The sequence below is a fragment of the Coregonus clupeaformis genome, chromosome 17 (assembly GCF_020615455.1).
Source record: "Coregonus clupeaformis isolate EN_2021a chromosome 17, ASM2061545v1, whole genome shotgun sequence".
NCBI classification, from domain to species: domain Eukaryota; kingdom Metazoa; phylum Chordata; class Actinopteri; order Salmoniformes; family Salmonidae; genus Coregonus; species Coregonus clupeaformis.
In genome coordinates, this window is record NC_059208.1 from 21,137,840 (window position 1) to 21,274,458 (window position 136,619).

General features: G+C 45.2%; 3 protein-coding genes across 4 annotated transcripts in view; 2 read left to right on the forward strand and 1 right to left on the reverse strand.

Moving 5' to 3' along the window:
* Nucleotides 1–935: 935 nt before the first annotated feature.
* LOC121586072 (sister chromatid cohesion protein DCC1) lies at nt 936–8,078 on the reverse strand. The gene is made up of 9 exons (XM_041902528.1): nt 7,810–8,078; nt 5,427–5,598; nt 4,925–5,059; nt 3,163–3,253; nt 2,839–2,977; nt 2,488–2,540; nt 2,179–2,333; nt 1,533–1,681; nt 936–1,147 (listed from the first exon to the last, which is right to left on the reverse strand). Exons 1-9 carry the CDS (start codon nt 7,980–7,982, stop codon nt 1,036–1,038), a joined length of 1,179 nt encoding a protein of 392 aa, XP_041758462.1. The 5' UTR covers nt 7,983–8,078; the 3' UTR covers nt 936–1,035.
* A 121-nt stretch (nt 8,079–8,199) lies between these two features.
* On the forward strand, nt 8,200–87,042 carry deptor (DEP domain containing MTOR-interacting protein). Of its 2 annotated transcripts, none has more exons than XM_041902527.2 (10): nt 8,200–8,296; nt 9,781–9,876; nt 15,958–16,136; nt 16,870–16,993; nt 33,747–33,928; nt 47,919–48,101; nt 51,989–52,126; nt 61,250–61,320; nt 77,346–77,450; nt 82,613–87,042. In XM_041902527.2, the coding sequence occupies exons 2-10, from the start codon at nt 9,791–9,793 to the stop codon at nt 82,739–82,741; spliced, it is 1,197 nt and encodes a 398-aa protein (XP_041758461.1). In that variant the 5' UTR covers nt 8,200–8,296; nt 9,781–9,790; the 3' UTR covers nt 82,742–87,042. The 2 variants fall into 2 exon arrangements, with proteins under 2 accessions (XP_041758461.1, XP_041758460.1); XM_041902526.2 differs by lacking the exon at nt 8,200–8,296 and adding an exon at nt 8,844–9,366.
* A 17,629-nt stretch (nt 87,043–104,671) lies between these two features.
* Nucleotides 104,672–136,619, forward strand: part of LOC121586073 (collagen alpha-1(XIV) chain-like) — a 235,092-nt gene continuing 203,144 nt past the window's right edge. The window contains exons 1-5 of the mRNA XM_041902529.2: nt 104,672–105,090; nt 107,413–107,531; nt 114,815–114,931; nt 121,624–121,767; nt 122,789–122,887. Coding sequence (XP_041758463.2) covers nt 107,441–107,531; nt 114,815–114,931; nt 121,624–121,767; nt 122,789–122,887 — 451 coding nt within the window. The 5' untranslated portion in view covers nt 104,672–105,090; nt 107,413–107,440. The remainder of the gene's footprint in view (nt 105,091–107,412; nt 107,532–114,814; nt 114,932–121,623; nt 121,768–122,788; nt 122,888–136,619) is intronic.

Consider the following 136,619-nt stretch of genomic DNA (forward strand, 5'->3'; position numbering starts at 1 on the left):
AAGCTTGGTCGCAAATGGGTCTTCCAAATGGACAATGACCCCAAGCATACTTCCAAAGTTGTGGCAAAATGGCTTAAGGACAACAAAGTCAAGGTATTGGAGTGGCCATCACAAAGCCCTGACCTCAATCCTATAGAAAATGCGTGGGCAGAACTGAAAGTGTGTACGAGCAAGGAGGCCTACAAACCAGACTCAGTTACACCAGCTCTTTCAGGAGGAATGGGCCAAAATTCACCCAACGTATTGTGGGAAGCTTGTGGAAGGCTACCCAAAACGTTTGACCAAAGTTAAACAATTTAAAGGCAATATGTGTATGTAAACTTCCGACTTAAACTGTATTCTATACTATCTATTGGATCTTAGCCTATGCCACTCTGATAATGACATTGCTCATCCATATATTTATATATTCATATTCCTTTACTTAGATTTGTGTGTTTTAGGTTTTTGTTGTGGAAATGTTAGATATTACTTGCTAGATATTGCTGCACTGTCAGAACTAGAAGCACAAGCATTTCACTACACTCGCGATAACATCTGCTAACCATGTGTGTGTGACCAATACATTTGATTTGACTGTGAGTAGTCCCAGTAAATGCCATCTTGGATGCTGTCTCCAGTTCTTTATAGCTCAATGGTGATTCCCCCTTCAGGATTGTCACTAGCTACCACAGCCACAAAGTCAAAATTGACTGGATCGTAAAAATTCATGAAAACAAACATTTGCTTGAAATTTTTTTGCTTTTTGTTTATATTTTATCCTAACCTCGTTTGCAACAGTAAGATATTGGGTTGGATAATTATAGTTTGAAAGCCTTTTGGTCACTGCCGGTCTACCTCTTGCCACTGGAGGTCACTAGAGGACCATATTGTGGCTGTAGTATGATGAATAAAACAAAAACATACAGTAGAGGTGGGAGGAAAAACAAAGTATGTAATAATTACAAAACATTAGATTTTTATTACAACATCTTAACAAATACAATACACTGATTCAAAACAACTTTACTCGTCAATTAAGATATCTAAGCGTCTTCATGTTGCCACTGGTCTTCTTGAATTGAATACTTTTACTCCGTTTTGCGTGGACGAACGAGCGTATTTGGTAAGAAGAGCTCCAGTAGTTTGCTTTTCTCCACACAAGTCCCTGTAGGAAAATAAATTATTAAGGATCAATCATTGTTAACACATTACAGAGAATCGTCATTCAGTATGAGGGTAAACCAAGCTTTCCAGATAAAGCAAGAAAGTTGGGCCAACACTACCTAGCTCTGTATGACACATTTTACATTTACATTTTAGTCATTTAGCAGACGCTCTTATCCAGAGCGACTTACAGTTAGTGAGTGCATACATTTTCATACTGGCCCCCCGTGGGAAACGAACCCATAACCCTGGCGTTGCAAGCGCCATGCTCTACCAACTGAGCTACAGGGGACACCACAAACATCTGGCACACAAGTCTAAATCTCTAATAGTAATTATTGTACAGTACAGAGACAACTGTCATTATGATGCTCAGTTGTACTCACTGTATGTAAGGGGTGATGTCCTCCTCGGTCCACTTCTCTCTCATGGTGAAGAGATGGGTGAATCTCTCCAGTGTGTCCTCGGGAAGATCTTCCACTCTCAGCAGAGATATGGTCTCTGGTTTGGTGCTGCGGTCCACAAGGGCTAGACTCTGTTTTGAAACCCATAACAATCTGGTCATATTCCACCTGGATAATCGTGTAATCATGTCTGCCAACAACCATCACGTCTTTAAATGTGTAATTACCATATTGCTGCAGCTAAAATGAAGCTTGCTGTAATGCCGAAAACGTAAACATGCATTATGACATCATTTGCAGTAGAATCTGAGAATAGTCTAGTCCAGATGTAAAAAAAAAAAAAAAAAGTAGTGTCTGTTAAAGACATGCTCTGGAACTTTGGTGACTAGCAAGTCTTTTTTAAAACCTCCTGATTTGGACTGGATGTGTCAATGTGTAGTTCATACATGCACAATCTATGAGCAGAAAAACTACCTTACCTCAATTAGCCACAGAATCCCTAGTTTGAAAGCAACTGTTTTCTGGAAGCTGTGCGGCGCCATTTTCCCTACATTTTCTGGACTAGGTTTAATCTGTGTCTGGAAAACTGGCCCATCCGTCTGCGCTGCCAGTCTTGCCCCCTCCTCACCTTCAGCTGGTCCAACCTGGTGCCCATGCCCTCTGGGACACTCTGCTGCCACACCTCCTGGAACTCTGACAGGTTGAACTTTACCGCGTTCTGCAGCAGCATCTGAGCAGTGGCTCTGCACACCTTGTCCTCGTTCAGCGCAAAGAACACCTCATCTGAAAAATATGACATTTGCGTTTATTATCAGTGAAATAGCTGCGAAGAGCTGAAATATTGCATGAGGGAACAGGTAGTTGGGCTGTGTCACTCTACAGCACACCAAAGCATTAAAAACAGAAAACGGACAATAGACAGTAGTTTCTTACTTACCGCCATCTGTGTAGCGCCTTCCATAACAGTTCAAGCTATGCTCTATCATCTCCCTGGGCAGGAGAAGGGGTTTGGGTGAGTAAAGAAATACATGTATTCCCCACCCCACATACATGCACACTTTAATGTTTTCATGATGATTACATTCAAAAGAACAGAGCTTCCGAACACGTCGGTTCGATGCACATTTCAGATATGCGTTGTGCTGAGCCTTCAGTCAGATGTGGCCTTTGACAGAGCTTGTAACATGATGACTACCTACCTACTAAAGAATTACAACAAACTACTCTCCACTTGACCATGTTGTTACCCATTTCTTTCAATACTGTAATGTTGACTAACTGCACCTACTGTGGCTCCAGACATCCTAACTCCTCCAGACTGACACTGAGAGGGACTTTACTGAAGGACCAGGACTCCGAGTCCACCAGCTGAGTGACATGACCCAGTAACTTCATCTCATAGTCAAAATCCAACAGCCTCCAGTAGCCTGGAATACACAAGAGGGGAATATGTGAAAGAGCACAGGACAAACAAACACATCATCATACATGTGGATACACCAAGGCCAGCATGTTCTTTAATGAATAGACACAAACCACATACAGTAGTTCACATATCTAAATGGAAATTGTGAGAAAAAAAACATTTGGAAGATCTGAGAATCATTTTTACCGTTGACCTCACAGGCATGAATAGTCTGTAGTTGAGCCTCCAGTTCCTCCTCGCTTGCTTGGATTCTTTCAAGCAAGTCTCCCATAGTGTACTGCCAAAAGGAAACGTTTTATCAAGTAGTTCTCCCATAGTGTACTGTCAAAAGGAAACGTTTTATCAAGCAGGTCTCCCATAGTGTACTGCCAAAAAGAAACGTTTTATCAAGTAGTTCTCCCCTAGTGTACTGTCAAAAGGAAACGTTTTATCATGCAGGTCTCCCATAGTGTACTGCCAAAAGGAAACGTTTTATCAAGTAGTTCTCCCATAGTGTACTGTCAAAAGGAAACGTTTTATCAAGCAGGTCTCCCATAGTGTACTGCCAAAAGGAAACGTTTTATCAAGTAGTTCTCCCATAGTGTACTGCCAAAAGGATACGTTTTATCAAGCAGGTCTCTTATAGTGTACTGCCAAAAGGGAACGTTTTATCAAGCAGGTCTCCCATAGTGTACTGCCAAAAGGAAACGTTTTATCAAGCAGGTCTCCCATATTGTACTGCCAAAAGGAAACGTTTTATCAAGCAGTTCTCCCATAGTGTACTGCATTTACATTACATTTTAGTCATTTAGCAGACGCTCTTATCCAGAGCGACTTACACAGTTAGTTTATTTTTCATACTGGCCCCCCTTGGGAATCGAACCCACAATCCTGGCGTTGCAAACGCCATGCTCTACCAACTGAGCTACATCCCTGCCGGCCATTCCCTCCCCTACCCTGGACTACCCTGGGCCAATTGTGCGCCGCCCCATGGGTCTCCCGGTCACGGCCGGCTACGACAGAGCCTGGATTCGAACCAGGATCTCTAGTGGCACAGCTAGCACTGCGATGCAGTGCCTTAGACCACTGCGCCACTCGGGAGACTGCCAAAGGAAACGTTTTATCAAGCAGGTCTCTTATAGTGTACTGCCAAAAGGAAACGTTTTATCAAGTAGTTCTCCCATAGTGTACTGCCAAAAGGTAACGTTTTATCAAGTAGTTCTCCCATAGTGTACTGCCAAAAGGAAACGTTTTATCAAGCAGGTCTCCCATAGTGTACTGCCAAAAGGAAACGTTTTATCAAGCAGTTCTCCCATAGTGTACTGCCAAAAGGAAACGTTTTATCAAGCAGGTCTCCCATATTATACTACCAAAAGGAAACGTTTTATCAAGCAGGTCTCCCATATTGTACTACCAAAAGGAAATGTTTTATCAAGCAGGTCTCCCATATTGTACTACCAAAAGGATACGTTTTATCAAGCAGGTCTCCCATAGTGTACTACATTTTACATTTGAGTCATTTAGCAGACACTCTTATCCAGAGCGACTTACAGTAGTGAGTGCATACACTTCTATACTTTTTTCGTACTGGTCTCTCATGGGAATCGAAGCCACAACTCTGGCATTTCAAGCGCCACTGAGCCACACGGGACAGTGTACTACCAAAAGGAAACGCTTAAAAACAGAGAAAGTTAGCATAGAGGCAATCATCAAGAATCCATAGGTTTATTTTACTCAGTGTCACTCAGTGCACAGTTCCACAATAGAGATGATCTTCTAGCATGTTCTGGCCTTTCTTCCACTAACAGCTGCACTTGTCTTTTCTTAGGGGCACTGACTTTGCTGATAGTTGCTTTGATGAAAAGTTTGACTTGCTATGAATGTGATATGTGGTTGTCTTACCTAGCTACTCTGGATAAATGAGTCTGCTAAATGGCATATATTATTATATTGTACAGTTAATAAGTACCTTCCCCTCTGTGACATCCTCCTGCCCACTGATAACTGGGCCTTCGTACGGATTCTCCATCAGAAGTTTCTTCAGCTTCTTTAGCCTGGGATGAGTCTTTCTCAACTCCCAGTAACTGTTAGAAAAGCCCCAAATCTGGCGGGAAAAAAGGGCATTTTTAGCCCCGTATACATTTCATCATATTATTTGACACTACAACATTCTGTAGGTACTGGAGAGTGTTGTTGGTGTGTAACATTTGGGGAAAGTCGTACAGTACTGAGAACATTGAATGATGTAGCCACTGCGCAGGTGAACACAGTGCATTAGAAAAACATGTAATATATCTCAATGCATCACAATGAACTCACTGTGTTATAATGTCTATAGTTATTTAGTGTGCGTGTGTAAACACGTTAACTTAATATCTACTGTACAGACGTTCAAGTCCAGATCAGTGACTTTCAAAATGGCTGTCACACAAGAGACATTCATTGTGTTCAGAGAGTTGTTAGACATCTACCTGTGCATGGACCAGCTGAGAGCTGGCCTGGTTGTCAGTAGTCAGCTGATCTGGAGTCAGGCAGCCAGGTACTAACAGCAGCAGGTTGGAGGTGTCAGCTATCTTCAGGTCATAAGTCTTGTCTTCACTGCACAGGACAGCTCTCTCATCCTGGTCTCCTCTGATAACAAGGCTGCAGCAGAGAACAAGGATAAAGGAGAGAGATTGTTGAGATGGTTGACGTGTAGAGAGACTGTTTAAGGTTGACGTGTAGAGAGGCTGTTTAACGTTGACGTGTAGAGGCTGTTTAACGTTGACGTGTAGAGGCTGTTTAACGTTGACGTGTAGAGGCTGTTTAACGTTGACGTGTAGAGAGACTGTTTAAGGTTGACGTGTAGAGAGGCTGTTTAACGTTGACGTGTAGAGGCTGTTTAACGTTGACGTGTAGAGGCTGTTTAACGTTGACGTGTAGAGGCTGTTTAACGTTGACGTGTAGAGGCTGTTTAATGTTGACGTGTAGAGGCTGTTTAATGTTGATGTGTAGAGGCTGTTTAATGTTGACGTGTAGAGGCTGTTTAATGTTGACGTGTAGAGAAAGTGGCAACAGCTGGATGAGTTGTTACACCAGGGCTGGACAAATCTCCTCCAATACAGGTAGTGGGTGGGTAGCCCTTGATCATGACTCTCAGTTCCATTACATCACACATAAGAGTAATTGGATGAAGGCGTCTTCTGTAGGGGGAGTTTAAATAAGGACCATGACTCTGTCTGAACATTAACCCGCATCGCTTGGATGAAGGCGTCTTCTGTAGGGGGAGTTTAAATAAGGACCATGACTCTGTCTGAACATTAACCCGCATCGCTTGGATGAAGGCGTCTTCTGTAGGGGGAGTTTAAATAAGGACCATGACTCTGTCTGAACATTAACCCGCATCGCTTGGATGAAGGCGTCTTCTGTAGGGGGAGTTTAAATAAGGACCATGACTCTGTCTGAACATTAACCCGCATCGCTTGGATGAAGGCGTCTTCTGTAGGGGGAGTTTAAATAAGGACCATGACTCTGTCTGAACATTAACCCGCATCGCTTGGATGAAGGCGTCTTCTGTAGGGGGAGTTTAAATAAGGACCATGACTCTGTCTGAACATTAACCCGCATCGCTTGGATGAAGGAGTCTTCTGTAGGGGGAGTTTAAATAAGGACCATGACTCTGTCTGAACATTAACCCGCATCGCTTGGATGAAGGCGTCTTCTGTAGGGGGAGTTTAAATAAGGACCATGACTCTGTCTGAACATTAACCCGCATCGCTTGGATGAAGGCGTCTTCTGTAGGGGGAGTTTAAATAAGGACCATGACTCTGTCTGAACATTAACCCGCATCGCTTGGATGAAGGCGTCTTCTGTAGGGGGAGTTTAAATAAGGACCATGACTCTGTCTGAATATTAACCCGCATCTCTTGCAGTACCGTTCTGGAAGCATACGGACCTCCTTATCTTTCATATCGGCCAGAAATTATTTTCAAAAAAACAAAAAAAGGTACAATTAATACACATTTATAGGGTTAGGGTTCCCACATGCCATATTTCCATGTTTCAGCGGTTGTTTACGGAAAACAGACGGAAGACAGAGCAGACTACCTGTGCTAATTAGCTATCTGTGTCTCCCAACACCTGTGTGTAAACAGAAGACAGACGCCACAAACGTGTTGTCACTGAAAAATAATGTTGGTTGCAACTGTTTTAAAACCGGTTAATACAGTGTACAGTAAGTGTGTATTTTGCATTTGTGAAATTATTTTTTAAATAATATAATAATAATAATATGCCATTTAGCAGACGCTTTTATCCAAAGCGACTTACAGTCATGCGTGCATACATTATTATTTTTGTGTATGGGTGGTCCCGGGGATCGAACCCTCTAAATGTGATATGAAAGTAGAGTGATTTATATTTCTAGAACCGTACCGCAATTGTGAATCGATTCACGTTTAGTTTGAGTATTTGGCTGTTTTGGCTTCCAGATGTAAGGTCCTTGGACTAAGGAGTAACATTAGGCTCCTTTAGTCCAATATTGGGCTAGAGGGTGTACAGCCTTTTGATCCATCCCTGCTTTGGTCCAACACACGGGATTCAGCTTATCAAGGTCCTGATCAGATCAATCGTAGAATCAGGTGTGTTAGAGCAGGGTTGGAGCAAAAGCCTGCAGACATCCAGTAGCTCTGAACCCAGAACAAAATCTCGCGTGAACCAACCAACCAGTCACCTAGTACGGTTGTTTAGAAGAGACAACTCACGGCAAACTTTCTATTAACATAACTAGCTATGTCTATTAACGTAACTGTGTTTAATCTCTTAACTGTGTATTTATGATGAATTAGCTACATTGTAACTATGCAGATACTTTACCTCTTTCCTGCTTCTATGTGTTTACAGAGCGCGTCATCCAGTTCCATCAGGCAGTAGTCTCCGGACGAGATGCTTTCTCCGAAAGTTAAACAGTGAATTGTGTTCTGCAAATCATTCTCTTTTAGTTTGGCGATTTGTAGGGTAGCCTGTACCTCTTCTAATGTTCTCGACATTTGGTCCTTATATATAAGATAGATATCTATTTTGTAGTGTAATCCAATCAAATGTGATTCTCGCTAGATCAACTTTCCCGCAATATATACCGGAAGTACGAAGGCATATTTGATTGACAGAGGCATAGGCCAATGAATGTCTCGATGACTTCACGTTCTCCCTCCTATGATGCACTCGATTTATGTCCCCGCAGCACGCTAAGTTCACCTGACATGGGTGCACGGTGCTAAAATCTACCACTGGAAATTATGAGATGGAACCCAACCATACCGCCCCATGTGGTGCGCTTGATCTAGCTCGCCTAGCACACCGGGTGAGTGCAGTTTGTTGGTTTGAGACTAGTCCACTGATCCGACTCTGTAATATTTGCATATACCGCGCCTTCTTGGTCAACTTCCACAGTGCCGTCAGCAATGCCCACTTGTCTTGAGCGTTGCCAATTTAGCAACTTTGTCGCTATATTAAGTGAGTTTTCAGACCCCTCCAGCGACTTTTATTGGTAAAAGATTCTAGCGACAAATGTTGATGTATTTCATGCTGCCTTTGTTGTTTTGACACAGGGGGTTTCTATGGTTTTGATAGCATTTAGCGACGTTTCCCACTCAATTCTGCCGCACATGATAGTTGGAGAAGCTCTCTGTGCAACAGAAGTCACAGCAACGACGCACACACATGCCGCGTTACGTGATAGTTGAAACTAGGAAACTCGGACATTTCCGAATTGCTAACGGGGTGCACGCGGCACGTGTATAACTACAACCTATTAGCAAGTCGGAAATATCCGAGTTCCGACAAGCACTTGAACGCGGCAACAGTCAGCGAAGCACAATGTGCGGCGAAAGACGGCGAAAACGTTACGTGGGGGACCGCAGTTGTGCCGCAGCTAAGCAAAATCGTGATGTGACGTCATCGCGGCAACGGTAAAACGTCATCTAGCGTCTTCTGGCGACAAATCAAGAAGCCAATAGCAGATCTCACTGAAAAATTGTTGGCGACACTGCACTGTGTCAACGTGCTTTTCATGATAGGATCGTGTAGTAAACAGAGGCAGAGGTGCGAGGGGAGCTCATTACTGAAGAAATATATGCAAATGTCACGAGGAATCGCTGTTCTTTGGATGAAACTTTACCGACGAGAAAATATTATGCATATATTTGATGGTTAGCGGACCAGTTTAATTTCTAGAATACAAAAGAAGTTCAACATTAAACTAGCCAAACTAGCCTCCCCTCTGGCATAACGATAGCAGCTGATAATTTTTCCCTCTGCGAAACTAGTTTTTTTAAATGAATTTCTCAGATTATGCTGCTGGTTTGCAAATCTAGGACAACGTGATCTCGAGGAACAATAGATCAGCTATTTTTCATCCATGGTGGTTGCAAGGTAAATTATAAATTTTTGATGCATTTAAATGTGCAAGTAATGATCAAATACTACAGCACGTGTGTGTCAGAGAAGGACCACAGCAGGAGAGTTTTGCCTGTGATCATGGAGAATATGATTGCACTGTGAGCTAACGTTATCTAATATCCAGTTTATTTCAATAGATTGTGCTGTGCTGTTGATCTTCTGCAATGCATGATAAACAAATGACTGGTTACGTCACAGTTATGACACTGTAATACAGTATAGCTACAGTCATTAGGGCAGAATACAGTTGAGCTATTCAGACAGTTGCCTATCCATATGTAATTGACAAGCCATGCATGGTGAACTGTAGCACGTTTTCACAGGCGATGATGCCTTGGCTTGTGTACAGTATTTAAAGTGCTGATAATAGTTCCGTTATTTTGACAGTTGTAAAGAGATGGATGGTATCGGGAACACAATGCAGAAGAAGGCTGCGGAGCTCGAGCGCATGGCCGAGGTTCTGGTCACCGGAGAGCAGTTGAGGTAGGAGTGGCTGGCTCGAGCTGAGAGCTCTGTATGATCCTGTTCAAACTGTGTTGCGGCTGTTCAAACAAAGGCGTGAATTGTCCCCATTTCAAACCAATGCACAAATACAATACAATACCTGTCTGCAATGTGAGTGTGTATTGCATTGTCCTGGCCTAGTGCACACAATATGATTATTTCAAGTGTCAAAGGTTTTTGTGCATCGTGTAACTGACAGCAATTATTTAATTCATTAATTGTGGTGTCAATCTGAAGATCACTGCTGCTTGTGTTAGTTTAAGGGAAATAACACCTGCTATTTGTGGACCAACAGAGCAAACACACACACACCCTTGGCCCATAATAGTGGTGCCATAAAAAGCACTATTGAAATAGTGAGATAGCAAGAAGGGACACCTTGTGAGTGTCAACATCAGTGAAATGACTAATTATAATTGGCATTGAAAGGTTTTATCACCTGTCAGATGTGTGTGGGGAAAGTTGCTGTGTGTTCGCAGGACTTTATCATCATGGTCAAATCACATCAATAAACTCAATGTCAGTATTCCCAATCACGATTCATCTTTGACCCTCACTAAAATGGTCTCTTTTAACTAGGGCTGTGATGATACCAGTATCGCATTTTTTTTTTTTTATACTGCAAAAATGAGAACAGGAAGCAGACCGTCCTTTAAAAACCTGCTGTATGTAGAATATTGTGTGCTATAACTTGGAATATAAATGTGTCTCTGGATGACAACGTAATGTTTTCCTAAAGGAGTTAAATATGCTTTGTTTTGTTTCCTTGCCACGATACTAACAAGTATCATCCCAGCCCTACTTTTAACCTGCCACAGCATTGCACAGTACTAGTCTGGTGTAGTTGCCATGTCTTTTAATCTGCCACAGCATTGCACAGTACTAGTCTGGTGTAGTTGCCATGTCTTTTAACCTGCCACAGCATTGCACAGTACTAGTCTGGTGTAGTTGCCATGTCTTTTAATCTGCCACAGCATTGCACAGTACTAGTCTGGTGTAGTTGCCATGTCTTTTAACCTGCCACAGCATTGCACAGTACTAGTCTGGTGTAGTTGCCATGTCTTTTAACCTGCCACAGCATTGCACAGTACTAGTCTGGTGTAGTTGCCATGTCTTTTAACCTGCCACAGCATTGCACAGTACTAGTCTGGTGTAGTTGCCATGTCTTTTAATCTGCCACAGCATTGCACAGTACTAGTCTGGTGTAGTTGCCATGTCTTTTAACCTGCCACAGCATTGCACAGTACTAGTCTGGTGTAGTTGCCATGTCTTTTAACCTGCCACAGCATTGCACAGTACTAGTCTGGTGTAGTTGCCATGTCTTTTAACCTGCCACAGCATTGCACAGTACTAGTCTGGTGTAGTTGCCATGTCTTTTAACCTGCCACAGCATTGCACAGTACTAGTCTGGTGTAGTTGCCATGTCTTTTAATCTGCCACAGCATTGCACAGTACTAGTCTGGTGTAGTTGCCATGTTTTTCTCCCAACAATGTAATGACACATGCTTAGTGTAAATAAGAACAGGAAGACTTGTCTCTCATTGAATAGAGGTCATCTGGGGATAGGCTATGTCTGCGTCCCAAATGGTACCCTATTGCCTTTGTAGTGTATGGAAATAGGGTGCCCTGTCTTAGACATGCCACCACAGATGTTGCTGGCTACTGGCTAGCACTAGCTGTGCTGCCTGGAATAATTGGTCACAGCTGAACACAGTGCACCTGGCACCTGCCCCTTTGGCCCAGTTGAACAACAGTACAAGACATGCTGTTGTGTTGAAGATTAGCTTCACTCACATTATAACATGACATGAGCCTATGCTTCCTTGAGTTCTGTAGGGTTAGAATGGTATTTTGGACCCCTGGTTTATAATTATTGTGAGGAAACCAAGCCGTGTGGTTCATGGCGGGTTGCCCTGTGGGTTTAGGTTACACGCTGCGTCCCAAATGGCACCTTATGCCCTGCATAGTGCACTACTTTGACCAGAGCCCTATAGGGCCTCGAGGCTCGGACTGAGCTGCCAAATCTAATCCAGGAGACGCTAGCCAGTAGTAGATTCTACAGAGACCAAGAAGAGCCAGAGGAGCAGCTGTAATGAATGATGGCTGTTTGTTAGCTTTCTCCATTTAACATTATAGGTAAATCACTCCGATAAACACAAGGGCTATCCAGGACACGTCTTGAGGACGATTACTTTTATTCCTAGTTCTTTAACTAATCCGCTTTCTAGTGGTTTTAGTTGTAGTGTTGTTCATGGGTCGCTCTCACTGACCAGTCCAAGAGGCTACATAACATTTGCATTACTCTGCTGTGAACATGTACTGTAGGTGCGCTTTGAGACGGTGTCGTCGTTAAGGTTAAAGGATCATTCAGTTAGACAGCTAGATTCACTTTCGTTGGCCAATCTTGAGCTTTGGCTCGTCAGCCTCAACCTCTCCTCTCCTGCTTGATTTAGTTGCACATCTGCTATCTTTCGTCATCTTCGTACTGAAAGAAGAGCCAGAATAGACAAGGAACCCAGACTGTGTGTAAAGAGTTTTTATTCTATCCTGTCTGTCTGCGGAGGCCTGGGACATTTAACGACCTGGACAGACACTCCTCCTCACTCAGACCTGACTGATGACTGATTTATATGAAGTGATACCACCTACATGACAGACCTGACTGATGACTGATTTATATGAAGTGATACCACCTACATGACAGACCTGACTGATGACTGATTTATATGAAGTGATACCACCTACATGACAGACCTGACTGATGACTGATTTATATGAAGTGATACCACCTACATGACAGACCATTATACATACTGTCAACAGTTGAAACTTGTTTTAATCGTTCATTTTAGAATGTTTCAGTTAGTTAATTTGTAGTGAGGACATCTGTCAAACTTTATTGGAAGTGCACCACCTATATAAGGATTTCTTAATCCCTCTGTACATCCTCCTCAGACCTGTCTACTTAATCCCTCTGTACATCCTCCTCAGACCTGTCTACTTAATCCCTCCGTACATCCTCCTCAGACCTGTCTACTTAATCCCTCCGTACATCCTCCTCAGACCTGTCTACTTAATCCCTCCGTACATCCTCCTCAGACCTGTCTACTTAATCCCTCCGTACATCCTCCTCAGACCTGTCTACTTAATCCCTCTGTACATCCTCCTCAGACCTGTCTACTTAATCCCTCTGTACATCCTCCTCAGACCTGTCCACATACTCCCTCTGTACATCCTCCTCAGACCTGTCTACTTAATCCCTCTGTACATCCTTCTCAGACCTGTCTACTTAATCCCTCTGTACACCCTCCTCAGGCCTGTCTACTTAATCCCTCTGTACATCCTTCTCAGACCTGTCTACTTAATCCCTCTGTACACCCTCCTCAGGCCTGTCTACTTAATCCCTCTGTACATCCTCCTCAGACCTGTCTACTTAATCCCTCTGTACACCCTCCTCAGGCCTGTCTACTTTATCCCTCTGTACATCCTCCTCAGACCTGTCTACTTAATCCCTCTGTACATTCTCCTCAGACCTGTCTACTTAATCCCTCTGTACATCCTCCTCAGACCTGTCTACTTAATCCCTCTGTACATCCTCCTCAGACCTGTCTACTTAATCCCTCTGTACATCCTCCTCAGACCTGTCTACTTAATCCCTCTGTACATCCTCCTCAAACCTACTTAATCCCTCTGTACATCCTCCTCAGACCTGTCTACTTAATCCCTCTGTACATCCTCCTCAGAGCTGTCTACTTAATCCCTCTGTACACCCTCCTCAGATCTGTCTACTTAATCCCTCTGTACATCCTCCTCAGACCTGTCTACTTAATCCGTCCGTACATCCTCCTCAGACCTGTCTACTTAATCCCTCTGTACACCCTCCTCAGACCTGTCTACTTTATCCCTCTGTACATCCTCCTCAGACCTGTCTACTTAATCCCTCTGTACATTCTCCTCAGACCTGTCTACTTAATCCCTCTGTACATCCTCCTCAGACCTGTCTACTTAATCCCTCTGTACATCCTCCTCAGACCTGTCTACTTAATCCCTCTGTACATCCTCCTCAGACCTGTCTACTTAATCCCTCCGTACATCCTCCTCAGACCTGTCTACTTAATCCCTCTGTACATCCTCCTCAGACCTGTCTACTTAATCCCTCTGTACATCCTCCTCAGACCTGTCTACTTAATCCCTCTGTACATCCTCCTCAGACCTGTCTACTTAATCCCTCTGTACATCCTCCTCAGACCTGTCTACTTAATCCCTCTGTACATCCTCCTCAGACCTGTCTACTTAATCCCTCTGTACATCCTCCTCAGACCTGTCTACTTAATCCCTCTGTACATCCTCCTCAGACCTGTCTACTTAATCCCTCTGTACATCCTCCTCAGACCTGTCTACTTAATCCCTCTGTACATCCTCCTCAGACCTGTCTACTTAATCCCTCTGTACATCCTCCTCAGACCTGTCCACTTTAGGGCACACGTATACCTACATAAGGACTTCATAACACAATCCTAATCCATCCATACACATAATCCTCAGACCTGTCTAACTAACGTAGTATTGACAGATGTCCTACCCGGTAACACTTTATTTGAGGAGCAAAACCTATTAGGTTACATAAGTGCTTCATAACACATTCATAATCCATACACTGCACTCATAAGCAGAATTCTCTGAATATCCTTTTATGTTACACAATGTCCGTAACTTCAAATGAACACAATCTAATTCAATGAAGGATATAAAACAAGTGTAACTTGTCGACTTTAAAAAACATAGCCTATACTTTGAGTCAGCATGCTGTTGTGTAACAATGACTATCTAACCTAATCACCGTTCTGAGGCCACCAATGTGCACCACACTGTTTGTTGTTGTCACTTCCTCTTGGAGACAACCACCAGGAAACTGGAACATGTGGTACGAATACACAATACATGTACATACATGTCCTTCCTGAGAGAGTGAACATGAAGTACAGACGCGTGAAAGAGGAGCTAAGGCTATGTTATAAAAGACTGTACATACAGGACGGGGGGAGAGAGAGAGGGGAGAGAGAGAGAGAGGGGAGGGGGAGAGAGAGAGAGGGGAGGGGTGGGGGAGAGAGCGAAGGAGGGGGGGAGAGAGACAGAGGAGAGGGGGGGAGAGAGAGAGAGAGGGCAAAGGAGGGGGGAGAGAGCGAAGGAGGGGGGAGAGAGCGAAGGAGGAGGGGAGAGAGCGAAGGAGGGGGGAGAGACAGAGGAGAGAGAGACGGAGAGGGGGAGAGAGAGACAGAGAGGGGAGCGAGGGGAGAGACAGAGAGGGGAGAGAGAGACAGAGAGGGGAGACAGAGAGTGGGGGGAGAGAGAGGGGGTAGGGGGGAGAGACAACGGAGGGGAGAGAGAGAGTGGGGGGAGAGAGAAGTTATGTCAGTATAGGAGAAGTTATGTCACTACAGTTACAAAGCATGTCAATAGCCTGACGTTGTGTTGTTCCACAGACGAGGTAAGAATAGTCTACATTACTAGCTATAGGCCTAATCTTTCCTGAACATGTGTACTGTAGTTACAGCATATGACAGAGAGACCGAGAGAGAGACCGAGAGAGAGACCGAGAGAGAGACCGAGAGTCAGCTCCTGAGTGGCGCAGTGGTCTAAGGCACTGCATTGCAGTGCTAACTGTGCCACTAGAGATCCTGGTTCGAATCCAGGCTCTGTCGCAGCCGGCCGCGACCGGGAGACTCATGGGCGGCGCACAATTGGCCCAGCGTCGTCCAGGGTAGGGGAGGGAATGACCGGCAGGGATGTAGCTCTGTTGATAGAGCATGGCGTTTGCAACGCCAGGGTTGTGGGTTCGATTCCCATGGGGGGCCAGTATAAAAATAAAAAAAGATGAAAAAAAAAAGAAAGTAAATAAATAAAATGTATTCACTAACTGTAAGTCGCTCTGGATAAGAGCGTCTGCTAAATGACTAAAATGTAAATGTAAAATGACAGAGAGGGAGACAGAGAAGGAGACCGAAAGGGAGAGAAACTACAGTTTGTTCATAGCCTGATGTTGTGTTGTTCGTTCCACAGGTTGCGTCTCCATGAAGGGAAGGTGATTAAGGACCGCAGGCATCACCTGAGGACGTATCCCAACTGCTTCGTGGCCAAGGAGCTGATCGACTGGCTGCTGGAGCACAAGGAGGCGTCAGACAGAGACACAGCCATCAAGATCATGCAGAAACTCCTGGACCAGAGCATCATCCATCACGGTAGGGCCTTCTGACAGGACCAGTGACATCTGGGTTGTGTTCATTAGGAACCAAATGGAAGGAAACGGACTGAAACAGAGAGATTTCCTGGACCTGTCCAATAAGAAGCGCTCATTTCTGTTTTCTGTTGCTAAGCGTTTTGTTATGGTGTGCCCTAATTAATACTCCCCTGAGCTTGGCATTTTCTGGGAACAGCCAGATCCTGCTTCTCTACAGTCTTCTGACATCTGGGTCTCATTCATTACGGCAATCGACAGAAAATGTTTTTTTTGTATCCAGATAGTCCTTCCCTCTTTCAAACGGTTTTTCTTTCGTTTGGTGCCTAATGTTTTTTGGGGTCATTTTCTGTGAAGAGACAAATCCTCTGTCTCTCTAGTTCTGTTGGCTGTCTTTTCTCTCAGCCAGTTTGGATGTAGCCTAGCACAACAATGTCTTGTTGAAGGTTAATATGTAGGATGACCTATGAGTTTCCAGAAAGCTGTGTAGCTAACATAACACTTTAAACTCAGACCTCACCACTCAAAGAACAGCAAAGTGCTTAATTTGTCAATTTTATATCACTTCAGAGGATTGACTGGCACTGGGTTGTCGAGAGAAATATAATGCCATTATTAACTACGAAGATTTCGGGTAAATTCACCTCTGTTTAGTGGGCTGTTTGTGTGGAAAAAAGTTGAGGCAATTGTCAGTTAGCTAAATGTAAACAAACATTGTTCCTTTTTTTGTGTTGCAGTTTGTGACGAACACAAGGAGTTCAAAGACATGAAACTCTTCTATCGCTTCAGGAAAGATGACGGGACGTTTCCGCTGGACAACGAAGCCAAGGTCTTCATGAGGGGACAACGGATATATGAAAAGTATGTTTTTCAAGTGTTACTATGTTGGTTTATTAATCAATTCAATGAACCGAGATTGCCTTTTGATCTGTTGACGGAGAGATACAAGCTTTTACTCATTTCAGTGAGTGCTTACTCACTATATACAATCAATTAAATATGTTCTGAACAGTATTCTTTTTAGGGGGTAGGCATCCTGTTTGTGTTGTTGTTTTTACCAGGCTAGTACATGGTGTTGTTCAGCAGGCAGGCGAGAGTGGTTAGAGCCTAATAGTTTCCATAGAAACCCCCTCCTCAACCGGATTGATCTCATTCAGTCACTCTGCCAGCTACAGTCATCTCTCTCTCTCTCTCTCTCTCTCTCTCTCTCTCGCTCTCTCTCTCGCTCTCGCTCTCACTCTCGCTCTCGCTCTCTCTCTCTCTCATGAGAAAATGAGTTTTGATCAGTCATAGAAATAAAAGTGCTGAAAACAAATTGGCTCCCTATTTAAAAAGACGATGGAGAACAAGTTATGAAGGAAAAATACTGGAGTTTTGGTGCAAGTCCAGCCAACTAGCGCAAAAATAATATTGCGATATTGTCAAAACAATACGATATTTCGTCAAAAATAATATCCCGATATGTAACTGCATCGACCCCCCCCCCCATCACTAAATCAAACCCCAGTCGCCAAGAGGGGTGTGTGGTCTGGAGTTGGCTGCATTACTGCTAGACCTGACTCAGCAGTAATACAGACAGAACATTCTAGCAGCATAGCCCATAGCAGCGTGCTGTGTGATTTGCTATGCAGTTTGTAGTTGGACCGTATCAACTGTCATTCATTCAGGATGGTTTCTATGGAATTGACTTTTCCTGACCTCTGTTTACTCTGTGCACTGGCAGTAAATGCTTTGTTACAGTGTGTCAACTGACAACTTAAATACTCCACTCCACTCATGACAGAGACAATTGTTATTGTTAACCCTGTTGCCTAGAGAAAGTGTTGCTGTTGTAGTTCAGTGCGTTGATTAGTTATAAACATTGCGACAGGTTTGGAAGGCAGTATGTTGAAATTCACCCTCAGGCATCTTGTATTGGCTGCTACTACCTAACTTACTACACAGGAAGAATAAAAGTGTCTGTCTCTTTAGTTTATTCTCTGTTTAAGACTAGCCTCCCTTCCGACTCTCCTTAGGCTAGCCTCCCTTCCGAGTCTCCTTAGGCTAGCCTCCCTTCCGAGTCTCCTTAGGCTAGCCTCCCTGCCCTCTCTCCTTAGGCTAGCCTCCCTTCCCTCCCTCCTTAGGCTAGCCTCCCTGCCCCCTCTCCTTAGGCTAGCCTCCCTGCCCTCTCTCCTTAGGCTAGCCTCCCTGCCCCCTCTCCTTAGGCTAGCCTCCCTGCCCCCTCTCCTTAGGCTAGCCTCCCTGCCCTCTCTCCTTAGGCTAGCCTCCCTGCCCTCTCTCCTTAGGCTAGCCTCCCTGACCTCTCTCCTTAGGCTAGCCTCCCTGCCCCCTCTCCTTAGGCTAGCCTCCCTGCCCCCTCTCCTTAGGCTAGCCTCCCTGCCCTCTCTCCTTAGGCTAGCCTCCCTTCCCTCCCTCCTTAGGCTAGCCTCCCTGCCCTCTCTCCTTAGGCTAGCCTCCCTGCCCTCTCTCCTTAGGCTAGCCTCCCTTCCCTCCCTCCTTAGGCTAGCCTCCCTGCCCCCTCTCCTTAGGCTAGCCTCCCTGCCCTCTCTCCTTAGGCTAGCCTCCCTGCCCTCTCTCCTTAGGGCTAGCCTCCCTGACCTCTCTCCTTGAGGCTAGCCTCCCTGCCCCCTCTCCTTAGGCTAGCCTCCCTGCCCCCTCTCCTTAGGCTAGCCTCCCTGCCCTCTCTCCTTAGGCTAGCCTCCCTTCCCTCCCTCCTTAGGCTAGCCTCCCTGCCCCCTCTCCTTAGGCTAGCCTCCCTGCCCCCTCTCCTTAGGCTAGCCTCCCTGCCCCCTCTCCTTAGGCTAGCCTCCTGCCCTCTCTCCTTAGGCTAGCCTCCCTGCCCTCTCTCCTTAGGCTAGCCTCCCTGCCCTCTCTCCTTAGGCTAGCCTCCCTTCCCTCTCTCCTTAGGCTAGCCTCCCTGCCCCTCTCCTTAGGCTAGCCTCCCTGCCCCCTCTCCTTAGGCTAGCCTCCCTGCCCTCTCTCCTTAGGCTAGCCTCCCTGCCCTCTCTCCTTAGGCTAGCCTCCCTTCCCCCTCTCCTTAGGCTAGCCTCCCTGCCCCCTCTCCTTAGGCTAGCCTCCCTGCCCCCTCTCCTTAGGCTAGCCTCCCTGCCCTCTCTAGCCTCCCTGCTGTCTGACTGTGTCTGTGTTGAAGCTAGCAGCCAGCTCCACAGCAACCTTCTTTATGCCAGCTCCTGCTCCAGCCCCTGTGGTGGCTGAGCCATCCTCCCCCTGAGCCCTGACCTTTACAGTGTGTGTGTGTGGGGTGTAACAGGGAGACACAGGCAGGGCCATTGTCAGTGTTATGCTAGGCAGGGCCAGTGTTAGGGTGTATTTATGTAGTCACCATGGTAGAGGGACACATTTGTGCGTAGCCTGGTTTAGTGGAAGTATGTAGGCTACACTTCAGTCTTCACACTCACCAGACTAGAAACTGAGGCCACGATTCCAACAAGCACAGCTACAAACAAACAACCTGTGCAATATGATTGACTTTGTGTGTGTCCACCCCCCCCGGAATCCCAGCCCTAGTTCCCAGTACAGGAAGAGCCATTGTATTGTCCCCCCTCCGGAATCCCAGCCCTAGTTCCCAGTACAGGAAGAGCCGTTGTATTGTTGTTGTGCACGGTCTCGAAGCATCGGGGGATAAGTCAATGGGGACAATCGCAAGGCGATGTTTAACCACCTTGTTTGACTGACTATTGTCTTCCTGCCTGAACAACCAGGATGAAAAGAAACTTTAGTTCCTGGGCATATTTACACTTGCCTGGTAAATGGGCCAGTAGTGTTTAGAGTATGCACAGCATCCAGGCTCTGTCGTAGCCGGCCGTGACCGGGAGACCCATGGGGCGGCGCACAATTGGCCCAGCGTCGTCCAGGGTAGGGGAGGGAATGGCAGGCAGGGATGTTGGTAGAGCATGGCGTTTGCAACGCCAGGGTTGTGGGTTCGATTCCCGCGGGGGGCCACTATGAAAAAAATAATTAAAAAAAATTTTAAATTTTTTTTTTAAATAAAAACACAGAAAATTAAATACAAATAAATTTAAAAAAGGAAATACCGGTATAAAATAAATAAAAATAAATGTATGCACTCACTAACTGTAAGTCGCTCTGGATAAGAGCGTCTGCTAAATGACTAAAATGTAAATGTAAATGTAGAGGGTGGTGAACAACGCCTTGGAGAATCAACAAAGAGAACCTTTCCTTCTCACAACCAGCAGGGTGGTCTAAGCCCTTAGCCCAGGCCTGTGTGAAGTTCATGTTGGCGACAGCTTCCTCGTTCCGCCTTCACAAGCAGTTTAAGCATAATGTTTCCACTGGTCTCATTTGAAGGACTTGGAGAGTCTACAGTGCATACTGGTAATTAAACGTTGGAAAGTCTACAGTGCATACTGGTAATTAAACGTTGGAAAGTCTACAGTGCATACTGGTAATTAAACGTTGGAAAGTCTACAGTGCATACTGGTAATTAAACGTTGGAAAGTCTACAGTGCATACTGATAATTAAACGTTGGAAAGTCTACAGTGCATACTGGTAATTAAACGTTGGAAAGTCTAAAGTACATACTGGTAATTAAACGTTGGAAAGTCTACAGTGCATACTGATAATTAAACGTTGGAAAGTCTACAGTGCATACTGGTAATTCAATCAATCAATCAATTTTATTTTATATAGCCCTTCTTACATCAGCTAATATCTCGAAGTGCTGTACAGAAACCCAGCCTAAAACCCCAAACAGCTAGTAATGCAGGTGTAGAAGCACGGTGGCTAGGAAAAACTCCCTAGAAAGGTCAAAACCTAGGAAGAAACCTAGAGAGGAACCAGGCTATGAGGGGTGGCCAGTCCTCTTCTGGCTGTGCCGGGTGGAGATTATAACAGAACCATGCCAAGATGTTCAAAAATGTTCATAAGTGACAAGCATGGTCAAATAATAATCAGGAATAAATCTCAGTTGGCTTTTCATAGCCGATCATTAAGAGTTGAAAACAGCAGGTCTGGGACAGGTAGGGGTTCCATAACCGCAGGCAGAACAGTTGAAACTGGAATAGCAGCAAGGCCAGGCGGACTGGGGACAGCAAGGAGTCACCACGGCCGGTAGTCCCGACGTATGGTCCTAGGGCTCAGGTCTCTCAGTTGGCTTTTCATAGCCGATCATTAAGAGTTGAAAACAGCAGGTCTGGGACAGGTAGGGGGTTTCGTAACCGCAGGCAGAACAGTTGAAACTGGAATAGCAGCAAGGCCAGGCGGACTGGGGACAGCAAGGTGTCAGCATGCCCGGTAGTCCTGACGTATGGTCCTAGGGCTCAGGTTCTCAGAGAGAACGAGAGAATTAGAGAGAGCATACTTAAATTCACACAGGACACTGGATAAAACAGGAGAAGTACTCCAGGTATAACCAACTAACCCCAGCCCCCCGACACATAAACTACTGCAGCATAAATACTGGAGGCTGAGACAGGAGCGGTCCGGAGACACTGTGGCCCCATCCGAAGAAACCCCCGGACAGGGCCAAACAGGAAGGATATAACCCCACCCACTCTGCCAAAGCACAGCCCCCGCACCACCAGAGGGATATCCTCAACCACCAACTTACAATCCTGAGACAAGGCCGAGTATAGCCCACAGAGGTCTCCACCACAGCACAAACCAAGGGGGGGCGCCAACCCAGACAGGAAGATCACGTCAGTAACTCAACCCACTCAAGTGACGCACCCCTCCTAGGGACGGCATGAAAGAGCACCAGCAAGCCAGTGACCAGCAAGCCAGTGATTTAATTAAATGTTGGAAAGTCTACAGTGCATACTGGTAATTAAACGTTGGAAAGTCTACAGTGCATACTGGTAATTAAATGTTGGAAAGTCTACAGTGCATACTGGTAATTAAATGTTGGAAAGTCTACAGTGCATACTGGTAATTAAACGTTGGAAAGTCTACAGTGCATACTGGTAATTAAACGTTGGAAAGTCTACAGTGCATACTGGTAATTAAACGTAGGAAAGTCTACAGTGCATACTGGTAATTAAACGTTGGAAAAGTCTACAGTGCATACTGGTAATTAAACGTTGGAAAGTCTACAGTGCATACTGGTAATTAAACGTTGGAAAGTCTACAGTGCATACTGGTAATTAAACGTTGGAAAGTCTACAGTGCATACTGGTAATTAAACGTTGGAAAGTCTACAGTGCATACTGGTAATTAAACGTTGGAAAGTCTACAGTGCATACTGGTAATTAAACGTTGGAAAGTCTACAGTGCATACTGGTAATTAAATGTTGGAAAGTCTACAGTGCATACTGGTAATTAAACGTTGGAAAGTCTACAGTGCATACTGGTAATTAAACTTTGGAAAGTCTACAGTGCATACTGGTAATTAAACGTTGGAAAGTCTACAGTGCATACTGGTAATTAAACGTTGGAAAGTCTACAGTGCATACAGGTAATTCAACGTTAGAAAGTCTACAGTGCATACTGGTAATTAAACGTTGGAAAGTCTACAGTGCACAGTGCATATTTAACATTCCATAGAGTAGGAGTTATTCTGCTTACAGCAAGCAGGGCTCCGGTCCCAGGGTAATACAGTTTGCATTTATCCTGTTATGTGTTGACTCGTGGCCGTCACTTTTAAGACCGGCTGTATCTGGCTAACTGCCCGCTTGGGATTAATAAAGTTTATTGAATTGAATGGAATGGAATGGAGTGGAATTGAATGTAATTGAATGTGGACAGGCTTTTCTGTGGAACGTTCAGTAGTGTAATCCTGCTCTGCCTGATGTGTTTTATATCTTGGTAGCAGCCGGGTCAAACTCTGCAAACTTCTATTTACTGTTCTGTTGATAAGAAATACAAATAATTGTTTTGAAGGAGTTTTTGAAGGATGAAGCTCAGACCGTGGGCGTGATTCAGGCACGTGTTTTAGTTTCCCCTTTCTTATCTGGCACACATTTGTTTTCTTAACTCTCATTCTAAGTCGATAATGATTTATATATTCCGTGTTACTGATTCTTAGAAATTACTTAGCTATAATCTATCTGTGTGAATTATTATCATAAAATCAAAGATTAACAACAGCGTTAATCTGAACAACAGTAAGGAAAAACATTTTAGGTTTGAAACGTCTTGCAAACATAGCCCAAGAAAATCATATAGAAACATTGCAAATGCTTATCATACAAACAAATACTACTATGAATCCCCACACTACTGATCTGTAGTGAATGGACCAGAGCCAGTTGGGCTAGCAGGGGCTAGAGCTGACAGTCTGATAGTCACAGGAGACTGTGTTGGCGTCCTAAACAGCACCCTATCCCCTACACAGTGCACTACCTTTGACCAGGGCCCTAGATAGGAATACACTTGAGTGTATAAAACATTAGGAACACCTGCTCTTTCCATAACATAGACCGACCTGGTGAATCCAGGTGAAAGCTATGATTCCCTTATTGATGTAGATGAAGGGAAGAAGACAGGTTTAAAAAAAAAGATTTTTAGGCCTTATTATAATAATAATAATAATAATATGCCATTTAGCAGACGCTTTTATCCAAAGCGACCTTGAGACAATTGAGACATGGATTGTGTATGTGTGCCATTCAGAGGTTGAATGGGCAAGACTAAAGATTTAGGTGCCTTTGAATGGGGTATGGTAGTAGGTGCCAGGCGCATGTGAAATGCACTCATAACGTATGACACAAGCAATATATTTCGACTACGGTTCGTCTGGGCTTGCTATCCAGCAAAGCTTACTGCAGGCAGCTAACTAGGCAGAGCATTGTGTCATGGGAGGAGAAATACAGAATCTTCCAAAAATTACAAAAACAAGGAATCGTGCGGTATGACTAACAAAGAAACGATAAAACATCATAATGTATATCAAATCTTACAGTAGTGCATGTATAGCCCTGTGTAGCTCAGTTGGTAGAGCATGGCGCTTGCAACGCCAGGGTTGTGGGTTTGATTCCCACAGGGGGCCAGTATGAAGAAAAAAGGAATGTATGCACTCACTAACTGTAAGTCGCTCTGGATAAGAGCGTCTGCTAAATGACTAAAATGTAACTGGTTATAAAGTGGCGGAGTTGTCCTTTTAAATGACTGACCAGACCTGCCTGGTGGTTTTAGGTCAGATGTGGATGAGATCAAAATGTGATCTGATTTATGCAGCGTTCTGAAAGGCTCTCTATTACTTCCCTTGGGAACAGGGTGTTCTTTGGGATGTATCCTGGGTGTGTGGGCCAGATGTGGGCTTGGTAATCTTTCACATGTGAAGCATCAAGACTAAAGCAAGGTTAATGGGTGGGTTAGTTGACTCAGTGATAAGGTGATAATGTGTCAGCAAACAGTCACACGTCATTGCATCCATGGAAAGAGGAATTCAGTTATGAAGAAAGAAATAATCGGTGCCCCGCCTTGGAAAAATAAGATAAACACTCAAAATACTGTAGCCACGCCATGATGATGTGGTCTGCCTTTGTTTCAATGCAAGCAGTGACAGTGAAATTGTCGCAACCCCTATGTCACGGTTTCGGCCGAGGCTGCTCCTCCTCCTGGTTCGGGCAGGCATCGGCGGTCGTCGTCCCCGGAGTACTAGCTGCCACCGATCTATGTTTCATGTTCGTTTGGTTTGGTCTTGATGTTGTACACCTGTGTCTAGTTAGTCCTCATTAGTGTTCTATTTAAGTCTCGTTGGGTGTGTCTGTGTTTGTGTGTGATTATTTCTGTCGGGTGTTGTGCTTGTATTTGCTTATTCGCTCGGTTGAGCTTCACTCCACTGTGTTGGAGCGTTTACGCACATGTTTAGTGCGCCTTTTGTTTGTGTCGCCTTCGTGCGTAGTTTCACCTTCGGGCAAGTTTTGTTCGTATTTTCCTTGTTGGAATTTGAACTAAAGTCTTTTGGACTATACTTCGGTGTCCTGCGCTTGATTCCACCACTACACCCACCTACAGCATTCTTGACACCCTATTACTAGCCTGTTCAACCTCTCTTTCGTAACGTCTGAGATCCCCAGAGATTGGAAAGCTGCCGTGGTCATCCCCCTCTTCAAAGGGGGTGACACTCTAGATCCAAACTGTTACAGACCTATATCCATCCTGCCCTGCCTTTCGAAAGTATTTGAAAGCCAAGTTAACAAACAGAACACCGACCATTTCGAATCCCACTGTACCTTCTCCGCTATGCAATCCGGTTTCCGAGCTGGTCATGGGTGCACTTCAGCCACGCTCAAGGTCCTAAACGATATTATAACCGCGATCGATAATAGACAGTACTGGGCAGCCGTCTTCATCGACCTGGCCAAGGCTTTCGACTCTGTCAACCACCGCATTCTTATTGGCAGACTAAATAGCCTTGGTTTCTCAAATGACTGACTCGCCTGGTTCACCAACTACTTCTCAGATAGAGTTCAATGTGTCAAATTGGAGGGCCTGTTGTCTGGACCTATGGCAGTCTCTATGGGGGTGCCACAGGGTTCAATTCTTGGGCTGACTCTTTTCTCCGTGTATATCAATGATGTCGCTCTTGCTGCTGGTGACTCTCAGATCCACCTCTACGCAGACGACACCATTTTGTATACATCTGGCCCTTCATTGGACACTGTGTTAACAAACCTCCAAACGAGCTTCAATGCAATACAACACTCCTTCAGTAGCCTCCAACTGCTCTTAAACACTAGTAAAACTAAATGCATGCTCTTCAATCGAACGCTGCTGGCACCCGCCCACCCGACTAGAATCACTACTCTCGACGGGTCTGACCTAGAGTATGTGGACAACTACAAATACCTAGGTGTCTGGTTAGACTGTAAACTCTCCTTCCAGACTCACATTAAGAATCTCCAATCCAAAGTTAAATCTCGAATCAGCTTCCTATTTCGCAACAAAGCCTCCTTCACTCATGCTGCCAAACATGCCCTCGTAAAACTGACTATCCTACCGATCCTTGACTTCGGCGATGTCATTTACAAAATAGCCTCCAACACTCTACTCAGCAAATTGGATGTAGTCTATCACAGTGCCATCCGTTTTGTCTCCAAAGCCCCATACACTACCCACCACTGTGACCTGTACGCTTTTGTTGGCTGGTCCTCACTACATGTTCGTCGTCAAACCCACTGGCTCCAGGCCATCTATAAATCACTGCTAGGCAAATCCCCGCCTTATCTTAGCTCATTGGTCACCATAGCAGCACCCACCCGTAGTCTGCGCAGGTATATCTCACTGGTCATCCCCAAAGCCAACACCTCCTTTGGCCGCCATTCCTTCCAGTTCTCTGCTGCCAATGACTGGAACGAATTGCAAAAATCTCTGAAGCTGGACACTCTTATCTCCCTCACTAACTTTAAGCATCAGTTGTCAGAGCACCTTACCGATCACTGCACCTGTACACAGCCCATCTGAAATTAGCCCACCCAACTACCTCATCCCTATATTGTTATTTATTTTGCTCTTTTGCACCCCAGTATCTCTATTTGCACATAATCTCTTGCACATCTAACATTCCAGTGTTAATACTAATTGTAATTATTTTGCACTATAGCCTATTTATTGCCTTACCTCCATAACTTGTTACATTTGCACACACTGTATATATATTTTCTGTTGTGTATATATATATTTTTGACTTTATGTTTTTTTACCCCATATGTAACTCTGTGTTGTTGTTTTTATCGCACTGCTTTGCTTTATCTTGGCCAGGTCGCAGTTGTAAATGAGAACTTGTTCTCAACTGGCTTACCTGGTTAAATAAAGGTAAAAATAAAATAAAAATGTACATTTGAGTTTTTACTGCGTTGTTCATACTGTATCTCATAGCTCCACCTGTTTCCACACAGGCTTGACGTTTACCGAGTGTGTGTGTGTGTGTGTGTGTCAAATCAAATCAAATTTTATTGGCCACATGCGCCGAATACAACAGGTGCAGACATTACAGTGAAATGCTTACTTACAGCCCTTAACCAACAGTGCATTTATTTTTAATAAAAAAGTAAAATAAAACAACAACAAAAAAGTGTTGAGATAAAAGAGCAGAAGTAAAATAAAATAACAGTAGGGAGGCTATATATACAGGGGGGTACCGGTGCAGAGTCAATGTGCGGGGGCACCGGCTAGTTGAGGTAGTTGAAGTAATATGTACATGTGGGTAGAGTTAAAGTGACACGCATAAATAATTAACAGAGTAGCAGCAGCGTAAAAATATGGGGTATGGGGGCAGTGCAAATAGTCTGGGTAGCCATGATTAGCTGTTCAGGAGTCTTATGGCTTGGGGGTAGAAGCTGTTGAGAAGTCTTTTGGACCTAGACTTGGCACTCCGGTACCGCTTGCCGTGCGGTAGCAGAGAGAACAGTCTATGACTAGGGTGGCTGGAGTCTTTGACAATTTTGAGGGCCTTCCTCTGACACCGCCTGGTATAGAGGTCCTGGGAGGCAGGAAGCTTGGCCCCAGTGATGTACTGGGCCGTACGCACTACCCTCTGTAGTGCCTTGCGGTCGGAGGCCAAGCAGTTGCCATACCAGGCGGTGATGCAACCATGCTCTCTGGTGCAGCTGTAGAATGTTTTGAGGATCTGAGGACCCATGCCAAATCTTTTCAGTCTCCTTAGGGGGAATAGGCTTTGTCGTACACTCTTCACGACTGTCTTGGTGTGTTTGGACCATGATAGTTCGTTGGTGATGTGGACACCAAGGAACTTGAAGCTCTCAACCTGTTCCACTACAGCCCCGTCAATGAGAATGGGGGCGTGCTCAGTCCTGTAGTCCACAATCATCACCTTTGTCTTGGTCACGTTGAGGGAGAGGTTGTTATCCTGGCACCACACAGCCAGGTCTCTGACCTCCTCCCTATAGGCTGTCTCATCGTTGTCTGTGATCAGGCCTACCACTATTGTGTCGTCGGCAAACTTAATGATGGTGTTGGAGTCGTGCCTGGCCATGCAGTCATGGGTGAACAGGGAGTACAGGAGGGGACTGAGCACGCACCCCTGAGGGGCCCCCGTGTTGAGGATCAGTGTGGCAGATGTGTTGTTACCTACCACCTGGGGGCGGCCCGTCAGGAAGTCCAGGATCCAGTTGCAGAGGGAGGTGTTTAGTCCCAGGATCCTTAGCTTAGTGATGAGCTTTGAGGGCACTATGGTGTTGAATGCTGAGCTGTAGTCAATGAATAGCATTCTCACGTAGGTGTTCCTCTTGTCCAGGTGGGAAAGGGCAGTGTGGAGTGCAGTAGAGATTGCATCATCTGTGGATCTGTTGGGGCGGTATGCAAATTGGAGTGGGTCTGGGGTTTCTGGGATAATGGTGTTGATGTGAGCCATGACCAGCCTTTCAAAGCACTTCATGGCTACAGACGTCAGTGCTACGGGTCGGTAGTCATTTAGGCCGGTTATCTTAGAGCCCTTGGGCACGGGGACTATGGTGGTCTGCTTGAAACATGTTGGTATTACAGACTCAGTCAGGGACATATTGAAAATGTCAGTGAAGACACTTGCCAGTTGGTCAGCACATGCTCGGAGTACACGTCCTGGTAATCCGTCTGGCCCTGTGGCCTTGTGAATGTTGACCTGCTTAAAAGTCTTACTCACATCGGCTACGGAGAGCGTGATCACATAGTCATCCGGAACAGCTGGTGCTCTCATGCATGCTTCAGTGTTGCTTGCCTCGAAGCGAGCATAGAAGTGGTTTAGCTCGTCTGGAAGTATTGTGTCACTGGGCAGCTCGCGGCTGTGCTTCCCTTTGTAGTCTGTAATAGTTTTCAAGCCCTGCCACATCCGACGAGCGTCAGAGCCGGTGTAGTACGATTCAATCTTAGTCCTGTATTGACTCTTTGCCTGTTTGATGGTTCGTCGGAGGGCATAGCGGGATTTCTTATAAGCGTCCGGGTTAGAGTCCCGCTCCTTGAAAGCGGCAGCTCTACCCTTTAGCTCAGTGCGGATGTTTCCTGTAATCCATGGCTTCTGGTTGGGGTATGTACGTACGGTCACTGTGGGGATGACATCATCGATGCACTTATTGATGAAGCCAGTGACTGATGTGGTGTACTCCTCAATGCTATCTGAAGAATCCCGGAACATGTTCCAGTCTGTGCTAGCAAAACAGTCCTGTAGCTTAGCATCTGCGTCATCTGACCACTTTTTTATTAACCGAGTCACTGGTGCTTCCTGCTTTAGTTTTTGCTTATAAGCAGGAATCAGGAGGATATAGTTATGGTCAGATTTGCCAAATGGAGGGCGAGGGAGAGCTTTGTCTGCATCTCTGTGTGGAGTAAAGGTGGTCTAGAGTTTTTTTTCCTCTGGTTGTACATTTAACATGCTGGTAGAAATGAGGTAGAACGGATTTAAGTTTCCCTGCATTAAAGTCCCCGGCCACTAGGAGCGCTGCCTCTGGATGAGCGTTTTCCTGTTGACTTATGGCCTTATACAGCTCATTCAGTGCAATCTTAATGCCAGCATTGGTTTGTGGTGGTAAATAGACAGCTATGAAAAATATAGATGAAAACTCTCTTGGTAAATAGTGTGGTCTACAGCTTATCATAGGATACTCTACCTCAGGCGAGCAAAACCTAGAGACTTCCTTAGTATTTGATTTTGTGCACCAGCTGTTGTTTACAAATATACACGGACCGCCACCCCTTGTCTTACCGGAGTCAGCCGTTCTATCCTGCCGATGTAGTGTATAGCCCGCTAGCTGTATGTTGTCCATGTCGTCGTTCAGCCACGACTCGGTGAAACATAAGATATTACAGTTTTTAATGTCCCGTTGGTAGGATAACCGTAATCTTAGGACATCCAATTTATTCTCCAATGATTGAAGATTGGCTAATAGGATTGATGGGAGAGGCAGTTTAGTCGCTCGCCGTCGGATCCTTACAAGGAACCTTGACCTACGTCCACGATATCTCTGTCTCTTCCTCATGCGAATGACGGGGATTTGGGCCTTGTCAGGTGTCTGTAGGATATCCTTTGCGGCCGCCTCGTTGAAGAAAAAATCTTCGTCCAATACGAGGTGAGTAATCGCTGTTGTCACGCCCTGACTCAGGGGACTCGTATATGTTGAGTCTGGGTGTGGTGTTCTATGGTGTGTTTTCTATGTTTCAGTCTAGGTGTCGTAGTTCTGCGTTTGGCCGGGTGTGATTCCCAATCAGAGACAGCTGTCGCTCGTTGTCTCTGATAGGGGACCATACTTAACAAGCCTATTGGCACTAGTTAGTTGTGGGATCTTGTTCCGTGTTAGAGGCTTGTTTTGTGTTTAGCCTTAGGACTTCACGTTTCGTTGGTTTGTTGTTTTGTCGTGTGTTTATCATTTAAATAAACATGTATGCATTTCACGCTGCGCCTTGGTCTGACCCGTCCTTCAACGAACGTGACAGAAGATCCCACCAAACACGGACCAAGCAGCGTGCCCAGGAGGACCGAACACCCTGGACACAGGTGGGGAAGATGTGGTCGTGGGAGGAGATATTTGCGGGAAAAGGACCCTGGGCGAAGAAGGAAGCCCAGGCAGGAGAGGAGCAACGGCAACACAGAAGCCGGCCGAGGAGGAAGCCCGAGAAGCAGCCCCTAGAAATTGTTTTGGGGGGGCTAAAGGGGTGGTCGGGGAGCGAGAGAGAAGAGCCCCGACCACTGCACCCGGTGGGTTTCCAGATTGAGTCCCTACGACCATGGGAAGAAGAGTGGGAACAGTATTATACTGAGGAGTCGGAGGATGACGACGACGATGAGTTTCTGTTCCCTAACTCGTGGGGGCTCCCGGAGGAGTCCTCACTGGAGGAGGAGTGCCGAGAGAGAGAGAAGGATCGGATCGGCAGGGTAAGAGAGGAGGCCACCATATTACGGGGGCTGATAGCTAGAATAGAGCGGGACAGATCCATTCAAGAGGAGGCACTGCAGGAGGCTCGTAGGGAAAAGGAGGAAGTAGAGGCACGGAGAGAGGAGCTGGTTAGGCAGCATAAGGAGCGGGGGTTAATAAAGGAACCCAGGTAGATACGCACTGTGTTACCAGTGCACCTTCCCAGTCCGGTCCGGCCCGTTCCTGCTCCTCGCACCAGGCCAGTGGTGCGTGTTCCCAGTACGGCCCGGCCCGTTCCTGCTCCTTGCACCAAGCCAGTGGTGCGTGTCGCCAGTCCGGTCCGGCCCGTTCCTGCTCCTCGCACCAAGCCAGTGGTGCGTGTCGCCAGTCCGGCCCGGCCCGTTCCTGCTCCTCGCACCAAGCCAGTGGTGCGTGTTCCCAGTCCGGCCCGGCCCGTTCCTGCTCCTCGCACCAAGCCAGTGGTGCGTGTCCCCAGTCAGGCACGGCCCGTGCCCATTCCACCGGTGCCTGGTCTGGCACCGGTCAGCTGCTCCACTCCGGAGCCAGAGCAGTCCGCTCCACTGGTGCCTGTCCAGCTCCGGTCAGCTGCTCCACTCCGGAGCCAGAGCAGTCCGCTCTACCGGGGTCCAGTCCAGCTCCGGTCAGCGGCTCCACTCCGGAGCCAGAGTAGTCCGCTCCACCGGTGCCTGATCCAGCTCCGGTCAGCTGCTCCACTCCGAAGCCAGAGCAGCCCGCTCCACCGGCGTCCGGTCCAGCTCCGGTCAGCGGTTCCAGTCCAGACCCAGATGTCAGCCCCTCTCCAGGTTCGGGGTCTCTCACACCAGGGTCCAGACAGGGCTTGGAGTATCGTGGGAGGAAGGAGAGGGGAAGCAGCGCGCCGAGGTCTAGACCAGACCAGGGGCGCAACAGGGAGGCGGAGAGTATGTGGTCGTCACGCCTGGAGCCGGATCCGCCTCCGAGGCGGAATGCCCACCCGGCCCCTACCCTGTTATGTAAAGGTTGTGCGGTCGGAGTCCGCACCTTTGGGGGGGGTACTGTCACACCCTGACTCAGGGGACTCTTATATGTTGAGTCTGGGTGTGGTGTTCTATGGTGTGTTTTCTATGTTTCAGTCTAGGTGTTGTAGTTCTGCGTTTGGTCGGGTGTGATTCCCAATCAGAGACAGCTGTCGCTCGTTGTCTCTGATAGGGGACCATACTTAACAAGCCTATTGGCACTAGTTAGTTGTGGGATCTTGTTCCGTGTTAGAGGCTTGTTTTGTGTTTAGCCTTAGGACTTCACGTTTCGTTGGTTTGTTGTTTTGTCGTGTGTTTATCATTTAAATAAACATGTATGCATTTCACGCTGCGCCTTGGTCTGACCCGTCCTTAAACGAACGTGACAGCTGTCCTGATATCCAGAAGCTCTTTTTGGTTATAAGGGACGATGGCAGAAACATTATGTACAAAATAAATTACAAATAACGCGGAAAAACACACATAATAGTACAATTGGTTAGAGGGCTGTAAAACGGCAGCCATCTTCTCCGGCGCCATTTAAGATCGTGTGTGTGCGCGCCAACCACGTCACGTGTATTCTCTGTCTGTTGGGATTCCACCCTTGTCCTCTTGTGACATCTATCTTGTACCATGATCACTCAGTGGGAGGGTGCTGTGGATAACTGACATCTATCTTGTACCATGATCACTCAGTGGGAGGGTGCTGTGGATAACTGACATCTATCTTGTACCGTGATCACTCAGTGGGAGGGTGCTGTGGATAACTGACATCTATCTTGTACTGTGATCACTCAGTGGGAGGGTGCTGTGGATAACTGACATCTATCTTGTACCGTGATCACTCAGTGGGAGGGTGCTGTGGATAATTGACATCTATCTTGTACCATGATCACTCAGTGGGAGGGTGCTGTGGATAACTGACATCTATCTTGTACTGTGATCACTCAGTGGGAGGGTGCTGTGGATAACTGACATCTATCTTGTACTGTGATCACTCAGTGGGAGGGTGCTGTGGATAACTGACATCTATCTTGTACCGTGATCACTCAGTGGGAGGGTGCTGTGGATAACTGACATCTATCTTGTACCATGATCACTCAGTGGGAGGGTGCTGTGGATAACTGACATCTATCTTGTACTGTGATCACTCAGTGGGAGGGTGCTGTGGATAACTGACATCTATCTTGTACCGTGATCACTCAGTGGGAGGGTGCTGTGGATAACTGACATCTATCTTGTACCGTGATCACTCAGTGGGAGGGTGCTGTGGATAACTGACATCTATCTTGTACCGTGATCACTCAGTGGGAGGGTGCTGTGGATAACTGACATCTATCTTGTACTGTGATCACTCAGTGGGAGGGTGCTGTGGATAACTGACATCTATCTTGTACCGTGATCACTCAGTGGGAGGGTGCTGTGGATAACTGACATCTATCTTGTACCGTGATCACTCAGTGGGAGGGTGCTGTGGATAACTGAACTTGTTGACCTTAGAAGAGCTCGTCTGCTCTTCTTGGAATTCCAGCTTTATAAATAGTACAGGGGTGGTCAAGCTACCCTCCTCCTGGGGACTTGGGAGCTACCCATCTGCAAGGTTTGACTCCAGCCCTACGCTAACACACCTAGTTTTACTAATCATTCATTAGCTAAATCAGGTGTTGTTATAGGTCGGAGTAAAAGCCTGCACAGATAACGATTTAGATAGAGGTTGATGGAAAAGTCTGTTATTGTGTTGAATCAGTATGGAAAACAACAACAACATCCAACTGATTTACACATAATATAAAGTAGTCTATATAAAAATCTAAATCTGTCCTTCTCAACAGGCTGATGATGAACACAGAGACGTCCATCCTAGCGACTCGGGAAGAAGAGGGTGAGACGTTTGAACGGACGCTGGTGGCCTCCGAGCTTGTCGATTGGCTGCTGGTGGAGGGAGAGATGGCAACCCGAGAGGAGGCGGAGCATCTTGGACGGAGGCTTCTAGAACACGGGATCATGCAGCATGGTGAGTGGAAGGAGAATTATCTATATCTATTTCTGAGACATCCCAACTAACATAAAGGTCATGTTCAGTACAGCAGCACAACATGGCAGTCCTTCCTTCTCCTACGTTCACGCTGATGAAATGACGTGTCTCTGAGTGCTAAGTAGGGTTAGCCCCACAGTTTGGGAACCACAGCCCTAACTGAATGTAATCATAGCCCATTTTGAAGAAGCAGTTATGAAAGACAAATCTTTGGGTCATGCTGTACTTTATTTAACAGTCTACTATTTAGGCGTACCTGGTATTCACTGAGGAATTACATGGTAATATGGTCAAATGGTAATTACACAGTAATTACCTATCATGGTAATAACATTTTGGACTGTTGGCAGTTGCTTCTTTAATTCTATGGACCTGTAGTTTCTGAGTTGACTTTGTTAGGTGAAAGAGGAGACTTGAGTGTTGAGTCCATGGTGAAGTTGAAGTAACACATTGTGGGCAGTCACATTGGGTCCTCCCCATTTTTAGTAAGGGAACACAGTGTCTTCTCTTGTCATCACGCACTTGGATTGGGTCTGTCCCATCGTTACACACACACACACACACACACACACACACACACGTTTGAAAGTACAGCAGAGACTGTTACTGGGCTCCCAGTATTTCAGATTCACAGAAGATTGAGTTAACTTTTGATATGTTTTTATCACACAACCAGTTTCATAATAACCAATTATGTCACATTTATCTGCGAGAAACGCGTGCTGCCAACCCAATGATCCTCATATTACATTTCAGGAACGTGGGTCTCATATTTGACCACTAGGCCCTATGTCTAGAAACACTACTACGTCTATTACAGCCTGTTCTACTGACTGACTGACTGAGGGACTGACTGGCTGACTGACTGACTGAGGGACTGACTGACTGAGGGACTGACTGAGTGACTGACTGACTGAGGGACTGACTGACTGACTGACTGACTGAGTGAGTGACTGACTGACTGATGGACTGACTGACTGACTGAGGGACTGACTGAGGGACTGACTGACTGACTGACTGAGGGACTGACTGTCTGGCTGAGGGACTGACTGACTGAGGGACTGACTGACTGGCTGACTGACTGAGGGACTGACTGACTGGAAGGACCTGGCTGGTGACATGGTGTGCGTCTAAAGTGGCACCCTGTTCCCTATATAGTGCACTACTTTTGACCAGGGCCCATAGTGCTCTGGTCAAACGTAGTATAGGGAATAGGGTGCCATTTTATTATGTGCCCTGGTCTGCTCACATGACTGACTGAAAGGACTTGCGTTGTCACAGTGACATGACTGAGTGAGATGGTCTGTCTGGTCACAGGAGATCATTATGGGATGTTAGTCTCTCTCTTTCATCAGAGGTCAGCTGTGGCTGATGCAACTCTAGTCTGTTTGCCAAGGTCAGGAATGGGAGTAATACAATGAAAGGATCCTCTTATCAGGCCTGGTGGAATTAATGTATGTGTAGTAATGGGACAGTCATTGGAATTAGCCTAGTAGAACACTGAAGAGGTGAATCACATCTCCAATATGCTGTTTGCTCCACTAGGAGCTAAAAGGAAGACGTTAAGTCACACCAGTTACTCATGTACAGTGCATGGGTACCTGCATGGCTACAGAGTGAATGTCCTGAGTCTCCTGACCTCTTCTGTTGCCAGTAATGTTACTGTATTACTGCTTAGGAAAGGTTTTGCAGCTGTGTTGTGCCATGAGGTTGTTCCACTACGGGGGTAAACCCCTGCTCAGAGACAGATGGACATCATGCCTCAGGCCTCTGGCCAGGGTGTTCCTGACAGAGATCAGCTGCTCACCTCTGGACAGCAGTGGGTGAACTGACCTAGATACACACACACACACACACACACACACACACACTGACGACACACTGACGACACACAAGCACACACCAATTACACATTCAGCACACACAATCATTGACCCAGATACACACACACACACACACACACACACACACACACACACACACACCGGTGGCACACCAATGTCATGTGCACACACACGAGACACACTCTGTCATACTCTCTGTGTTCTCTGTCGTCTACCCAGGCTGCTGCTGGAACTGGGCTTCATCTGTGTGACAGAGACAGACTAAAATACAGCACGGAGTAGAGTTATTACTGAGCCAGTCAAACACCTCTTTCTGCAGGATCACCTTGTCTCTCTGTGTCTCTCTCTCTCTCTGTGTCTCTCTCTCTCTGTGACTCTCTGTGTCTCTCTCTCTCTCTGTGTCTCTCTCTGTGTCGCTCTTTCTGTGTCTCTCTCTCTCTATCTCTGTGTGTCTCTCTATCTGTGTCTCTCTATCTCTGTCTCTATCTCTTTGTCTCTCTCTCTCTGTCTCTCCATCTCTGTGTCTCTCTCTGTCTCTCTCTCTGTGTCTTTCTATGTCTATCTCTGTCTCTCTCTCGGTGTCTCTGTGTCTCTCTCTGTGTGTCTCTGTGTCTCTCTCTCTGTGTCTCTCTATCTCTGTGTCTCTCTCTCTCTGCGTCTCTCTCTGTCTCTCTCTCTCTCTGTGTCTCTCTCTGTGTCTCTCCCTGTGTGTCTCTCTCTGTGTCTCTCTCTTTCTCTCTCTCTCTCTCTCTCTCTCTCTCTCTCTCTCTCACTCTCTCTCTCTGTGTGTATATGTGTCTCTCTCTGTGTCTCTCTCTGTGTCTCTCTGTCTCTCTCTCTGTGTCTTTCTATGTATATCTCTGTCTCTCTCTCTCTGTCTCTCTCTCTCTGTGTCTCTCTGTGTCTCTCTGTGTCTCTCTGCGTCTCTCTGTGTGTCTCTCTCTGTGTGTCTCTCTCTCTCTCTCTCTCTCTCTCTCTCTGTGTCTCTGTGTCTCTCTCTGTGTGTCTCGCTCTGTGTCTTTCTGTCTCTCTCTCTGTCTCTCTCTCTCTGTCTCTCTGTGTCTCTCTCTCTCTGTGTCTCTCTCTCTGTGTCTCTCTCTATCTCTGTGTCTCTCTATGTCTCTCTCTCTCTGTGTCTGTCTCTGTCTCTCTGTGTGTCTCTCTCTCTGTGTCTCTCTCTCTCTCTCTGTGTCTCTCTCTCTCTCGGTGTCTCTCTATCTCTCTCTGTGTGTCTCTCTGTGTCTCTCTCTGTCTCTGTGTCTCTCTGTCTCTCTCTCTCTGTGTCTCTCTATCTCTCTGTCAATAAATTAATAGCTAGAAGGGCCATCTGCTGCAATGATTAAAGCCTGCTGCCTCCTATCTTCTCCTCTCTGATCCACTGTATTAAAACCAACATGAGGCTGCTCTGATCAACCACTGGGTCATGGACTCATTTCACAGACGGCATTATTAACAGGAGCTAGAGAGTGGAGACATAGGTGATATGTCTACAATATTACAGTCCTGCATCCTGCCCACACAGCACTGCAATAGGGAAGACAAGCATCAACCCTCTTATGATATTTCATATTTTAAGCATCAACCCTCCCCTCAGCCCACCTCTCTGCCCTCAGCCCTCCACTCAGCCCTCAGCCCTCCACTCAGCTCTCTGACCTCAAACCTCCTCTCTGCCCTCAACTTTCCACTCAGCCCTCAGCCCTCCTCTCAGCCCTCCACTCAGCCCTCCTCTCTGCCCTCAAACCTCCCCTCAGCCCTCCTCTCTGCCCTCAGCCCTCCACTCAGCTCTCTGACCTCAAACCTCCTCTCTGCCCTCAACCCTCCTCTCTGCCCTCAGCCCTCCTCTCTGCCCTCAATCCTCCTCTCAGCCCTCAACCCTCCTCTCTGCCCTCAGCCCTCCACTCAGCCCTCAGCCCTCCTCTCTGCCCTCAACCCTCCTCTCTGCCCTCAACCCTCCTCTCTGCCCTCAGCCCTCCTCTCAGCCCTCCTCTCTGCCCTCAGCCCTCCTCTCAGCTCTCTGCCCTCCTCTCAGCTCTCTGCCCTCCTCTCTGCCCTCAAATCTCCTCTCTGCCCTCAGCCCTCCTCTCAGCCCTCCTCTCAGCCCTCCTCTCAGCCCTCCTCTCTGCCCTCCTCTCTGCCCTCAGTCCTCCTCTCAGCCCTCCTCTCAGCCCTCCTCTCAGCCCTCCTCTCTGCCCTCCTCTCAGCCCTCCTCTCAGCTCTCTTCCCTCCTCTCTGCCCTCAGTCCTCCTCTCTGCCCTCCTCTCTGCCCTCAGCCCTCCTCTCAGCTCTCAGCCCTCCTCTCAGCCCTCCTCTCAGCCCTCCTCTCTGCCCTCCTCTCAGCCCAGGCTCCCAACCCAGTCTCAGGATGTGTCCCAAGTGGCACCCTAGACATTCCATTTATAGTGCACTACTTTTGACGGGAGCCCTATTGTCCCAGGTCAGAAGTAGTGCACCATGAAGGGAATGAGGGCCATTTGGGACACAAGCTCAGTGTCTTGTCCTGACTTGAGCTGAACGGTGAACCTGACACTGATTCAGACACAGAGGAGAATTACTGCTAATTCAATTGCTGACATTTGAGAGGAAGATCAATCATTTTGGTGACTTTGTAAAGGACATTTTAATTTAAAACTGGTGAACGGCACACAAAAGAAATGTACTGTGTGATTCCACTTGTATAATAGGATGAAAAGTCCCATGCACCGTTCACCTTGTCGTCATGTTCACGTATTCAGCACTTTAATATAATCAGCTCTGGTTCTCTTGACTGTGGCACATCAGAGTTGTCTCCCATCCTAGGAGCGACCAGGCCCAACCCTGCTTATCTATCATCAGAGACAAGCCAGCAGTGAGTTGCAGCAGGATAGTACTGTATGGAGACTGCTTGCTGCCTGCTTGCTGCCTGTTGGCTGCCTGTTGGCTCAGTACAGGCTCTGAGATGCAATCTCTTTCCAGTTTGCTAGGCTGTGTAGTGCAGAGCACGCTGTTTCCAGTTTGCTAGGCTGTGTAGTGCAATCTATATCCTAGCCAATCATACCCTATGACAGCAATGGGGATCACAAATCACAATTTTGTCCAGAACTGCGAGAATATGTCCGATATTCACCTCGCATCCTCAACAGACCAGGCTTCCGCCCAAATGGCACCATATTTCCTATATTGTTTCCAGTTTGCTGGGCCGTGTAGTGCAGAGCGTGCTGTTACCAGTTTGCTGGGCTGTGTAGTGCAGAGTGTGCTGTTTCCAGTTTGCTGGGCCGTGTAGTGCAGAGCGTGCTGTTTCCAGTTTGCTGGGCCGTGTAGTGCAGAGCGTGCTGTTTCCAGTTTGCTGGGCCGTGTAGTGCAGAGCGTGCTGTTTCCAGTTTGCTGGGCTGTGTAGTGCAGAGCGTGCTGTTTCCAGTTTGCTGGGCCATGTAGTGCAGAGCGTGCTGTTTCCAGTTTGCTGGGCCATGTAGTGCAGAGCGTGCTGTTTCCAGTTTGCTGGGCCGTGTAGTGCAGTGTGCTGTTTCCAGTTTGCTGGGCCGTGTAGTGCAGAGCGTGCTGTTTCCAGTTTGCTGGGCCGTGTAGTGCAGAGCGTGCTGTTTCCAGTTTGCTGGGCCGTGTAGTGCAGAGCGTGCAGTGTTTTTGTGCTCTTCCCGTGCCCTGTGTCTGTGTGACAGCAGGACAATGGGCTGACCAGGGAGCAGGCAGGCAGGGCTCCAACTCCAGAGAGACTGCATCATCGCTGGATTCACACCCACCACCCACACCCTGCCTCTGTCTGGATTCCTCTCCTCCGCTGGCACAGGCCATACTGGGACAAAACCAATAACTAGCCTACTAATTTTGCTGCACTTGTTCATTGTCTTACATCAGATTCCGCCTGCACTGATCTGTCTCGTATCTCGCAAAGGATAATGCGATAGATCAGAAGTAGTCTGGCTACAATGGACGGATAAAACATTCAAAATATTACCTAGGTGACATCGTCTGCTGAACCCCATTTCTGCTTCAAAACTGTCTGAATTAATCTAAGCTAAAACAGTAAATATGTCAATGTTCGTTTTTTTGGTGAGGAAGCCTTAGTTGCCCCATTTTACATCTACAGTGAGGGAAAAAAGAATTTGATCCTCTGCTGATTTTGTACGTTTGCCCACTGACAAAGACATGATCAGTCTATAATTTTAATGTTAGGTTTATTTGAACAGTGAGAGACAGAATAACAACAAAAAAATTCAGAAAAACGCATGTCAGAAATGTTATAAATTGATTTGCATTTTAATGAGGGAAATAAGTATTTGACCCCTCTGCAAAACATGACTTAGTCCTTGGTGGCAAAACCCTTGTTGGCAATCACAGAGGTCAGACGTTTCTTGTAGTTGGCCACCAGGTTTGCACACATCTCAGGAGGGATTTTGTCCCACACCTCTTTGCAGATCTTCTCCAAGTCATTAAGGTTTCCAGGCTGACGTTTGGCAACTCGAACCTTCAGCTTCCTCCACAGATTTTCTATGGGATTAAGGTCTGGAGACTGGCTAGGCCACTCCAGGACCTTAATGTGCTTCTTCTTGAGCCACTCCTTTGTTGCCTTGGCCGTGTGTTTTGGGTCATTGTCATGCTGGAATACCCATCCACGACCCATTTTCAATGCCCTGGCTGAGGGAAGGAGGTTCTCACCCAAGATTTGACGGTACATGGCCCCGTCCATCGTCCCTTTGATGCGGTGAAGTTGTCCTGTCCCCTTAGCAGAAAAACACCCCCAAAGCATAATGTTTCCACCTCCATGTTTGACGGTGGGGATGGTGTTCTTGGGGTCATAGGCAGCATTCCTCCTCCTCCAAACACGGCGAGTTGAGTTGATGCCAAAGAGCTTGATTTTGGTCTCATCTGACCACAACACTTTCACCCAGTTCTCCTCTGAATGATTCAGATGTTAATTGGCAAACTTCAGACGGCATGTATATGTGCTTTCTTGAGCAGGGGGACCTTGCGGGCGCTGCAGGATTTCAGTCCTTCACAGCGTAGTGTGTTACCAATTGTTTTCTTGGTGACTATGGTCCCAGCTGCCTTGAGATCATTGACAAGATCCTCCCGTGTAGTTCTGGGCTGATTCCTCACCGTTCTCATGATCATTGCAACTCCACGAGGTGAGATCTTGCATGGAGTCCCAGGCCGAGGGAGATTGACAGTTCTTTTGTGTTTCTTCCATTGGCGAATAATCGCACCAACTGTTGTCACCTTCTCACCAAACTGCTTGGCGATGGTCTTGTAGCCCATTCCAGCCTTGTGTAGGTCTACAATCTTGTCCCTGACATCCTTGGAGAGCTCTTTGGTCTTGGCCATGGTGGAGAGTTTGGAATCTGATTGATTGATTGCTTCTGTGGACAGTTGTCTTTTATACAGGTAACAAGCTGAGATTAGGAGCACTCCCTTTAAGAGTGTGCTCCAAATCAAATCAAATCAAATCAAATCAAATTGTATTGGTCACATGCGCCGAATACAACAGGTGCAGACATTACAGTGAAATGCTTACTTACAGCCCTTAACCAACAGTGCATTTATTTTAAACAAAAAAGTAAGAATAAAACAACAACAAAAAAGTGTTGAGAAAAAAAGAGCAGAAGTAAAATAAAGTGACAGTAGGGAGGCTATATATACAATAAAATAAAGTGACAGTAGGGAGGCTATATATACAGGGGGGTACCGTTGCATAGTCAATGTCGGGGGCACCGGCTAGTTGAGGTAGTTGAGGTAATATGTACATGTGGGTAGAGTTAAAGTGACTATGCATAAATACTTAACAGAGTAGCAGCAGCGTAAAAAGGATGGGGTGGGGGGGGCAGTGCAAATAGTCCGGGTAGCCATGATTAGCTGTTCAGGAGTCTTATGGCTTGGGGGTAGAAGCTGTTGAGAAGTCTTTTGGACCTAGACTTGGCACTCCGGTACCGCTTGCCGTGCGGTAGCAGAGAGAACAGTCTATGACTAGGGTGACTGGAGTCTTTGACAATTTTGAGGGCCTTCCTCTGACACCGCCTGGTATAGAGGTCCTGGATGGCAGGGAGCTTTGCCCCAGTGATGTACTGGGCCGTACGCACTACCCTCTGTAGTGCCTTGCGGTCAGAGGCCAAGCAGTTGCCATACCAGGCGGTGATGCAACCAGTCAGGATGCTCTCGATGGTGCAGCTGTAGAATTTTTTTGAGGATCTGAGGACCCATGCCAAATCTTTTTAGTCTCCTGAGGGGGAATAGGCTTTGTCGTGCCCTCTTCACGACTGTCTTGGTGTGTTTGGACCATGATAGTTCGTTGGTGATGTGGACACCAAGGAACTTGAAGCTCTCAACCTGTTCCACTACAGCCCCGTCGATGAGAATGGGGGCGTGCTCAGTCCTCTTTTTTTCCTGTAGTCCACAATCATCTCCTTTGTCTTGGTCACGTTGAGGGAGAGGTTGTTGTCCTGGCACCACACGGCCAGATCTCTGACCTCCTCCCTATAGGCTGTCTCATCGTTGTCGGTGATCAGGCCTACCACTGTTGTGTCGTCGGCAAACTTAATGATGGTGTTGGAGTCGTGCCTGGCCATGCAGTCATGGGTGAACAGAGAGTACAGGAGGGGACTGAGCACGCACCCCTGAGGGGCCCCCGTGTTGAGGATCAGTGTGGCAGATGTGTTGTTACCTACCCTTACCACCTGGGGGGCGGCCCGTCAGGAAGTCCAGGATCCAGTTGCAGAGGGAGGTGTTTAGTCCCAGGATCCTTAGCTTAGTGATGAGCTTAGAGGGCACTATGGTGTTGAATGCTGAGCTGTAGTCAATGAATAGCATTCTCACGTAGGTGTTCCTCTTGTCCAGGTGGGAAAGGGCAGTGTGGAGTGCGATAGAGATTGCATCATCTGTGGATCTGTTGGGGCGGTATGCAAATTGGAGTGGGTCTAGGGTTTCTGGGATTATGCTGTTGATGTGAGCCATGACCAGTCTTTCAAAGCACTTCATGGCTACAGACGTCAGTGCTACGGGTCGGTAGTCATTTAGGCAGGTTATCTTAGAGTTCTTGGGCACGGGGACTATGGTGGTCTGCTTGAAACATGTTGGTATTACAGACTCAGTCAGGGACATGTTGAAAATGTCAGTGAAGACACTTGCCAGTTGGTCAGCACATGCTCGGAGTACACGTCCTGGTAATCCGTCTGGCCCTGCGGCCTTGTGAATGTTGACCTGCTTAAAAGTCTTATTCACATCGGCTACGGAGAGCGTGATCACATAGTCGTCCGGAACAGCTGGTGCTCTCATGCATGCTTCAGTGTTGCTTGCCTCGAAGCGAGCATAGAAGTGGTTTAGCTCGTCTGGTAGGCTTGTGTCACTGGGCAGCTCGGCGGCTGTGCTTCCCTTTGTAGTCTGTAATAGTTTTCAAGCCCTGCCACATCCGACGAGCGTCAGAGCCAGTGTAGTATGATTCAATCTTAGACCTGTATTGACTCTTTGCCTGTTTGATGGTTCGTCGGAGGTCATAGCGGGATTTCTTATAAGCGTCCGGGTTAGAGTCCCGTTCCTTGAAAGCGGCAGCTCTACCCTTTAGCTCAGTGCGGATGTTTCCTGTAATCCATGGCTTCTGGTTGGGGTATGTACGTACGGTCACTGTGGGGACGACATCATCGATGCACTTATTGATGAAGCCAGTGACTGATGTGGTGTACTCCTCAATGCTGTCTGAAGAATCCCGGAACATGTTCCAGTCTGTGCTAGCAAAACAGTCCTGTAGCTTAGCATCTGCGTCATCTGACCACTTTTTTATTAGCCGAATCACTGGTGCTTCCTGCTTCAGTTTTTGCTTATAAGCAGGAATCAGGAGGATAGAGTTATGGTCAGATTTGCCAAATGGAGGGCGAGGGAGAGCTTTGTATGCGTCTCTGTGTGTGGAGTAAAGGTGGTCTAGAGTTTTTTCCCCTCTGGTTGCACATTTTAACATGCTGGTAGAAATGAGGTAGAACGGATTTAAGTTTCCCTGCATTAAAGTCCCCGGCTACTAGGAGCGCTGCATCTGGATGAGCGTTTTCCTGTTGATTAATGGCCTTGTACAACTCATTCAGTGCAATCTTAATGCCAGCATTGGTTTGTGGTGGTAAATAGACAGCTATGAAAAATATAGATGAAAACTCTCTTGGTAAATAGTGTGGTCTACAGCTTATCATAAGATACTCTACCTCAGGCGAGCAAAACCTTGAGACTTCCTTAGTATTTGATTTTGTGCACCAGCTGTTGTTTACAAATATACACGGACCGCCGCCCCTCGTCTTACCGGAGTCTGCCGTTCTGTCCTGCCGATGTAGCGTATAGCCTGCTAGCTGAATGTTGTCATTGTTGTCGTTCAGCCACGACTCCGTGAAACATAAGATATTACAGTTTTTAATGTCCCGTTGGTAGGATAACCGTAATCTTAAATCGTCCATTTTATTCTCAAAAGCTTGAACGTTGGCTAATAGGATTGATGGGAGAGGCAGTTTACTCGTTCGCCGTCGGATCCTTACAAGGCACCCGGATCTGCGTCCACGATATCTCCGTCTCTTCCTCACGCGAATGACGGGGATCTGGGCCTTGTCGGGAGTCTGTAGAATATCCTTCGCGAACGCCTCGTTGAAGAAAAAGTCTTCGTCCAATACCAGGTGAGTAATCGCTGTCCTGATATCCAGAAGCTCTCTTTGGTTATAAGAGACGATGGCAGAAACATTATGTACAAAATAAATTACAAATAACGCGGAAAAACACACATAATAGTACAATTGGTTAGAGGGCTGTAAAACGGCATCTCAGCTCGTTACCTGTATAAAAGATACCTGGGAGCCAGAAATCTTTCTGATTGAGAGGGGGTCAAATACTTATTTCCCTCATTAAAATGCATATCAATTTATAACATTTTTGACATGCGTTTTTCTGGATTTTGTTGTTGTTATTCTGTCTCTCACTGTTCAAATAAACCTACCATTAAGATTATAGACTGATCATTTCTTTGTCAGTGGGCAAACGTACAAAATCAGCAGGGGATCATATACTTTTTTCCCTCACTGTAGCTAAGGTTTATTGTGCTTCAATGAGCAGTATTTCTGAAGTTTGACTATGTGCACGAAAACTAGCATAAAACAGCCGAGCCAGTCACTGAAATGATATTTGACTGAAACGATGCTGCTAACCAACCAGCTATCTACTTAGTACTGAACACACAATGTTGAATCTTCCAACAAAAGCTAGCTAGCAAGCTACTGTAGCAAGTAATGCTAATGCTAATGTTATTATGAGTTTTCATGAAGCAGCTGTTCCTCCCGAGTCAGACCCCAAAAATACGATCACGGAGAAACATACTGATCTATGGACTGATTTTTGCTAACAGTCAGTTCGTCTTAATTGCGGGGCTGCATGTCTACAACTTCAGGGTAATTTAAACAGGGTAAGCAAGCTTTTTATGTCAGTGAAGGAGGAGCTAGCTGACTAGCTAGCTAGTTATGTCAGTAAGCTAGCTACAACAGTTAGCTACACAGCTGATCAAGTCACTGCCTGGCGACCAACATCCTGGCACAGAATGTGTGCAGGAGATAGCCACCGCTTTGTTTTTATTTTCTCACAATTGCAAATTATTAAATCACTGTCAACGTTTGTAAAAATGTAGCTAGCTAGTTATTCTGCCTATTTCATGGAGAGTCATACGAGAGCACAGAGATATTTTTTGAATGGCGGATGCTCTATATTTGAATAGGAGTTCCACATCCTACAAGACAGAATGGTGGAGGGACGAGCGACTGGGAGGAGTGTCTAGGGTTCTTCGTAGGCCTAGCTACATGGTCTGTAACCTGATTTTAAGATGTGCATCTATGTGAGAAATCAGCGTATGAGGACCGTGTTGTATGTACACGTGCCCAGGAGACAGCAACCTTACCTTAGGTCCAGGGCCACCTCAGTCAGGACTCGCTTGGTTGGCCTGTCCAAGCAGATTAGTCTTCGTTCAAAATGGTGACCCAAAATACACTAAGAAAACTACAAAGAGGTGGGCCTAACTAAAGAATTTGACTAACACAAAGAGGCGGGCCTAACTAAAGAGGTTGACTAACACAAAGAGGCGGGCCTAACTAAAGAGGTTGACTAACACAAAGAGGCGGGCCTAACTAAAGAGTTTGACTAACACAAAGAGGCGGGCCTAACTAAAGAGTTTGACTAACACAAAGAGGCGGGCCTAACTAAAGAGTTTGACTAACACAAGAGGCGGGCCTAACTAAAGAGTTTGACTAACACAAAGAGGCGGGGCCTAACTAAAGAGGTTGACTAACACAAAGAGGCGGGCCTAACTAAAGAGGTTGACTAACACAAAGAGGCGGGCCTAACTAAAGAGGTTGACTAACACAAAGAGGCGGGCCTAACTAAAGAGTTTGACTAACACAAAGAGCCGGGCCTAACTAAAGAGTTTGACTAACACAAAGAGGCGGGCCTAACTAAAGAGGTTGACTAACACAAAGAGGCGGGCCTAACTAAAGAGGTTGACTAACACAAAGAGGCGGGCCTAACTAAAGAGTTTGACTAACACAAAGAGGCGGGCCTAACTAAAGAGTTTGACTAACACAAAGAGGCGGGCCTAACTAAAGAGGTTGACTAACACAAAGAGGCGGGCCTAACTAAAGAGTTTGACTAACACAAAGAGGCGGGCCTAACTAAAGAGTTTGACTAACACAAGAGGCGGGCCTAACTAAAGAGTTTGACTAACACAAAGAGGCGGGCCTAACTAAAGAGGTTGACTAACACAAAGAGGCGGGCCTAACTAAAGAGTTTGACTAACACAAAGAGGCGGGCCTAACTAAAGAGTTTGACTAACACAAAGAGGCGGGCCTAACTAAAGAGGTTGACTAACACAAAGAGGCGGGCCTAACTAAAGAGTTTGACTAACACAAAGAAACTAAGAAAAACTGTCTGAGAGGCTTCTGGCCTCCTCTCTCAGAATCAACTTGATCGCTCGCACCTGAGGAATTATCAAGGCTGCCTGGCAGAACCCAGCCATGACCCGGTTGGTGTTGCCACCTGGGGTTGAAGTGTGGAAGTGTATCATGGTAGTGTGTTTGTCTATGTCCTAACATAAACCTTCCCCCACATCATAACAATACACACACACACACACGCACACAACAGCGTACACACACACACACACACACATGCATACACACACTGCATACTTTAAATGACTGAACTGTAGAACAATAGCAGCCCTGCCTGGATGGATCCACATTGTGGGTTGTTTTGGTATTTTGAAAGTTATATATCTTGAAAAATTGATTGCTGACATGCAAAACATTTTGGGACTATATAAAAAATTGACTAATGAAACAAATGCAAACATATCGTTTTTGGATGGAGTTTTCCTTTAAGTCCTGAGTCCTAACCCCTTGGCACAGTTATGCAGGCTTTATGGCTTAGTTACACAAGTGAGAGTAGGATTTGATTCATGGATGGCTTTAGTCGTATAGTCAGTCAGAGTTGGCTTTATGTCTTTCAAGGGATTTGGAGATTAAGGAGCATTCAGAGCCGCCCCCTGTACTGAGAGTGTTGGCACAATGACGGCCCAAGCTAAAGAGAGAGTGAGTGTGTGTGTGTGAGTGTGTGTGTGTGAGTGTGTGTGTGTGTGTGAGTGTGTGTGTGAGTGTGTGTGTGAGTGTGTGTGTGTGTGTTTGTGTGGGCACCAGCCCAACCCTAAGAGACTTAGCTGATTACTGGCATTGGAGGCACCATCGGAGGTGTTCTGCCTGATAGGAATAATTGAACTGAACTACCTCCTATTCTACAGTTACCAGGATTTACAGTCAGTTATATGAAACAATAACTATAGTTACCAGGATTTACAGTCAGTTAAATGAAACAATAATTATAGTTACCTGAGGGCCTCCCGAGTGGTGCATCGGTCTAAGGCACTGCATCGCAGTGCTTGAGGCGTCACTACAGCCCCGGGTTCGATCCCAGGCTGTGTCATAGCCGGCCGTGACCGGATATCACAAAATTGTGGAGAAAAAGGGGTAAAAGTAACACACAAAAAAACACCTATAGTTACCAGGACTTTACAGTCAGTTATATGAAACCATAACTGAAAGATCCTAAACAATACTTTGTTCTGTGTTTCTCCCTGACAGTGACAAACAAGCACCACTTTGTGGATGGAGGACTGCTGTACCAGTTCAGACTGAACTTCAGGAGGAGACGGCGTCTGATGGAGCTGCTGAACGAGCGCTGTCGTACCATCCCAGAGAGCCATGACAGCCCCTTCTGTCTCCGCAAACAGAACCCAGAGGGAGGCAACACCAGCTTCCTATCTGGTAAACCTAATTGTCTAACGATCCATCAAATGTAGGTATAAAGCCCTTTTTACATCAGGACTTGTTGTAACCACACCATCTAGTAACACTGGGGCTGAATCCCACTACAACCCTTAGCCCCTACTCACTAGGCACTATCTACAGTCACACTGGGGCTGAATCCCACTACAACCCTTAGCCCCTACTCACTAGGCACTATCTACAGTCACACTGGGGCTGAATCCCACTACAACCCCTACTCCCTACTCCCTAGGCACTATCTACAGTTACACTGGGGCTGAATCCCACTACAACCCCTACTCCCTACTCCCTACTCCCTAGGCACTATCTACAGTCACACTGGGGCTGAATCCCACTACAACCCCTAGCCCCTACTCCCTAGGCACTATCTACAGTCACACTGGGGCTGAATCCCACTACAACCCCTAGCCCCTACTCCCTACTCCCTAGGCATTATCTACAGACACACTGGGGCTGAATCCCACTACAACCCCTAGCCCCTACTCCCTACTCCCTAGGCACTATCTACAGTCACACTGGGGCTGAATCCCACTACAACCCCTAGCCCCTACTCCCTAGGCATTATCTACAGACACACTGGGGCTGAATCCCACTACAACCCCTAGCCCCTACTCCCTACTCCCTAGGCACTATCTACAGACACACTGGGGCTGAATCCCACTACAACCCCTAGCCCCTACTCCCTAGGCACTATCTACAGTCACACTGGGGCTGAATCCCACTACAACCCCTAGCCCCTACTCCCTACTCCATGGCACTATCTACAGACACACTGGGGCTGAATCCCACTACAACCCATAGCCCCTACTCCCTACTCCATGGCACTATCTACAGTCACACTGGGGCTGAATCCCACTACAACCCTTAGCCCCTACTCCCTACTCCCTAGGCACTATCTACAGTCACACTGGGGCTGAATCCCACTACAACCCTTAGCCCCTACTCCCTAGGCACTATCTACAGTCACACTGGGGCTGAATCCCACTACAACCCTTAGTCCCTACTCCCTAGGCACTATCTACAGTTACACTGGGGCTGAATCCCACTACAACCCCTACTCCCTACATTTACATCATTTACATGTACTCATCATTTACATCCCTACTCCCTACTTGTCTGAATATCTGAGAAGACTGTGAAGGCTTAACCAATGTGATGATTGGTTCTCCTTGCCTTCTAAAAGGCTTGGTGGATGTTTGGCCATATTGCTTACAGACACCTATCCAATCATTTTGGACCTACGGGAGTGCTGTAGAGTGTACAGTATGTGGGTAAAGGCCATCAGTAGGTTTTAAGACCCATAATGAGAAGCTAAAGTCAGCTAAATTAACAACCTCGTCAGCTACATTCTTTTAATATCCCCTTCAGAAGGAGCTGGCAGACAAAGCAATTATACCAAACGGTTACAGACTCCTAATGACGAGAATCTTCCAAGGTTACAGAGGAAAGTGCGGTACTGTGAGTTCCTCTAAGTTCCAGTTAACTGTTGTGGTCTGTCTCTTATCGTTGAGACTCACTGGAATGAGGAAGGAATGAGGGAACAGCCCCTCGACAATTTACAGATGTGTGCTACCTGCTGCTGGCTTTGGTTCCTGACAAAAACATCTATATGTGAGGGATTTTTGCAAAACATATGATGCTATTAACACGGTCGTGGTTTTAAAGCTGCACTTCACTGTGTCACACTAACACATGGACAACAGGCTCTCACTTTAAACAAACAACTGTGGCTTTATAGAGACTTCATAACATGTTCATAAGCACTACACATAGATGCAACAAAATGTTTTTTTTCATTCTCTATGTTCAGCAGGATTCTCTATGTTCAGCTGATTCTCTATGTTCAGCAGGATTCTCTATGTTCAGCTGGATTCTCTATGTTCAGCTGATTCTCTATGTTCAGCTGGATTCTCTATGTTCATCAGGATTCTCTATGTTCATCAGGATTCTCTATGTTCAGCAGGATTCTCTATGTTCAGTAGGATTCTCTATGTTCAGATGGATTCTCTATGTTCAGATGGATTCTCTATGTTCAACTGGATTCTCTATGTTCATCAGGATTCTCTATGTTCAGCTGATTCTCTATGTTCAGCAGGATTCTCTATGTTCAGCAGGATTCTCTATGTTCAGCTGATTCTCTATGTTCAGCAGGATTCTCTATGTTCAGCTGATTCTCTATGTTCAGCACGATTCTCTATGTTCAGCAGGATTCTCTATGTTCTGCAGGATTCTCTATGTTCAGCAGATTCTCTATGTTCTTCAGGATTCTCTATGTTCACTGGAATGAGGAAGGAATGAGGGAACAGCCCCTCGACAACTTACAGATGTGTGCTACCTGCTGCTGGCTTTGGTTCCTGACAAAAACATCTATATGTGAGGGATTTTTGCAAAACATTTGATGCTATTAACACGGTCGTGGTTTTAAAGCTGCACTTCACTGTGTCACACTAACACATGGACAACAGGCTCTCACTTTAAACAAACAACTGTGGCTTTATAGAGACTTCATAACATGTTCATAAGCACTACACATAGATGCAACAAAATGTTTTTTTTCATTCTCTATGTTCAGCAGGATTCTCTATGTTCAGCTGATTCTCTATGTTCATCAGGATTCTCTATGTTCATCAGGATTCTCTATGTTCAGCAGAATTCTCTATGTTCATCAGGATTCTCTATGTTCAGCAGGATTCTCTATGTTCAGCAGGATTCTCTATGTTCAGCTGATTCTCTATGTTCAGCTGATTCTCTATGTTCAGCAGGATTCTCTATGTTCAGCAGGATTCTCTATGTTCAGATGGATTCTCTATGTTCTGCAGGATTCTCTATGTTCTGCAGGATTCTCTATGTTCAGCAGATTCTCTATGTTCAGCAGGATTCTCTATGTTCAGCAGGATTCTCTATGTTCTGCAGGATTCTCTATGTTCTGCAGGATTCTCTATGTTCATCAGGATTCTCTATATTCAGCAGGATTCTCTATGTTCTGCTGGATTCTCTATGTTCATCTGGATTCTCTATGTTCAGCTGATTCTCTATGTTCTGCAGGATTCTCTATATTCAGCAGGATTCTCTATGTTCTGCTGGATTCTCTATGTTCATCTGGATTCTCTATGTTCAGCTGATTCTCTATGTTCTGCAGGATTCTCTATATTCAGCTGGATTCTCTATGTTCAGCTGGATATTGCAGAGCACTGATGCACATTCCATGGTGACATTATTCTTTAGACTTTGCCCAACCACCTGCCACAGAATGTCCAACCATCCCGAGGTGTACTGCTTTATGGAGGCAATATAGAGCTTACCTGGAAAGAGTGCTTTCATTATAGACTGATTAGATAGACCTACACATGCCAGTCACGAAGTGCATGGGATCCTTTTACAACTAACAACACAACCTCTGACTACAGTAACACTTTCACACAGTATGTGCATCCCAAATGGCAACCTATTTCCATAGGGCTCTGGTCCCAAGTAGTGCACTGTATAGAGAAAAGGGTGCCATTTGGGACATACTTAGTGTTCACTCTGAAAAGGAACAAACATTGAATTGAAAAAAGGGTCTCAGACCTTGAACATTTGTTTTGACTACATCAAGGGGGGGAAATGTGCTAACGAAGAAATGACGTCATCTCTCTCTTCTCTCTCCCGCTCTCTCTCTCCTCTCCCCCCCTCTCTCTCTCCTCTCTCCCCTCTCTCTCTCTCTTTCCTCTCTCTGTCTCTCTCTCTGTCTCTCTCTCTGTCTCTCGCTCTCTCTCCTCTCTCTCTCCTCTCTCCCCCTCTCTCTATCTCTCTCTCTCTCTCCCCCCTCTCTCTCTCCACCCTCTCTGCCCCCTCTCTCTCCTCTCCCCCACCCCTCTCTCTCTCAGTGAGTCCTACTAAAGAGATCAAGATGATAGTGGGGATCCGTCGCAGCAGCATGAGTAGCAGCTGTGGCAGCAGTGGTTACTATAGCAGCAGTCCCACCCTCAGTAGTAGCCCCCCGGTGCTCTGCAACCCAAAGTCAGGTAAAAGGCTCTCCATTCTCCTTGAGTGACCTTAACACACTCTCTCAAACACACACACACACACACACAAACCACCGTCAGGTAAGAGGCTCTCCATTCTCCCTGAGTGACCTTAACACACTCTCTCAAACACACACACACACACACACACACACACACACACACACACACACACACACACAGGTAAGAGTCTGAATAAGAGCCCTGTGATGTGCTGGTACCCTCTCCTCCACAAGACTAAGGTTCTGATCAGGAACTACTGAGTATCCAGAACCAAAATTGGAGTGTTTTGGATACTCAGCTAAGTTACTAGTAGCAGCATCACACTGACAGAACCAGCCTGTTCTGGACTGATATCTGTACTAAAGACTAGTTCCTACAGCTACCTGACCTCTGACAGCTTGAGTCTGGGGAGAATCACACAACATGGTGCAGTCACAGTGTAGTGGAACATGTCATGATAATAATATAATAATAATATGCCATTTAGCAGACGCTTTTATCCAAAGCGACTTACAGTCATGTATGCATAAATTTTTACGTATGGGTGGTCCCGGGGATCGAACCCACTACCCTGGCGTTACAAGCTCCATGCTCTACCAATTGGGCTACAGAGGATCTGTCATACCATCTCATGGCTGCATTATCTGAAGTGTACAATCTGTGGTTTGACCCTGTAGTCTTCTATCCTGTGGATCAGACTTCTGAACTGTTCTCAGTTTTGCTGTCTGTTAGCCTACAGATATCCAGGCTCTAGTCTTGGATAGGAGACTGTGTTTCAGATATCCAGGCTCTAGTCTTGCATAGGAGACTGTGTTTCAGTTATCCAGGCTCTAGTCTTGGATAGGAGACTGTGTTTCAGATATCCAGGCTCTAGTCTTGGATAGGAGACTGTGTTTCAGATATCCCTGCTCTAGTCTTGGATAGGAGACTGTGTTTCAGATATCCAGGCTCTAGTCTTGGATATGAGACTGTGTTTCAGATATCCAGGCTCTAGTCTTGGATATGAGACTGTGTTTCAGATATCCAGGCTCTAGTCTTGGATATGAGACTGTGTTTCAGATATCCAGGCTCTAGTCTTGGATATGAGACTGTGTTTCAGATATCCAGGCTCTAGTCTTGGATAGGAGACTGTGTTTCAGATATCCAGGCTCTAGTCTTGGATAGGAGACTGTGTTTCAGATATCCAGGCTCTAGTCTTGGATAGGAGACTGTGTTTCAGATATCCAGGCTATAGTCTTGGATAGGAGACTGTGTTTCAGATATCCAGGCTCTAGTCTTGGATAGGAGACTGTGTTTCAGATATCCAGGCTCTAGTCTTGGATAGGAGACTGTGTTTCAGATATCCAGGCTCTAGTCTTGGATAGGAGACTGTGTTTCAGATATCCAGGCTCTAGTCTTGGATAGCAAACTGTATTTCAGATATCCCTGCTCTAGTCTTGGATAGGAGACTGTGTTTCAGATATCCAGGCTCTAGTCTTGGATAGGAGACTGTTTCTATCTAAGACTGCTGATAAAAAGATGGAAAACATTTTATGCTTTAGCTGTGAGTAGCTGTGTGTAGCTGTGTGTTAATGCTAAGTATGAGATTCCCTGTCTTCGGAACATTGGGTTCTCCCATTTCTCAAAATGAGAGAGCAGGGTGTTGAAAGCGGCTGTTGAAAGTTGTGTGTGTGTGTGGGTGACAGGGTTTGAGGCCAGGGTTAGGTCAGGGGAAAGTAGTTGGTAAACGTTTCATTAGCTGGTGTGCGTGCGTGGATATTTCAGGTTAGCCAAGTCCTGCTATTTTCTTTCTGTTGAACTCTCTCCTGAGCTACCCTCACCTAGAACATGAGTTGAGAAATGGAAAGTGTGTGTGTGTGTGTGTGTGTGTGTGTGTGTGTGTGTGTGTGTGTGTGTGTGTGTGTGTGTGTGTGTGTGTGTGTGTGTGTGTGTGTGTGTGTGTGTGTGTGTGTGTGTGTGTGTGTGTGTGTGTGTGTGTGTGTGTGTGTGTGTGTGTACAGTACGAACCATATGACCCAATAAGGGCTGATCTAGCTAGAGCTGTAACAGGGGGAGTAGCCATTAGTTGGCAGTCATCCACACAGACACATACTCACTGTGGGACAGCTGGGGACTTACGCCAGCAGGCCAGCCTGAGGTGCTGCACGCCCCACTGAGACACAGGGTCTGTTTATACCGTCGCACAGCACCAGGACAGAGAGACTGTTTATACCGTTACACACAGCACCAGGACAGAGGGACTGTTTATACCGTTACACAGCACCAGGACAGAGGGACTGTTTATACCGTTACACACAGCACCAGGACAGAGGGACTGTTTATACCGTTACACAGCACCAGGACAGAGGGACTGTTTATACCGTTACACACAGCACCAGGACAGAGGGACTGTTTATACCGTTACACAGCACCAGGACAGAGGGACTGTTTATACCGTTACACACAGCACCAGGACAGAGGGACTGTTTGCTGTCCCCAGTCCGCCTGGCCTTGCTGCTATTCCAGTTTCAACTGTTCTGCCTGCGGTTATGGAACCCCTACCTGTCCCAGACCTGCTGTTTTCAACTCTTAATGATCGGCTATGAAAAGCCAACTGAGATTTATTCCTGATTATTATTTGACCATGCTTGTCACTTATGAACATTTTTGAACATCTTGGCATGGTTCTGTTATAATCTCCACCCGGCACAGCCAGAAGAGGACTGGCCACCCCTCATAGCCTGGTTCCTCTCTAGGTTTCTTCCTAGGTTTTGGCCTTTCTAGGGAGTTTTTCCTAGCCACCGTGCTTCTACACCTGCATTACTAGCTGTTTGGGGTTTTAGGCTGGGTTTCTGTACAGCACTTCGAGATATTAGCTGATGTACGAAGGGCTATATAAAATAAAATTGATTGATTGATTTATACCGTTACACAGCACCAGGACAGAGGGACTTTTTATACCGTCGCACAGCACCAGGACAGAGGGACTGTTTATACCGTTACACACAGCACCAGGACAGAGGGACTGTTTATACCGTCGCACAGCACCAGGACAGAGGGACTGTTTATACTGTCGCACAGCACCAGGACAGAGGGACTGTTTATACCGTCACACAGCACCAGGACAGAGGGACTGTTTATACCGTCGCACAGCACCAGGACAGAGGGACTGTTTATACCGTCACACAGCACCAGGACAGAGGGACTGTTTATACCGTCACACAGCACCAGGACAGAGGGACTTTTTATACCGTCACACAGCACCAGGACAGAGGGACTGTTTATACCGTCGCACAGCATCAGGCAGAGGGACTGTTTATAACGTTACACACAGCACCAGGACAGAGGGACTGTTTATACCGTCGCACAGCACTAGGACAGAGGGACTGTTTATACCATCACACACAACCCCCCACTGTGACAAATCCCAGCAGTCAGCACCATGGCAACGGAGCAGTGGTCTCTACTATGGCCGTAATGAAGGAGTTGTGACAGCTGGAATAAAAATACCTTGTCACTACATTACACCATGACACAGGCTCTTGCCCAGAACAATACACAGCTTATTCACATACTGTTCATTCACAACATGGACGTTTTTATCATATCTGATACACTCCTCTTTTACAACCAACTCACACTTGCACATGGAGGTTGGCATGCATATTTTGACTTGCTACTAAACGCTTACTAAAGTGATCAGATAAACAAAAGCAAATGTTAGTTTGTTCAACTCTGATCCTCTCAACTCCTCCTCAGCCTTTTGGTGAATTACTAGCTTTTCACAATTCAGATTAAAAGGTTTAGTTATATGTTCGTGTTCTCTCTCTATGTTGTGAATTGTGTACATTTAGTTTTAAATAGTCAGCAGACGTATGGAGGAGAGGAGCTGAAGGGGCAGAGTGGCCCTATACAATTGTTCTGGAATACACAGGAAGTGTTTGAATCAGATTCTTGGAAAAGATGTGAAGTGTTTTACTCAGTAAGTCCCAAAAACACTGGGAGATGAGGGTGAGACATTCAGGCAGCTGCTCTCAGCTTCCTGCCCCAAGAAGTCTGACAATAACTGCTATTTTTCCTCTATAGCTATAGCTGAGCCTTAGTGACTCAAATAGATGTTGAGGAAATGTATGTGATTACAGTGTGATTGACAGCACTTGACAATACAATGACCACTTATGTTGGATTTATGTTGAACTTTATAAATCCACCAAAGTCCCGATCCAGATTTCTTTCAATCATTTAAATATTTGTCACGGTTTCGGCCGAGGCGGCCCCTCCTCCTTGTTCGGGCAGGTTTCGGCGGTCGTCGTCTCCGGAGTACTAGCTGCCACCGCTCTATGTTTCTTGTTTGATTGGTTTTGTCTATTTGTCACACCTGTTTTGTGTTATGTCTCAATTAGCACCCTATTTAGTTTCCTTGTTGTTAGTTAGGTGTTGTGTGTAATTGTTCCATGTCGTGTTGCTGCGCTACATGTATTTTGGTGCGCTATTTTGTGCTTTCCTCCTTGTTTGTGTTTTAGGAGTAGATTACGCACTTGTTGATTGCGCCCGTTTGTATACGCCTGTGCGCGCTTTTCTCGCCTCCCGGGCTGGTTTTGGATATTTATTGTGATATCTACTAAAGTATTTTTGTTGGACTTTACTTCTGCCTCCTGCGCCTGATTCCACACCACACCTACCATAGCAACTCCTGACAGAATTACACACCACATATGGAATCAGCAGGAGCACCCACCGACATCATGGAGGAGCGTCTTCGCGGTCAAGAGGATCGAATCAACCAGATCGGGCACGCCTTGGACCGCGTAATGAACACCCTCCATCGATGGGGAAACCAGCGGGTACCCACACCCCCACCTATCGCACCATCACCATCGGACAGCCCGCCCGTCCAACTACCGGAACCCAGTGGGATTCGGCTCTCGCTCCCGAGGGCGTACGACGGCACCGCTGCCGGGTGTCAGGGGTTCCTATTACAAGTGGAACTCTACCTTGCCACCATACACCCGGCGCCCTCGGGATACGAGAGCGTTTCCGCCCTCATCTCCTGTCTCACCGGCAAGGCGTTGGAGTGGGCCAACGCCGAATGGAGGGGAATAGACGCCGCCACAGTCACCTATGCGGAGTTCTCCCGCCGCTTCCGTGCTGTCTTCGACCATCCACTAGAAGGGAAGGCGGCGGGGGAGCAATGGAGACTTACATTGCCGAGTCTCTGAGACAGGGATACATACGGCCCTCCACTTCTCCCGCGTCCTCGAGCTTCTTTTTTGTGAAGAAAAAGGATGGAGGTTTGCGTCCGTGTATTGATTACCGCGGTCTCAATCAGGTGACTGTGAAATATAGTTATCCACTCCCGCTGATTGCGACCATGACGGAGTCATTACACGGGGCACGGTTCTTCACAAAATTGGACCTCAGGAGCGCATATAACTTGGTGCGCATTAGGGAAGCGATGAGTGGAAGACAGCATTTAGTACTACCTCCGGCCATTACGAGTATCTCGTCATGCCATATGGGTTAATGAATGCTCCATCAGTCTTCCAATCGTTTGTAGATTAGATTTTCCGGGACATGCAGGCGCAGGGAGTAGTGGTGTACATAGATGATATTCTTGTGTACAGTTCTACTCGGGCCGAGCATGTAGCCCTGGTGCGCAGGGTATTGAGGAGACTGTTGGAGCATGACCTGTATGTCAAAGCCGAGAAATGTCTGTTCTTTCAGGAGTCAGTCTCCTTTTTGGGTTACCAGTTGTCTGCGTCAGGGGTGAGAATGGAGGTGGACCGAGTGTCCGCCGTGCGTAATTGGCAAACCCCAACTACGGTTAAAGAGGTGCAGCGGTTCTTGGGTTTTGTGAATTACTACCGAAGGTTTATCCGGGGGTTTTGGACAGGTGGCAGCTCCCATAACGTCTCTCCTTAAGGGGGTCCGGTGCGCTTGCAGTGGTCGGCTGAGGCGGACAGGGCCTTTGGGAGACTGAAGGACCTGTTTACCTCGGCTCCGGTGCTGGCGCACCCGGATCCCACTTTACCCTTCCAAGTAGAGGTGGACGCGTCTGAGGCCGGTATCGGGGCAGTTCTTTCACAACGGTCCGGCACACCACCTAAGCTCCGCCCCTGTGCTTTTTATTCTAAGAAGCTCAGTCCGGCGGAGCGGAATTATGACGTAGGGGACAGGGAGCTGTTAGCCGTAGTACAGGCCCTAAAGGTGTGGAGGCATTGGCTTGAGGGGGCTCAGCACCCTTTCCTCATTCTGACCGACCACCGTAACCTGGAATACATTCGGGCAGCTAGGAGACTGAATCCTCGCCAGGCTCGATGGACTATGTTTCTCGCCCGGTTTGTGTTCAAGATCACTTACATCCCTGGGTCCCAGAACGGGAAGGCAGATGCCCTGTCCGGCGGTATGACACGGAGGAGAGGTGCGTGGAGCCCATTCCCATACTACCGGAGTCTTGTCTGGTGGCACCGGTGGTGTGGGAGGTCGATGCGGAGATCGAGCGGGCATTACGCACCGACCCTAGCCCTCCACAGTGTCCGGTGGGTTGGACGTACGTCCCCGCTCGAGGTCCGGGATCGGCTGATTTATTGGGCTCACACGTCCCCCTCCTCTGGACATCCAGGTATTGGCCGGACAGTGCACTGCCTTAGTACGAAGTACTGGTGGCCAACGTTAGCCAGGGATGTGAGGGTTTATGTCTCCTCCTGCTCAGTGTGTGCCCAGTGTAAGGCGCCCAGACACTTGCCCAGGGGTAAATTACAACCCCTGCCCGTTCCACAACGACCCTGGTCTCACCTCTCGGTGGATTTTGTTACCGACCTTCCCCTCCTCACAAGGGAATACCACCATCCTGGTCGTTGTGGATCGGTTCTCGAAGGCCTGTCGTCTCCTTCCCATGCCGGGTCTTCCTACTGCCCTACAGACCGCTGAGGCTCTATTTACTCACGTCTTCCGGCATTACGGGGTACCCGAGGATATAGTGTCTGATCGAGGCCCCCAGTTTACCTCCAGAGTCTGGAGAGCCTTTATGGAACGGTTGGGGGTCTCGGTGAGCCTTACCTCGGGTTACCACCCGGAGAGTAATGGGCAGGTCGAACGAGTCAACCAGGATGTGGGTAGGTTTCTGAGGTCATATTGTCAGGGCCGGCCGGAGGAGTGGGCGAGATATGTGCCCTGGGCCGAGATGGCACAGAACTCTCTCCGCCACTCCTCCACGAGACTAACCCCTTTCCAGTGTGTGTTAGGGTACCAGCCGGTTCTGGCACCTTGGCATGAGAGCCAGATCGAGGCCCCTGCTGTGGATGAGTGGGTGCGGCGCTCGGAGGAGACGTGGAACGCTGCACACGTCCATCTGCAGCGAGCCATCCGTCGACAGAAGACGAGCGCCGACCTACACCGCAGTGAGGGGCCAGTGTACGCACCTGGAGATCGAGTCTGGCTCTCAACCAGAAACCTGCCCCTCCGCCTGCCCTGCCGGAAGCTGGGTCGGCGGTTTGTGGGGCCTTTTAAAGTCCTGAGGAGATTGAACGAGGGTGTGTTACAGGTTACAACTGCCCATTGATTACAAGAATATTAACCCCTCGTTCCATGTGTCTCTCCTCAGGCCGGTGGTAGCTGGTCCACTCCAGGACTTTGAGATTGAGGAGACTCCTCCGCCCCGTTGGACATCGAGGGGGCTCCGGCGTACACTGTTCGGACCATCCTGGATTCGAGACGCCGGATGGGGGTCTCCAATATCTCGTGGAGTGGGAGGGTGCGGTCCGGAGGAGCGGTGCTGGGTGCCGAGGAGGGACATTCTGGATCCGTCCCTGCTGACCGAATTCCATCGTGGTCATCCCACGCGCCCTGCTCCGTGTCCTCCTGGTCGTCCCCGAGGCCGGGGCGGCGCACGGCTGGAGCCGCGCGTCAAGGGGGGTACTGTCACGGTTTCGGCCGGGCGGCCCCTCCTCCTTGTTCGGGCAGGTTTCGGCGGTCGTCGTCTCCGGAGTACTAGCTGCCACCGCTCTATGTTTCTTGTTTGATTGGTTTTGTCTGTTTGTCACACCTGTTTTGTGTTATGTCTCAATTAGCACCCTATTTAGTTTCCTTGTTGTTAGTTAGGTGTTGTGTGTAATTGTTCCATGTCGTGTTGCTGCGCTACATGTATTTTGGTGCGCTATTTTGTGCTTTCCTCCTTGTTTGTGTTTTAGGAGTAGATTACGCACTTGTTGATTGCGCCCGTTTGTATACGCCTGTGCGCGCTTTTCTCGCCTCCGGGCTGGTTTTGGATATTTATTGTGATATCTACTAAAGTATTTTTGTTGGACTTTACTTCTGCCTCCTGCGCCTGATTCCACACCACACCTACCATAGCAACTCCTGACAATATTCTGTGATTGCATTATAATTCCCCTCAGCAATTTTATTCAGTTTTACTCCGAGGTCTAATCAACCCTCTGATCTACTTGTGATTTGATGATGCCAGTCAATGTGAGTGCCTAGGTTACGTGAGGACAAAGCCTCTCTATCAATGAAGAGGAGAATGCTGTCTGGTATCTGTCTCACTCCTCTATGAGATGTTGATTACTGCTAGCACTAACTTTGCTGATAACCTATTTTTTCAGGAAAGGTATACTTACTACGACTGTGATATGTGGTTGTCTCACCTAGCTATCTTAAGATGAATGCACTAACTGTAAGTCGCTCTGGATACGGACCCACAAACACGGACCCACACACACGGAATGTCTTAAAACCAGCTCAAGGAAACAGGAAATGGTCTCCCTCGAGGCACGGTCATGTGACTGCATGCTGTCCTCTTTTCTTTTAAACAACAGCAGCCATGGTGTCTTCCTCCTGCACACAGTACAGCCATGTTGTCCTGCTCCTGCATACAGGACAGCCATGTTGTTCTCCTCCTGCACACAGGACAGACAGCCATGTTGTTCTCCTCCTGCACACAGGACAGCCATGTTGTCCTCCTCCTGCACACAAGACAACTTGATAAGACTATAGCTACTGCTGCTGCATGAGGATTGTTCTGCAGTGTGTGTCATGACATTCCTTATCCTCCCCACCTCCTGGGGGTGTCCATACTGACAGTGTGAGTGTTTACAGTGTGTGTCTGTGTGTCAGTACTTACAGTGTGTGTTTGCCTTGCAGTGTTGAAGAGACAAGTGAATCCTGAGGAGCTGCAGACCCCAGGAGGCCCCTACATAAAGAAGACATTCACAGTACGTCACACACACACACACACAGTCCGACGCACACACACACACACACACACACACACACACACACACACACACAGTCCGACGCACGCACGCACGCACACACACACAACACACATGTCATGACACACCCAAGCCATAGACTGTTCTCTCTGCTTCCACACGGCAAGCGGTACCAGTGCATCAAGTCTGACAACAACATGCTCCTGAACAGCTTCTATCCCCAAGACATAAGACTGCTAACAGCTAACAGAATAGCTACACAGACTATCTGAGTTGACCCTTGTGTTGTATTTTATTTTTGCACTCTATGCACTCTCAGGACTCTACACACTGACACTCCAACACACACAACATGCACACACATTTATACTGACTACACACTCATACTCGCATACAATCATCATATACACTGCTGCTACTCTGTTTATCATATATCCTGATGCCTAGTCACCTTACCCCTATACATATCTACCTCTATCACTCCAGTATCCCTGCACATTATACATATGGTATTGAACTGATCCTGTATATAGTATGCTTACCCCTATACATATCTACCTCTATCACTCCAGTATCCCTGCACATTATAAATATGGTATTGAACTGATCCTGTATATACACTGCCTTCAGAAAGGATTGATTTATTCTACATTTTGTTGTGTTACAGCCTGAATTCAAAATAGATTAAATATATATTTTTTCTCGCACAATAACCTATAATGACAAAGTGAAAACATGTTTTTAGACATTTTTGCAAATTTATTTAAAATGAAATACAGAAATATCTAATTTACATAAGTATTCACACCCCTGAGTCAATACATGTTAGAATCACCTTTGGCAGCATTTACAGCTGTGAGTCTTTCTGGGCAAGTCTCTAAGAGCTTTGCACACCTGGACTGTAGAATATTTGCAGATTATTGTTTTTAAAATTATTCAAGCTCTGTCAAGTTGCTTGTTGATTATTGCTAGACAGACATTTTCAAATCTTGCCATAGATTTTCACGCCGATTTAAGTCAAAACTGTAACTAGGCCACTCAGGAACATTCAATGTCGTCTTGGTAAGCAACTCCAGTGTAGATTTGGCCTTGTTTTAGGTTATTGTCCTGCTGAAAGGTGAATTTGTCTCCCAGTGTCTGTTGGAAAGCAGACTGAAGCAGGTTTTCCTCTAGGATTTTGCCTGTGCTTAGCTCTATTCCGTTTTATTTTAATTCTAAGAAACTCCCTAGTCCTTGCCGATGACAAGCATACCCATAACATGATGCAGCCACCACCATGCTTGAAAATATGAAGAGTGGTACTCAGTGATGTGTTGGATTTTCCCCAAACATAACGCTTTGTATTCAGGACATAAAATACATTTATTTGCCACATGTTTTCACGTTTTACTTTAGTGCCTTATTGCAAACAGGATGCATGTCTTGGAAAAGGTTTATTCTGTGCAGGCTTCCTTCTTTTCACTCTATCAATTAGGTTAGTATTGTGGAGAAACTACAATGTTGTTGATCCATCCTCAGTTTCTCCTATCACAGCCATTCAACTCTGTAACTGTTTTAAAGTCGCCTTTGGCTTTATGGTGAAATCCCTGAGCGGTTTCCTTCCTCTCTGGCAACTGAGGAAGGACGCCTGTATCTTTGTAGTGACTGGGTGTATTTGTCATGAATGTCTGTGTAATGCGGTAGGCCAGAGTCAAGTGCAGGACACAGAATTAAATGAAAATCTACTTTACTGAATAGTAAAGAAACAAGCAAAACCTCCAAACACAGGGAGGAGCAAACCCGCTCACAAACGACACTCGTAACAAACACGCACAACACACAGTGGGGGCGAACAGGTTAAATAGGGAATGACATAATACTATAATGGGAAACAGGTGCGCAACACTAGACAACAATCAGGTGAACATAGAAACATAAAACATAAGACACCGGCCTCGGGGACGGCCAGGAGAACGCGGCGCGGGGCGAGTCGGATGATCTCAATGGAACTCTCTCAACAAGGAGGGATCGAGGATATCCCTCCTAGGAACCCAGCATCGCTCCTCCAGACCGTACCCCTCCCACTCCACGAGATACTGCAGGCCCCCCATCCGACACCTCGAATCCAGGATGGAACGGACCGAGTACGCCGATGCCCCCTCGATATCTAGTGGGGGCGGAGGAACCTCCCGTATCTCAGATTCCTGGAGTGGGCCAGCTACCACCGGCCTGAGGAGACACACATGGAACGAGGGGTTAATGCGATAATTAATAGGAAGCTGTAACCTATAACATACCTCGTTCAATCGAGCTGATAGCCTAACACACACTGGAAAGGAGTGAGGTCAGTTGAGGAGTGGCGGTTGGAGTTTATTGCCATCTCTGCCCAGGGTAGGAAAACCGACCACTCCCCTCGCCGGTCCTGGCAATACGACCTCAGAAACCTACCCACCTCCACCTGCCCGTTACTCTCGGGGTGAAAACCTGAGGTAAGGCTAACCGAGATCCCCAACCGTTCCATGAACGCCCTCCAAACCCTTGAGGTGAAATGGGGACCCCAATCAGACACTATATCCTCAGGCACCCCGTAGTGACGGAAGACGTGTGTAAATAGGGCCTCTGCAGTTTGTAGGGCCGTAGGGAGTCCGGGCAGAGGAAGGAGGCGACAGGACTTAGAAAACCGATCCACAACGACCAGGATGGTTGTGTTCCCTCTGGAGGGAGGGAGATCAGTCATAAAATCCACCGATAGGTGGGACCACGGTCGTTGTGGAACGGGTAGGGGTTGTAATTTCCCTCTGGGCAGGTGTCTAGGAGCCTTACACTGGGCGCACACCGAGCAGGAGGAAACATAAACCCTCACGTCCTTAGCTAAGGTGGGCCACCAGTACTTCCCACTAAGACAGTTCACTGTCCGACCGATGCCAGGATGACCAGAGGAGGGTGACGTGTGAGCCCAATAGATCAAACGATCGCGGACCTCCAGCGGTACGTACACACGACCCTCTGGACACTGGGGAGGAGTGGGGTCGTTATGCAACGCCCGCTCGATGTCCGCATTAACCTCTCATACCACCGATGCCACCAGACACGACGCCGGAAGTATGGGAGTGGGCTCCACGGAACTCTCCTCCGTGTCATACAGTCGGGACAGAGCATCTGCCTTAGCATTCTAGGAGCCTGGCCTGTAAGAAAGGGTGAAAACAAAACGGGTTAGAAACATAGACCACCTTGCCTGGCGAGGGTTTAACCTCTTCGCCGCTCGGATGTACTCCATGTGGTCAGTCAAAATGAGAAAAGGGTGTTTAGCCCCCTCAAGTCAATGTCTCCACGCTTTCAGGGCTTTGACCACAGCCAACAGCTCCCGGTCCCCCACATCATAGTTGCGCTCCGCCGGGCTGAGCTTCTTCGAAAAGAAAGCACAGGGGCGGAGCTTGGGTGGCGTGCCCGAGCGCTGCGAAAGTACAGCACCTATCCCAGCCTCGTGTGCGTCCACCTCAACCGTGAAGGCCAAGAAGGGAACCGGATGAGCCAGCACTGGAGCCGAGGTAAACAGGTCCTTCAGGCAACTAAAAGCCCTGTCCGCCTCAGCTGACCACCGCAGACGCACCGGTCCCCCCTTCAGCAACGAGGTAATGGGAGCCGCTACCTGACCAAAGCCCCGGATAAACCTCCGGTAGTAGTTGGCAAACCCCAAGAATCGCTGCACCTCCTTCACCGTGGTTGGAGTCTACCAATTACGCACGGCCGAAATGCGGTCACTCTCCATCCTCACCCCAGACGCGGACATGTGGTACCCTAGGAAGGAGATGGACTCCTGAAAGAACAGGCATTTCTCTGCCTTAGCATACAGGTCATGCTCCAACAGTCTTCTAAGCACTTTACGCACCAGGGACACATGCTCGGCCCTTGTAGTGGAGTATATAAGGATGTCATCAATATACACCACTACCCCTTGCCGTGCAGGTCCCTGAAAATCTCATCCACAAATGATTGGAAGACTGATGGAGCATTCAATAACCCGTATGGCATGACAAGATGCTCATAATGTCCAGAGGTGGTACTAAATGCCGTCTTCCACTCATCTCCCTCCCGGATACGCACTAGGTTGTATGCGCTCCTGAGATCCAATTTTGTGAAGAAGCATGCCCCGTGCAATGATTCCGTCATACTAACTATCAGGAGTAATGGATAGCTGTACTTGATGGTAATCTGATTTAAGCCACGGTAATCAATGCACGTGCGTAAACCACCATCCTTCTTCTTCACAAAAAAGAAACTCGAGGAGACAGGTGAAGTGGATGGCCGACTGTATCCCTGTCTCAGAGATTTGGTGACATATGTCTCCATAGCCGCCCTCTCCTCCTGAGACAAAGGACACACGTGACTCCGGAGAAGTGCAGCTCCTACCTGGAGATTTATCACGCAATCCCCCGGACGATGGGGTGGTAATTTAGTCGCCCTCTTTTTACTGAAGGCGATAGCCAAATCGGCATACTCGACAGGAATGTGCATAGTGGAAACCTGGTTTGAACTTGCCACTGTAGTTGCCCCCAAGGAAACTCCTACACACCTCCCTGAACACTGACCGGACCATCCCTTGAGAGCCCTCTGTTGCCATGAAATCGTGGGGTCATGAATGGTTAACCAGGGAAGTCCCAACACCACAGGATACGCAGGAGAATCAATCAGATAGAGGCTAATCCTCTCCTCATGACCCCCCTGCGTTCTCATCAGAAGTGGAGTGGTGACCTCCCTGATTATGCCTGACCCGAACGGGCGACTATCTAATGCATGCACAGGGAAAGGTTTATCAACAGACACAGTAGGGATCCCTAAACTACGAGCATACTGGCGATCAATAAAATTCCCAGCCGCGCCTGAATCTACTAGCGCCTTATGCTGAGAATGGGGGGAAAATTCTGGAAAAACAATATCAATACACAGATTAGCAACAGGAGGCTCTGGGTGAGTCGGGTGCCTACTCACCTGAGACGGTCGACCAGTGCCCTGCCTGCTGCCTTCGACCTCCTGAGGACCCTCCCCAGCACCGACCAGCAGTGTGTCCTCTGCGGCCACAGTTGGTGCAGGGGACGGTCCCTCTCCCCGTCTCCCTAACCGCAGCACCTCCGAGCTCCATGGGGGTAGACTCGGAGGTGCTGGGGGATGGAATGGACGGCCCCCGATCAGAACGTCCGCGGGCTGCCAACAGATTATCCAACCTGATGGACATGTCCACCAGTTGGTCTAGGTTGAGATCGGTGTCCCTGCAGGCCAGCTTCCGACGGACGTCCTCCCTTAAGCTGCAACGATAATGGTCGATCAGGGCCCTCTCATTCCATCCCACGCTGGCTGCTAAAGTTCTAAACTCCAGCGCAAACTCCTGCGCGCTCCTCATCTCCTGTCGTAGGTGGAACAGACGTTCACCCGCCGCTCTCCCCTCTGGTGGATGATCGAAGACCGCCCGGAAGCGGCGGGTGAAATCCTCGTAGCGGACAGTTCTTGAGTCTATTCCTCCCCACTCGGCGTTGGCCCATTCAAGCGCCTTCCCCGATTGTCACGCTCTGGCTCCGGGACTTTGTATTATTGAGCCAGGGTGTGTTCATTTTTGTTGTGTTTGGGGATTAGTTGGGTTGTTATTGGTTGTTTCATTGTTTGGTCCAGTGACTCCCAATCAGTGGTAACGAGTGTCAGCTGTCGGCTCGTTATCTCTGATTGGGAGCCATATTTAAACTGTCATTGTTCACCTTGGGGTTGTGGGTTTTTGTTCTATGTTCAGTCGTTGTCACTGAGGACTTCATGATCGTGTTTTGTTTTGTATTCTCGTGTATTGCATTAAAGTCAATATGTTCGCTACCAACGCTGCGCTTTGGTCCTACTTCATAGACGATCGTGACACCGATAGACAGGAGATGAGGGCGAACACGCTCTCGTATCCCGAGGGCGCCGGGTGAATGGTGGCCAGGTAGAGCTCTACCTGGAGGAGAAATCCCTGGCACCCGGCAGGTGTACCGTCATATGCCCTCGGGAGCGAGAGCCAAATCCCACTGGACCCAGGTGGTGAAGTGGTGACCAGTGTTGTAGGTGGTTGAGTGGTTGGAGATGGTGACGGGATACCACCTCTCTCCCATCGTTCCATCGTCTGGAACACTCGTTCCATGGTGACACAGAGAGTCTGAATCATCAACTCTTGAAGTTGGACTCGTTCCTCCATTGTCTCGGTAAATCTGGCTGTTCCTGCTGACTCCATAGGTGTGCGTGTTTCTGTCATGAATGTCTGTGGAATGCGGTAGGCCAGAGTCAAGCGCAGGACACAGAATGAAATGAAAATATACTTTACTGTATAGTAAAGAAACAAGCAAAACCTCCAACACAGGGAGGAGCAAACCCGCTCACAAACGACACTCGAAACAAGTAACAAACACGCACAACACACAGTGGGAGCGAACAGGTTAAATAGGGAAGGACATAATACCATAATGGGAAACAGGTGCGCAACACTAGACAACAATCAGGTGAACATAGAAACATAAAACATAAATCGGCAGCAGCTAGAATTCCGGTGACGACGAACGCCGTAGCCTGCCCGAACCAGAAGGAAGGGCAGTCTCGGCAGAATCCGTGACAGTATTGATACACCATCCAAAGTGTAATTAATAACTTCACCATGCTCAAAGGTATATTCAATGTCTGCTTTTTATTTCTATTTTGACCCATCTACCAATAGGTGCCCTTCTTTGCGAGCCATCAAATAAAATATTATTGGGCACATGCGCCGAATACAACAGGTATAGACTTTATAGTGACATGCTTACTTACGAGCCCATTCCCAACAATGCAGAGTTAAAAAGTAAGACAAATATTTGCTAACTAAAAAAGGAAATAGTAACACACTAAACAATAATGAGGGTATATACAAGAAGTACCAGTACAGAGTCACTGTGCAGGGGTACGAGGTAGTAATGAGGCTATATACAAGGAGTACCAGTACTGAGTAAATGTGCAGGGGTACGAGGTAGTAATGAGGTTATATACAAGGAGTACCAGTACTCAGTCACTGTGCAGGGGTACGAGGTCGTAATGAGGCTATATACAAGGAGTACCAGTACTGAGTCAATGTGCAGGGGTACGAGGTAGTAATGAGGTTATATACAAGGAGTACCAGTACTGAGTCACTGTGCAGGGGTACGAGGTCGTAATGAGGCTATATACAAGGAGTACCAGTACTGAGTCAATGTGCAGGGGTACGAGGTAGTAATGAGGCTATATACAAGGAGAACCAGTACTGAGTCAATGTGCAGGGGTACGAGGTAGTACTGGTCCTCCTGGTATATAGCCTCATTACTACCTCGTACCCTTGCACATTGACTTAGTACTGGTCCTCCTGGTATATAGCCTCATTACTAAGTCAATGTGCAAGGGTACGAGGTAGTAATAAAGCTATATACAAGGAGTACCAGTACTAAGTCAATGTGCAGGGGTACGAGGTAGTAATGAGGCTATATACAAGGAGTACCAGTACTAAGTCAATGTGCAGGGGTACGAGGTAGTAATGAGGCTATATACAAGGAGTACCAGTACTAAGTCAATGTGCATGGGTATGAGGTAGTAATGAGGCTATATACAAGGAGTACCAGTACTAAGTCAATGTGCAGGGGTACGAGGTAGTAATGAGGCTATATACAAGGAGTACCAGTACTAAGTCAATGTGCATGGGTACGAGGTAGTAATGAGGCTATATACAAGGAGTACCAGTACTAAGTCAATGTGCAGGGGTACGAGGTAGTAATGAGGCTATATACAAGGAGTACCAGTACTAAGTCAATGTGCAGGGGTACGAGGTAGTAATGAGGCTATATACAAGGAGTACCAGTACTAAGTCAATGTGCAGGGGTACGAGGTAGTAATGAGGCTATATACAAGGAGTACCAGTACTAAGTCAATGTGCAGGGGTATGAGGTAGTAATGAGGCTATATACAAGGAGTACCAGTACTAAGTCAATGTGCAGGGGTACGAGGTACATTTTACATTTTTACATTTTAGTCATTTAGCAGACGCTCTTAACCAGAGCGACTTACAGGAGCAATTAGGGTCAAGTGCCTTGCTCAAGGGCACATTAACGTCATTTAGCAGACGCTCTTAGCCAGAGCGACTCACAAATTGGTACGTTCACCCTATAGCCAGTGGGATAACCACTTTACAATTTGGGGGGGGTTAGAAGGATTACTTTATCCTATCCCAGGTATTCCTTAAAGAGGTGGGGTTTCAAATGTCTCCGGAAGGTGGTGAGTGACTCCGCTGTCCTGGCGTCGTGAGGGAGCTTGTTCCACCATTGGGGTGCCAGAGCAGCGAACAGTTTTGACTGGGCTGAGGGGGAGCTATGCTTCCGCAGAGGAAGGGAGCCAGCAGGCCAGAGGTGGATGAACGCAATGCCCTCGTTTGGGTGTAGGGACTGATCAGAGCCTGAAGGTACAGAGGTGCCGTTCCCCTCACTGCTCCATAGGCAAGCACCATGGTCTTGTAGCGGATGCGAGCTTCAACTGGAAGCCAGTGGAGTGTGCGGAGGAGGGGGGTGACGTGAGAGAACTTGGGAAGGTTGAACACCAGACGGGCTGCGGCATTCTGGATGAGTTGTAGGGGTTTAATGGCACAGGCAGGGAGGCCAGCCAACAGCGAGTTGCAGTAGTCCAGACGGGAGATGACAAGTGCCTGGATTAGGACCTGTGCCGCTTCTTGTGTAAGGCAGGGTCGTACTCTCCGAATGTTGTAGAGCATGAACCTGCAGGAGCGGGTCACCGCCTTGATGTTGGCGGAGAACGACAGGGTGTTGTCCAGGGTCACGCCTAGGCTCTTCGCACTCTGGGAGGAGGACACAGCGGAGTTGTCAACCGTGATGGCGAGATCATGGAACGGGCAGTCCTTCCCCGGGAGGAAGAGCAGCTCCGTCTTGCCAGGGTTCAGCTTGAGGTGGTGATCCGTCATCCATACTGATATGTCTGCCAGACATGCAGAGATGCGATTCGCCACCTGGTTATCAGAAGGGGGAAAGGAGAAGATTAGTTGTGTATCGTCAGCGTAGCAATGATATGAAAGGCCATGTGAGGATATGACAGAGCCAAGTGACTTGGTGTATAGGGGAGAAAAGGAGAGGGCCTAGAACTGAGCCCTGGGGACACCAGTGGTGAGAGCGCGTGGTGCGGAGACAGCTTCTCGCCACGCCACTTGGTAGGAGCGACCGGTCAGGTAGGACGCAATCCAGGAGTGAGCCGCGCCGGAGATGCCCAGCTCGGAGAGGGTGGAGAGGAGGATCTGATGGTTCACAGTATCAAAGGCAGCAGACAGGTCTAGAAGGACAAGAGCAGAGGAGAGAGAGTTAGCTTTAGCAGTGCGGAGAGTCTCCGTGACACAGAGAAGAGCAGTCTCAGTTGAATGACCAGTCCTGAAACCTGATTGGTTTGGATCAAGAAGGTCATTCTGAGAGAGATAGCAAGAGAGTTGGCTAAAGACGGCACGCTCAATAGTTTTGGAAAGAAAAGAAAGAAGGGATACTGGTCTGTAGTTGTTGACATCAGTGGGGTCGAGTGTTGGTTTTTTGAGAAGGGGAGCAACTCTCGCTCTCTTGAAGACGGAAGGGACATGACCAGCGGTCAAGGATGAGTTGATCAGCGAGGTGAGGTAGGGGAGAAGGTCACCGGAGATGGTCTGGAGAAGAGAGGAGGGGATGGGGTCAAGCGGGCAGGTTGTTGGGCGGCCTGCAGTCACAAGTCGCAGGATTTTATCTGGAGAGAGAGGGGAGAAAGAAGTCAGAGCATAGGGTAGGGCAGTGTGAGCAGGACCAACAGTGTCATTAGACTTAACAAACGAGGATCGGATGTCGTCAACCTTCTTTTCAAAGTGGTTGACGAAGTCATCCACAGAGAGAGAGGAGGGGGGGAGGAGGATTCAGGAGGGAGGAAAATGTGGCAAAGAGCTTCCCTAGGGTTAGAGGCAGATGCTTGGAATTTAGAGTGGTAGAAGGTGGCCTTAGCAGCAGAAACAGATGAAGAAAATGTAGAGAGGAGGGAGTGAAAAGAAGCCAGGTCGGCAGGGAGTTTAGTTTTCTTCCATTTCCGCTCCGCTGCCCGGAGCTCTGTTCTGTGAGCTCGCAATGAGTCATCAAGCCACGGAGCTGGAGGGGAGGGCTGAGCCGGCCGGGAGGATAGGGGACACAGAGAGTCAAAGGATGCAGAAAGGGAGGAGAGGAGGGTTGAGGAGGCAGAATCAGGAGATTGGAGGGAGAAGGATTGAGCAGAGGGAAGAGATGATAGGATGGAAGAGGAGAGAGTAGTGGGAGAGAGAGAGCGAAGGTTGCGGCGGCGCATTACCATCTGTGTAGGGGCAGAGTGAGTAGTGTGGGAGGAGAGCGAGAGAGAAAAGGAAACAAAGTGGTGGTCAGAGACTTGGAGGGGAGTTGCAGTGAGATTAGTAGAGGAGCAGCATCTAGTGAAGATGAGGTCAAGCGTATTGCCTGCCTTGTGAGTAGGGGGACGGTGAGAGGGTGAGGTCAAAAGAGGAGAGGAGTGGAAAGAAGGAGGCAGAGAGAAATGAGTCAAATGTGGACATAGGGAGGTTGAAATCCCCCAAAACTGTGAGGGGTGAGCCATCCTCAGGGAAGGAACTTATCAAGGCGTCAAGCTCATTGATGAACTCTCCAAGGGAACCTGGAGGGCGATAGATGACAAGGATATTAAGCTTAAATGGGCTAGTGACTGTGACAGCATGGAATTCAAATGAGGAGATAGACAGATGGGTTAGGGGAAAAATTGAGAATGTCCACTTGGGAGAGATGAGGATTCCTGTACCACCACCCCTCTGACCAGATGCTCTCGGGGTATGTGAGAACACATGGTCAGACGAGGAGAGAGCAGTAGGAGTAGCAGTGTTTTCAGTGGTGATCCATGTTTCCGTCAGCGCCAGGAAGTCGAGGGACTGGAGGTTGGCATAGGCTGGGATGAAGTCAGCTTTGTTGGCAGCAGAACGGCAGTTCCAGAGGCTGCCTGCGACCTGGAACTCCACGTGGGTGGTGCGTGCAGGGACCACCAGGTTAGAGAGGCAGCAGCCACGCGGTGTGGTGCGTTTGTGTAGCCTGTGCAGAGAGGAGAGAACAGGGATAGGCAGAGGCATAGTTGACAGGCTGTAGCAAATGGCTACAAAAATGCAGAGGAGATCGGAATGAAATGAGCTGAGCATCTGGGAGCGGAGAGAGCAGGACCTCCCTCACCAAAACTTCTACCTCAGAAACTAAAATTGTTTCACTGAACCACCCGAACAAAAACTCTCCCAACTTCCACCTTTAGAAATCAGAATTGTTGTGAACCACAGCGGTTCAATGTTTAAAGGAATAGACTCAACCCACTTTATTCAACTATGACACCATAGCTAACTAGCAAGCTAGCATCCAATAACAATAACACACCGTATAGCACCAACACTTGGTCACAACAAACCACCAATAGTGTGATAACACACTAAACAGATCATTCGTGTCTGTGTCAAGTTCCTTTCATGACACAGCAATGATTAGACATTGGCTAGCTAGGACAAGTATATTGTATTTAGCTACTACCGTACAGTTAAGCTGGTAGTAGCTAATCCAGCTAGCAAATGGCCACTGTGTTGACTTTGTTTGAAGAACGGCTAGCTGGCTAGCTTCGTGCTACACCCGGCACACAATGGCTATTGTGTTGACTCTAACTCAGTTCGAAAAAACGGCTAGGTAGCTCGCCGTGCTACAGCCGGCACTGCCAGGACACAGTAACTACCCACAACAACCCACGATGCTTAGCTATGACGCCGTAGCTAACCTGCAAGCTAGCATCCATTAACACACAATTTAGCATCAATACTTGGTTACGACAAACTGCCAAGAGTGTGTTAGCACACTAAACAGATAATTCAAGTCCGTGTCTAGTTCCTTTCATAACGCATAACGCAGCAAAAATTAAACGTTGGCTAGGACTACATTAACATTTGGAAACAGCTCTCCAGCGTTGCTAATCGATACCAGTAGCTACCCGCTAGCTAGCTAGCCTCGTGCTTTGATACTAACCTACAATTACCTACGGAAACCTACAATAACAACAATACTAACCTATAATAAATACAATACCTAACTACAGCTAACTACCTACCTACGTTGGCTAGGACTACATTAACATTTGGAAACAGCTCTCCAGCGTTGCTAATCGCTACCAGTAGCAACCCGCTAGCTAGCTAGCCTTGTGCTTCGATACTAACCTACAATTACCTACGGAAACCTACAATAACAACAATACTAACCTATAATAAATACAATACCTAACTACAGCTAACTACCTACCTACGATCTAAAACATGGTTAAGCTTTACTCAACACCATATGAGAAGCTTACCTCCTGCTTACCTCCAGCTAGAGAAAAACACGACCTCTCCCGACACGACCTCTCCCGACAACCGTAGCACCAGCAAATGAGGCTATATACAAGGAGTATATACAAATGAGGCTATATACAAGGAGTACCAGTACTAAGTCAATGTGCATGGGTACGAGGTAGTAATGAGGCTATATACAAGGAGTACCAGTACTAAGTCAATGTGCATGGGTACGAGGTAATTGAGGTATTATGTACATGTAGGTAGGGGTAAAAGTGGCTAGGCAATCAGGGTAGATAAATAACAGAGTAGCAGCAGTGTGTGTGTGTGTGTGTGTGTGTGTGTGTGTGTGTGTGTGTGTGTGTGTGTGTGTGTGTGTGTGTGTGTGTGTGTGTGTGTGTGTGTGTGTGTGTGTGTGTGTGTGTGTGTGTGTGTGTGTGTGTGTGTGTGAACGTATATAGTGTGTGTGTGTGTGTTGGAGTGTCAGTGTAGTAAGAGTGAGTGTGCATAGACCCAGTGCAGTAAATCATAAAGGGGTCAAGGTAAATCGTCTGGTAGCGATTTGATTAACTGTTCAGCAGTCTTATTGCTTGGGGGTAGAAGCTGTTCAGGGTCTTGTTGCTTCCAGACTTGGTGCATCGGTACCGCTTGCCGTGCGGTAGCAGAGAGAACAGTCTATGACTTGGGTGGCTGGAGTCTTTTACCCTTTTTTGGACTCTCTTCTGACACTGCCTGGTTTAGAGGTCCTGGATGGTAGGAAGCTTGGCCCCTGATGTAGTGGGCCGTATGCACTACCCTCTGTAGCGCCTTGCGGTTGGATGCCAAGCAGTTGCCATACCAAGCGGTGATGCAGCCAGTCAAGATGCTCTCAATGGTGCAGCTGTGTAACTTTTTGAGGATCTGAGGGCCCATGCCAAATCTTTTCAGCCTCCTGAGGGGGAAGAGGCGCTGTCGTACACTCTTCATGACTGTGTTGGTGTGTTTGGACCATGAAAGGTCCATTGGAAAGCCTCCCTGGTATTTGTGGTTGAATCTGTGTTTGAAATTCACTGCTCAACTGAGGGACCTTACAGATAACTGTATGTGTGGTGTGGGGTACAGAGAGGAGGTAGTCATTCAAAAATCATGTTAAACACTATTATTGCACACAGAGTGAGTCCATGCAACTTATTATGTGACTTGTTAAGCACATTTTTACTCCTTAACTTATTTAGGCTTGCCATAACAAAGGGGTTGAATACTTATTGACGCAAGACTTTCAGCTTTTCATTTTTTATTAATTTGTAAAAATTTCGAAAAACATAATTCCACTTTAACATTATGGAGTATAGTGTGAAGGCCAGTGACACAAAATCTCAATTTAATCCGTTCTGAATTCAGGCTGTAACACAACAAAATGTGGAATATGTCATGGGGTGTGAATAGTTTCTGAAGGTAATGTAGCTTCTTACTTTCTCCTGTTCATCTTATTTCTTATTTTTATATCTCCTGTGTTTCTGTTCTACCTTGTTATTTTTAGTACTACATTGATATTGATTACTGCATTGTTGGGTTTAGAGCTAGCAAGAAAGGCATTTCACTGTACTTGTGCACGTGACATTGAAACTTGAAACACACACACTACTTCCCCTCGTCCTTCGACCACTGCTCACATGCTTTGGCTGACAGAGAGAGCTTTAACACTGACTACGGTTGCAAAGCTACCAGTAATTTACCAAAGTTACCGGAATCTTCGGTAATCTATGGCAATCTATGGTCATTTATACTTGAACTTTAAAAAATGTATTAATGTATAGTATTCATTTTTATATGTGTCCATATTGTCCATGAGTTTCTAGTAGACAGACCATATGGTTCAATAGAAAATAGCCTTATTAATGAAAAAAGCATCTAATCAACAATGGCATTATTTTCAATTACCTCTGCAACTCTTCCAACTACTGACTTTTATCACAACTGCCATCAGTTTGGGAGCAAAACATTTACAACAAATAAATAAATAAAAGTGTGTAAAAAAAATATATGAAGGATATTTCATGCTGAAACCCTCATATTAAACACCAATGGTATTCACTAAGTTGATGGTTCATATTTAGGATGTTGTTTTACAGCTGCTTATTTGATTATTTTCTATATTTGACATGTGATAAGGCCACACAGAGGGCCAGAGATAATAACAGACAACTGTGATAATAATAAAATAAAGAAATCCTTGAAAGTTCTGGTAGTTTACTGGTAAAGTTTCCAGTAATATACCCTCCCTTTGCCACCATAACACACACACATAAGCATTTTACTGTCACCCGAAGATGGCATGGCCACATCCTTCACACAGTAAACACACACTGTGGAAAACTCTCTGGCCTGCATGGTCTGATCCACAGATGATCATCCTCCTTACTGGGTCTGATATTCACCAATCAGGCTGAACAGATACCAGTTGAAATTCGACTGGGTGGGACACATAATCACTCCTAACAGACTGACTGGATTGGCTCTGGGCTCTGCCTTAGATGACCCTCTTGTGTTCTGGAATGGAATGCCTGTCTGAGTAGATTCTTAGAACCCTCCATGAGAGAGATCTGATAAGGGCGATGTTGCAGCGCGCACACACACACACACACTAACACACACACTAACACACACACACACACACACAGAACAGACACACACACACACACAGAACAGATACACACACACACACAGAACAGACACACACACACACACACACACACACTCACACACACACACACACAAAGAAAAGATACACACACACAGAACAGACACACACACACACACACACACACAGAACAGATACACACGCACCCAGAACAGATACACACACACACACACACACACAGAACAGAACAGACACACATGTACACACAACACAACACACTGCACATAACACACAACACAACACACTGCACACACAGCTAAAAACAACACTTCATGTTGCTTCTGCAAAACAAACATTACAGTTCCTGACAGATACATTTAGAGAATGTTGAAACATCAAAATCGTCCTACAACCCTCAGGTGTTGCATCTCATGTCATGCCCCTGTACCATGATCCCAGCCCCTGTACCATGATGCCAGCCCCTGTACCATGATGCCAGCCCCTGTACCATGATCCCAGCCCCTGTACCATGATGCCAGCCCCTGTACCATGATCCCAGCCCCTGTACCATGATCCCAGCCCCTGTACCATGATCCCAGCCCCTGTACCATGATCCCAGCCCCTGTACCATGATGGCAGCCCCTGCACCATGATCCCAGCCCCTGCACCATGATCCCAGCTCCTGTACCATGATCCCAGCCCCTGTACCATGATCCCAGCCCCTGTACCATGATGCCAGCCCCTGTACCATGATGCCAGCCCCTGTACCATGATGCCAGCCCCTGTACCATGATGCCAGCCCCTGTACCATGATCCCAGCCCCTGTACCATGATCCCAGCCCCTGTACCATGATCCCAGCCCCTGTACCATGATGCCAGCCCCTGTACCATGATGCCAGCCCCTGTACCATGATGCCAGCCCCTTTACCATGATCCCAGCCTTTTTAATCACACCAACCCTGTTGTTTCTAGCTCTCTACTTTGCTTTTATGCTCTTTTAAATACATTTTGACTTGAACTTGACTTCCTCCTCAGATCATGGGGGACGCGGTCGGCTGGGGCTTCGTGGTGCGAGGTAGTAAGCCCTGCCACATCCAGGCTGTCGACCCCAGTGGCCCCGCAGCTGCAGCTGGGATGAAGGTATGTAACACAAACACTCACACACATACCATCACACACACCACGGCACATGCACTCACGCACGCACACACACACACTCCACTGCCAGCTGGGAGGAGAGAGCATTGACCTAAACATGTTTCTCCCATGTGCTATGTTTCTCCTATGTGCTATGTTTCTTCCATGTGCTATGTTTCTTCCATGTGCTATGTTTCTTCCATGTGCTATGTTTCTCCTATGTGCTATGTTTCTCCTATGTGCTATGTTTCTCCTATATGCTATGTTTCTTCCATGTGCTATGTTTCTCCTATGTGCTATGTTTCTCCCATGTGCTATGTTTCTCCTATATGCTATGTTTCTTCCATGTGCTATGTTTCTCCTATGTGCTATGTTTCTCCTATGTGCTATGTTTCTCCCATGTGCTATGTTTCTCCTATGTGCTATGTTTCTTCCATGTGCTATGTTTCTCCCATGTGCTATGTTTCTTCTATGTGCTATGTTTCTCCTATGTGCTATGTTTCTTCCATGTGCTATGTTTCTTCCATGTGCTATGTTTCTCCTATGTGCTATGTTTCTTCCATGTGCTATGTTTCTCCCATGTGCTATGTTTCTCCCATGTGCTATGTTTCTCCCATGTGCTATGTTTCTCCTATGTGCTATGTTTCTTCCATGTGCTATGTTTCTTCCATGTGCTATGTTTCTTCCATGTGCTATGTTTCCCCTATGTGCTATGTTTCTCCTATGTGCTATGTTTCTCCCTCCTCTCCCCCCTCCCCTCCCTATATCCTCCTCTCCTCTAATTCTAGAGCAGAGCTGGCTCCATTACATAGAAATCAAGCTGATGCAGTAATAACGGATCTGTGCAGCCAGGGGATGTGTCCCAAATGGCACCCTATTCCCTATATATATAGTGCACTATGGGCCCTGGTGAAAAGTAGTGCACTACATAGGGAATATGGTGTCATTTTGGACGCAGTCAGTCAGTTACGCAACAGTAAATGCTGTTCTCTCTCTGAACGTGGTTGTTGATGCTTCTTATATAAGTAATGTTGGTCAGACAGTCTGAAGCCTTGTGTTTACTGCCTGCCTTTCCTCTGTAGTAAAACAGGCTCTAACTGAAGCCTTGTTTACTGCCTGCCTTTCTTCTGTAGTAAAACAGCCTCTGACTCTCACATTGATCACATGCTGCTGCCTTATAACAGTGGCTATCCACTCGGTATGGCACTAAAAGTGACCCATAAACTCTCATTCTGTGGTGACCTTTGGGAGGAGATAATGACAGAGAGAGTTGACTCACTGCTTCCAAATGTTAGTCTAACGTTGCCAGAAGGGCAGTTTATAATGTTCGTCTAACGTTGCCAGAGCATCAGTTTATAATGTTGGTCTAACAGGAGGAGTCAGTAGAGGTCTGTTGACTCAGACCACAACACAACAGGAGTCAGTAGAGGTCTGTTGAGACTCAGACCACAACACATTTACATTTTAGTCATTTAGCAGACGCTCTTATCCAGAGCGACTTACAGTTAGTGAGTGCATACATGATTATCATTTTTTTCATACTGGCCCCCCGTGGGAAACGAACCCACAACCCTGGCGTTGTAAACGCCATGCTCTACCAACTGAGCTACATCCCTGCCGGCCATTCCCTCCCCTACCCTGGACGACGCTGGGCCAATTGTGCGCCGCCCCATGGGTCTCCCGGTCACGGCCGGCTACGACAGAGCCTGGATTCGAACCAGGATCTCTAGTGGCACAGCTAGCACTGCGATGCAGTGCCTTTAGACCACTGCGCCACTCGGGAGGTCACAGAGCAGCAGTTTATAATGTTGGTCTAACAGGAGGAGTCAGTAGAGGTCTGTTGACTCAGACCACAACACAACAGGAGTCAGTAGAGGTCTGTTGAGACTCATAGAGACATTTAGCTAAACAGATTCAGCAGGTACACGATGAACATACATTTAAAAGCAGAAGTTTCATGCTGTAAGCCACCTGGAGAAACATATAAACTGTATGATACCTTAGTCATAGTCCAAGTATAGTAACATGTAGAGTACCGCTGAATTCATCTGCTTGAGTGAATATAACCGCAGTGGTTACACAGAACAATGACTTATACCCTACAGTTTAACATGGGTCCTTCTCTACAAATTCTCTGCAGCCTAAGATCCAGTAAATCATCATGAAAATGATCGGAGAGGTTGAGGGTAGAGGAAGTTCAGGAGTAAAAACTAACAAAATAGAATTATTGTAAAATTGACTGTGTCCATAAAATGTATATAGTATGTATAAGCTGGAAGTAGAGGCCTAAGCATTGTTGTTCACTAGTTTACTCCAATTAGGGAAGGGGTGGTGAGGTTGGAAAGTAATAAAGATAAATATATTTTTTTAAAGGATATGTATATGTGTATGTACAGTGGGGAGAACAAGTATTTGATACACTGCCGATTTTGCAGGTTTTCCTACTTACAAAGCATGTAGAGGTCTGTAATTCTTATCATATGTACACTTCAACTGTGAGAGACGGAATCTAAAACAAAAATCCAGAAAATCACATTGTATGATTTTTAAGTAATTCATTTGCATTTTATTGCATGACATAAGTATTTGATACATCAGAAAAGCATAACTTAATATTTGGTACAGAAACCTTTTTTTGCAATTACAGAGATCATAAGTTTCCTGTAGGTCTTGACCAAGTTTGCACACACTGCAGCAGGGATTTTGGCCCACTCCTCCATACAGACCTTCTCCAGATCCTTCAGGTTTCGGGGCTGTCGCTGGGCAATACGGACTTTCAGCTCCCTCCAAAGATTTTCTATTGGGTTCAGGTCTGGAGACTTGGCTAGGCCACTCCAGGACCTTGAGATGCTTCTTATGGAGCCACTCCTTAGTTGCCCTGGCTGTGTGTTTCGGGTCGTTGTCATGCTGGAAGACCCAGCCACGACCCATCTTCAATGCTCTTACTGAGGGAAGGAGGTTGTTGGTCAAGATCTTGCGATCCATGGCCCCATCCATCCTCCCCTCAATACGGTGCAGTCGTCCTGTCCCCTTTGCAGAAAAGCATCCCCAAAGAATGCTGTTTCCACCTCCATGCTTCACGGTTGGGATGGTGTTCTTGGGGTTGTACTCATCCTTCTTCTTCCTCCAAACACGGCGAGTGGAGTTTAGACCAAAAAGCTATATTTTTGTCTCATCAGACCACATGACCTTCTCCCATTCCTCCTCTGGATCATCCAGATGGTCATTGGCAAACTTCAGACGGGCCTGGACATGCGCTGGCTTGAGCAGGGGGACCTTGCGTGCGCTGCAGGATTTTAATGCATGACGGCGTAGTGTGTTACTAATGGTTTTCTTTGAGACTGTGGTCCCAGCTCTCTTCAGGTCATTGACCAGGTCTTGCCGTGTAGTTCTGGGCTGATCCCTCACCTTCCTCATGATCATTGATGCCCCACAAGGTGAGATCTTGCATGGAGCCCCAGACCGAGGGTGATTGACCATCATCTTGAACTTATTCCATTTTCTAATAATTGCACCAACAGTTGTTGCCTTCTCACCAAGCTGCTTGCCTATTGTCCTGTAGCACATCCCAGCCTTGTGCAGGTCTAGAATTTAATCCCTGATGTCCTTACACAGGTCTCTGGTCTTGGCCATTGTGGAGCGGTTGGAGTCTGTTTGATTGAGTGTGTGGACAGGTGTCTTTTATACAGGTAACGTGTTCAAACAGGTGCAGTTAATACAGGTAATGAGTGGAGAACAGGAGGGCTTCTTAAAGAAAAACTAACAGGTCTGTGAGAGCCGGAATTCTTACTGGTTGGTAGGTGATCAAATACTTATGTCATGCAATAAAATGCAAATTAATTACTTAAAAATCATACAATGTGATTTTCTGGATTTTTGTTTTAGATTGTGTCTCTCACAGTTGAAGTGTACATATGATAAAAATTACAGACCTCTACATGCTTTGTAAGTAGGAAAACCTGCAGTGTATCAAATACTTGTTCTCCCCACTGTATATGGATGTGTATGTGTATATATATGTATGTATGTATGTATGTGTATCTATATATATATATATATATATGCGAGATAAAAAACATGGGGGATTGGAAGTGAAGCAGACAATTACATTGATGGAAGTTACAATCTATCTGCAATATTAAAGCTGATCTACCCCCTAAAATTTTTTTAAAAAAATATAAGAATACAAATTTAAAAAAAAGATCCAGTAACTCATTCATTTCAGCCACAGCCTGGCCATGAAACAGTTAACAAACATTTTTCTTGGAAATCCTCAAGTGCCTTTTCTAGGAGTATTAACTCCCGAGTGACTGGGGCCCTGGGTAACGGTTGACCCGTTGCCAAGACAAATAGGGGATTGTGTTTTGATGTAATTGCTGCGACGGGCTGCTCTGGAATTCCTTCACTGCATGAAATAAGGGTAAAGTTGACTCAATGGCCTACCATGTGGCAGCCATATAACCATGTTGCAAAACAGTCCTAAAACATGTTTGTTTTTGCCAAGACACTGACTGACTGTTGCAATAATGAGTCAGCAATCAAAATAAGAAAGGTGTGTTTCTGTTTATCCATAACAGAGCCAACTCTCCTCTCCTCCTCAAGATCTGTCAGTTTGTGGTTGAGATCAACGGGCTGACGCTTGTTCCCCTCCTTTCTCTGTGTTTCTCCCATAGAGAGCTAACTCTCCTCTCCCTTTCTCTGTGTTTCTCCCATAGAGAGCTAACTCTCCTCTCCCTTTCTCTGTGTTTCTCCCATAGAGAGCTAACTCTCCTCTCCCTTTCTCTGTGTTTCTCCCATAGAGAGCTAACTCTCCTCTCCCTTTCTCTGTGTTTCTCCCATAGAGAGCTAACTCTCCTCTCCCTTTCTGTGTTTCTCCCATAGAGAGCTAACTCTCCTCTCCCTTTCTCTGTGTTTCTCCCATAGAGAGCTAACTCTCCTCTCCCTTTCTCTGTGTTTCTCCCATAGAGAGCTAACTCTCCTCTCCCTTTCTGTGTTTCTCCCATAGAGAGCTAACTCTCCTCTCCCTTTCTGTGTTTCTCCCATAGAGAGCTAACTCTCCTCTCTTTCTCTCTTTCCCTCCCTCTTTCTCTCCTCCTTTCTCTGTGTTTCTCCCATACAGAAATACATGTATAGACATTGCTAACTCTGTCCCTCTCCCTCTCTAGGTGTGTCAGTTTGTGGTCTCGGTCAACGGGCTAAACGTGCTGTCTCTGGACTACAGGACAGTCAGTAACCTCATCCTGACCGGGCCCAGAACAGTTGTCATGGAAGTCATGGAGGAAGCAGATTACTGAGGAGGCAGGCTATCACGTGGCAGGGGGCGTGGCTGAGCAGAGTAGACCCAAGGCAGACCCTAAAGACATCATGGAGATAGAAGTGTCTTTATGGAACTCTATGAAAACTCTCTCTAGGGTTCTAACTCTATGAAAACTCTCTAGGGTTCTAACTCTATGAAAACTCTCTCTAGGGTTCTAACTCTATGAAAACTCTCTCTAGGGTTCTAACTCTATGAAAACTCTCTCTAGGGTTCTAACTCTATGAAAACTCTCTCTAGGGTTCTAACTCTATGAAAACTCTCTCTAGGGTTCTAACTCTATGAAAACTCTCTAGGGTTCTAACTCTATGAAAACTCTCTCTAGGGTTCTAACTCTATGAAAACTATCTCTAGGGTTCTAACTCTATGAAAACTCTCTCTAGGGCTCTAACTCTATGAAAACTCTCTCTAGGGCTCTAACTCTATGAAAATTATCTAGGGTTCTAACTCTATGAAAATTATCTAGGGTTCTAACTCTATGAAAACTCTCTAGGGTTCTAACTCTATGAAAACTCTCTAGGGTTCTAACTCTATGAAAACTATCTCTAGTGTTCTAACTCTATGAAAACTCTCTCTAGGGTTCTAACTCTATGAAAACTCTCTAGGGTTCTAACTCTATGAAAACTCTCTCTAGGGTTCTAACTCTATGAAAACTCTCTCTAGGGTTCTAACTCTATGAAAACTCTCGCTAGGGTTCTAACTCTATGAAAACTCTCTCTAGGGTTCTAACTCTATGAAAACTCTCTCTAGGGTTCTAACTCTATGAAAACTCTCTCTAGGGTTCTAACTCTATGAAAACTCTCTAGGGTTCTAACTCTATGAAAACTATCTCTAGGGTTCTAACTCTATGAAAACTCTCTAGGGTTCTAACTCTATGAAAACTCTCTCTAGGGTTCTAACTCTATGAAAACTCTCTCTAGGGTTCTAACTCTATGAAAACTCTCTCTAGGGTTCTAACTCTATGAAAACTCTCTAGGGTTCTAACTCTATGAAAACTCTCTCTATGGTTCTAACTCTATGAAAGGCTCATTCAAGCTCTGCCAGCCACCACCCGCTGTCTCTCTCCTATTGGACACCGCCACCCTCTGTATCTCTCCTATTGGACACTGCTGCCCTCTGATGGGCTCCAATAGAACTGCTAGGAGAGGAGAGAAGGACATTAGCTACTCTGTTAGATACACACGTCTAATCATTGTCCTCCTGTCTCACCTGTCTAGTTGATGTTGAGACATCAGATGGACCCTGATAACAGAGTGGACTGTTTCTCACAGTAAGGGTTGTAAAATGTTCTGTACTGTGCTCCATGATTAGGGGGCTGTGCCCTGCTATCCCCTTCTGGTTTGTCAGTGTCTCCTGTGGGCTGGACTGTGTGTTTCTTCACTTATTGATGGTACTATCTACCCATGTGTTAGGCTGTGTGGGGAGAGACAGATATGGACCGGGCTAGATCTGCCTGTCTCTCTCTATCCCAGGACGAGATGTGGTGAAGTTGAAGGCAGGCCTGTCTCTCTCTATCCCAGGACGAGATGTGGTGAAGTTGAAGGCAGGCCTGTCTCTCTCTATCCCAGGACGAGATGTGGTGAAGTTGAAGGCAGGCCTGAAGGAGACCGACAGCATATCATCCAGGACAGGAGTGTGAAGCATTATCAAGCGACTGTTCAATCTGCTGCACCAAATGATAATGCAAACGATGTCAAACTAATCCATAGCTATTTGGGCGTGTGACAGAGATACCAACCTGGTTACACTGTGTAGTTGTGTATAGGTCACTCACTATACATTGTGGTAGTTGTGTGAAGTTGGCCGTAGTTTAACCAAGCAAACATGGTTGTATAATGTTCATGTTTATGCAGGACTAATTGTTGTCAATGAAGTGTCTTTTCCCAGTACACTTAGGGCGAGTTTCCCGGACAACAAGTCCTGGACTAAAAAGCCAAATCGTTAGATAATCTCCATTGAAAGTGTTTTTTGGTCCAAGATTAGGCTTATTCTTTGATCGGGAAACCGTCCCTTGAAGACAAAGTAGGTAGCTAATAGCTAGTTAATGAGGTAACACTTTATTTGAATGTTCCATTATACTGTCTGTAGACCTGAATATCATCGTTATAAGCATGACATTAAGGATATTACTCAGTATGTAGACAAAAGCTTGTGCTACTAACAACTAACTTTACTCTGTCATGACACAACAAACTATTACTTATCAGGCCCGTTTCCCAGACATGCATTGAGCCTAGTCCAGGATGTGTCCGGGAAACCGCTCATAGTGATATAAATGGTGGTTTGCATAGTTTTCTAAGATTTATAATGTGTATTGACAGTGATAAGTCAGTTGTTAAAACATGGTTATGACTGTCTTGACTTGCTAGGCTATGCCATATCTATAACACTGGCATTGAGGCGTATGACCACACACACCTGTTACCATTAAGCTGTATGTTAATGTGGAAATCATATATCCATGAAAGTCCCTAATCTTTCAGAAGTGACATGTTCTATACTACCGGAGGTTCTATAATATATGGATATATTAACATATATTTAATGTAGATCTATGTATGGATTTAGGCTGACTAAGGCACTTAAATATGAAAATAACAGTTTGGATCAGTTTGTTTTCTAGTTAAAATGTCAGAAAAATGTGAATGTCGTTAAGAAGTCACTATACTGAACCGTCCTGCGACCTAAACGTATTAAGAATTATTAACCCATTTTATATGTCATCAGACCCTATCTACTTGTATTTAAGAAGAAAACGTTTTTATTTCGGTAACTAGCTGTGCATTTTATAGTAAAATAACTATGATCGCATAAGAAAACAATCTATGACAGTATTTAATAACCGTATGATGTTAACAGAATCATCTGTAGCTCGGTGTATCAGGGTCAACTGTTTTCTTATGATATCACTTCCTGGTCAGATAACGTAGCCTAGATTCGTTGTAAGATTTTAAAGAATAGCAGTACAAGCTGTATGTTCATGTTCACATGCTGTTGTTTACCATAATGTCAAGCCTCGGATCATAGGTTTGTTTGTTTATTTGGAAAACAACAACAGTCATTTTCTGACAAGTACGGATTCTATCTCTTTTTATAATGTGCTTAAATGTGTAAAGCAACGAAATGCATAATTCAAGAAACGATGTAAATGTATGTAATGCTTGCTTACAATCCAATTTCAGGACTGATACAATATCATTGGTTAGCTCGCACTAAGAACATTAGACATCAGTGATTTGGTGAATGGCTGCATTGCATTATGTTTTTACCCATTTCTACTCTTGGTTCTGTCATATAAGGAAAGGCTTGTGTTGTTTGGTAAGCAAGGACTTACAGAAATGCAAATTACGATGAGTAATTTATACTTCAGCTGTTTTGGTAACACTTTACTGAAAGCGTCCAGGTAAAATGCATTATAACTTGTTATTAGCATGAGCCTTTATCATGTCTTATAAGGCTTATAAGATGCTTACAATGTATTATAACTGCATCATAATGCATTATACCTGTGTGCTTTGAACAGACAGACTTTAATGTGCCATGTTATAAGCTTGAAACATTTGCCTTAATAACTTTGATTTTGCTGCTAGTCTTCTTTACAGTTGGTGGTCATCTAATATTTGAATATCCTCTCTTATCCATAAAGGGTTCACTATGCTATCCTCTTCTTCCTGATCAGTCTAACTATATTCACCTTCTGCTGCTTATTTCATGGAGTGATCGTCTTCTTTTTCCTTGACAATCAGTGTTTTCTTGATACACAAGGTGTGCGTTCCAAATGGTAGTGCACTTGTTTTGACCAGACCCCAATGGGCCCTGGTCAAGAGTAGTGCACTATACAGGGAATAGGATGCCATTTGAGACTCAACCGAGATCTGAACAGCACATGGACCAACGGCGGTACAACTTACTCTCTGCCTCTCCTAGAAGGTTTTTACTAACGGTAATGAATCAATGACTTTTCAGTTATTATACAAATCAGTCAGCAGCTCATTTTATAGGGATTCATAATCTACAGATCATTATGTTCATTCATAATCTATGTAGATTAATGATCTAGATTGTACAGCCACTTCATGAGCCCAGAGTGTAAGGCTTTAATAGCAGTTAGTGTAGATACATTTATAAAATACATTGTGTGAATGAATGAATGTCAGGACAATGAAAATATATAAGCTCACGGATGGTACCACATCTGTGTTTTGCAATGCAGCTAAAGGCATACATTTCAAATGTAAAGTTCAAATGTGTTTAATAAACATACTGGTTTGGTTCAAAATATATCTACTTATTTATGGCGGCATACTTCCTCTTAAAGTTAGTTTGGTCAAATGAGCGAACTAATCATGTATTAATGAATGGTTAGTATATAGTCACAAACTATGGCCCAGTCCCAAATGGACCACTAGTCCTTATATCAGGGGTATTCAACTCTGACCCTACGAGGTCCTAAGACTGCTGCGTTTCTGTTCTACCTGATAATTAATATCACCCACCTGGTGTCCCAGGTCTAAATCAGTCCCTGATTAGAGGGGAACAATGGAGAGAAAAAAAATGCAGTGGATCTGGCTTTGGCTAATATAAGCAATAGGGTGAAACTTCCACCTAGCCTATCAGAGGGCAAGGTGGAGCTACTACCAGATTGGTTGCACCTGTCAAATCCTCTCAGATCTCCACAAGTGCGTCGGGTCATGGGGTCATCTTCTCTGGTCAGTCAAAGTTCCTGCAATGCCCCCTGGTTTTGAATGTGTCATGTACTGTATCACCAAAGGGGGGCGATGTTGCACTATATTTGGTCAATATTGGTACCCTCCTTACTCTCCACCGGGGCTGCCCAACCCTCTTCCTGGAGATCTACCGTCCTGTGGGTTTTCAGTCCAACCCTAATTTAACCCAACTGATTCTACTTATTAGCTGCTCAACTAGCTGAATCAGATATATTCTAAATGAGGTTTGGACTGAAAACCTACAGGACAGTAGATCTCCAGGAAGAGGGTTGGGCAGGCCTGCTCTACACTGATTCTCAATCAGAGTCAGACCTGGCTACAGGCCTTAAAGCCATATAATCCTCTCCCTCCCACCTCCATTACTTCAGGATGACAGGTGACAGGTTAACAGAAGACTTGGTTTGGCCCTCTATACTTGTTCCTCTGGTCAAAGTAGTGCACTAAAGGGAATAGGGTGCCATTTGGGACCTACAGCTGGGCTGAAGTTCCAGACCTACCCCTGTCCCACCTCTGTCACAGATCCTTAGGTAAGCCTGAGAGAGCTGCATTTGACAACCCTGAGCCCCTACTCACCCCTAGGCAGTTGTGTAATCAGTCTGGTAATAAGAGGTTACAGATGCTGATATATAGTGCAGCAGTAATCAGTCTGGTAATAAGAGGTTACAGATGCTGATAGATAGTGCAGCAGTAATCAGTCTGGTAATAAGAGGTTACAGATGCTGATAGATAGTGCAGCAGTAATCAGTCTGGTAATAAGAGGTTACAGATGCTGATAGATAGTGCAGCAGTAATCAGTCTGGTAATAAGAGGCTACAGATGCTGATAGATAGTGCAGCAGTAATCAGTCTGGTAATAAGAGGTTACAGATGCTGATAGATAGTGCAGCAGTAATCAGTCTGGTAATAAGAGGCTACAGATGCTGATAGAGCAGCAGTAATCAGTCTGGTAATAAGAGGCTACAGATACTGATAGATAGTGCAGCAGTAATCAGTCTGGTAATAAGAGGTTACAGATAGTGCAGCAGTAATCAGTCTGGTAATAAGAGGCTACAGATACTGATAGATAGTGCAGCAGTAAACAGTCTGGTAATAAGAGGTTACAGATGCTGATAGATAGTGCAGCAGTAATCAGTCTGGTAATAAGAGGTTACAGATAGTGCAGCAGTAATCAGTCTGGTAATAAGAGGCTACAGATACTGATAGATAGTGCAGCAGTAAACAGTCTGGTAATAAGAGGTTACAGATGCTGATAGATAGTGCAGCAGTAATCAGTCTGGTAATAAGAGGTTACAGATACTGATATATAGTGCAGCAGTAATCAGTCTGGTAATAAGAGGTTACAGATGCTGATAGATAGTGCAGCAGTAATCAGTCTGGTAATAAGAGGTTACAGATGCTGATAGATAGTGCAGCAGTAATCAGTCTGGTAATAAGAGGTTACAGGTAGTGCAGCAGTAATCAGTCTGGTAATAAGAGGCTACAGATACTGATAGATAGTGCAGCAGTAAACAGTCTGGTAATAAGAGGTTACAGATGCTGATAGATAGTGCAGCAGTAATCAGTCTGGTAATAAGAGGTTACAGATACTGATATATAGTGCACCAGTAATCAGTCTGGTAATAAGAGGTTACAGATGCTGATAGATAGTGCAGCAGTAATCAGTCTGGTAATAAGAGGTTACAGATGCTGATAGATAGTGCAGCAGTAATCAGTCTGGTAATAAGAGGTTACAGATGCTGATAGATAGTGCAGCAGTAATCAGTCTGGTAATAAGAGGTTACAGATGCTGATAGATAGTGCAGCAGTAATCAGTCTGGTAATAAGAGGTTACAGATGCTGATAGATAGTGCAGCAGTAATCAGTCTGGTAATAAGAGGTTACAGATGCTGATAGATAGTGCAGCAGTAATCAGTCTGGTAATAAGAGGTTACAGATGCTGATAGATAGTGCAGCAGTAATCAGTCTGGTAATAAGAGGTTACAGATGCTGATAGATAGTGCAGCAGTAATCAGTCTGGTAATAAGAGGTTACAGATGCTGATAGATAGTGCAGCAGTAATCAGTCTGGTAATAAGAGGTTACAGATGCTGATAGATAGTGCAGCAGTAATCAGTCTGGTAATAAGAGGCTATAGATGCTGATAGATAGTGCAGCAGTAATCAGTCTGGTAATAAGAGGTTACAGATGCTGATAGATAGTGCAGCAGTAATCAGTCTGGTAATAAGAGGTTACAGATGCTGATAGATAGTGCAGCAGTAATCAGTCTGGTAATAAGAGGTTACAGATACTGATAGATAGTGCAGCAGTAATCAGTCTGGTAATAAGAGGTTACAGATGCTGATAGATAGTGCAGCAGTAATCAGTCTGGTAATAAGAGGTTACAGATGCTGATAGATAGTGCAGCAGTAATCAGTCTGGTAATAAGAGGCTAGTCTGCTTGTGATGTAAGAGCCAACTGGTTTCTTCATTGTCATGGCAGCAGTTGGCTACAGCACAAGCAGAATGGGCCCAGGCTACAGAAATAATCATGTTAACAGCCTCAAATATGAAGGTAACAGTTGGTAAATATTCATCATGGATCGCAAACAAGCTTTTAAAGTCAAAATCCATCAGAAAAACAAATCCGTTGATTATTCAGGAGATTATGCTCTATTTGACTGACTTCTTTTTAAATCATACATTATATCATTGCCATGCAGATCTATTAGCAGAGGGGCTTGGCGAACATTGTTGTTGATGTTTTTGGAGGGTTTGGCTGTTTTACAAGTGAAATATAGTCTGGCCACTCTGGCCAACAACGACCAGTAATAAAATGTTGATTCACCGACTGTTTGAAAAACACAAAGCAAGCGGCTCAGTACTAGAAGCAATTATTTTACATTTTAAACCCTTTATAAGAAACAAAATAAGTGTGTAAGTAATCATTGAGCAACAGAAAAATATGTACTGCCTATTGCAAAGACAAATCCAATATCATACAAAGTGGTGATTTATTGTAACCTTTTAGGGTCAGAATGACTGTGTTGTTAAGCCTGTGGGGAAAATGACCCCAATCACCTCCTTGAATAACCATTCAACAAAAAATAGTTAGAAATACTTTCACAAAGAGAGATCTGAGTTATGAAACGATTGAAGAGTGATTTAAAGCAGTTTCTGGAGGTATTTGGCGGGTTCCTCTGCCCAGGTGTTGCTGACGCAGCCAGATCTTACAACGTCTGGATAGGTATTTATCATATCATCTAACCAAATGATATGTTATAGCAATCTGTCAGTCGATGACACAGACGATGACGTGGCACGCAACCGTTGGTTGATGCATGCAATGTCTGGGCAGGGGAACGCAACCATTCTCACCTCCTAAAGGTCATAGGTCAGAGGTGAGTGTGTTATGCCTGTGGGGGGGAATGACCCGATCACCTCCTGTCATGACCATGACACCTGTCAGACCTGGCAACCTCCGTACCGAACGTGACCCTGTCCAGAAACATCCTTGGCCCATGGACAACCCCTAGACAATTCCAAGACAACTTCTAACCTCCTATCATATAGCCACTAGATAACTCCTAGCCTCCTATCATATAGCCACTAGATTACTCCTAGCCTCCTATCATATAGCCACTAGACAACTCCTCCTACAGTGCCTTGCAAAAGTATTCATCCCCCTTGGCGTTTTTTCTATTTTGTTGCATTACAACCTGTAATTTAAATATATTTTTATTTGGATTTCATGTAATGGACATACACAAAATAGTCCAAATTGGTGAAGTGAAATGAAAAAAAAACATTTTTTCAAAAAATTCTAAAAAATAAATAACGGAAAAGTGGTGTGTGCACATGTATTCACCCCCTTTGCTATGAAGCCCCTAAATAAGATCTGGTGCAACCAATTACCTTCAGAAGTCACATAATTAGTTAAATAAAGTCCACCTGTGTGCAATCTAAGTGTCACATGATCTGTCACATGATCTCAGTATATATACACCTGTTCTGAAAGGCCCCAGAGTCTGCAACACCACTAAGCAAGGGGCACCACCAAGCAAGCGGCACCATGAAGACCAAGGAGCTCTCCTAACATGTCAGGGACAAAGTTGTATACAGATCAGGGTTGGGTTATAAAAAAATTGTTGAAACTTTGAACTTCCCACGGAGCACCATTAAGAAATGAAGGAAAGAATATGGCACCACAACAAACCTGCCAAGAGAGGGCCGCCCACCAAAACTCACGGACCAGGCAAGGAGGGCATTAATCAGAGAGGCAACAAAGAGACCAAAGATAACCCTGAAGGAGCTGCAAAGCTCCACAGCGGAGATTGGAGTATCTGTCCATAGGACCATTTCAAGCCGTACACTCCACAGAGCTGGGCTTTATGGAAGAGTGGCCAGAAAAAAGCCATTGCTTAAAGAAATAAATAAGCAAACACTTTTGGTGTTCGTCAAAAGGCATGTGGGAGACTCCCCAAACATATGGAAGAAGGTACTCTGGTCAGATGAGACTAAAATTGAGCTTTTTGGCCATCAAGGAAAACGCTATGTCTGGCACAAACCCAACACCTCTCATCACCCCGAGAACACCATCCCCACAGTGAAGCATGGTGGTGGCAGCATCATGCTGTGGGGATGTTTTTCATCGGCAGGGACTGGAAAACTGGTCAGAATTGAAGGAATGATGGATGGTGCTAAATACAGGGACATTCTTGAGGGAGACCTGTTTCAGTCTTCCAGAGATTTGAGACTGGGACGGAGGTTCACCTTCCAGCAGGACAATGACCCTAAGCATACTGCTAAAGCAACACTCGAGTGGTTTAAGGGGAAAGATTTAAATGTCTTGGAATGATCTAGTCAACGCCCAGACCTCAATCCAATTGAGAATCTGTGGTATGACTTAAAGATTGCTGTACATCAGCGGAACCCATCCAACTTGAACGAGCTGGAGCGGTTTTGCCTTGAAGAATGGGCAAAAATCCCAGTGGCTAGATGTGCCAAGCTTATAGAGACATACCCCAAGAGACTTGCAGCTGTAATTGCTGCAAAAGGTGGCTCTACAAAGTATTGACTTTGGGGGGAATGAATCGATTTCAGTTTTTTTGTCTTATTTATTGTTTGTTTCACAATAAAACATATTTTGCATCTTCAAAGTGATGTAAAGTGGTAGGCATGTTGTGTAAATCAAATGATACAAACCCTCCAAAAATCAATTTTAATTCCAGGTTGTAAGGCAACAAAATAGGAAAAATGCCAAGGGGGGTGAATTCTTTCGCAAGCCACTGTATCATATAGCCACTAGACAACTCCTAGCCTCCTATCATATAGCCACTAGACAACTCCTAGCCTCCTATCATATAGCCATTAGACAACTCCTAGCCTCCTATCATATAGCCACTAGACAACTCCTAGCCTCCTATCATATAGCCACTAGACAACTCCTCCTATTATATAGCCATTGTGTAGATCTTACACGATGAAATAGCTATAAACAATATGGCGGAAATTCCACTTAGCCTATCAGAGGGCAAGGTGGGGCTCAGCCTACTACCATATTTGTGTTGTTGTTGTATTTATTAGGATCCCCAATTAGCTGCTGCCCAGGCAGCGACTACTCTTCCTGGGGTCCAAACAGGAAACAACACAACAAATAAAATACATAATATACATAAATATACATACATATCACTACATTTACATTACGATTTAGCCATTCAGCAGACGTTCCCATCCAGAGAGACCCACAGCTAGTGCATTCATCTTCAGATAGCCAGGCGAGACAAACACATATCACAGTCGTATCCCAACCACGTATCACATGCATAATACAATACATAATACAATGCAAAATACAATACAAAATGCATAAAAATGTCTGTGTGTCTCTTCACAGTCCCCATCGTGCTGTAAGGTGTTCTTTTATCCGTTTTTTAAATCTAGTTTTATTGCTAACTTGAGTTACCTGGGGTGCAGAGTGTTCCATGTAGTCATGGCTCTGTTTAATACTGTGCGTATCCCAGCCTCTCTTCTGGACCTGGGGACTGTGAAGAGACGTCTGGTTGCATGTCTTGTGGGATACCGATGAGTGTCCGAACTGTGTGCCAACTGCTTGAACAGACAGTTCGGTACCTTCAACACATCAACATCTCGCACAAAGACCAATAGTGATGCAGTCAATCTCTCCTCTACTTTGAGCCAGGAGAGATTGACATGCATGTCATTGATATTCTCCCTCCGTGTACATCTAAGTGCAATAAATGCTGCTCTGTTCTGGACCAACTACAATGTCATTCTTTGCCGCACCTGACCACACATCTGGAAAGTAGTCCAGGTGCGACAAAACTAGGGCATGTAGAACCTGTCTGGTTGACTGAGATATCAAGAAAGCAGAGCAACGCCTTATCATGGACAGACCTCTTCCCATTTTAGGAACCATTGAGTCTATATGTTTTGACCATGATACCGTAGCTTGCTATCTAGGGTGACACCCAGCAGTTTAGTCTCTTCAATATTGCGAATACCTATCCTATCCTTTCATATCTATATGAAGTCCCTACACCCCAACCACCTCTGGTCTCTTGGCCCTCCCACCCCTATGGGAGGGCAGCTCCCGCTGAGCCCAGTCCAAGCTCTTCTCTGTCCTGGCACCCCAATGGTGGAACCAGCTTCCTCCTGAAGCTAGGACAGCAGAGTCCCTTCCCATTTTCTGAAAACATCTGAAACCCTATCTCTTCAAAGATGATGTTAAATAATCCCACAGCAGCCCCCTCAGCCCCCTCCTCCCCCCTATAATAATAATAATTTATACACTATAAATTGGCCACAACTAAGCCAAAAAATTGATTATATTTGAGAATAACAATAATGTCATACCTTGATGACATTGAGACACCATCACGTCTCTTTTTTTATTTGTGGGAATACTTGTCAACAGATTTCCTCAATTAAACTAATTAAACAAATTCCTGGTGAATTCCTGGTGATTATAAAAAAAAATTTGCCCCCAAACTAAAATGATAATATATACACTACCGGTCAAAACTTTAGAACACCTACTCATTCAAGGGTTTTTCTTTATAGTTACTATTTTCTACATTGTAGAATAATAGTGAAGACATCAAAATTATGAAATAACACGTATGGAATCATGTAGTAACCAAAAAAGTGTTAAACAAATCAAAATATATTTGAGATTTGAGATTCTTCAAATAGCCACCCTTTGCCTTGATGACAGCTTTGCACACTCTTGGCATTCTCTCAACCAGCTTCATGAGGTAGTCACCTGGAATGCATTTCAATTAACAGGTGTGCCTTCTTAAAAGTTAATTTGTGGAATTTCTTTCCTTCTTAATGCGTTTGAGCCAATCAGTTGTGTAGGGGTGGGGGTGGTATCAGTGGCGGCTCCTGAAAAAATTCTCAGGGGGGGCAATTTTTCTGATGATTTAGGTGACCTACACACATTTTAAAAAAGATATGTCCAGCAACAACATGAAGACAGGGGCAGCATATAAGTCAATACCAGAAGCATTTATTGACTGATCTCAAAAGTGTTGGCTTACAAAAGCAAAATAAGTTATCACAGTAAAAATAATCAAGGGTGTTCTTTCACATTCCTCAACACTGCATAAACAATATGCATTTCCATAAAACACCTCATCTAATTGTGCCACAAAGTTGACAAGTCCAAGAAAAATACCAGGGTTGGTGGAGCCCTCAGTTTCATCTTTGCCTCGCAAAGCTAACTCAAACACTCCGCAAAACTTCACACTCTGGATTAGCCGGCTGAGGATGTGGCGGTTCTTGCTAACCTCATCGTTGTGGCGGCGGACAGCTAGCCTGTATCCCTCATCCAGTTGAGTGGCAATGTTCACTCTCCCCAAAGCAGACAATCTCAAACAGCTATCCATGTGGGTCTTTGACAGCTCATGTTTCTTAATCTTTTCTGAAAGATGGTGCATGTCTGTTACACCAGTCGCTGTCCAAGCGGTGCTGTCTGCCATGCCGCCTTCAGGGTGAAAGAGTAAGCATGGGTAGCAGAAGACTGCATTAGCTACATCGCAGCCTGCTAGCCAGGTTTTTCGTTCGTACCAATTTTTGGAAAATCCTCGGGTGTAGGACTTTCCCCCTTTAGTAGAAACCTGTTGAATTATTAAATTTGGTCTGGGAGGTCCTAATTGTTTCGTTGCCAATTTATCTTGATTTGTTCGCCGACAAAAAGGAACTTCTTTCAAAGAGACAATCGAGTTGCACTGAACGCTAGCCATCTTGACAGTAGTACGTGAATTGATTGACGCTGCTACCCGCTCTTTTCTTAGTTACGTTCATGGTTATGTTACGTATGACGAAAGCGCCTAAGTGCAAGCCCTCCCGGAACCCATAGAGATTGTATTGAAAGCTCTGATATTTGAAAAAAAAGATTTTACATGAGAGTCTATGAGAGACTTCTGGGGCGATTTTCAACCTGACTGAAATCGCCCCCAAAAAGGGGCGGGGCCATTTGAAGCACGACTTTAGCCTGATTGGACATTTAGTGGCAGATCAGACGTCTAGATTAGAACACTGATAACTACTGTTGCCGTGATATAATTGATTAGAAAAAAAATCCCTTCCTTTTCCCGTTTGGCAGTGCGTCGCCCATATCGCCCTAATGAACACACCGCCCCTGGGTGGTATACAGAAGATAGCCCTATTTGGTAAAAGACCAAGTCCATATTATGGCAAGAACAGCTCAAATAAGCAAAGAGAAACGACAGTCCATCATTACTTTAAGACATGAAGGTCAGTCAATCCCTTGAATGAGTAGATGTGTCCTACATACTACATGACCAAAAGTATGTATGTATATATATATACATATACAGTGGGGAAAAAAAGTATTTAGTCAGTCACCAATTGTGCAAGTTCTCCCACTTAAAAAGATGAGAGAGGCCTGTAATTTTCATCATAGGTACACATCAACTATGACAGACAAAATGAGAAAAAATATTCCAGAAAATCACATTGTAGGATTTTTAATGAATTTATTTGCAAATTATGGTGGAAAATAAGTATTTGGTCAACAACAAAAGTTTCTCAATACTTTGTTATATACCATTTGTTGGCAATGACACAGGTCAAACGTTTTCTGTAAGTCTTCACAAGGTTTTCACACACTGTTGCTGGTATTTTGGCCCATTCATCCATGCAGTTCTCCTCTAGAGCAGTGAGGTTTTGGGGCTGTCGCTGGGCAACACGGACTTTCAACTCCCTCCAAAGATTTTCTATGGGGTTGAGATCTGGAGACTGGCTAGGCCACTCCAGGACCTTGAAATGCTTCTTACGAAGCCACTCCTTCGTTGCCCGGGCGGTGTGTTTGGGATCATTGTCATGCTGAAAGACCCAGCCACGTTTCATCTTCAATGCCCTTGCTGATGGAAGGAGGTTTTCACTCAAAATCTCACGATACATGGCCCCATTCATTCTTTCCTTTACACGGATCAGTCGTCCTGGTCCCTTTGCAGAAAAACAGCCCCAAAGCATGATGTTTCCACCCCCATGCTTCACAGTAGGTATGGTGTTCTTTGGATGCAACTCAGCATTCTTTGTCCTCCAAACACGACGAGTTGAGTTTTTACCAAAAAGTTATATTTTGGTTTCATCTGACCATATGACATTCTCCCAATCCTCTTCTGGATCATCCAAATGCACTCTAGCAAACTTCAGACGGGCCTGGACATATACTGGCTTAAGCAGGGGGACACGTCTGGCACTGCAGGATTTGAGTCACTGGCGGCGTAGTGTGTTACTGATGGTAGGCTTTGTTACTTTGGTCCCAGCTCTCTGCAGGTCATTCACTAGGTCCCCCCGTGTGGTTCTGGGATTTTTGCTCACTGTTCTTGTGATCATTTTGACCCCACGGGGTGAGATCTTGCGTGGAGCCCCAGATCGAGGGAGATTATCAGTGGTCTTGTATGTCTTCCATTTCCTAATAATTGCTCCCACAGTTGATTTCTTCAAACCAAGCTGCTTACCTATTGCAGATTCAGTCTTCCCAGCCTGGTGCAGGTCTACAATTTTGTTTCTGGTGTCCTTTGACAGCTCTTTGGTCTTGGCCATAGTGGAGTTTGGAGTGTGACTGTTTGAGGTTGTGGACAGGTGTCTTTTATACTGATAACAAGTTCAAACAGGTGCCATTAATACAGGTAACGAGTGGAGGACAGAGGAGCCTCTTAAAGAAGAAGTTACAGGTCTGTGAGAGCCAGAAATCTTGCTTGTTTGTAGGTGACCAAATACTTATTTTCCACCATAATTTGCAAATAAATTCATTAAAAATCCTACAATGTGATTTTCTGGATTTTTTTTTTTCATTTTTTTATAATAGTTGACGTGTACCTATGATGAAAATTACAGGCCTCTCTCATCTTTTTAAGTGGGAGAACTTGCACAATTGGTGGCTGACTAAATACTTTTTTTCCCCACTGTATATTGTTTTACTAATAACTTTGGGGGGCCAAAATAAATCTCCTTTTGCCGACCCCTGGGCTAAGGGTTGTTTCTGGACAAGAGCTGTGTCTACACAGCTGCATTCTCCAGCACCAAGTCTTCCTATTGAAACACATACACCTCCTCCTCTTCTATAGAAGTCAATAAAGTGTAAACTACAGGGAGCTTCCTTTGTAGGTTTGGGTGTGACTGACTGGCTGGCTCCCCCTCTAGATATACCTCACTAGTCACACTAACTTGAGCACACTGACAGACAGCTCTGTTTCTTTTACACCCTCCACTTCAACTAAGAGGTGTATTCATGAAACTAAACCCCACTTCAATGGTTGTTTGCTTGGTTACATCATGCATGCAGCTAACTCACACAGAGGGCTACACAAAGAAGCCCCGACCCTTGAACCCAGGTCCAGCCAGCTAATTACAAGAGGACAAATATCAGGGTTGTGTTGTGGAGCTAAGTGACTGTAGTGTCCAGACCTAATGATAAGGCCACAATCCATCGTTATTACCTGTCTTTACCTGGCTTGTTATTTGGGCGTAAGACGCTGAGAGTGTGAGAGAGCTGGCCATTCCAGAGCCCCAGGGGTGCGTCCCAAATGGCACCCTATTCCCTTTATGGCACACTACTTTTGACCAGGACCCATAGGGCTCTCATCAAAAGTAGTGCACTACAGTATATAGGGAATAGGGTGCCATTTGGGACGCAGTTCCAGACATGCTGTAGACACTCTGACAATGGAAACAGGTGTCACTTGATTGAACTGAAGTGACCGTCATCCATACTGTGGAAATGTACTGACTCAAAGATCTGCTTAGCTGTTTACATAATCAATACATTATAATATAATACAGTATATGTACTACAGTCAGGACAATATTCTAGGTGGAAAAGACAATGGAAATATGTCCTGTACATTCTAACCCTAACCCTTGTGAAAGAGACCCTGGTCTCAATGGTGACTCCCCCCTTAAATAAAGATAGTAAAACAATGAAATTGGGTATGTGACCCTATACAGGACCCAGGACATGCTGCTACTGGTCCCAGGACATGCTGCTACTGGTCCCAGGACATGTTGCTACTGGCCCCAGGACATGTTGCTACTGGTCCCAGGACACGCTGCTACTGGTCCTACAACCTTCCCTGAAGAAGAGGACAGGAGATGGACACTGGCTACATCCCAAATTGCACTCTATTCCCTATATAGTGCACTACTTTTGACCACGGCTCATACTGTATGTAACCCAGTGGGATCCAGCATGACAATCCCTCATTTTTAAAACCCTTTCAGGTCAGAGGTGAGACAACGATGTGACGTAATAATCTGACAATAAGACAGAAAGCTATCTGGAAATGAGGACAAGAAGGGAGTGTGTGAGTGTGTGTGCATCCAAGTGTTTGTGTGTGTGTGTGTGTGTGTGTGTGTTTGTGCGTTCATGTCAAATATTGAAGTTATTGTTCGTCACACATTTCCAACACAAACATCTCACACTTTACATTCAGTTTTATTGTAACATGCAGTTTTATAGTTTTTTTTCCGATGCTACAGAACAGTAGTTTGAATAAGAAATCAGAATAGCCTGCGGTAGCTAAACAGACTGTTGAATCCCAATGACCTTAAATTCTCTATGACGGAGAGCGAACCATATGGTTGAGGCTCAATGAACTCCGGAGCAACTCTAAGGCTGAGTCCCAAATGGCACCCTATTCCCTACATAGTGCACTACTTTTAGGGCTCTGGTCAAACGTAGTGCAATGTGTAGGGAATATGGTGCCATTTGGGACTCAAAATGAATGCATTTATTCATCCAAGATCTGTTGTCACTCAGGGTCCGCTGGGAACTGAACGAAAGGAGGCACTGAGAGAGAGAGAGAGAGAGAGAGAGAGAGAGAGAGAGAGAGAGAGAGAGAGAGAGAGAGAGAGAGAGAGAGAGAGAGAGAGAGAGAGAGAGAGAGAGAGAGAGAGAGAGAGAGAGAGAGAGAGATTAAAGTTTCTCTATTTGTTCTGAACAATGCTGATTTGTTGGTGATTGTTGTTTTTGTGTTGCTTGGAGACAGACTCAAACTCATACACTTCATTAATGCTTAGCTTGTTGAAATGTGATTGGGTACTTTGGGCCAAAGGTTAAAGATCACAGCCACTCATACTCATAAGGAAAGCTTTTCAATAAAACATTACTTAGAAAGGTAGAGAAATGTCTCACTTTCGCATACTATTTATTCAGAAAGTAAACAATTGGTGGGCTATTCTCGTTGGAGTCTGTAATGTTGTGCTGCATGTACAGTAGTCCAGAACAGGGAATCATGTGTAGAGGGACCAGGAGATATATAAGGAACCATGTCTAATGTGTAGAGGGCCCAGGAGATATATAAGGAACCATGTCTAATGTGTAGAGGGCCCAGGAGATATATAAGGAACCATGTCTAATGTGTAGAGGGACCAGGAGATATATAAGGAACCATGTCTAATGTGTAGAGGGACCAGGAGATATATAAGGAACCATGTCTAATGTGTAGAGGGACCAGGAGATATATAAGGAACCATGTCTAATGTGTAGAGGGCCCAGGAGATATATAAGGGAACCATGTCTAATGTGTAGAGGGCCCAGGAGATATATAAGGAACCATGTCTAATGTGTAGAGGGCCCAGGAGATATATAAGGAACCATGTCTAATGTGTAGAGGGACCAGGAGATATATAAGGAACCATGTCTAATGTGTAGAGGGACCAGGAGATATATAAGGAACCATGTCTAATGTGTAGAGGGACCAGGAGATATATAAGGAACCATGTCTAATGTGTAGAGGGACCAGGAGATATATAAGGAACCATGTCTAATGTGTAGAGGGCCCAGGAGATATATAAGGAACCATGTCTAATGTGTAGAGGGACCAGGAGATATATAAGGAACCATGTCTAATGTGTAGAGGGCCCAGGAGATATATAAGGAACCATGTCTAATGTGTAGAGGGACCAGGAGATATATAAGGAACCATGTCTAATGTGTAGAGGGACCAGGAGATATATAAGGAACCATGTCTAATGTGTAGAGGGCCCAGGAGATATATAAGGAACCATGTCTAATGTGTAGAGGGACCAGGAGATATATAAGGAACCATGTCTAATGTGTAGAGGGCCCAGGAGATATATAAGGAACCATGTCTAATGTGTAGAGGGACCAGGATATATATAAGGGAACCATGTCTAATGTGTAGAGGGCCCAGGAGATATATAAGGAACCATGTCTAATGTGTAGAGGGACCAGGAGATATATAAGGAACCATGTCTAATGTGTAGAGGGACCAGGAGATATATAAGGAACCATGTCTAATGTGTAGAGGGACCAGGAGATATATAAGGAACCATGTCTAATGTGTAGAGGGCCCAGGAGATATATAAGGAACCATGTCTAATGTGTAGAGGGACCAGGAGATATATAAGGAACCATGTCTAATGTGTAGAGGGACCAGGAGATATATAAGGAACCATGTCTAATGTGTAGAGGGCCCAGGAGATATATAAGGAACCATGTCTAATGTGTAGAGGGCCCAGGAGATATATAAGGAACCATGTCTAATGTGTAGAGGGCCCAGGAGATATATAAGGAACCATGTCTAATGTGTAGAGGGCCCAGGAGATATATAAGGAACCATGTCTAATGTGTAGAGGGCCCAGGAGATATATAAGGAACCATGTCTAATGTGTAGAGGGACCAGGAGATATATAAGGAACCATGTCTAATGTGTAGAGGGACCAGGAGATATATAAGGAACCATGTCTAATGTTAGAGGGACCAGGAGATATATAAGGAACCATGTCTAATGTGTAGAGGGACCAGGAGATATATAAGGAACCATGTCTAATGTGTAGAGGGACCAGGAGATATATAAGGAACCATGTCTAATGTGTAGAGGGACCAGGAGATATATAAGGAACCATGTCTAATGTGTAGAGGGACCAGGAGATATATAAGGAACCATGTCTAATGTGTAGAGCAGGGCTTGTATATAGCAGACAGATATATGTTGTTCAAGCAGTGCAGGGCTTGGATATGGCAGACAGAGATCTGTTGTTCAGGCAGTGCAGGGCTTGGATATGGCAGACAGAGATCTGTTGTTCAGGCAGTGCAGGGCTTGGATATGGCAGACAGAGATCTGTTGTTCAGACAGTGCAGGGCTTGGATACGGCAGACAGAGACCTGTTGTAGAACAGGCCAGGACAAACTTCACACAGATTCTTTCAAACCTCAAACGCTCCAGTTCTGTTTGAAGCTACCTGGCTGTGATTACTGCTATGGTGGTCGACTGGTCATGTTGTATAAGTTGGATGGGACCCTGCATTTGTACATGTCATAAAGCAAAGCAGTGCGATAAAACAACAACACAGAGTTACATATGGGGTAAAACAAAACACATAAAGTAAAAAAATACAACAGAAAATATATATACAGTGTGTGCGAATGTAGCAAGTTATGGAGGTAAGGCAATAAATAGGCTATAGTGCAAAATAATTAAAATTAGTATTAACACTGGAATGCTAGATGTGCAAGAGATTATGTGCAAATAGAGATACTGGGGTGCAAAAGAGCAAAATAAATAACAATATAGGGATGAGGTAGTTGGGTGGGCTAATTTCAGATGGGCTGTGTACAGGTGCAGTGATCGGTAAGGTGCTCTGACAACTGATGCTTAAAGTTAGTGAGGGAGATAAGAGTCTCCAGCTTCAGAGATTTTTGCAATTCGTTCCAGTCATTGGCAGCAGAGAACTGGAAGGAATGGCGGCCAAAGGAGGTGTTGGCTTTGGGGATGACCAGTGAGATATACCTGCTGGAGCGCAGACTACGGGTGGGTGCTGCTATGGTGACCAATGAGCTAAGATAAGGCGGGATTTGCCTAGCAGTAATTTATAGATGGCCTGGAGCCAGTGGGTTTGACGACGAACATGTAGTGAGGACCAGCCAACAAGAGCGTACAGGTCACAGTGGTGGGTAGTGTATGGGGCTTTGGAGACAAAACGGATGGCACTGTGATAGACTACATCCAATTTGCTGAGTAGAGTGTTGGAGGCTATTTTGTAAATGACATCGCCGAAGTCAAGGATCGGTAGGATAGTCAGTTTTACGAGGGCATGTTTGGCAGCATGAGTGAAGGAGGCTTTGTTGCGAAATAGGAAGCTGATTCTAGATTTAACTTTGGATTGGAGATTCTTAATGTGAGTCTGGAAGGAGAGTTTAACCAGACACCTAGGTATTTGTAGTTTTCCACATACTCTAGGTCAGACCCGTCGAGAGTAGTGATTCTAGTCGGGTGGGCGGGTGCCAGCAGCGTTCGATTGAAGAGCATGCATTTAGTTTTACTAGTGTTTAAGAGCAGTTGGAGGCTACTGAAGGAGTGTTGTATGGCATTGAAGCTCGTTTGGAGGTTTGTTAACACAGTGTCCAATGAAGGGCCAGATGTATACAAAATGGTGTCGTCTGCGTAGAGGTGGATCTGAGAGTCACCAGCAGCAAGAGCGACATCATTGATATACACGGAGAAAAGAGACGGCCCAAGAACACACACACAACCCAGCAGCCATTGGATGCTCCCAGCCTAGTCAAAGATAGATGAGGTGACAAGCACCATTGGGACTGTCATACCATCTGGTTTCCCTCTCTCTCTGGGAGCGGCTGGGAGGGTCTGGTTTCCGTCTCTCTCTGGGAGCGGCTGGGAGGGTCTGGTTTCCGTCTCTCTCTGGGAGCAGCTGGGAGGGTCTGGTTTCCCTCTCTCTCTGGGAGCGGCTGGGAGGGCCTTGGTTTCCCTCTCTCAATGGGAGCGGCTGGGAGGGTCTTGGTTTCCGTCTCTCTCTGGGAGCGGCTGGGAGGGTCTGGTTTCCCTCTCTCTCTGGGAGCGGCTGGGAGGGTCTGGTTTCCCTCTCTCTCTGGGAGCGGCTGGGAGGGTCTTGGTTTCCCTCTCTCTCTGGGAGCGGCTGGGAGGGTCTTGGTTTCCGTCTCTCTCTGGGAGCGGCTGGGAGGGTCTGGTTTCCCTCTCTCTCTGGGAGCAGCTGGGAGGGTCTTGGTTTCCCTCTCTCTCTGGGAGCGGCTGGGATGGGAGAGGTGTTAGGAGGACAGACACTACCACACATCATTACAGTGTGCATCCCAAATGACACCCTGTTCCCTATTTAGTGCACTACTTTACTTTTGACCAGAGTAGTGAACTATATAGGGAAAAATGTGCTCTTTTGGTTCTGGTCAAAAGTAGTGCACTATATAGGGAAAAGTGTGCTCTTTTGGCTATGGTCAAAAGTAGTGCACTATATATAGGGAATAGGGTGCCATTCGGGATGGCCTCTGGATGATGGGATGGGAGGTGGTGAGGGAAAGAGGAGGAGGGGCATGGATCGCTAAGGTACACCTGGTGTGGAGTGTACTCTATAGCAGAGCCGCAATGCATGCAATGCTGCACAATTCACTATTTCCCACGTTTCAAATTCCGATGTCCCAAAAGACGAGTCAATTAAAATAAGCCCCTATTCCAAGGGAATTTGCGAAAGTTCATTAGATATTACGCAACAGTCATTCAGGAACAACTTAGTGTAGATGTCATTTTCAAATATATAGTCACTTGGTGCGTTCACACCCTCGCAGCACCAGAGCGCGCGCACCAGAATTTGCCGAAGCACCTGCTCAGCTTCCACAGTTCCAATCCAGTCGGTGTCAGACATAACTATGCTGTGAAAACTAACGATAGAGCTAAATGACCATTCCCTGAGTGGTAAAACCTAGATTCAGTTACAAGTCGTTTCCTTGACAAGTCTTGTCGAGGAAAAGTGCCTGAGGGGTTGGTCGAATTCCACCTTCCAGTTTCGCTCCGTCCTTCTGCGCAGCAGCAATTGGTCGCATTTTTTTTATTTCCCTCTTCCGTCCGTCCACAGGATGAAATGAGGTGAAGGAAGGAGAGACAGAAGGAGAGGTGGATGAGTAGCCGAAGGGATAGGTGAAGAACGACGCAAGAAACACCCACCCCCAGTTTTAGTCTGTACTGACTGACGGAATAGGAGCCTGAGAGAGCGTGAGACAGACAAGGGAGACAGACAGACAGACACTCTGGGGATTGAGAGGACCCGCGGGGAATAGGAGCGTTTAGGATTTGATGATTTGTGAGTTATGGATTTCATTCATTCAGTATGGAATTTGTTTGGAGTGCTTAGCTTATATTTAATATGAGGCAATTTATCAAAGGCAATCAATTGGATAGGTTGACTTGATCAAGTATACTGATCAATTACCAAATTAATTGTAAACGAATTGAAAGTTCTAGAATTAAACTAAACTTGTGTGCAATCTTCTCATCAGTTTCCTGTCGGGTCCACAAGTTAACAATTAACTTTTGAAGTAGGCACTCCATCTTTGGCGTAGGGAAAATGTATGAGTTGCACAACTGGAGTAAGCCATTCCAAAAAAGAAATGTATGCCTATAAATCGAGTCAGAATTAATTTTTATGTATTGCTAACAATCATTATTATACTCTTCATGGAATTTCAGTGAAAATACAAAAAAAAAACCGACATGTCTATTTTCCATTTGTTTCCAGGGCGACAAGGTGTTACTTGTCTCTATCTCATCTTCTATTGATGTGGACGCTACAGATTTCAGATTGCTGAGGCTTCTTTTGATTTGACTGCGTTTAGGGATTACTACTTCAGGAGTTTCATCAGCAGTTTCCGCTTTAAAATCAATGTGCTGATTCGTGTATACTTAATCTTTTGAAGAATAATTGGCCATAAGGGTTTACAAGTAGGGAAAAAAACATCCAATGTTTGTCAGCAAATAGTTACTTCCCACTGGGCACAAACTGGTTGAATCAACGTTGTTTCCACGTCATTTAAACAAAAAAATTATATGCGGTGACATTGAAACAATGTGGGAAACTGTCATCAAACTGTAAAAAAAAAAACGGTCCTTTTTTTTCACCCAACTTTTGACCTAAATCCAATGACATGATGACATTTTGTGTTGATTTCACGTTGACAACTCAAAGAAATGTAAATCAAGTTGAAATGTCGTCTGTGCCCAGTGGGTTTTTAGATATTTTCTTGTTTTGTATTAAATTAAATTAAATTAAATTGTGTTCAATTGTATTGCATAAGTATAGCGAAGAATGGTTTTGAATAAAACATTTTATGCTTTTGCTTCTATAAATAGTTAAAGGTCTAAATTATATCACATTTACATTTTTAGTCATTTAGCAGACGCTCTTATCCAGAGCGACTTACAGTTAGTGAGTGCATACATTTTTCATATCTCTGTCATGAAGTCAATGTCCAGGCTTAGTTTGATGGACACAGATGCCAGGTTTATGATGTACTGTATCTCTGCATCTAAAGACACATTTTGACACTTTATTCACTTATATTGATCTAAAGACACATGTTGGCACTTTATTCAATTATATTTCCAGGGATGTTGATTGGAAATATATTTTCATCATCAATGCTGTTTGAATATAATGAATATACATTATACATTGAGTATATTCATAGAAAACAAATAACATAAGTGAGTAAAGCTCATAATGTTTAGCCTCTCCCCTACAGTAGTCCCATTTGGCAGTACTGTATTCGCCTCCTCCATTCCTGTGCTGCTGTTACACTCTGCCTGTCTATTCAAAGCCTTAATGATGAGTGACAGACAAGTCGAGCTCTGCTTGTTCTCAATGTCAACAATGGCACTCAGGAAATGTTCTCTTGGGCCTGTCCGTCAAAATGTAACAAAGTCCTCTACTGTTCTGTTTCCAGCTTCCCATTCTCAAAGTGACTGTCTTCTTCCCCTTTTCCCTTACTCCCTTCTTCCTCCCCCCACTTGAGACAGGCTGGCCCTCCACACTGCTCTCTCTCTCTCTCTCTCTCTCTCTCTCTCTCTCTCTCTCTCTCTCTCTCTCTCTCTCTCTCTCTCTCTCTCTCCCTCTCTCTCCCCCTCTCTCTCTCTCTCTCTCTCTCTCTCTCTCCCTCTCTCTCTCTCTCTCTCTCTCTCTCTCTCTCTCTCTCTCTCTCTCTCTCTCTCTCTCTCTCTCTCTCTCTCTCTCTCCTCTCTCTCTCTCTCTCTCTCTCTCTCTCTCTCTCCCTCTCTCTCCCCTCTCTCTCTCTCTCTCTCTCTCTCTCTCTCTCTCTCTCTCTCTCTCTCTCTCTCTCTCTCTCTCTCTCTCTCTCTCTCTCTCTCTCTCTCTCTCTCTCTCTCTCTCTCTCTCTCTCTCTCTCTCTCTCTCTCTCTCTCTCTCTCTCTCTCTCTCTCTCTCTCTCTCTCTCTCTCTCTCTCTAATGTATCATTATTCCTAAAACCTCTTTCTACTGCTGGGTACCTTACTATGCACCCTACATCTGATCCTATGCTAAATACTTTTTACCGCTCTCCAAAGCCTGTAGCTGTGTCAGGCAGTCAGGCAGCGCTAAATAGTCTGCCTCATTCCTCCTCTGCCCGCTAGGTGCAGAGGGAGCATCACAGTTGTAAGGATGCTGGTTGTAGGACTCCCAATAAGGACGTGGTGTCCTCTGCTCTTCCTGGTGTTGGCTGTACATTTCCCAGCTCCTGCCCAGGGTCAAGGTAAGGACTACACTGTGACTGGATGATTAACCAAATGCTTCCGTCGGTGGTCTCCTCTGTCTGTTCCTCATTTGATGTACAGATTTGGTCCCATTTCATCTCTAACTGTATGTCGACATGCCATTTCACCCCCACAGCATGTCTTTGTTTTACAGTCAACTAAACCAAATTGATTCTTGTTTTGTGTTTGTTATGCTTTTTCATGTGTTTTGTAAATAATATTATTTGAGCATAATCATATACATTTATACAAGCCGCATAAACCAAGCCTTATAATGAGATATAAGGCTCAGTCACAGAAGCACCTCTGATTGCTATCATGCTTAGCTGGGCTGCCAACTTGATATCCTCAAGATGATTGTTTAATCAATCATCTATCATGGAACAACCTCCACCTGTGGTCAATGGAAAAATCCTGTGGAGGTGGTCTGGTTTGGTCTGGTCTTGTCTGCTCTGGTCTTGGAGACAAACTGGGTTTGAATACTATTCGCAATTGTTTCAAATACTTTTTATCTGTGCTTAATTGCAAACCCTCAAACCCAACCCATCTGGCACTCCAGGCAAACAGTCAAACCCCTCAAATAGTTGAAAGATTTCGAGGAGTATGTGAACCCAGGTCTGCTGTGAGCGGATCAGAGAGGGAAAACATTCAGGATCCTATCAGAGGGGGATCGTATGATAACGTCCTCCAGGGAGACGTCAACATTTAATTGTCCTGGCTGTGTGCTGCTTGGACGCAGATCAGCTCAACATTCCTTCCAGGCCTTGGAGTGAAGAGATCCCGATGGCCAGAAGTAACACCTACGTCCCAAATGGCACCCTATTACCTATGTAGTGCACTACTTTTGACCAGGGCCCTATATGTAGTGCACTACTTTTGACCAGGGCTCATAGGGCTCTGGTCAAAAGTAGTGCACTATATAGGGAATAGGGTGCCATTCGGGACGCAGGCAAAGTAAAGCATCTGGTGTGGGAGAGCCGGCTCTGTGGACTGGTGTGGAGCAGACCTGGGTTCGATTAGTATTTGTTTTCTTTCAAATACTTGGTATGTTCAATAAGCTTGCCTGGCGCAGTGGAACCAATGGGATAGTCCCAACTCCCAAGAGTGTAATCCCCGCCCATCTGGCACTCCAGGCAAAGCTCAATTAAACCATTAACAAATACTATTTGAACCCAGATCTGGTGTGAAGATGGGTGGTCAGGGGGATTACTGGCTCCTGTCTGTGGAGGGTGTATATATAATGTGTATCAGGCCTGCAGGTCTCTCCCCCACGGCTCTCTGCTCGGGTGAAGATAGGCCCCTTACCATTTTCTGTATATATAATACATTGGGAGGGCCTCCCAGGCTGGGAGTGCCATTTGTTGCAAAATAAGTGATTTCGGTAATTTGAACCACCAGTCAACACTGTCTTTCCTCTCCTATTGTACGTGGACACTGGACACAACTTGATTCTACAACACGTGCTAGCTACATCTTTATCTGTCCTTGGCACCACAGTGTGTTGTCTAGTCAGGCTCTGGTGTCATGCTGAAGCTGCTTCATATGACAGAGTCCTTCGTTAATGTCTGTCTGTATGGGTTAGCTCCGTGCTGTACGCCAAATGGCATCAGATTAGGTTTTAGTTACCTAATTAGAAAAACAAGGCGTTTCATTTGAGCGTGTTAAAATCTAGATTGTTGAATTTGTATGTGTAGGGAGAGATGCTGATTAGAGTGTCAGAAAAACAGTTCAATAAAACCGAACACAGTAGAGTACACGCTTAGAATAAGAGGTTCCAAAATGGTTCTTCTGCTGTCCCCATAGAAGCACCCTTTTGGGTTCCATGTAGAACCCTCTGCGGAAAAGGTTCTACATAGAAGCCAAAAAGGTTTACCTGGAACCAAAAAGGGTTCTTCAAAGGGTTATCCTATGGGGACAGCCGAAGAACCCTTTTAGGTTCTAGATAGGGGTGGCAGGTAGCTTAGTGGTTAAGAGCGTTGTGTCAGTAACCAAAAGGTCGCTGGTTCTAATCCCTGAGCCGACTAGGTGAAAAATCTGTAGATGTGCCCTTGAGCAAGGCACTTAACCCTAATTGCCCCTGTAAGTCGCTCTGGATAAGAGCGTCTGCTAAAATGTAAATAGCACCTTTTTTTCTATGAGCGTAGAGTGGTCGTAATGGCCTGTGTTGTTAATGCTACTGTGTTCATGTTTATTTTAAATCCATGTCTGGGGTTTCATATAGGCCTAGATGCGTAGAATGAAGATTAAATTGAAATTCTATGTAAACCTAATTCACATTTGATCCAAACAACTCTTGGCCAACATCTCTTCTCTAATCCCCACATTTGTAGTATTTAACATGACAGTACTCTTAACCAACTTTGACTGAACGGCACCGAATGTATACTGTAGCCTCATTCTCCACATGGTGTGATCGAGGACTAGCAGAACAGAGTCTTAATATTTAAATACCCTCAGCAGGGATTTCCACACCATGTTGGTAACAGATACATGTTCAAAAGAGATTAAGCTAGGCCTTTGTCAGGTAGGTGAGCAGTGTGCAGAGAGAGGGAACACAGACAGACAGACAGACAGACAGACAGACAGACAGACAGACATGCGATAGATAAAGGGCTCAGTGGATTCAGGGGTAAGTGCTATCTGCCACAGCAGAAGGCTCCTCACATGGATGAGGGGAGAGGGGGATGAGAGGAGGGGGGATGAGAGGAGAGAGGGATGAGAGGAGAGAGGGATGAGAGGAGAGGGGATGAGAGGAGAGGGGGATGAGAGGAGAGGGGGATGAGAGGAGAGAGGGATGAGAGGAGAGAGGGATGAGAGGAGAGAGGAGAGAGGGGATGAGAGGAGAGAGGGATGAGAGGGAGAGAGGGATGAGAGGAGAGGAGAGGGGGATGAGAGGAGAGGGGGATGAGATGGGAGAGAGAGGAGAGGGGGATGAGAGGAGAGAGGGATGAGAGGAGAGAGGGATGAGAGGAGAGAGGGATGAGAGGAGAGAGGGATGAGAGGAGAGGGGGATGAGAGGAGAGAGGGGGGAGAGGGGGATGAGAGGAGAGAGGGATGAGAGGAGAGAGGGATGAGAGGAGAGGAGAGAGAGGAGAGGAGGGGGGGATGAGAGGAGAGGGGGATGAGAGGGAGAGGAGAGGAGAGGGATGAGAGGAGAGGGGGATGAGAGGAGAGGGGGATGAGAGGAGAGAGGGATGAGAGGAGAGGAGAGAGGGATGAGAGGAGAGGGGGATGAGAGGAGAGGGGGATGAGAGGAGAGAGGGATGAGAGGAGAGAGGGATGAGAGGGGGATGAGAGGAGAGAGGGATGAGAGGAGAGGGGGATGAGAGGAGAGGAGAGGGGGATGAGAGGAGAGGGGGATGAGAGGAGAGATAAAACCACTTGAAAGGGCTGCTTGTTGAAGCGTTGGCTGTTCTGATGTAACTGGCATGGAGTCATTTTGTGTTTCATCATTGAGAAGTGAGAGGATGCTAGGGAATAATAACATGCTGATAGCCAAGGGTGGAATAATAACATGCTGATAGCCAAGGGTGGAATAATGACATGCTGATAGCCAAGGGTGGAATAATGACATGCTGATAGTAATGACATGCTGATAGCCAAGAGTGGAATAATGAAATGCAACACATCATGAAGGAATCCCTCTCACAGCTACTGTGCTCATCAGTGGAAGCCTCAACTCCTAACTCACAATAGTGTTTCACTGTTCCTCTAGGAATCCTCCACACCCTCATCCTCACACAGAGCAAATGGAGGTTATATGCTCCGATACATTATTCAGATCTCATGTACGGTTGAGTCAGGCTGACAGACACTCCCATGCACTCGGGGGGATCTGTCGGGGAGTGAGCCGGCAACCATATCTCAGGTGCCACCTACTGCCGATGTTCCCTTGACAGGAACTTAACCCCTGCTCCAGCCTCTCTGACCATATGTGTATATCGGGGGGTTGATAAAAGCAGAAGATGAATGCCCATCTGGACTAATAAAGTAGATCTTATCCTCCGTCAACTCAATTAATGTGCAGTGAGTCAGTCAGACAGTACAAATGGAAAGTACTTAAAGATGGGAAGTTAGGAATTTGTAGCTACTTCTGGACAGGCAGTCACATTAAATTCACATCTAGTATCCATTCATTATGTCACGTTCGTTTAAGGACGGGTCAGACCAAGGCGCAGCGTGATATGCATACATGTTTATTTACCGATAAACACACAACAAAACAACAAACAAACGAAATGTGAAGTCCTAAGGCTGAACACAAAACAAGCCTACTCACAGAACAAGATCCCACAACTAACTAGTGCCCATAGGCTGCCTAAGTATGATCCCCAATCAGAGACAACAAGCGACAGCTGCCTCTGATTGGGAACCACACCGGCCAACATAGATCTATACATACTAGAACACAAACATAGAAAATACAACATAGAATATACACACCCTGACTCAACATATAAGAGTCCCCTGAGTCAGGGCGTGACACATTATTTAATTGGCATTTATGTTTCCCAGGTGGTGTTTTAGACCTGTATAACTGTTTAAGGTGTCACCAAATGTCTCTATTCATCACAAACCTACGTTTTACACACGGTTAGATAAAAACACTACAGATCACAGCATATGTTCAGGTTATGGACTGAACAGGAATTTCAGAAGAAACAACCCCCGGATGAGTTTGTCTCAGGTTTATAGGAGATATTTACTCAACACAGAAACAATCCCCAGATGAGTCCCTATCAAGTTTATAGGAGATATTTACTCAACACAGAAACAATCCCCAGATGAGTTCCTATCAGGTTTATAGGAGATATTTACTCAACACAGAAACAATCCCCAGATGAGTTCCTATCAGGTTTATAGGAGATATTTACTCAACACAGAAACAATCCCCAGATGAGTTCCTATCAGGTTTATAGGAGATATTTACTCAACACAGAAACAATCCCCAGATGAGTTCCTATCAGGTTTATAGGAGATATTTACTCAACACAGAAACAATCCCCAGATGAGTTCATATCAGGTTTATAGGAGATATTTACTCAACACAGAAACAATCCCCAGATGAGTTCATATCAGGTTTATAGGATATATTTACTCAACACAGAAACAATCCCCAAATGAGTTCATATCAGGTTAGTGATCATATTCATCTACATCTATTTCTCTGACCTAAACGTTTCTCTCTATCCTTCATTATTTATTAATAGCTTGTGCCAGATTGTATATAACTTTACATGCCTATATTCCCCCTAATAACCAGCTTCAAGTCCCTGTATGGTAGATAATGTAGTAGATTTATAGATTTATAGGCATGTAAAGATTACATTGGTACCCATTCTACTCCTTGCAAGGAGGAACAAACACCACTGTGTTTGTTGGCCTGGTCATAGAGCTTTGTCTTCTCAACTACTCCTTGTCTCCTCAACTTCTCCTTGTCTCCTCAACCTCTCCTTGTCTCCTCAACTTCTCATTGTCTCCTCAACTCTCCTTGTCTCCTCAACTTCTCCTTGTCTCCTCAACCCCCCCTTGTCTCCTCAACTTCTAATTGTCTCCTCAACTTCTCCTTGTCTCCTCAACTTCTCCTTGTCTCCTCAACTTCTCCTTGTCTCCTCAACCACTCCTTTTCTCCTCAACTTCTCCTTGTCTCCTTAACCACTCCTTGTCTCCTCAACTTCTCCTTGTCTCCTCAACTTCTCCTTGTCTCCTCAACTTCTCCTTGTCTCCTCAACTTCTCCTTGTCTCCTCAACTTCTCCTTGTCTCCTCAACCTCTCCTTGTCTCCTCAACTTCTCCTTGTCTCCTTAACCACTCCTTGTCTCCTCAACTTCTCCTTCTCTCCTCAACTTCTCCTTGTCACCGCAACATCTCCTTGTCACCGCAACTTCTCATTGTCTCCTCAACCTCTCCTTGTCTCTTCAACTCAAAAGGTGGGAATGTAGTAGTGTTGTTCTGGTGACTAGTTTGTAGTTCAACTAACATAGAATGTACAGTAGAACAATTGAATGGTGAATGTGCTATGCACCAATCGTATAAATAGTTCTGCGTCAATCTCAGATAGTAGTATTTCACAATACTACTGGAATAATGTCTGTCGATAGTTGGGGAAAAGAGTATCACTTTACATTTGGTTGTTCTTATTGGCTACAAGCAACACAGTGCTGTTACATGGTACTAAGAAGTAAGAGAAATTTGGTGTGGAGTGTTACTGAAAAAAGTCACATTCTCTTCCTCATAGCAGCCTGCGTATAGAAATGCCAGATTGCATAAATATCAAGCTATAGCCTAGCTGCACTAACGTAATCCTAAGAGAATGTCTTCCACTGACTGTTCTTTACATTGGGACAGCAGGTGAAGCTGATTGATTCTCCATCAACTGGGAGATATAGATTAAACATTTACTGACTCTTAACAGTCTGCAGCACATGTCTTTCTGATAGGAAATGTCGATGCTGTCATCGACTTAGAAACGCTAGCCTGGAATCCCAACTGATTTGCTCTGTTTCACCATTATTTTATTAGCAGTTGGGATTTCAGGCTATAAAAAGGCCCATCCCTTACTGTCTCAAAAAGTAAGAGAATGTGACTGACATTTAACAACCCTCTTTATGTGTAACTGTTTGTTGTGCAATATGTTATTGGACAAAAATATGTTATTAGACAACTATATGTTATTATACAACAATATGTTATTGGACAACAATATGTTATTGGACAACAATATGTTATTAGACAACAATATGTTATTAGACAACAATATGTTATTAGACAACAATATGTTATTCTACAACAATATGTTATGGACAACAATATGTTATTGGACAACAATATGTTATTGGACAACAATATGTTATTAGACAACAATATGTTATTCTACAACAATATTGTGTTGGACACCAATATGTTATTGGACAACAATATGTTATTGGACAACAATATGTTATCAAATATGTTTTCCAATATGTTATTGTGTTATACCAGAATGGGTTGTCTTTGTGGACATCTGTTCAATGTCTGTGTGTGATTAACCTGGCTGATGTGTAGCACTGTAGTGGCACTAACTCCTGCTGGGGATTGTATCTGCATCCCAAATGGCACCCTATTCCCTCTATGGCGCACTACTTTTAATCAGAGCCCTATGGGCCCTGGTCAAAAGTAGTGCACTATGTAGGGAATAGGGTGCCATTTGGGACAAAGTCTGTATTCAACATATTCATCATCAATACACAAACTGTAACTGAATGAGTCAGTATTAATGATAATCTGTTGTTGTTCTGTTTCAGTTCCGGCTCCCAGAAGATTACGTTTTAAAGTGCTGGGTACGAGCAAATTACATGTATCGTGGAAAGAGCCAAAAGGGAACGTTGACGGCTATAGAGTTTTATACAACAGTGAACCAGGTAAGATTTCTAATCATCTATCTATGCATGCCTTTAGTTGATGTATGCATTCTAATGTATTTAGTCCAGAATAGTAGAACCTCTGTATCAGTCTGGTCCCATGCTGTATCAGTCTGGACCCATGCTGTATCAGTCTGGTCCCATGCTGTATCAGTCTGGTCCCATGCTGTATCAGTCTGGTCCCATGCTGTATCAATCTGGTCCCATGCTGTATCAATCTGGTCCCATGCTGTATCAGTCTGGTCCCATGCTGTATCAGTCTGGTCCCATGCTGTATCAATCTGGTCCCATGCTGTATCAGTCTGGTCCCATGCTGTATCAGTCTGGTCCCATGCCGTATCAATCTGGTCCCATGCTGTATCAGTCTGGTCCCATGCTGTATCAGTCTGGTCCCATGCTGAATCAGTCTGGTCCCATGCTGTATCAGTCTGGTCCCATGCTGTATCAGTCTGGTCCCATGCTGTATCAATCTGGTCCCATGCTGAATCAGTCTGGTCCCATGCTGTATCAATCTGGTCCCATGCTGTATCAGTCTGGTCCCATGCTGTATCATTCTGGACCCATGCTGTATCAGTCTGGTCCCATGCTGTATCAGTCTGGTCCCATGCTGTATCAATCTGGTCCCATGCTGTATCAGTCTGGACCCATGCTGTATCAGTCTGGTCCCATGCTGTATCAATCTGGTCCCATGCTGTATCAGTCTGGTCCCATGCTGAATCAGTCTGGTCCCATGCTGTATCAGTCTGGTCCCATGCTGTATCAGTCTGGTCCCATGCTGTATAAATCTGGTCCCATGCTGAATCAGTCTGGTCCCATGCTGTATCAATCTGGTCCCATGCTGTATCAGTCTGGTCCCATGCTGTATCAGTCTGGACCCATGCTGTATCAGTCTGGTCCCATGCTGTATCAGTCTGGTCCCATGCTGTATCAGTCTGGTCACATACTGTATCAGTCTGGTCCCATGCTGTATCAGTCTGGTCCCATGTTGTATCAGTCTGGTCCCATGCTGTATCAGTCTGGTCCCATGCTGTATCAGTCTGGTCCCATGTTGTATCAGTCTGGTCCCATGCTGTATCAGTCTGGTCCCATGCTGTATCAATCTGGTCCCATGCTGTATCAGTCTGGTCCCATGCTGTATCAGACTGGTCCCATGCTGTATCAGTCTGATCCCATGCTGTATCAATCTAGTCCCATGCTGTATCAATCTGGTCCCATGCTGTATCAGTCTGGTCCCATGCTGTATCAGTCTGGTCCCATGCTGTATCAGTCTGGTCCCATGCTGTATCAGTCTGGTCCCATGCTGTATCAGTCTGGTCCCATGCTGTATCAATCTGGTCCCATGCTGTATCAGTCTGGTCCCATGCTGTATCAGTCTGGTCCCATGCTGTATCAGTCTGGTCCCATGCTGTATCAGTCTGGTCCCATGCTGTATCAGTCTGGTCCCATGCTGTATCAGTCTGGTCCCATGTTGTATCAGTCTGGTCCCATGCTGTATCAGTCTGGTCCCATGCTGTATCAGTCTGGTCCCATGCTGTATCAATCTGGTCCCATGCTGTATCAGTCTGGTCCCATGCTGAATCAGTCTGGTCCCATGCTGTATCAGTCTGGTCCCATGCTGTATCAATCTGGTCCCATGCTGTATCAATCTGGTCCCATGTTGTATCAGTCTGGTCCCATGCTGTATCAGTCTGGTCCCATGCTGTATCAATCTGGTCCCATGCTGTATCAGTCTGGTCCCATGCTGTATCAGTCTGGTCCCATGCTGTATCAGTCTGGTCCCATGCTGTATCAGTCTGGTCCCATGCTGTATCAATCTGGTCCCATGCTGTATCAGTTTGGTCCCATGCTGTATCAGTCTGGCCCCATGCTGTATCAGTCTGGTCCCATGCTGTATCAATCTGGTCCCGTGCTGTATCAGTCTGGTCCCGTGCTGTATCAGTCTGGTCCCAAGCTGTATCAGTCTGGTCCCATGCTGTATCAATCTGGTCCCATGCTGTATCAGTCTGGTCCCATGCTGTATCAATCTGGTCCCATGCTGTATCAGTCTGGTTCTATGCTGTATCAGTTTGGTCCCATGCTGTATTAGTCTGGTCCCATGCTGTATCAGTCTGGTTCCATGCTGTATCAGTCTGGTCCCATGGTGTATCAGTCTGGTCCCATGCTGTATCAGTCTGGTCCCATGCTGTATCAGTCTGGTCCCATGCTGTATCAGTCTGGTCCCATGCTGTATCAGTCTGGTCCCTGTAGACAAGTCTTCTATTCCTTACCAACCATTCTAGTGATGTGCATGATAATGAATGAACACAGGGAGGAGTTGGCTAAACACACTGGACCACAGAGGATATGCTTTGAAAAAGGGGCTTATTTGATCTTGAATAAAGTGAATCACCCCATACAGCTGAATGAATTAATCTTGCCAACTCCTATGGCCATCGCCAACATTGAGTTGGTGAGACAGCACAAACAGTTGCGGGACCCGGCTAGCTGTGTTAGGCTTGAGACACACAAAAGAAGAGTTTTAGGGAATATTTACCCTGGCTGTCTGTATGGAAGGTCAGTGTTGTCTAACAAAGCCTGTCAGATATCTTGGATTAAACAATGAGGACAGAGATAACATCAATACACACACACACAGGTCTACTGATTATATTGACCGGCAGCCCCTCTGGGCCACCTCCCTTTGTTAAAGACACAACAAAGGAATCTGTCCTGATGTGTTGTTGATTGATCCTGGACTTCATCCTGGGAGATCACCTTTGAGTCTATATAAAAAAAAGGTTATTAACTCAATGCAGTACCCTTGAAAGAGAACAGAGAGATTATCATTGTTGCACAAATCCACTCCAGTTCCAATGTTTCCTAATGTTCCACCTCGGGGAAGCATATGGTTTCTGTTTGACTAATTAGAGATGTTGGTGTTGGAGCAGGACAGGTGATTGTTTTGGTTTCAGGGCTCGACCTTAGCACTTGTGCGCTTGCCCGGGGCAAGTAAAACATTTGTTGGACAAGCAGATTATAGATTGAAGTTGTCCAAATGGACAAGTAAAAAATATCACGCAAAAATCACAAACAATTAGGCTACTCCGATCAGAATCGGATCAAAGTGTCCTCCGGATGCAATGTTTTGCTCACTGTCCTCCCAATCTCTGCAGAGCGCATCAGAGTATAATTTTTGTAGGCCTGCATTGACCATCACGAGCGGACTTTCAATCATCTAGTCACGATGTGTGTATTTGAGATCAAAGCGAGCCGTGTTTGCACATTTGTTGATGAATAGTTATGGAGATATTTGCCCATTCCTATCACATTTTTGGTCAGCAATGAAATCCTGGAAAAGTTATGGTGTGCATCAGAGAGAGAGAGAGAGAGAGAGAGAGAGAGAGAGAGAGAGAGAGAGAGAGAGAGAGAGAGAGAGAGAGAGAGAGAGAGAGAGAGAGAGAGAGAGAGAGAGAGAGAGAGAGAGAGAGAGAGAGAGAGAGAGAGAGAGAGAGAGAGAGAGAGAGAGAGAGAGAGAGACACCATGGTGTTACAGACCACAGTGAATTGAGCTTTCTGACAAGTAAAACATCTGTCCTACTTGTCCAAAGGACAGGTGGCTAAAAAAGTTAGTGTCAAGCTCTGCATGGTCTCCTGTTCAGCTCTCTGTCTCTGGGTCTAATTAGAAGTGATTGTTATGGTTTGTATCAGCCATCAGCCTGCATGGTCTCCTGTTCAGCTCTCTGTCTCTGGGTCTAATTAGAAGTGATTGTTATGGTTATTCTAAATGCCACCCTATTCCCTTTATAGTGCACTATAAGGAATAGGGTGCCATTTGGTAGGCACACTGGGTGTCAGTTTGACTCTGTGACGGTCTGCCAAGTCCCAACAGACCACATAGCAGGTTGAAAAGCAGCACTGCTGTTCCGTCAGGCCCAGTTGTTTGTTTACTGTCTCACATCTCTGTTGAACTGGGGTCAGAAACACGCAACAACATCAACAGCAACATCATCAACAACAAGAACAACAGTGCTGGCTGCTTGCCTGCCTATCTGTCTGTCTGTCTGACTGCCTGTCTGTCTGTCTGTCTTTCTGTCTGCCGCATCTCTCCTCCCTCCCTCCCTCCCTCCCTCCCTCCCTCCCTCCCATACTGACTGGGAGAGAGACCACTCAACAAACCCAGTGTCCACTGTTTATCATACTGACTGGGAGAGAGACCACTCACCTAATCCAGTGTCCACTGTTTATCATACTGACTGGGAGAGAGACCACTCACCTAACCCAGTGTCCACTGTTTATCATACTGACTGGGAGAGAGACCACTCACCTAACCCAGTGTCCACTGTTTATCATACTGACTGGGAGAGAGACCACTCACCCAACCAACTCTGTTCTTTCCAATATATAGACTGACCAGATGACTCCAGGTGAAAGCTATGATCTCTTATTGATGTCACTTGTTAAATCCACTTCAATCAGTGTAGATGAAGGGGAGGAGACAGGTTAAACAATTATTTTTAAGCTTTGAGACAATTGAGACATGGATTGTGCATGTGTGTCGTTCAGAGGGTGAATGGGCAAAACAAAATATTTGATTGCCTTTGAACGGGGTATGGTAGTAGGTGCCAGGCGTACCGGTTTGTGTCAAGAACTGCAACGCTGCTGGGTTTTTCACATATCAAGAATGATCCACCACCCAAAGTTCCTAATGTTTTGTTCGCTCAGTTTATTTTGACACATTGGTTATGGTTACATTATAATGGTTTCCTTTTGACATTTCTTTGATACAAAGGTTAAATTAGACTGATTTCCATAACTTCTAATACCTTTAATTAAAAGTGTAATTTCTCTGATCTTGATCGTGCTGTTTCCTGCTGTGCTTCAGCATTAACAGTAATCTGCTGTCATCACTTGTAGATGTTAGGTCCATCCCTTAAATCTCCCTCCTGTTCTCTCTCTCTGTCTCTCTCTCCTGTTCTCTCTCTCCCTGTCTCTCGCTCCTGTTCTCACTCTCTCTGTCTCTCTCTCCTGTTCTCTCTCTCTCTGTCTCTCTCTCCTGTTCTCTCTCTCTCTCTCTCTCTCTCTCTCTCTCTCTCTCTCTCTCTCTCTCTCTCTGTCTCCCTCCTTTTCTCTCGCTCTCTTCCTCTCCCTCTCCTCTCTTTTCCTCTCTCTCACTCTCTCTCTCTCTCTCTCTCTCTCTCTCTCTCTCTCTCTCTCTCTCTCTCTCTTTCTTCACCTCCCCCCCCTCTCCCTCTCCATCTCCCCCAGATCTCCCCCCTCTCTTTACGCCCTCTCTCCTCATTTAACACATCCAACCCCATTCTTCTGCAGTGTTCTGTGTGAAAGTGCTGCTGATTAAGCATGGTTAGTCTCTTCCTATTGATCGGCCAGGCCTGTAGGATTTAAATCATCTTAATTGGTCAATAACGTGAACTGCTGGAGCTCTGAACTATTTTATTGCTGAGGGAACTGAAAGGGGAGCCCTACGTGTGGCATGAGGAGAGAAGAAGAGGACAGGGAGAGGAGAGGAGAGGAGAGGAGAGGAGAGGAGAGGAGAGGAGAGGAGAGGAGAGGTCCTGAGATCAAGCCCCAGCATGTTGGCTGACAGGCAACTAAGATGGTTTATGCAAATAGGGTTTGGCTAAACAAATAGAAAACAATTTACTCTTAAATGCACTGACTCAAAATGGGTTAAGTGACTAAATGGATCTGAAATGATTCAGCTTTGTCTGGATTTGTGGTTGACCATGATTCACCTAAATATGACGGGTGAAGGAAAATGTATCAGTTTCAATAGAGAAGTCTCAGTAAGATCAGTTGGTATTTCTGATATTTAGGCATTTACATTCGTAGTTCATTTGAAATGGGCAGAGCCTCAGGGCAGAAATATCCAGACTCCAAATGTTTAAAAGATATGTTGTATAAAAGATGTGTCTCATGTGTACCTGTCCTTTAGCTTTAGAGACAATGCTGAGGTGTGCAGCTTGAGCTGTGAGGGATCACTTATGGTTGTCACACACACACACACACTCGCACGTATGCACGCGCACACACACACGCGCACACCCCTAGAGCCTTACCACCACAAGAATCCTGATTAGTGCACTGCTTCACAGAACATCCTGGACATTGAGACTCCTTGGAAAGCTTGAATGGGAAATTGCATTGAATGCTTTGTTAACAGTAATGGGAAAGTGATGCATTGGAATGCTTGTCTGAGTCTGCATCCCAATTGGCACCCTATTACCTTTATAGTGCACTATATTTGACCAGAAACATATGGTAGTGCATTATATAGGGCAGGGTTCCTCAACACATGGTTTTATTTGGGCCAACCAGGTCTTTTTTTATTTTTTATTTTACATGTTTTATTGTTGGATTTTAAAATACTGCAAAAACACCAGGAAATCAGCTCCCAAGTGATTTTAATTGAGAAACATCTGTTCCCAAGTATTCCCACACATAATAGAGAGACGTGTGATCTTATACAAATGTAAGAGAGGTTTGAAATGATTATGTATTAGTCAAATATGATATCTGTTTGGGCTTCCTGCGGTCAATTTGCAGTCTACAAATTATTTGTAATTATGTTCCGGCCCCCTGACCATCTGCTCATTTATCTATCGATCATCTAGTTGATGATCCCTGATATAGGGAAGAGGGTGCCATTTGGGACTGCCATCCCCACCCTGATTTCTGTCTCCAACCTCCAACAGGTGAAGAGGAGAAGGAGCTGCGTGTTTCTCAGAGGGATAATAAAGTGGTGATACAGGACTTTGACGCCATGAAGGAGTACCACGTCAGGGTTCTAGCTGTGAGTGGGAACCAGCAGAGCAGAGCACTACAAGGGAAGTATGCAGGTATGTAAAATACTGGCTCTATGTCGTTTTGTTCCACTGATTTCTGAATAGTAAAATGACTTTAGATAGAAACCTCACATTCATAGCATTGTTTTGAAGAAAGAGCGTTCTTATGCAACAGTATAAACACAAAAATGAAAATATCTAAAACCTGACAGAGGCCCTACTTTAGTAGATTCCATTTAATGCTGTCTGGCTGGCCTGGCATCGTAACCTTCTGTCCTGAGAGGGGAGAGGAGGAGTGGTTGATGAAAGAGCAGAGAGCCTTCAGGTCTTTAATAAATCTCTTCACAGTAAGGTTAGGGTCTGCCCTATAGAGTGAATGAGGCTTTAATGGATCTCTTCACAGTAAGGTTTGGGTCTGCCCTATAGCGTGAATGAGACTTTAATGGATCTCTTCACAGTAAGGTTTGGGTCTGCCCTATAGCTTGAATGATACTTTAATGGATCTCTTCACAGTAAGGTTTGGGTCTGCCCTATAGCGTGAATGAGACTTTAATGGATCTCTTCACAGTAAGGTTTGGGTCTGCCCTATAGCGTGAATGAGACTTTAATGGATCTCTTCACAGTAAGGTTTGGGTCTGCCCTATAGCGTGAATGAGACTTTAATGGATCTCTTCACAGTAAGGTTTGGGTCTGCCCTATAGTGTGAATGAGACTTTAATGGATCTCTTCACAGTAAGGTTTGGGTCTGCCCTATAGCGTGAATGAGACTTTAATGGATCTCTTCACAGTAAGGTTTGGGTCTGCCCTATAGCGTGAATGAGACTTTAATGGATCTCTTCACAGTAAGGTTTGGGTCTGCCCTATAGCGTGAATGAGACTTTAATGGATCTCTTCACAGTAAGGTTTGGGTCTGCCCTATAGCGTGAATGAGACTTTAATGGATCTCTTCACAGTAAGGTTTGAGTCTGCCCTATAGCGTGAATGAGACTTTAATGGATCTCTTCACAGTAAGGTTTGGGTCTGCCCTATAGCGTGAATTAGACTTTAATGGATCTCTCTACTCTCTGTGCCTCAGCTCAAGACCTGGAGGGTGAGGGAGGAGAGGGTGAGGGCACATTGCCACTGAGACTTGATGACACTGGAGGGGCTGAAGACATCAACGAGATATCTGGAGGTAAGACTGACTGGATGGAAACCTGGTCTGGTTGGCTGGCTGGCTGGCTGGCTGGCTGGCTGGCTGTTTGGCTGGCTGATTGGCTGGCTGGTTGGCTGGCTGGTTTAGCTGGCTGTCACTAGACTGTTAATGTCACTGCGTGACAGCGGGAAAATGACTAAATACGATACAGTATGTCTCTCTCTCTCTCTCTCTCTCTCTCTCTCTCTCTCTCTCTCTTTCTTTCTTTCTTTCTTTCTTTCTTTCTTTCTTTCTCTCTCTCTCTCTCTCTCTCTCTCTCTCTCTCTCTCTCTCTCTCTCTCTCTCTCTCTCTCTCTCTCTCTCTCTCTCTCTCTCTCTCTCTCTCTCTCTCTCTCTCTCTCTCCACAAGCTGGCTATTGAGATCTGTCTGGTTGTTCAGTTGGCAGACAAAATTGCCCTTTTTATCACTGTGAAATATTTTACCCTCTTTTCAATGAAATGTGAGAATAGGACAGAATGCCTTTGATTTGGTCTTTATGGATTCTAAAATGTTTGCAGTGTTCTATTTAACCCTGATCTGTTTAGCATAATATGCAGGTTGGCGGGATGGACAGGCAGGGATCAGGGTCGTAATCTAGACCAAAAGCCAGACATCAATTTGGATGTGGCAGGCAGACTCTTCAACTTAACTGGTGATTATGTCTTATAGTGATGGTTTTTAAAGTATTGAAAGTCACTCTCTCTGACATTTCTGCTGTTGCTCTGACCATGGCGTATACAGAGAGGTTGATGACTTGGTACGGTCCATGTTATTATAGGGTACTAATGGAATGTGTGGTGCGTGGATTGAGGGCACTACTCAGTAAGGGGGCAAGTGATTGGGGTGTTGTTTGAACATCTGTGGTATTATCGTTGGAGGAATAACCGTCTGTATCCATCATTATGTGAAATGTTGAGTTATTTTCAGAAGCTAAAGGCCTTACTCCTCATTAAAGACCAGGGGTATTAGAATAGGCCTAGACCAGGGGTATTAGAATAGGCCTAGACCAGGGGTATTAGAATAGGCCTAGACCAGGGGTATTAGAATAGGCCTAGACCAGGGGTATTAGAATAGGCCTAGACCAGGGGTATTAGAATCTGAGCCTGCTGGTCGTCTGTTCTACCTGATCATTAATATCACCCACGGGGTGTTCCAGGTCTAAATCAGTCCTTGATTAGAGGGGAAGAATTAACGTCAGCAGTGGAACTGGCTTCAGGTCCAGATGAGTATTTTCTGTTCTGTCGTGCCTCCAACAGTGAGTTGGACTGGGCTGTTGGCTGCTGCCTCTACCACTAGATCCCAAATGGCACCCTATTCCCTATAAAGAGAATAGGGTACCATTTGGAACACAAACGTTCTATTCCCTTTGATGTCTCCCCAGGGACGGTGGCCAAACTGATTGCTCTTCAAATTTTTTTTTATTTTTTTTTTCACCACAGCGGTAGATACACTACCAGTCAAAAGTCTGGACACACCTACTCATTCAAGAGTTTTTTGTATTTTTTTACGTTGTAGAATAAAAGTGAAGACATCAAAACTATGAAATAACACATATGTAATCATGTAGCAACCAAAAAAGTGTTAAAAAAAATCAAAATATATTTTATATTTGAGATTCTTCAAATAGCCACCCTTTACCTTGATAACATCTTTGCACACTCTTGGCATTCTCTCAACCAGCTTCATGAGGTAGTCACCTGGAATGCATTTAAATTAACAAGTGTGCCTTCTTAATGCATTTGAGCCAATCAGTTGTGTTGTGACAAGGTAGGGGGTATACAGAAGATAGTCCATATTATGGCAAGAACAGCTCAAATAAGCAAAGAGAAACGACAGTCCATCGTTACTTTAAGACATGAAGGTCAGTCAATCCGGAACATTTCAAGAACATTGAAGGTTTCTTCAAGTGCAGTCGCAAAAACCATCAAGCGCTATGATGAAACTGGCTCTCATGAGGACCGCCACAGGAAAGGAAGACCCAGAGTTACCTCTGCTGCAGAGGAAAAGTTCATTAGAGTTACCAGCCTCAGAAATTGCAGCCCAAATAAATGCTTCACAGAGTTCAAGTAACGGACACATCTCAACATCAACTGTTCAGAGGAGACTGTGTGAATCAGGCCTTCATGATCGAATTGCTGCAAAGAAACCACTACTAAAGGTCACCAATAAGAAGAAGAGACTTGCTTGGGCCAAGAAACACGAACAATGGACATTAGACCGGTGGAAATGTGTCCTTTGGTCTAGAGTCCAAATTGGAGATTTTTGGTTCCAACCGTCGTGTCTTTGTGAGACGTGGTGTGGGTGAACGGATGATCTCCACATGTGTATTTCCCACCGTAAAGCATGGAGGAGGAGGTGTTATGGTGTGGGGGTGCTTTGCTGGTGACACTGTGTGATTTATTTAGAATTCAAGGCACACTTAACCAGCATGGCTACCACAGCATTCTGCAGCGATACGCCATCCCATCTGGTTTGGGCTTAGTGGGACTATCATTTGTTTTTCAACAGGACAATGACCCAACACACCTCCAGGCTGTGTAAGGGCTATTTTACCAAGAAGGAGAATGATGGAGTGCTGCATCAGATGACCTGGCCTCCACAATCCCCCGACATCAACCCAATTGAGATGGTTTGGGATGAGTCGGACTGCAGAGTGAAGGAAAAGCAGCCAACAAGTGCTCAGCATATGTGGGAACTCCTTCAAGACTGTTGGAAAAGCATTCCAGGTGAAGAGAATGCCAAGAGTGTGCAAAGCTGTCATCAAGGCAGAGGGTGGCTATTTGAAGAATCTCAAATATAAAATATATTTTCATTTGTTTAACACTTTATTTGTTACTAAATGATTCCATATGTGTTATTGGATAGTTTTGATGTCTTCACTATTATTCTACAATGTAGAATATAGTAAAAATAAAGAAAAATCCTTGAATGAGTAGGTGTTCTAAAACTTTTGACTGGTACTGTATGTTTCCCAACTGTGCATCAGATATGATCATAAGCTAAGGTTCATGGTGAGTTGTTTACAATGCATTTCTCTGTTCAAACTGAGAGATGTATATTATTGACAGAGAGCAGGTCTAGGCGCACACCTCTAAAATACATCAAACAGGACCCAGTCACTTTGATTTCACACTACACAGCAATGACATGGCTCAGGACTTGTTGTTGTGTGTCTGTGAAGACAGACAGGAAGGAAGGATGGTTATCTGAGAGGGTAGAGGGACGAGAGAGGGAAGAGAGAGAGGTGTAACATCCTATCCTAACATCCCCAAAGCAATTGATTTGAGACGCCAGGCTCAGAGCTAGTTAAAACTGCTCTGGGCAGGCCTCTATCACACACACACACACGCACACACGCACACACGCACACACGCACACACGCACACACGCACACACACACGCACGCATGCACGCACGCACACACACTGGAGCTAGTTAAAGCTGCCTCTAATTTTAGTAAATGGACTGGCTGTGTGGACTGGCTGTGAGATGAGAGATTATCTAACTTTAGTAAATATATTGATTGAGTGGACTGGCTGTGAGATGAGAGATTATCTAACTTTAGTAAATGGACTGACTGAGTGGACTGGCTGTGAGATGAGAGATTATCTAACCTTAGTAAATGGACTGACTGAGTGGACTGGCTGTGAGATGAGAGATTATCTAACCTTAGTAAATGGACTGACTGAGTGGACTGGCTGTGAGATGAGAGATTATCTAACCTTAGTAAATGGACTGACTGAGTGGACTGGCTGTGAGATGAGAGATTATCTAACCTTAGTAAATGGACTGACTGAATGGACTGGCTGTGAGATGAGAGATGATCTAACCTTAGTAAATGGACTGACTGAATCGACTGGCTGTGAGATGAGAGATTATCTAACCTTAGTAAATGGACTGACTGAGTGGACTGGCTGTGAGATGAGAGATTATCTAACCTTAGTAAATGGACTGACTGAATGGACTGGCTGTGAGATGAGAGATTATCTAACCTTAGTAAATGGACTGACTGAGTGGACTGGCTGTGAGATGAGAGATGATCTAACCTTAGTAAATATACTGACTGAGTGGACTGGCTGTGAGATGAGAGATGATCTAACCTTAGTAAATATACTGACTGAGTGGACTGGCTGTGAGATGAGTGTGAGAAAATGCAGCTGTAGTCAGTAACCCTAGCCTAGCAAGTAGACTGACGAGGAAAATAGTAATACTGAAGGGAAAAGTTCTGATAAGTGAAGTCTTAAATTCTTAAAAGTTCTCTGGTCTCATGAGAGTGATGGCGCCCCAGCTTAACAAGTGGACTGGCAGACTGTGACAGTGTGAGAAAATACGGAAGGGATAAAGCTTTAGACACAGTATATACCTTCAAAGGTATATACAGTATGTATACGGTAGCTACATTCAGATGGAAGGCTTTAATAAGGCAGTTAATTGATATTTTAATATATGATTACTGAAATAGAACATTATGGTAAGAGAGTCCACGGAGTGTAGGTTCAGAGACGCCTGTCCTCATTGCAGTGAGCCAGTGAGCCAGAGGCAGAGAGACAGTGAGAGGCAACGAGAATGCTAATGCCTCACACACACACACACACACACACACACACACACACACACACACACACACACACACACACACACACACACACACACACACACACACACACACACACACACACACACACACACACACACTAGCTCTAACTCAGGTGTGTTTGTGTCTGCTCTCTGTGACGTGGCCAGCGGGCTCAGCAGAGGAAAGGCTGGAGCTGATAGAGACAGGTGGCTGTTCCTCAGCAGAGGAAAGGCTGGAGCTGATAGAGACAGGTGGCTGTTCCTCAGCAGAGGAAAGGCTGGAGCTGATAGAGACAGGTGGCTGTTCCTCAGCAGAGGAAAGGCTGGAGCTGATAGAGACAGGTGGCTGTTCCTCAGCAGAGGAAAGGCTGGAGCTGATAGAGAGAGGTGGCTGTTCCTCAGCAGAGGAAAGGCTGGAGCTGATAGAGACAGGTGGCTGTTCCTCAGCAGAGGAAAGGCTGGAGCTGATAGAGAAAGGTGGCTGTGAAAAGAAGACGGCTTTAATAAAGAGAGACTGTATAGAGATATATGCTGCATCCCAAATGGCACCCTATTACCTATATAGTGCACTACATTTGACCATAGCCCTATAGGCCCTGATCAAAAGTAGTGCACTATAAAAGGAAAAGGGATCAATTTGGGCCAGAGCCATAGAGTTCTCCTGGGTGACATTGCATCTGATCAGAGCAGGAGGAGGACACTGCCTTGTCCCTTCAGCCACAGATAGTCCTAGCCTGGCTGGCCTGCTGGCTGGGAACAGATATAGAAATGAAATAAAATGTGGGACTTATACCACAGAAAGGTAATAACATGGCTGGATTCACATTAGATGGGTGTCTGGTCACTGTAGTGTCAGATTACACATACTGATGATGAGGGCTGGACGTATTAGGATTGGTTTACCATCACTGTGGGCATACGTGAGATAGTTGTACACTCTATCCCTGAGGTTGGAATGAAATCATATAGGAATGTACTGTAGCCTCTATAGCTCGTTACCAAGGCTGTGAGTCGTCATGTGTTCAATTATAGCTGTGGTACAGCACTTTTACCAGAACTTCCTACCTCCTACACTGACATTCAGACTGAAGTGTTTGTTCAAGATTTTATTTCATCCCCATGGGGGACAAAAGTCTTGAAATTCCCTCTTAATCTCCAGCTGATTGAACAACAGAGTGTTCTGAGTTTAGTTTCACTGCAGATGAAGTCAGAGTGTTATCAGCACTCCACACTGTAATCCCTAGCACCATATGGCCAATGAAACCACAACTCACAAGTCCCATATCTAGAGTCTATACCTAGTAGTGGAGTTGAATAGCTGAAATAGCATTATCAGTTCACAAAATGTTGTTAATGTAGCTGTGCTATTTCATAAACATTGCTGTAATAGAGTTATACTGCCATATATATTAAATATTGTTGTCATAGAGTTATACTGCCATATATATTAAATATTGTTGTCATAGAGTTATACTGCCATATATATTAAATATTGTTGTCATAGAGTTATACTGCCATATATATTAAACATTGTTGTAATAGAGTTATACTGCCATATCTATTAAACATTGTTGTAATATAGTTATACTGCCATATCTATTAAATATTGTTGTAATAGAGTTATACTGCCATATCTATTAAACATTGTTATAATAGAGTTATACTGCCATATCTAGTAAATATTGTTGTAATAGAGTTATACTGCCATATCTAGTAAACATTGTTGTAATAGAGTTATACTGCCATATATATTAAACATTGTTGTAATAGAGTTATACTGCCATATCTATTAAACATTGTTGTAATAGAGTTATACTGCCATATATAGTAAACATTGTTGTAATAGAGTTATACTGCCATATCTATTAAACATTGTTGTAATAGAGTTATACTGCCATATATATTAAACATTGTTGTAATAGAGTTATACTGCCATATCTAGTAAACATTGTTGTAATAGAGTTATACTGCCATATATATTAAACATTGTTGTAATAGAGTTATACTGCCATATCTATTAAACATTGTTGTAATAGAGTTATACTGCCATATATAGTAAACATTGTTGTAATAGAGTTATACTGCCATATCTATTAAACATTGTTGTAATAGAGTTATACTGCCATATATATTAAACATTGTTGTAATAGAGTTATACTGCCATATATATTAAACATTGTTGTAATAGAGTTATACTGCCATATATATTAAACATGGTTGTAATAGAGTTATACTGCCATATCTATTAAATATTGTTGTAATAGAGTTATACTGCCATATATTTTAAACATTGTTGTAAAAGAGTTATACTGCCATATCTATTAAACATTGTTGTAATAGAGTTATACTGCCATATCTATTAAACATTGTTGTAATAGAGTTATACTGCCATATCTATTAAACATTGTTGTAAAAGAGGTATACTGCCATATCTATTAAACATTGTTGTAATAGAGTTATACTGCCATATATATTAAACATTGTTGTAATAGAGTTATACTGCCATAAATATTAAACATTATTGTAATAGAGTTATACTGCCATATATATTAAACATTGTTGTAATGGAGTTATACTGCCATATATATTAAACATTGTTGTAATAGAGGTATACTTCCATATATATTAAACATGGTTGTAATAGAGTTATACTGCCGTATCTATTAAACATTGTTGTAATAGAGTTATACTGCCATATCTATTAAACATTGTTGTAATAGAGTTATACTGCCATATCTATTAAACATTGTTGTAAAAGAGTTATACTGCCATATCTATTAAACATTGTTGTAATAGAGTTATACTGCCATATATATTAAACATTGTTGTAATAGTTATACTGCCATATATATTAAACATTGTTGTAATAGAGTTATACTGCCATATCTATTAAACATTGTTGTAATAGAGTTATACTGCCATATATATTAAACATTATTGTAATAGAGTTATACTGCCATATATATTAAACATTGTTGTAATAGAGTTATACTGCCATATATATTAAACATGGTTGTAATAGAGTTATACTGCCGTATCTATTAAACATTGTTGTAATAGAGTTATACTGCCATATCTATTAAACATTGTTGTAATAGAGTTATACTGCCATATCTATTAAACATTGTTGTAATAGAGTTATACTGCCATATCTATTAAACATTGTTGTAATAGAGTTATACTGCCATATATATTAAACATTGTTGTAATAGAGTTATACTGCCATATATATTAAACATGGTTGTAATAGAGTTATACTGCCATATCTATTAAATATTGTTGTAATAGAGTTATACTGCCATATATTTTAAACATTGTTGTAAAAGAGTTATACTGCCATATCTATTAAACATTGTTGTAATAGAGTTATACTGCCATATCTATTAAACATTGTTGTAATAGAGTTATACTGCCATATCTATTAAACATTGTTGTAAAAGAGGTATACTGCCATATCTATTAAACATTGTTGTAATAGAGTTATACTGCCATATATATTAAACATTGTTGTAATAGAGTTATACTGCCATATATATTAAACATGGTTGTAATAGAGTTATACTGCCGTATCTATTAAACATTGTTGTAATAGAGTTATACTGCCATATCTATTAAACATTGTTGTAATAGAGTTATACTGCCATATCTATTAAACATTGTTGTAATAGAGTTATACTGCCATATCTATTAAACATTGTTGTAATAGAGTTATACTGCCATATCTATTAAACATTGTTGTAATAGAGTTACACTGCCATATATATTAAACATTGTTGTAATAGAGTTATACTGCCATATCTACTATGTTCCTCTCTTTTTCATCTGAACAAAATTTGCTACTGGACAATGGCAGCCATCCAGGGAATATCAGAAACTGTCTGACTGAGTCCCAAATGGCACCCTGTTCCCCATGTAGTGCACTACTTTTGATCAGAGGCTATGGGCACTATACACGGAATCGGGTGTCATTTGGAATGCACACATTTTGTTTCTTGTTTGTTTGACACCTCATCAGAGAGACATCTTATTGAATAACTATTCAGAATACTTCTTCTTTGTCCTCAGTTTTGTTGATTGTCCTTGTAGTTATTGGAGGGAAGGAGGGAGGGAGAGAAGGGGGGAGGATGAAGGAGGGAGAGAAGGAGGGAGAGATTGTTATTGTTTTTGTTAGAAATTGACTGGGTCATTGGTTCAGGATCAGTTTTTGGGGAGCTGCCGGACCTGGTTAATATTTGATTTAATATCCTTGTGCGTGTGTCTGTGTGTGTGTGTGTGTGTGTGTGTGTGTGTGTGTGTGTGTGTGTATGCATGTGTATGTGTGTGTGTGTGTGTGTGTGTGTGTGAGTGTGTGTGAGTGTGTGTGTGGAACTATGACTGCAGCCCTCGCAGGGCAAGCCTGTGGGATGGGAAGCCAGTGATGCAGTCACTGTAGTAGTAGGGACTGTTGCCTTGAGGGCATCTCTGAGGGGTGAGTACAAACCAAATGGAAGCTGGGAACTTGTTACTCTGGTCATTGATTGGGTTTCTTTCAGCAAATGTCCAGTACAATCCACTTTTAAATGATTGTGATATTTATTTATTTTTGTTTGTTTTTTTGCTTGTCATTTTAGCAGATGCTCTTATCCAGAGCGACTTACAGTTAGTGAGTGCATACATTTTTCATTCTGGCACCCCGTGGGAATCTAACCCACAACCCTGGCATTGCAAGCGCCATGCTCTACCAACTGAGCTACAGGAGGCCTTGAACTGTACATCTCAAGCCCTGATAACATATTTATTGATTTGGACAAGAGGTAAAGTTTCTCCCTATTCTGTTTGTCTGTTGCAACCTGAAGGGAAGAAAACATGTGGTAATGTAGTTTATAGGACCGAGCTGCAAGTTCTCTCCATTGAAATATTGAATGAAATACCCACCCGGATGTAGCTTTTCCAACACCAACAAATCACTTCTGATGTACCGTGCTAATATTGTTCCACTGTGAATTGAACTGGAACCAAAATATCCTCCTCCTCTAAACTCTGTAAACTCTTTTAACCCTAATGGATTGTATTTATATAGCTGTGGAGCTAACTACGTGTCTACGGCCTCCAAAACAAATCACTCCGTCCATCCATTAATGAGACCATTAAGATCTGATAGATGACTCCGTAATGACCTCTTTCCTTAAAACTCCACACACCTCCAGCGATATACACACACACACACGCACAGACACTCACACACACACACACACACACACACACACACACACACACACACACACACACACACACACACACACACACACACACACACACACACACACACACAAGGAGTTGATAGGGGGATAGGGTGGATAGTTGATAGTTGAGATAGAGGGCGATGGTTTCTTCTCCACATCCATCAGTAGCACTGTGTCTGGGGAGGACAGAGAAACCTGTAGAGAATCTTATAGTTATAGTTATAGTTATAGTTATAGTTATAGTTATAGTTATAGCCCAGTTCATTTCTAACATCATCATGTATTTAGTCTCTCCCTGATGATGAATTGTCTCTGACAGCTAACCACAGCCCAGCTCAGGGTTTAACCAGCCTTTAGCAGAGTTGGGAACCAAACGAGCGGCTAGGCAGAGTGCATCCCAAAAGCCCTGTGGACCCTGGCCCAAAGTAGTGCATTACAAAGGGAATAAGGTGGGACACAGACCATAGCAACGTGACAGGAACACTATATCGATATCTATGATGAAGAGGGAGGAGACTGATGAGGCTACAGAGAGAGAGGAGTCTGATGAGACTACAGAGAGAGAGGAGTCTGATGAGACTACAGAGAGAGAGAGGAGACTGATGAGACTACAGAGAGAGAGAGAGAGAGAGAGGAGGCTGATGAGGCTACAGAGAGAGAGAGAGAAGTCTGATGAGACTACAGAGAGAGAGAGAGAGAGAGAGGAGGCTGATGAGGCTACAGAGAGAGAGAGAGAGAAGTCTGATGAGACTACAGAGAGAGAGAGAGAGAGAGAGAGAGGAGGCTGATGAGGCTACAGAGAGAGAGGAGGCTGATGAGACTACAGAGAGAGAGAGGAGTGATGAGGCTACAGAGAGAGAGAGGAGTCTGATGAGACTACAGAGAGAGAGAGGAGACTGATGAGACTACAGAGAGAGAGAGAGGAGTGATGAGGCTACAGAGAGAGAGGAGTCTGATGAGGCTACAGAGAGAGAGGAGTCTGATGAGGCTACAGAGAGAGAGGAGTCTGATGAGGCTACAGAGAGAGAGAGGAGTCTCATGAGGCTACAGAGAGAGAGAGAGAGAGAGAGAGAGAGAGAGAGAGAGGAGTCTGATGAGACTACAGAGAGAGAGAGGAGACTGATGAGACTACAGAGAGAGAGAGGAGTGATGAGGCTCCAGAGAGAGAGGAGTCTGATGAGGCTACAGAGAGAGAGGAGTCTGATGAGACTACAGAGAGAGAGGAATCTGATGAGACTACAGAGAGAGAGAGAGGAGTCTGATGAGTCTACAGAGAGAGAGGAGTCTGATGAGGCTACAGAGAGAGAGGAGGCTGATGAGACTACAGAGAGAGAGAGGAGTGATGAGGCTACAGAGAGAGAGAGGAGTCTGATGAGACTACAGAGAGAGAGAGGAGACTGATGAGACTACAGAGAGAGAGAGAGGAGTGATGAGGCTACAGAGAGAGAGGAGTCTGATGAGGCTACAGAGAGAGAGGAGTCTGATGAGGCTACAGAGAGAGAGGAGTCTGATGAGGCTACAGAGAGAGAGAGGAGTCTCATGAGGCTACAGAGAGAGAGAGAGAGAGAGAGAGAGAGAGAGGAGTCTGATGAGACTACAGAGAGAGAGAGGAGACTGATGAGACTACAGAGAGAGAGAGGAGTGATGAGGCTCCAGAGAGAGAGGAGTCTGATGAGGCTACAGAGAGAGAGGAGTCTGATGAGACTACAGAGAGAGAGGAATCTGATGAGACTACAGAGAGAGAGAGAGGAGTCTGATGAGGCTACAGAGAGAGAGGAGTCTGATGAGGCTACAGAGAGCGAGAGGAGTCTGATGAGACTACAGAGAGAGAGGAGACTGATGAGGCTACAGAGAGAAAGAGAGGAGTCTGATGAGGCTACAGAGAGAGAGAGGGGAGTCTGATGAGGCTACAGAGAGAGAGAGGAGTCTGATGAGGCTACAGAGAGAGAGAGAGGAGTCTGATGAGGCTACAGAGAGAGAGAGGGGAGTCTGATGAGGCTACAGAGAGAGAGAGGAGTCTGATGAGGCTACAGAGAGAGAGAGAGGAGACTGATGAGACTACGGAGAGAGAGAGGAGTGATGAGACTACAGAGAGAGAGAGAGGAGTCTGATGAGACTACAGAGAGAGAGAGGAGTGATGAGACTACAGAGAGAGAGAGAGGAGTCTGATGAGACTACAGAGAGAGAGAGTGGTCTGATGAGACTACAGAGAGAGAGAGGAGACTGATGAGACTACAGAGAGAGAGAAAAGACTGATGAGGCTACAGAGAGAGAGAGAGGAATATGAGGCTACAGAGAGAGAGAGGAGTCTGATGAGGCTACACAGAGAGAGAGAGGGGTCTGATGAGACTACAGAGAGAGAGAGAGGTCTGAGAGAGAAGATAGATGGATGGATTAATAGATACAGCTTCTTCTGGGGACCCTGGGGACCCTGTGGGTCTCAGTCATCCCAAATTGCTACTATCCAATCAAATCCACATTCACACCCCTGGTTAGCCACATTTGGCTTAAAAAGCCAAACGTACCACAATATCTGCCAATTCATTTCCAGCAATATTATCCCCGGCATGTCTGTTTGGTGCGCACATTTGTTGATCATTCACTTCGTGTAGCCAGTAAGCGATCATGATAACTGTTTTCTGGGTAGACAGACAGAAATACTTTCCCCAAAACTTTCTCAATTAAATGTTAACTGCAAAGTAGGCTAACCTGCCAAAATTATATCATGATTACTTGTATCAATCGGGTGGGCTTTTGTTTTGCAAACTCTGTCATGACATATGCAGAAGCAAAAACATTGCTAGACCAGCGCATTCCTCTCTTGCAAAATGCACAATTAAAAGGGTATTAAACAAAAAAATCTACTTTTTTTATTTTTACTCTCAAGAATGTTATTCTGATGTGATTTAAGCATTGCCATGGGACTCAGAACATCCAATTTCATTGTTTCTCTACGAATAAATGTAATTGTGAGAGTGAAAAACTGAAAGAAATAAAAAAAAACAGGAACAAATAAAACCAAGAAAACTGAATTCTGGAAAATGCAAAGAGAGTGCTTATTTAAAAGCTAAGGACAAACGTATCAGTAGCACACGACATGTTTCATAATTGAAAAGTAGCTCTCACGCTAGAAAAGGTTGGAGATATTTTGTGTGTATGTACTGATATGTAGGCTATGTGTGACGTTTTAAATCTATGTAGTTCTGTCCTTGAGCTGTTCTTGTCTATTAATGTTCTGTATTATGTCACATTTCATGTTTTGTGTGGACCCCAGGAAGAGTAGCTGCTGCTTTCGCAAACAGCTAATGGGGATCCTAATAAAATAGTAATACCTTCATCTGCTCATGATGAGGAATGGGTTAAGGCCCAAATAGCACCCTATTCCCTATATAGTGCACTCATTTTGAGCAGGGCCCATTAAGGCTGGTCAAAAGTAATACACTATACAGGGAACAGGGTGCCAATTGGGACGTACCCATGGAGGCCGGGTGAAGGTGAGGGTGCAGGCATGATTTTAGCTGATTGCGTGATTTTCGTGATGGTCGTTTATCTTGCCATTCTGTGTACAAGGACTCATTAACTCAGAGGTTAATTAGAATCATCGTTTAGATGTAGACCCCCCCTTCATTTTCCCTCCTTCTGTTAAGCCAAGTGTTCTAAACCAAACCGTTGAATGGATACAGAGTAAAAACGATTCTTCGGTTAGTGCTGATTACAGGAAATGACAGTTATTTAACACATTTCTTCTGTTCAGTTTTGTGTTTTGTTTTCTCCCGCTGTAGCTATCTGGAAGGTTTATATGATGAATAGAAAGGGTTGTATCTATCTGGAAGGTTTATATGATGAATAGAAAGGGTTGTATCTATCTGGAAGGTTTATATGATGAATAGAAAGGGTTGTATCTATCTGGAAGGTTTATCTGATGAATAGAAAG

Bases quoted from the DNA above. Each gene is read 5' to 3' on its own strand.
- LOC121586072 (XM_041902528.1), bottom strand. From the start codon at position 7,982: ATGTCGAGAACATTAGAAGAGGTACAGGCTACCCTACAAATCGCCAAA. The intron at 3,254-4,924 runs GTACTTATTAAC...TCCTTTTGGCAG, and splicing joins AGGATGTCACAGAGGGGAAG to TACACTATGGGAGACTTGCT. The intron at 1,682-2,178 runs GTGAGGAGGGGG...GTTTCAAAACAG, and splicing joins CCAGGTTGGACCAGCTGAAG to AGTCTAGCCCTTGTGGACCG.
- deptor (XM_041902526.2), top strand. The intron at 48,102-51,988 runs GTAAACCTAATT...TCTCTCTCTCAG, and splicing joins CAACACCAGCTTCCTATCTG to TGAGTCCTACTAAAGAGATC. The intron at 52,127-61,249 runs GTAAAAGGCTCT...TTTGCCTTGCAG, and splicing joins GCTCTGCAACCCAAAGTCAG to TGTTGAAGAGACAAGTGAAT.